Source organism: Myxocyprinus asiaticus, chromosome 30, assembly GCF_019703515.2.
Source record: "Myxocyprinus asiaticus isolate MX2 ecotype Aquarium Trade chromosome 30, UBuf_Myxa_2, whole genome shotgun sequence".
Lineage (NCBI taxonomy): Eukaryota > Metazoa > Chordata > Actinopteri > Cypriniformes > Catostomidae > Myxocyprinus > Myxocyprinus asiaticus.
Genome location: NC_059373.1, coordinates 11,046,037 through 11,190,215, shown reverse-complemented (window position 1 = coordinate 11,190,215; position 144,179 = coordinate 11,046,037). Strand labels below are relative to the sequence as shown.

General features: G+C 37.3%; 5 protein-coding genes, 1 long non-coding RNA gene and 1 pseudogene across 9 annotated transcripts in view; 4 read left to right on the top strand and 3 right to left on the bottom strand.

Annotated features, from left to right (window-relative positions):
• LOC127421409 (growth factor receptor-bound protein 10-like) overlaps positions 1 to 60,297 on the bottom strand; it is an 82,213-nt gene extending 21,916 nt beyond the window's left edge. The window contains exons 1-5 of the mRNA XM_051664440.1: positions 60,138 to 60,297; positions 45,176 to 45,288; positions 39,016 to 39,109; positions 24,252 to 24,498; positions 20,754 to 20,889 (exon numbers count right to left, since the gene is read on the bottom strand). Of these exons, the coding sequence (XP_051520400.1) occupies positions 20,754 to 20,889; positions 24,252 to 24,498; positions 39,016 to 39,109; positions 45,176 to 45,226 (528 nt within the window). The 5' untranslated portion in view covers positions 45,227 to 45,288; positions 60,138 to 60,297. The remainder of the gene's footprint in view (positions 1 to 20,753; positions 20,890 to 24,251; positions 24,499 to 39,015; positions 39,110 to 45,175; positions 45,289 to 60,137) is intronic.
• On the top strand, positions 3,732 to 5,158 carry LOC127421423 (uncharacterized). Of its 2 annotated transcripts, none has more exons than XR_007893989.1 (4): positions 3,732 to 4,015; positions 4,432 to 4,521; positions 4,661 to 4,749; positions 5,079 to 5,158. It is a non-coding gene; the product is annotated as an uncharacterized LOC127421423 (long non-coding RNA). The 2 variants fall into 2 exon arrangements; XR_007893988.1 differs by having other exon boundaries at positions 4,132 to 4,521.
• A 14,979-nt stretch (positions 60,298 to 75,276) lies between the features above and the next one.
• On the top strand, positions 75,277 to 84,956 carry LOC127421496 (interferon-inducible GTPase 5-like; annotated as a pseudogene).
• A 95-nt stretch (positions 84,957 to 85,051) lies between these two features.
• LOC127421497 (uncharacterized) lies at positions 85,052 to 91,956 on the bottom strand. 2 transcript variants are annotated; one of them, XM_051664578.1, is made up of 8 exons: positions 91,845 to 91,956; positions 90,514 to 90,555; positions 90,141 to 90,184; positions 89,767 to 89,813; positions 86,853 to 87,238; positions 86,473 to 86,604; positions 86,005 to 86,085; positions 85,052 to 85,874 (listed from the first exon to the last, which is right to left on the bottom strand). In XM_051664578.1, exons 3-8 carry the CDS (start codon positions 90,149 to 90,151, stop codon positions 85,704 to 85,706), a joined length of 828 nt encoding a protein of 275 aa, XP_051520538.1. In that variant the 5' UTR covers positions 90,152 to 90,184; positions 90,514 to 90,555; positions 91,845 to 91,956; the 3' UTR covers positions 85,052 to 85,703. The 2 variants fall into 2 exon arrangements, with proteins under 2 accessions (XP_051520538.1, XP_051520539.1); XM_051664579.1 differs by having other exon boundaries at positions 90,141 to 90,187; positions 91,845 to 91,928.
• Positions 91,957 to 94,761: 2,805 nt separating this feature from the next.
• Positions 94,762 to 116,666, bottom strand: LOC127421028 (uncharacterized). 2 transcript variants are annotated; one of them, XM_051663742.1, is made up of 11 exons: positions 116,543 to 116,666; positions 115,367 to 115,569; positions 114,009 to 114,184; positions 113,749 to 113,838; positions 112,730 to 112,907; positions 112,362 to 112,634; positions 110,577 to 110,913; positions 110,169 to 110,320; positions 105,933 to 110,075; positions 101,548 to 101,727; positions 94,762 to 94,887 (listed from the first exon to the last, which is right to left on the bottom strand). In XM_051663742.1, the coding sequence occupies exons 1-9, from the start codon at positions 116,568 to 116,570 to the stop codon at positions 109,914 to 109,916; spliced, it is 1,599 nt and encodes a 532-aa protein (XP_051519702.1). In that variant the 5' UTR covers positions 116,571 to 116,666; the 3' UTR covers positions 94,762 to 94,887; positions 101,548 to 101,727; positions 105,933 to 109,913. The 2 variants fall into 2 exon arrangements, with proteins under 2 accessions (XP_051519702.1, XP_051519703.1); XM_051663743.1 differs by having other exon boundaries at positions 110,169 to 110,317.
• LOC127421030 (translocon-associated protein subunit beta) lies at positions 99,272 to 104,929 on the top strand. Its single transcript, XM_051663745.1, has 6 exons — positions 99,272 to 99,359; positions 100,072 to 100,229; positions 101,578 to 101,676; positions 103,666 to 103,774; positions 104,221 to 104,298; positions 104,401 to 104,929. The coding sequence occupies exons 2-6, from the start codon at positions 100,072 to 100,074 to the stop codon at positions 104,509 to 104,511; spliced, it is 555 nt and encodes a 184-aa protein (XP_051519705.1). The 5' UTR covers positions 99,272 to 99,359; the 3' UTR covers positions 104,512 to 104,929.
• Positions 116,667 to 118,341: 1,675 nt separating the features above from the next.
• LOC127421029 (death-associated protein kinase 2-like) lies at positions 118,342 to 141,018 on the top strand. Its single transcript, XM_051663744.1, has 12 exons — positions 118,342 to 118,487; positions 126,759 to 126,942; positions 128,070 to 128,291; positions 129,037 to 129,175; positions 129,639 to 129,768; positions 133,316 to 133,364; positions 134,820 to 134,846; positions 135,395 to 135,547; positions 135,950 to 135,995; positions 136,085 to 136,174; positions 136,715 to 136,801; positions 138,812 to 141,018. Exons 2-12 carry the CDS (start codon positions 126,881 to 126,883, stop codon positions 138,890 to 138,892), a joined length of 1,086 nt encoding a protein of 361 aa, XP_051519704.1. The 5' UTR covers positions 118,342 to 118,487; positions 126,759 to 126,880; the 3' UTR covers positions 138,893 to 141,018.
• Positions 141,019 to 144,179: the final 3,161 nt, after the last annotated feature.

Below are 144,179 nucleotides of genomic sequence, written 5' to 3'. Positions count from 1 at the left end.
CTATTTTGCATTATATTTTTCTTTTTTTTTTTAATACTTACCATAATGATAAGTGGAATTGAAAAAGGAACAAGAATTTTAGAATTCTATAGTATATAGTTTGTCCCCTTTTGTTTTAATGCAATGGAAGCCAAATCCCACAACAGAATAAAAAAAATAGAAGAGGTAATTCTGACAGCAAACAACTGCATGAGGGATTCACATCGATCTCAAACCCTCACCGCTCAAGAACAACCATAACAACAACAACAAACAATTGTGGTAAGTCATGGCATCCACTCATGTTATTGCTTCTTGCATTGCATGCACCTTTACTATAGCTTCTTCCGTCAGCAGTGAGGGATTATAGTTGAAGTCAGAAGTTTACATACACCTTAACCAAATACATTTCAACTCAGTTTTTCACAATTCCTGACATTTAATCGTAGAAAACATTCCCTGTTTTAGGTCAGTTAGGATCACTACTTTATTTTAAGAATGTGAAATGTCAGAATAATAGTAGAGAGAATTATTTATTTCAACTTATTTCTTTTCATCACATTCCAAGTGGGTCAGAAGTTTACATACACTTTGTTAGTATTTGGTAGCATTGCCTTTAAATTGTTTAACTTGGGTCAAACGTTTTGGGTAGCCTGCCACAAGCTTCTCAAAATAAGTTGCTGGAATTTTGGCCCATTGCTCCAGACAGAACTGGTGTAACTGAGTCAGGTTTGTAGGGCTCCTTGCTCGCACATGCTTTCAGTTCTGCCCACAAATTTTCTATCAAACTGAGGTCAGGGCTTTGTGATGGCCACTCCAATACTTTGACTTTGTGGTCCTTAAGCCATTTTGCCACAACTTTGGAGGTATGCTTGGGGTCATTGTTTATTTGGAAGACCCATTTGCAACCGAGCTTTAACTTCCTGGCTGATGTCTTGAGATATTGCTTCAATATATCCACATAATTTTCCTTCCTCATGATGTCATCTATTTTGTGAAGTGCACCAGTCCCTCCTGCAGCAAAACACCCCCACAATATGATGCTGCCACCCCCATACTTCACGGTTGGGATGGTGTTCTTCGGCTTGCAAGCCTCAACCATTTTCCTCCAAACCTAACGATGGTCATTATGGCCAAACAGTTCAATTTTTGTTTCATTAGACCATTTAAGTCATTTACTCCAAAAAGTAAGATCTTCGTTCCCATGTGCACTTGCAAACTGTAGTCTGGATTTTTTATGGTGCTTTCGGAGCAGTGGCTTCTTCCTTGCTGAGCAGCCTTTCAGGCCATGTCGATATAGGACTTGTTTTTACTGTGGATATAGATACTTGACTACCTGTTTCCTCCATCAGATCCAGCTCCGTTCCTGCTTTGTGTCAGACTCCACTGCTACGTGTCTCTGAGTGATGATGTCTAAATGCAGCCAGTGCCAGCCAGACATCACTTCAGTCTATTACGATGGACTTTAGGGGTTGAACTGATGCCAACTCCAACCATAAGACATGGGATACTTCATATGCCACTGCCTAAACCTTGAACTTAGGATAGACCTCACCGAAACGACCTGCCAGTTGAACTGCGATGCACGTCACTGATCTCTGCCTGCATCACCTTGATCTAATGATGGACTACACACTTAAAATGGAATACATAAACCATCAATTAATTGCCAACAAAAGCCTTCAACAGCCAACTAACAAAGGACAATGCATCTTTGTGAACTTCTGCAGTTAATCCAGGATGGATTTCAAAGACTTTAGTCATTAAATTTACAGTTCATACAAAATCTGTTTAAACACTGGCCCCTAACAATTAGTTTACTCATTTTAAACCATGACGTGCACTGTACACAAATAACTAATATTGGCATTACATTCATGCTGTTTAGCCAGAGGGGAACTGGCCCCCACAGTGAGCCTGGTTTCTACCAAGGTATTTTTCTCCATTAACCAACATCTAATGGAGTTTTGTGTTCTTTGCCACAGTCGCCTTCGGCTTGCTCACTGGGGTTCTAAATAAAATTATTTTTATACAGAATTTACAATCATATTTAATCAAACTACACAATGATGAGTCTAAGACTTTATAGACATTAAAGCTTCAGTTTCTGTTAATGCATGATTTTCTGTAAAGCTGCTTTGAAACAATGTGTGTTGTGAAAGGCGCTATACAAATAAAGTTGACTTGACTTTTGGTCCCCACTGGATATTTTTACATTATAACGTTTATAAATTTATCTATGAGGCTGAAGTCTGGCACAAGAACTGAAATGAATCACTGTCTCACCGCACAGATAATGTTGAGTTCCAGCAATATTCGTGGGTCGAAGCGGTTTCTCCTAAAATGTAATTTTCTAATCTACGGCCTATGTTAAAGACCAGACACACAGATATAGTATGACCACTTGGACTTTCTAATGAGCAGAACACAATGAGAGGGAAAGGGTGGTTTAAGGAGAGCATTATTTTCTCATGCTGATGTTTTTAGTAACATAGGGTCGTGTTATCTCTAGGGGCTTTGTGTTGCAGTCAGTTGACTGGGCAGTGTGTGAGAGGGTGTGTGTATTATGTGGTGTATCCTCAGGCTCTGTTACACAGACTGAAGCAAATAGGCACTGGTTGTACACACTGGGGTGGGGACGGGATCCACATGCTCAGACTTATCCGACTCTACTGCAATGGTGTCTCCTTTCACAGAACAAACCTTTAATGGGTCACCTGGGAATAGATTTTTGGCAAAGGCTCTGCTAAATGGGGGCATTTCAGTTTGGGTGCTTGTGAACTAAGAATACAAATGTTCTCACACAGTGATTCTCACGAGCCACATAAAAATAAGCCTCTTTCTATGGAGCCAGAATGATCTCAAAAATAATATATCATTTTATATATATATATATATATACACACACACACACACACAAAATATAATTCATAAATGCACAGCTCAATTCACATTCTCAAAATCCAATTCATAAACTCAAAATACAATTCATAAATACATAAGTGAGAGCACAGATATTTCCCTGATTGCCCACACTAATATATCTCACTTTAAAAATATTTTCACAAATATGTATCTATCAAGTTCTTGAATTAATTAGAATAAAGAATTTGTGAATGTTACATTTATTCATGGATTGTTGAATCTGCATTTGCAAATCGTCACATGTATGTGGATCACTTTGGATTTATGTGTGGCTATTTTTGAGACCTTCCTGCCAGGTTGATTCACATATAGCATTTTTTTGGGGGGGAAAGTCCTCTTAGCCAATCACATTCAGCTTTTAATCCACCAATCATAACACCCCATGCTGATCTGACTCGAGAAGCATAACGTTATGTTGTTTTGCACAATGTGCCTGCATTAGTGCACAGAGAGGGACATTTTCAGCATTTCAGCATTGCAGCGGACCACACTCCATGAGTAAGTAAAGCAGACTTTCTATGTCTCATGGCATTTTATAACTTTTGTTTTTAATGTGTGGCATTTGCAGAGCTGCAAAGCTAATGCTAATGACCAGTAGCCACACTTTTTGAAGAGAAGCCAGCTATCTTTGAAACATATTTAAACTCGTGTTTGTAGGAAGGTTGTAGTAAATTACAGGTACCACAAGAGTGGGGAAAACTGTGATTAATTCCTCTTTGCCATGGTTTAATAAATGTAACTATTTCATTGGTTTCATTAAAACAACCTGTTTTAATTATGAAAAAATAGTTTTGCTATCACATTATATGGATTGAATTTACATTATTTTAGCCAGAAAATCATAGGTACCACATTTAGATATCCAAGATTTGTCAAAAAACACTCTTACCCACCTTATTGAACTTGGGCTGCCTCTGAAATGTGTTGCCAAACTACTGGGAGTCTCTTGAACAACATTGTTTAGGAGGTTGGCTGTTAACAATATGTCAGTAAGAGCATTGTATAGCACCTGTACTGATGATGAGCTGACGACAGAGGTGAAGAACTATACCAGATGCTGGAAAACAGATGGTCCGAGGAGCTCTCTTGACACCAACCACAAACTAATCAGGTATGTCTGCATGTCATTCTTTACATCACAATTGTAATGTGTATTCACACTGGGGGAATGATTGCAAAGTACTTTCAGAGTGTAGTTGGTAAAAATAACAAATCTCTCATTTTCAGGTACAACAAATACACACTACTGCTATTTACACTGACTTTCTGACTCACCCTGAGATGCGATGAACTCAACAGTGTGTTCTCAGGAAAAATGTGTCATGTTTGTGAGCAATTTATTTCTTGGCACTTTCAATGTTTCAAGGGATGTCATTTTTGATTAGGTACAACATTATAATCTTTGGGGGAATAGATAGTTATTCGTGAAAGGTACGATTTTTATTGTTTGTGCTATTTGCCCTATCTGTCTTTAAAGTTTTCTCTTTCATGAATTTACATCCACACCTGTTAATATTTATTCTACAGATAATGTACCTAAAGGTAGCAAACAACAGTCGCTCTGACACCCATTTGGAGTGAGGTTCTGAGTGAACATGGGTTTTCACTGACGTAACAGTATGTATTAAAATAGAAACTTGTATATTTGCCAACATTTACGGTTGTCACACAATACTGCTTTTATCTCTGCTTAACCTGCTAGTCCATAATCAATTGTGTGTAACTGTAATGCATCGTAATGTTTGATTCTTTGTAGACTGAGAGGTGATCATGGAGGTGAAAATGTAGAAGTAGCAACGCTAATGTTTTCAGTTTGTAGAACTGACAACAGCAGCTTCATTGCTAGTAAGTGTTCATAATCAGAGGTGATTTAATTTGTTGGTGTGCTGAAAACTTGAGTTGTGTTTTTGTTTGTCCTTTCATTGTCATAAGGGCAGCTGGTCTAAGATGTGTGTAAAATGTCAGAGCTTTCCTATGGAAATAACGATATCTTATTCATATCCTTATTTCTGTAGTAAAGGTCTGACATTCTACGAACTGAAAACTAGAGTTTGGGTACTCGAGTCCGTGTCACAAGTCCAATTTTAATGGACTTGGACTTGTCACGGACTCTGATGCATTTTTGCACTGACTTGACTCTGACTTGAGCCTTTTTTTTTTTTTTCTCTCTCCAGAGTCCAGCCGAGTCCATGGAATTTGATTTGTGATGCAATGAACAAATTAAATAAATAAAAATAACGAAACAGAAATAAATGGACACTCTGTCTGCAAGCAGTTGTAGCACCTCCTGATGTCATAGACGTAGCAAGAGTTTGTTTCACCGTGTTGAGCAAACACACCTGCAGAGCGGGACACTCAGTCAACCAATATGCTTGAATGTTACCACGGAGACTGTTGTATAACATCGATTACCAAGGCAGGTATGTAGTTTCTAGTACATTGGCTACAAGGCAGTTTCGCACAGCACGGGACCTGACAACTGGTAAAAATCGCACGCAGCGTTTTTGCAGCCAAGACAGTGCTTGCATCGCGGTTTCATCGTGGTTAACAACTTAATTAAGTCAAGTCACCCACATCATGTCCTCTCACAGTTTACTAAAACAACATATAAAAATACAAATTCCGAAGGATATTATTAATATTGGGCTATTAATAAAATCTTTTTAGGCGTAATGTATCACATGTAGGCATCTGAAGTCTCTTGTGGTCCACGCAGTGTTGTCAACTTAAACTGGTCCTTGATGAATTAACTAACTTTTTAAATAGTGGGGGAATTTTTTTTTATTGCTAAAGCAGACTGCAACTCTGAAAAACAGATAAACAGCATCTATTTATTGTTTTTCTATTTTAAAAGCATTGACGAGCTGCTTAAAATATGTCCTTTTACAGTTTTTTTCCACAATAATAATAATAACGTTATTTTGGGCAGCCAAATGTTTTGTTTATAATTTAAATATAGATTGGGTGAGCAGACGTCCCAGTTTATTACACAGGACAGTCCCGGTTTTTGGTAGGGTCACTGATTTTTTTTTCTTAAATCTCTTCATTGTCCTTCTCGTTATTGTTTCTGGTATTGTTTGCAGAGAAGAAAATCAATTTTGTTGCGCACGTTGATTTGACGATACATTAATTCCAGTCTTCACCAAATTAGCTGAAATGTATCTGGTTACTATGATGTCATGCGCTTAGCACTCGCACTCTATGTCGTCCTGTCAGTCAGTGCAAATGCCCAAAATAATGCAAAAATGTGTTTTCAACAATAAGCTGAAAGAAGCCGATCCATGTATTCGTGCAACACGTGAAAATGTAAGCGGGGTGTTTTCTGAATGTTCATTTTCCCCACGAGCATGGATTAAAGCTCACTGATTGAGCTTAACTTGTATTGAACCCGGAACATTCCTTTAAATGTTGAGATGTGGGGACTATTTTTAATTTTAGGTTCCAATATTGTGAATTGTGTGTTAAAATGTGTACCTGGCATAAGTCCACTCATAACTACACATGCAATATGAAATTATATGAACAGAATAGGCTACATGGAATTTGTAAATAATAATAAAAAAAGAAAACTAACTAAAATGTGGTTAAATAGTGAAAAAAATATATATAAAATAAAATATAAATTCTCAAACTATGTATTGCAGAAGTTTGCATACCCCTTTTGTTTTAGGCCTATACATTTTCACACCCCTTTCAGAATGTATGCAAATGTTAGAGATAAAAGATTATATATTTTATGTAGTACTTCCCTTCAAAAGCTACATTACACAAAATGTACTGTAATTTACACAAATCATCCTGTTCAAAAGTTTGCATCCCCTTGGTTCTTGTGTAGCCTTGATCATCAATGAACGTTTGCACCTTTTGTAATAGTTGTGTATGCGTCCATCAATTGTCCTAAGTGTCAAAAGCTGGATGTCTATATCATTTAGCCACTGTTGGGAAGAACTCAAATGTGCAAAAGATGCTGGGAAACCAAAGAATGTACAGTATTTTTTTTATCTTAAGTGGGCAGCTTCACAGCTCAGGACAAAGCAGGGACTCATGAACAATAATTACACAAACAGTCATTAATCATCAAGAAAGCAACACACCATATTAAAGGATTTGCTCTCGTGCCAGTAGCTCTAAAGCTCGTGTGCAGTCTGTCTCGAACGCGCACAGGAGATCAACGGTCGGTGACGAGTTTCACTTAATACATCACATTTCGGTTATAACAACACAGGGGTGAGTAAACAATGACAGAATTTAAATTTTTGGGTGAAATAATCCTTTTAGAACCAAGGGAATGTAAACTTTTGAACCGGATGATTTGTTTAAAATTCAGTTACCATTTTGTCTTGTGGAATATAATGTGAATATCTGTTGTCAAATAGCTTCAAGGTAGTACTAAATAAATTTGATACCTCTTATTTTTTAAAACAATAACAGACACACATCAGGGTTTTAGGCGCACATAGAACTGCCCCACATTTTCCGTGAATTAACAATCATGTGCGTGTTAAATGGCCCTAATATTAGCAGTGGGCTTTACCAGTGTTTTCGGATGTAGCACTTGCAGTCAAGTTGTGAGATGTAACTTCTCAGCGAATGCTAATTACTACTGTGTTGACACATTATTTCCCCAAACCAGTCAGCAGATAGAGACAAAAAAGAAATCTCAGTATATATTATTTCTTTAGATAGGGATTTTAGATCAAACTAAACTAAATTGAAATTACAAATTGAAAATGAAGTAGAAATAAAAAACAAATGCTCACAAACATGACACATTTTTCCTGAGAACACACTGTTGAGTTCATCGCATCTCAGGGTGAGTCAGAAAGTCAGTGTAAATAGCAGTAGTGTGTATTTGTTGTACCTGAAAATGAGAGATTTGTTATTTTTACCAACTACACTCTGAAAGTACTTTGCAATCATTCCCCCAGTGTGAATATACATTACAATTGTGATGTAAAGAATGACATGCAGACATACCTGATTAGTTTGTGGTTGGTGTCAAGAGAGCTCCTCGGACCATCTGTTTTCCAGCATCTGGTATAGTTCTTCACCTCTGTCGTCAGCTCATCATCAGTACAGGTGCTATACAATGCTCTTACTGACATATTGTTAACAGCCAACCTCCTAAACAATGTTGTTCAAGAGACTCCCAGTAGTTTGGCAACACATTTCAGAGGCAGCCCAAGTTCAATAAGGTGGGTAAGAGTGTTATTGTGACATATCTTGGATATCTAAATGTGGTACCTATGGTTTTCTGGCTAAAATAATGTAAATTCAATCCATATAATGTGATAGCAAAACTATTTTTTCATAATTAAAACAGGTTGTTTTAATGAAACCAATGAAAGTGTTACATTTATTAAACCATGGCAAAGAGGAATTATTCACAGTTTTCCCCACTCTTGTGGTACCTGTGATTACTACGACCTTCCTACAAACACGAGTTTAAATATGTTTCAAAGATAGCTGGCTTCTCTTCAAAAAGTGTGGCTACTGGTCATTAGCATTAGCTTTGCAGCTCTGCAAATGCCACACATTAAAAACAAACCTCATAATATATTATGAGTTATAAAATGCCATGAGACATAGAAAGTCTGCTTTACTTACTCATGGAGTGTGGTCCGCTGCAATGCTGAAATGCTGAAAATGTCCCTCTCTGTGCACTAATGCAGGCACATTGTGCAAAACAACATAACGTTATGCTTCTCGAGTCAGGTCAGCATGGGGTGTTATGATTGGTGGATTAAAAGCTGAATGTTATTGGCTAAGAGGACTCCGAAAAAAAATGCTATATGTGAATCAACCTGGCAGGAAGGTCTCAAAAATAGCCACACACAAATCCAAAGTGATCCACATACATGTGACGATTTGCAAATGCAGATTCAACAATCCATGAATAAATGTAACATTCACAAATTCTTTATGCTAATTAATTCAAGAACTTGATAGATACATATTTGTGAAAATACCGTATGTTATGAATTTATTAAAGTGAGATGTATTTGTGTGGGCAATGTTTTGAGAATGTGAAATGTGCTGTGCATTTATGAACTGTATTTTGTATATACAGTATATTATTTTTGAGATCATTCTGGCTCCATATCTTTCGCCTCACAAATCAAACCCATTAATATGACTAAGATGTGATATGCTAGGTTAGCAAAGAAAGAATTACAGTACTAACACATACCCAAAGAATAGTTTTATATTGTTTTTTTTTAGATGAACAGCAAAATTGTGGCAAGACAGGCAAGTTTGGATCTCCAGGTTATGACTTTTGCATGATTATTTTAATATAAACAGCCTTTCTTACACAACATTTGGCATAAAATTGGTCTGTCTGACTGAATGTTTACGCATAAGTTTGTTTTTCAGGGTTTAAAAATAATAAGCTGTTAACTGCAATCAAGGATACAATTGCATAAACATATTCACAGGGCTTTAAAAAAATAGTTCACCCAAAAATGAAATTTTTTATAATTTACTCACACTCATATCGTTCCAAACATGTAGGACTTCCTTTCTTATGTGGAACACAAAAGGAGATGTCTGAAGGAATTTCACGGGGCATCTTTTTAATACAATGACAGTTGATAGTGCCTTACTTTAAAAATAAAAAAGGACCCAAAGTGATCATAAAAGCAATTCAAATAGACTCTGCATCATATTCCAAGTTTTCTGGAGACATTTGGGTTTTGGTGAGAAATAACCACCAAAAAAAGTCATTTTCAGTGCAACTATGCAATTTCGTGTTGACCATGCATGCCACTTCTCTCTTAGCACTCATGAACACACAAAAGGCGTTTCAATTTTTTTCTCACCAAAACCTATGACATACAAGCCACATGAACTATTGTTATGATACTTCTAGGTGTTTGAAGCTTTAAAGTGAGGCACTATCCACTACCATCGCATTAAAAAAGACGATATTCATAAAATAAAAAATAAAAAAAAATCTCATTTTGTGTTCCATATAGGAAAGAACAGTCAGAAGGGCTTGGAAAGGCATATGGGTAAGTACATTTTTAGTGAACCATTCCTATAAACACATCTGTCTAATGAAATAAGATGCATTACATTTTCAACTGCAGATGGCCTGTTCTGCTTTGTGAAAATCACTATTATTAAAAGCACTCATATATATATATATATATATATATATATATATATATATATATATATATATATATATATGAGTTGAATTGAAATGTGAACGTTTGGTCATTTGCTACTTAAAGTCTTACCTTAAATACATAAGTCTAATAAAAATGTCAAGCGTGACCGACCATGACTCAGTCATACAAGAAATGCAGTTGACTGAACATAAAACTGTGTATGCTGGGTAAACAAGGAATAAAATGTAATAATTAGAAGCAAATTGAACAAATGTTTTTTGTGTTGTGCATATAGAAACTATAACACACCCATGAATTTATACATATACATAACTGCGAAGTCACATGGTAATATCTGTGTAACAAACTTTTTGGAAATCCTTCTCATCTAGGGTGTTTAGGACATATGCAAAATGTGCACAGCGCAAACAAGCAGGACTAAAATAACACACAGACAATCATGTATTGTATATGTAAAGTGCATGTTAGTTAAAATTGAAGTTTTGGTGCAACTAGTGTCACCAAACAGAATTGCAAAAATAATGATGATTTCAAACAGTTTTCCCAAACACTGCCCCAAAGCATTGACCAGATCTTTAAATCTGCAAAAATGACAAAGTCAGCACAAAAGTAATCCATAAGACTCCAGTGGTTAAATCAATGTCTTTCTGAAGCAATATGATAGATGTGAGTGAGAAACAGATCAATATTTAAGTCCTTTTTTGCTATAAATGTCCACTTTCACTTTCAATTCCATCAAGTTCGGAATTGCATACTACCATACTACTATACTCCACTGAGATATGGCAGGAGTAGTAAGAGTAGTATGGGTAGTATGCAATTCCAAACTCAGTCTTCTACATTCCTCTTCTTTTGTTTTTTGGTCATTAGCATTCTTCATGCATACTGCCACCTACTGGTCAGGGCTGGTCAAAGGTGGAGATTGCTGGTAAAAATGGACTTAAATATTGATCTGTTTCTCATCCATATTTTTCAAATAATTTCTAAATTATGGATTTACCCACTGGAGTCGTATTAATGATTTTTATGCTGATTTTGTGATTTTTGGAGATTCAAAGTTCTGATCACCATTCACTTGCATTGTATGGACCAACAGAGCTGATATATTCTTCTTAAAATCTTCAGTTGTGTTCTGCAGAAGAAAGTCAGTCATACACATGCAGGATGGTATGAGGGCGAGTAAAAGATGAGAAATTTCATTTTGGGGTGAACTATCCCTTTAAGTGCAATTACATATACAATTAAAATACATTTACACGCTTGGCAGAAACTTTTATCCAAATCAACTCGTAGTGCATTCATTTTTATCAGTTTGTGGGTAAAATCTTGGCATTGCTAGCACCATTTCTTAAGTATCGCCCTCAGCCCTTGTGAGGTTTGAACCTACAATCTTTTGGTTTCCAGCCTAGATTTTAACCACTGCGCCTCACTAACTTTTAAACGCGAGTACTCTACATAGTATTGCCAGCTGTTTTCAACAGGTTGCGATCCAAAAAAATTGGTCACAGGTCTCTTCTGATAGGGTCACGGGCAGCAGGGAAAACCAATGCTAAATGCAATAAATATATTTAACTAACCATATAATCTTAGATAGTAAGGGTAGCACAATATACAATACAAAAGTACTTATAAACTTTAAAAATTGTGGCGAAAGTGTGTCCCATATCTTCTATTGTTGACGTCACTACTTTTGCATATTGTTGGGCCTTTGCATTTCATTGCAATATTGATATATTTAAATGATTGATTTTAAGGACATTTTTGTTTAGTTTTCTATGATAAACCTAATGTAATATGGACCATGTCCTGGACCATGAAGCAAAACCAGCTGATTTTTGTACTCATGAAAAAATCTTTTGGAATTTTCCTCTAGTCAGCATTTGGCATTCATCCTTTCCATTCATGATACAGTACAGGCAGTTCCTATACAACACTGTATAAATTTCATCCTGTGAAAAATGCATACAGCTTCATTCAATGGCAGTGTAATAACAACAACAATAAAACCAGCTAAACTATCAACATTAGCATCATAAAAATCTACCAAAGTCTGCCAAGAGAAAATTCTACTTTGTCCTTGTTTAAAGCCCATACAGAGAACAGCGGGTGTCTTAATGATTATTAACAGGTGCTGGAAAACCAGAGATAGGATAGTGTAACAGTACAAACCTGTCATATGATATCATCATTCTCAAAGAAGAACCCAAGCCAACAGTCTGAACATTCTGTTCTCTCAGCATATGTATACATTTGTGTAAACCTAAGACCTGATAGACACCATGAAGTGCTGCAGTATTGTTTTGAACTGTTGCTATGTGTGTGTATAGGAAAAAAAAAAAAATCCTATCCAGACTGACTGACAACAAAGAGGACCAGTTTAACAAACAGGTTAGGTGTCACCGTCGCTCTCGAACAAACACACACAGATGTGTCTGTGTTGGTTTTGTGCATGTTGCTCACACTCAATCACATGTCATTTTATTGTCTGACTTTTATGAGTCTCTTCAGGGCCTGGTGTCATTTCGCAGTGTACACACACTCACGCAGACACGCACCCCCTGGGGCTCAGTGCGTTTTGGCTCAACACCATTAATCTCTCGCACCGAATCCAGCAGAGGTCATGGCAGGTTCAACACTTGAAACTTGAGTTACTACCTAAGAGATGGATCACTCTTGCACAAAATACATTATTAGTATTTGTTTGTGCATAAGGGAAAGCCGTAACACACAGTGGGATCCAAAACTCATGAAAATCATTTAATTTTTTATTTTACATTTTAAAAATTTTAAAACAAAGAACAGTGATGACAAATTGAATACGATTTTTTTTAAGATTCTGCACTTTTTCAGAAGTCACTAATCAAACAAATCTGAGACTGACCAAGTTAACTTTTTTTGTTCAGGTTTCTGTGCATCCATTGAAGCACACACGATGTTTTTTGGATCAATCTCAAATCATGTTGGATAACATGGATCATCAGGTTTTGCACAAACTTGTGGAGTCTATGCCAGCTCAAGTGAATTGGTGTATTAAAAAAAAAAAAAAAAGCAAAACATTGGTCACTGACAATAAGGTTGTCCGGGGTGATAAAAATGAGAGATCATTAAAAAATATAGTTTAAAACACGTGTCAGATTCGTGGTAATGTAATCTTTGTTCATGATGGTTTCACATTTAAAAAAAAAAAAAATGTACAGCATTTTCTACCATCAAGCAAAATGAGTATGTATTCAAGGTGCAATGAATTTTAATACCTTTTGCTTGATGGTAGAAAATGCATATATATATATATATATATATATATATATATATATATATATATATATATATATAAAATGTTTTTTTTTTTACATAACAAAAAGGCTACCTACATGACTTTGATTTTGTTGACAAAAGTTTTTCTAATAGTAATGTTTTGTTTTAAAATAAAATTGTTCCACTGCTTATTTGAAGAAATAATCATATAACTGTACTCCGCCCTACTCATGCCAACTTTTCTTTTTTCAACAATTCCAGCTTTTTAATGAGACTATGGATGGTTACGCCACAAAATTGTTTTACTTTAAGCCCAAGGAAAAAATAAATAAATATCAAACTCTAAACTCAGTAATTGAAAACATGCTCATCATAGTACAGGTGTATTGAAGTAATTGTTTTCTATAAATTGCATTTATTAACTTTTGAATAATTTAATAGATCTGAAAAAAAAAAGATTTTTATATATATATATATATATATATATATATATAATCTCGTCATGTCATTGACCCACATACTAAATACTAAGAAATTTAACTAAAATTTTCAGTTGAAACTTTCACTCAAATTATGCTGGTTATATAATTTAAAATGGAAAACAATTGTATTAAATTAGGAGATAATGCAAAATAGAAGCATTGTCACTAGTGCTCTCAGTCCATTGGACACTACAGTATTGTACATGTAACAAAAAGGAAAATGTAATGTAAAAATGTCACAGAAATGCATGCAAAGGGCAGGGCAAAATCAGGTTGAATCCTAATAAGTCTCCCTGCGTCTAACTTGTGCACTCTTGCCATTTAAGCAAACACACACACACACACACCTCTAAATTGTTACACAAATAAGCGAGCCTCAAGTAAAAATAAACATGCAATCAAAACTGACCAAATTCATTTTAATGCATGTTCCTGGTCTTACTGTGAACAATTCACCAATGCACATCAATACAAATAAGTTTTTGTAATCTTGTGTTACAAGTAACTTACTGTGTGATATGCTGTAGCTCCAAGGAGTATTTGGACACTTCACATTTATGAAAGTCATTGTATTAGATAAAATAAAATCTGCTTTGTAATTGCATAACCAAGATGCTCTAGCAGAGTAACCAGGTGTAATTCATCATATTAACCATTGACATGTTCCACTAATGTCTGACAAATTGAAAGTGTCCAAATATGTCTTGTCAAATTAAACAGTATTATCTTTTGTTTTACCATAAAACATCTTCCATTTTGTTTTGCTTGTTGTAAAGTGTGCTTGTGCTATCCTCCTTTAAAATACAGTAAATGCCACTTGGTTTAATATGTTGTTATCTATTGCAAAGAGATTCATAAATTGTTAAGAGTGGCTTAAGTGTCCAAATACTTTAAGCCACTGTTTATGGTTTACATACAATGAGAATGCAAATGCTTACAACATACAAATGCTGTCTGTCACCCGTCAAGAATCTCACAGATTTGGTCTCTTGTGGATTTGTGTATGCCAGTGTGTAATCTTTTCTAGTCTACGTGAGAGCTGTGCCAGTATAAACAAAGACACAGACAAACGCACACATACATGCACACAAAGAACTCTGTGTAATGCAAAGCATGCATTATAAATTAAATAAGATTCCATCTTTGTCACGCAAACTGACTGAGCTCTCAAGCACCTGATAATAATAACACAAACACAATGTCAGTACGACACACAGAGCATAATTTATTCCATTCCCACGCTCTGTAAGAGACCATTAACTATATTGAGCAATGTGTGGTGTGCCCACGCCATGCCAGCTATTGCCTGGGCAGTGCTGTTTGATGCCCGCCAGTCACTTAGGGTCAGACAATCCTTGTGAGAACATTAAGAAACCATATGTGTAAATAACCCATCCGCAGCATTCTTCTGTTATAATATCATGTCCAAAATCATGCCCAAAGACTAATAGACCTATAAATTCACAATTTCACAAATGGCCTGTGTAGCCTATAAAAGTGGTTAAAACTGGTTTTGCTTCTGGTCCCAGATTTTACATTGGAGTAGTGACCCAACATAGTATCAAACTTGTTTATCTTTCAAGCCTAAACAAAAAAATTCCTTAAAATCAAACACTGCATTAATATTACGATGAACCGCAAAGGCCCAACAACATGCAAAATTATCAACGTCAGCAACAAATGTTACGGGAATTGTTTTCTCACTAATGGATTTCCATGACCATTCTAAATTCATGATTACTGGATGATATTTATTAATATAATTTATGAGATTGCACTTTCTAGGCAGTGAAAATGTTTAGAGCCGAGCATAAAAAGAAAAACTGCATATTTACTATAGAAATTTCCATAACTTCTCTATGACTTATGAGTTTTCCAGGCCCAGAAAACACAATGTAAATAATCTTTAATATTTCCAGGTTTTCCACTTCATTGTGGGATCAAAAACCATCTTACACAGTCAAGATGTCCCGTAAATCTTGATGACGTAACTCACACCTCAGCAGACCGCCTTGGATTCAACCTCACAGCTAATGTCATGTCCTGTTTTCGAAATGTTTCATTTGTTCTAAATTCACTCAAGGGCAAGAGCACTCAAGGGGAGGAAGACCATGTTTCCAAACAATTCTCAGACGTTCCAAGTAACCTTCTGACTCCCTGTCTAGAAGTACAATCTTTTCCAGCAGCATGTTCAGAACCACCAAACTTTGCCAGGCCTTTGCGTTCACTATGAAATGACTCAACGATCTTCCCATCCTGTGTTGATTCAAAGGTCTCCTCTAATGTTCATAATGTCGGATTTATTTTTTTTTCACAGGTTATGGGTCAATCTGGGGGACTGTAGATGTCCTTATGGTGTATTAGACTACATAACAGGGGTGGGGAACCTTTTTCCTATTAAGCACCATTTAAGTATTGACAAAATTATTCAAGGACCATGCAATTGCGGGCGATTTCAGATTGTGGGTTGAAATTATCATACACATTCCGTTACGTGCTCACGCACCAAAAAAAAAAAAAAAAAAAAAGTCTATTATACAATATGAGTTATTTAAATAAATTGTCATTATTTACATTTTTGGAGTTAATAGAATCAAGGCCATTTTTTGCTTTTCAAATTATTCCCTAAATGGCCTCACGGGCCTAATACTGCCCTGAGGCTGAACGTTTCCCAACCTTGCTACACAGTTTAACATATCTGTATATTAACTGTGTAGAAAAATAATGTATATACTTAGACCTAGAATCAAAATAGTTGCCAACTGTCCCATATTAGTAAAGATATCCTGTTTTTTGGCCAAAATTGTTCATTCAGGACATTTAGAGTGCAACAGAGAACACCCACTTTTTCAGCACCCTTAGTTCCGGTATTTATATTTCACATTCATTTTCTCCATATGGATTAAAAAAAAACAAAAAAACTTAGAGTTCTAAGTTCAAGTGATGAACCTAACCAACCAGCTGCAAGATTACAATATTACAAATTTCGCATCAGAAGCAATAGTTTAAATCTAAAACTTAAAACATCATTTTTTTTTATACTTAAAATCACATAAGTTTATCAAAATACATTCAGACATATACACAAATATTAATGTCGTTTGAGAGTGTAGGACGATGGTAGGAAAAATAAGCTTAATTCAAGATTGAAAGCATTTTTTGAATTTTTTCTAAACCCATTGGCTTAATAAAAGACATTCTCTGAAAACAAGTCTTAACATCTTACGCAGTTTTGCGTCTTTTCATTTTGTTTTAACAATGTTTCGATAATTTTATTGAAAAAGACTTTTCTCAAAGACGAAATTTTTTGCAATGAAATTTAATGTTGTGCTTAATGTACTGCAGCTGATAGTGCCATAGGGTACAACTCAAAAGTGGACAAATGAGTGATGGATAGACTTGCCCCAAGGTAATGACAGGAACAAAATAACCATATTCACATGAAGAAAAAAAAAGAACAGATACACACAAACACACACACACAGGACATCACAAGATATAACCCCACCCGAGGTGAGGTCACTACAGTCGAAAAATAAAAACACAGTCATTCCACAACGACCCTTAACTTTCAAAGCTGTAATATCGCTTCAGGGGTGCCGTAAAGGGATGGTCCATCCAAAATTGAAAATTTGTGTTCCACAGAGGAAAGAAATTCATACAGGTTTGAAACAACAAAAGGGTGAGAATCTGATAACTTTTGGGTCCAAGTTGTGATACAACTCAAGGAATTCCTTCTAATGGGCTTGTACATGCCAAGTGTTGTTATTTTTTTTTAAACAGACAGGGAATTGTGGGAAAGGACAGAGAGGAAGAAGGAAGGAAGGGCTGAGACTGCTGGCAAAGATTTGGACAAATATACACATCCACACACAAAAAATGAAAACGCAAGTGGCGTGTGAAAGGAAAGCCACTCTCCTCTCCGAGAAAATAGTCTCCGCTCGGAGGATGCTGAGGAATGATACGATGAGTTGGAGGGCCAAAAATGAGACTCACACTTTTCCGTTCAGGATCTTGGAGTCCTGACAATTGTTAAATAAAAAGCACTTATATAGATATATCGTAGGGCAAAAACACTTCGTCATGTAAGAATAGTAAACACTTTAAAAGTACAAGCTTTATAAACAATCCATCTGGCTGACCCCATCCACAGTGCAAGAAGAGAATGTACTAGGTGTATAAAAGCTTAAAGGGATAGTTCACCTAGAAATGAAAATGGTCATCATTTACTCACCCTCATGCCATCCCAGATGTGTATAACTTTGTCTTCTGCAGAACATAAATGAAGATTTTTAAAATCTCTCATCTCCTTAGGTCTATACAATGCAAGTGAATGGTGACCAGAACTCAGGTCCAAAAAGGACATAAAAGCAGCATAAAAGTAATCTATACAATTCCAGTGGTTAAATCTATATCTTCATAAGCGATATGATAGGTGTCTGTGAGAAACACAGTACTTTTTTTTTTTTTTTTAAACTCTAAATCACCACCTTTGATCAGCCTCAACAAGTAGGTTGCTGAATGTGTAAATGAAACTGTAGATTTATAGTAGAAAATGACTTAAATATTGATCTGTTTCTAGCCCACACCTTTCATATCTCTTCTGATATGGATTAAACCACTGGAGCCTTATATTACTTTTATGCTGCCTTTGTCCTTTTTGGACCTTCTGAGTTCTGGTCACCATTCACTTGCATTGTATGGACCTACGGAGATGAGATATTCTTCTAAAAACAATCATTTGTGTTCTCATACGTTCTCAAGGTCATACATATCTGGAATGAGGGTGAGTAAATGATGAGAGAATTTTTATTTTTTGGGTGAACTATCTCTTTAATGAAGAAATGTTCAGTCCAACGGCAATGCAATACATTTTCTAAGAATCAATAGTTCTGTTTGACAACTTGCAAGCTTAGCATAGTCAACACAAATACTGTGAAAAAACTAAAAACTAAAATTTTCCGAAGTTTGAGTACACTTGTGAAAATGTTTCTAGTTTGCATTTTTCTATTTTAATCATTTATTTTTCATTACAAATTATATTATCAGCATAACAGTTTGAGTGAAAAATGTGCAGAACCCAATGATTAAGATATAATCATGATCCTGCATGTGAATTTTTCACAGAGCATGATGTGAAAGTGCTTTAATGAAAGAAAACCTGTCCTTTTGTACAAAATGAATTAACACAGTTAATGTCACAAATGTGTTTATTTGATTACTTATCATGAAATTGTGTGGAATCTTAAATATTTCTTATATTATGTCATACATTTTTCAAAATCACGCAAAGGGGTAATAATTAACACTTAAGCAACAGCGAGAGAGGAGCAGACCAGTTTACGTATATGAAGATCCTCGCACCTGCATTCCAATCTTGAAGTATTCCTTCCTCATGTGATCAGCTGAATGGGAGGCAAAACACTATTAAAAGTGTGACAAGACTTGTGCTGCACGTGCAATCCATTCGCGCATCACCAGCCGATCAAATTTAGCCTTTTTCGGTTATCGCACCTACAAAATCCTAAAACTTTATATTTAATATTTTCAGTCAGTTTTCAGAGTCAGTTTTTGAACCCCATGATGTGGGTTTGTTTTCTCTTTTAATGTAATTTTGAGTGTGACTATGGTTTAAGGAGGGTGTACCTGTATGCTGGATTGGAAATCTCAAGGATTAATAGTGGTGTTTCCTTATTACATCACGTGTTGTTCTGAAAGCAAAAAGAAACAACTGAAACACGAAATGTAAGCATTCATCCGTGCATTTACTTGCGCGATGAACCGAAAGTGAAGCGCTGCCGGCTCGTGATGCGCGAATGGCTTGCACATACTGCATGAGTCTTTTGGGTATACTGCAGTCTCGTCACATTTTAACTTTTTGTTTAGCCTCCCATTCAGCTCATGAAAACATGCTGCGTGATCATGAGGAAGGATTGCATCAAGACATAGATTGGAATGCAGTTGCGGAATTTATATACATAAATAAAATCGTATATTCCTCTCTCGCCGTTGCTGGCGTGCCAGTGATTACCCCGCCGCATACCATAGGTCGTCGACCCCTGATTTAAATGGATGAAACTATTTTCTATCAATACTTGTCAATCAATAAAATTATATTTATAAACAATATTTCCACTGACTTTGCTTGTTATCTTGGATGATTTTACTGAGCTTGTTGCAACTGGATTGCTTACCCTCGAAGAACAGTGGCGTAGCAACCATTATAACTGGGAGGACATGTCCCCTCACTTCTAGAAAGTTTCACAAGTTTGTCTAAATATTTTGGAAAATTATAAATTAAGAATTAAAATATAGTTCACCATGCAAAGTAATTGTAGCCGATCCCCAAAATATTTGATAAAATTACAGTGAATTGCACGAACACACGTGGTACCACGGTAAGCGCCAACTGTGCCAATTTGAACACATTGCAGAGCAATGAACAAAACTAAATGAGGTTGCTTCAGGAACCTCCAGAGCAACTGCAACAATAAACATGTCAAAGCAGAAATAGAAGATACAGTAAGGCTCATTAAGACAATATTTACACATTAATATTGTCGCCATAAGACAATATTAACACATTAAGACAGTTAAGAAATAAGACATCAAGAAGTATTAAATGACAGTAGATATAATACTAGATAGGAAGCTGATAATGTCTCAAATGCCATCAGGAAAAATATTCTGCCACACCATCGAATAACAGTTTTGTTAATGAATTGATCTCCAATCATGTGAGTTTCTTCACTCACAAAGATAATCATACTCTTAACCTAACTGTATGTACTCAGACTCAGGTTTTTCTTACAGACACACAAGAGAACATAGATTAGAGGACACCTGACATACCGAAACTGGGAAGTGAGGTTCAACTTGCAATACATGCAATAAATCAGTCATGAATCATCTCATGTATAAGTGGCAGATTATAGCTAGAGGGCTCAGAGCCCCAGTGTCTGTTGTCAGCTCTTACATGTGACTCTGATGGCTGTGGCAATGATCCAGGGCTGAGCACAGGAGATCCCGAGGGGCTGCACAGCTCAGGGAAAGGGTTCGGAATCGCTGGCAAAGAAGCTGGACGAACCTGCAGCTCTTCTTCTTGTAGACGCCTACAAGCGGTGAGACACAGAGAACAAAAAAAATTTTTACTAAGAGAACTTATCCCTCTGTACTGAACCTTCAAAAATATTTCAAAACATACAATTTCTTCTCAATTCTCAGTAGGACTGGGTGATGCAGCTTAAAAAAAAAAAATGTTTTAACTCAATTTTCATCCTAAGACATAATAGATATTTAATTAAAAAAAATACAAATAAAAAATACAAATCTATTTTATGTATTGCCTTGTTTTTATGTATTGTCAAACTGCTTATTTCTCACATTTGTAAGTTACATGTAAATCCCTCTGAAATGACTTAAAAGGGAAAAATTTGTTATTACACTGAAGCATATTTTAGACAAAATAGCAATTGTTGTAGCTTCAAAATGTTTAAACACTGCTAAAATCTAATTAAAGTAATACGTTTTTCACTGTATGAACAAGAGAATGACATTTAAACATTTTCAGTTATATGCACCAAGAAAACTATTTGTAGTAATAAAGTATATTTTAACTAAAATATTTAAATACAATGCAATGCGGAAACTTCCACAAATATTTTTGAGTGATGCAAATTAATCATTAAATCAGAGTTTTAAATCGATTAATTGAAACTGAACTGATTCACGCAACTGATTCAATTAGAACTTCTCTTCTTATACCATTTTTACCAATGAAGATTAAATCAAGGATGCTACTAAAGGGATAGTTACCATAAAAATGTAAATTTTCTCATGATTTACTCACCCTCCTGGCATCCCAGATATGTGACTTTTTCTTCTGCAGAACATAAATTAAGATTTCTAAAAGAATATTTCAGCAAATGGAAGTGAATGGGTGCCAAAATTTCAAAGCTCCAAAATCCACATAAAGGGAGTATAAAAGTAATCCATAAGACTCCAGTTGTTAAATCCATGTGTTCAGACACGATATGATAGGTGTGGGCGCAAAACAAATCAATATTTATAAAACAATTCTCCTCTCTGCCCAGTAGGGGGCAATATGCATTAAGACTGTGAATCACTAAAAACAAAAGAAGAATGAGAAAGTGAAACTGAAGTGGAGATTGACTGAGCAGAGAGGATAATTTATAGTTATAAAAAAAAAAAGAAAAAAGGACTTAAATATTGATCTGTTTCTCACCCACACCTATCATATCGCTTCAGAAGACATGGATTTAACCACTGGAGTCGTCTGGAGTACTTTTATGTTGCCCTTATGTGGATTTTGGAGCTTCAAATTTTTGGATCGAATAAACCTACAGAGCTGAAAATTCTAAAAATCTTCATTTGTGTTCAGCAGATAAAAGAAAGTCATACACATCTTGGATAGCATAAGGTTGAGCAAATGATGAGAGAATTTTCGGGTGAACTATTCCTTTAAAACATCTGTCTTAAGGAGTGAACAGATCATTTTTAGGAAACTTAACAGCCCAATAAAAAAAGCACATTAAAATCCTTAGAATACTTACAATGTTGCTCAATTTTATTTCACCAGTAAACTCATCACAAACATGGCCCTAGAAAGTCAAACCTTACCACCTTGTTAGATTCATCTCCTCATTAAGTTCACTAGTTCATTAACCATGCAGTACTCCTGATAACATGGAGCACATCTGTACTATAATCAATAATAAAAATGTGTAGGGAATTCAACTCCAACTCTCCCTTAAAATATTACAAGACTTCAGTGCCATAAAATGATAAGTTCATGAAAAATAAATCAGAAGCATCCGCACGAAATTCTCACCACCACATTACAGATTCGACTACAGAATACATTAATGAAACTGAGCAATTTGAAACCCAGTTAGGCAGCTGAGAATCGGTTCATGAACTCTTGCAGTGTTCAGCAGACAGACACATAGCCTATAGATGCTAAACTCGTCTGTGTGTCTTTGATCCACATCAATGAGACTGCGAATAATGCATGACTGCTTCAGCCCGGTTGGAGCGACCATAATAACTGAGGGAATAACTGAGGGAATTTTTTAAATCTGAACCGTAGCAGGGGTGGGCCGTTCAGGGTTCATGGCCAAGTCAGAACGAAAGAAGACTGTGTGTGTGGAGACGGGAACCTCTGAATGAACCCATCTCAGTGTGTATGCGTGTGAAACTACACCCTGCTGTCATGGAGATCAGAGAAGATGAAAGATAGGGAGCCCTGCAGAAAGGTGAGGTGTAGACAAGCTGATTAGAACAAGCAGTTTGAGAGGATGTCTTAAAAGTTAATGGTTGTGAACTTTGGTTCTACCTGGATTTCTGCGTAAATGGTAATTTGCATAAAATTTGATCTAAACTTCAACTGTCACAACAGCCTGCTTGAAAACATAATACACAAAAAATAAATTTTTTAAAGAACACACCTTGTAAACATTCTAGTCCATCTATGCAGGCTGTTTGTCTATTGTTGTGACTTAGTGGAAGCTCAGATCAAATGTATGCAGAAATCCAGTTAATTTACAGGTTGCATGCTTTTTTTCTGAAACTGTAAATAATCATAATATAATTATTTTTAATCTGTGGGAAAGTATTAATATTATTTACATCCCATGCTTTGGCATTCTGAAACAAAGCACTAATTAACCCACATCATTGATTGGAAGGGGATTTTCTCAATAAATTTGTTAATTTCTGCATGTGATGCAACCCGGGTTCCCACTCCTTTTGACAGAAGAATTAACATGATTTTCTAGTTGTGATTATTGGATAAAGATTTAAAAAAGTCATTTATAGATAAGTCTAGTGTTATCCAATAGAACGTTTTAAAGCTGAGCACAACTAGAAAAACAATTATATTCGCTTCCATTACTTTTCCATGAATTTGTAAGATTTTATTCATTTCTGTGACTTTCCTAGCCTGGAAAATCACAATTATAAAATTCTGGTATTTCCAGGTCTCTAAATAGCCTTTCTGTGTGTGCATATACTGTCCAGCACTGTGCAAACGTTTTAGGTGTATTAGTGTGCCAATAGGAAATACCAATTTTACATTTCCAAACGTTCCTTTTTTTGCAAATAGAACAGAAGTAGAACAAGGAGTACTGCAACAGATGGTATGGCCCCCAAAGATCCCGGATCTCAACATCGAGTCAGTTTGGCATTACACGAAGAGACAGAAGCAATTGAGACTAAATACTTGGACCTGTGGCAAGTTCTCCAAGATGCTAGGAAAAACCTATCTGCCAACAACCTTGAAAAATTGCAGGCAAGTGTACTGTTTTAAAGGCATAGAGTGGCATAGAGGTTTTTTTATGTTTACTGCACTTTGTATGAAGTTAACTGGCAAATAAAAATTATCCCTGGCATTATTTTTGAAAACATCCTCACTATACAACATTTTTCACAACTGCCTAAAACTTTTACATATTACCTGACAGCCTGTATGTGCATGGGCTGAGATCGCCGGAGATTCTGGGCAGGAGAGTGGGGGGCCGTCAATTTATTACTAGGGGCCCGTGGCAGTGGAGCCACTCTGTTGCCATGGAGTCCATTGCCATCACTGCTGTGCAAGAGGGGGGCGGAGTCTGAGTGCTGGGCTCCGCAGTTTGCATGGAGGCTCTCATAGGATGAAAGAGAGGCCATGTCATTCACCAGGGCCTCAAGATCAACATCATCATCTATAGCACAAGACAGAGAAACAAAGAGAAGAAAGTAAAAAAAAAAAAATGTATAACCAACAGCAGCAATGTTAATCAAGTATTCATTATAGCAGTAGCCTAACCAATAACACTCAACTCACAAACAACTGGCATTAAAGTCAGTTTTTAGGGCAGAATAAGTGCAATTACACCTGTAAGGAATAATTACGGACATTGGATTCCATACATTGAGAAATATAAATAATCACACATAAAAATATTAAATATGATCAGTGCAATTCTATTAAGTCAGTTGTGGCTAGTCAGATTCTGAAACAGCAAGACTGCCTCACTGTCACCAGCATGTTTGACTGTTGGCATGATGTTCTTAGTGTGGAATGCTTATTTCACTTCATGCCAGACATAATGGAACCCATGTCATCCAAAATGTTCCATTTTTGACTCTCAGAACATTCCTCCAAAAGTCTTGGGGATCAGCCAGGTGCTTCTTGGCAAATGACAGAGGAGCGTTTATGTTGCTGGTTAGCGGTGGTTTCCACATTGCGACTCTCCCAGCCCACATTTCTATGGAAGAGTCTTTTTAAGATCCACTGTGGCTACCTGGATGATTTTAAGCTAAGCCATTGGACACATTTGGGCAGATCAGCCACAGAAGGTTCACTGTGTCCACTTGTTCTTCATTCGCAGATTATGACTCTAAACCATGGTTCAGTCACAGTGGTATGCCAGAATTCTCTCAAAAAAGCCTCTCTCTCAAAAGCAATAAACACTTTTCCCCTTATGTCTCAAGTAATTTCCTTTGATTGTAGCATATGGTTGTGGTAATCAAAAGGTTGTATGTTTGAACCCAGCAAAGGAGGAAATACATGAATTATATATGAACTATTGCACCCTTAAAGGAATATTCAGGGTTCAATACAAGTTGAGCTCAAATCGATAGCATTTGTGGCATAATGTTGATACCAGTAAAAAAAATTCAGAGGCACTTAAAATGGAAGTGAATGGGGCAAATTTTTAGAGAGTTTAAAGTCAGAAATGTGAAGCTTATAATTTTATAAAAGCACTTATTGTTCTGTTAAAACTTGTGCATTATTTAAGCTGTAAAGTTGTTTAAATTGTTTTTACAGTTATTTTAAGGTTCTAGTGGGGGTTATTTTTGCATCGTCATGGCAACGAAGTTCTAAAATTGGATACAACTTCACACAAAAAAGGTTAGTAAGCACTTTTATCACTAAAACCAAGTTAAAGGTGCTGTAAAAGATTTTAGCGTTTTTAAGTTATCAAGTGACTGAGCTGCTGAATTAGCCACGCCCCCTCATTCCATAACCCCACACTCCAAAGATCATTTTGAGACCAAAACTAAGCAAAAGAGCAGCATTGTTTGTTTCTGTAGTGGTCAAATTCAACAGTTGCACAATAGAGCCCTCAACTGACACATTATGAATCATAGCCTCAATGATCTGCTTCAAATGAGAACGAGCAAAATGTTTGACAGGTGAAAAGCGTGTCTGCAGTCCGCGGACACATTTTTGTTTGCGGTTTACAAAGTCTATAGCTGTCACAGAGACCAGTGAGATATCTCAGGACACTTATTTCATTAATATCTTTAAGGGAGTAGGCAGGGGCGGATTATGACTAGCAAGGGCCCCGGGGCCAATTTTCTTTTAGGGCGCCCGGTACAATTAACTTTTAAAGTTGAGGTCTACGCAATCGATTTTCATTGATTTAAGTCTCTTTTAATACCTGTTCTGTTATTTACAGTCAGATTAATTCAAACACAGAGCACGGATTTGGTAAAGAAACTGCTCAACCGAAACACGTTCACTGGACAGCCACTGTTCTTAGAGACAGTACCATTTTAACATTTGTTATACATAATGTAAACAATGTAAATACTACAAATTATGCATACAAAATGCATATATTTAAAGGTGCCATAATAAATTGTGAAATATTTTAACTTCAAACACTTTAAATTTTGAAGAATTTAACAAATAGGCTACTACAGCTTCTACGCATGGATTTGGTGAAAATTGGCAAAAAGTTCAGACAGTTCTGGCTCCGCTGCTATATCTTTTCTAACTCATCTGAATGATGGGGTGCATTCCATTCAGAAGTGATCATCCCTATTTCTTTCAAAGACTTTACCCTCCATTGTGAGAGCCTTGAAGAGTAGAAAAGTGTGGGGCTCAAAAATAGTGGTCATTTGGTCATTTTTGGGGAAATTCTGTTTGGAACGACCCTACAACTTGGCTACCATTATAATTCTTCCATCAAAAAGCCCTGCTAAGGCATCATTTAAGCCTTTTCAAAGTGTCCAAAAATTCCCTAGACTACATTGACAGAATATTAAAATGATGCTCTCTTTCTGGAGAGGACTCAAGATGGCGCAGAGTATGGCTGCTGCGTTGCGAGCTCCGACACGACATGGTAGAGTTTTGTTTGTTTTGTTTACAGCTCTTATGTTTTTTGTCTTGGATGTTGTCTGCCTTATTGTCTAAGACAGACAAACACTTCTGGACATTGGTTCAGCGATTACACACCGTAAACCGGACTTCAAATTCCTCAATGCCGACCCGCTGTTTACAAACACGCAAGCGGAGCCCTTTGTCTGTGCTGCACGGCCGCGGAAACGCAGGAGGAAAAGGGGAAACAGAGTCGGCATCCTCATCAGAGTAAGACGCCGCGCAAATCGACCCTCGCTACCCAGTATTCTACTGGCAAATGTTCAGTCTCTGGATAACAAGCTCTGCGAGCTGAAAGCGTGGATCTCTTTCCAACGAGAGACGAGGGACTGCTGCATTATCTGCCTTACGGAAACTTGGATGTCTGCGGAGATTCCAGACTCAGCCATTGAACCCGCGGGGTTCTCCGTGCACCGAGCGGACAGAGCGAAAGACCTCTCAGGTAAAAGCAGAGGTGGTGGTGTATGTTTTATGATCAACAAATCCTGGTGTGATCAGAGGAATGTAAATTCTGTCAAGTCTTTCTGCTCTCCTGATCTGGAATTTCTCATGCTTCTGTGTCGACCATTCTGGCTACCGAGAGAATTTACAGCGGTCATTATCACTGCTGTGTACATCCCGCCACAAGCCGACACAGACCAGGCACTCAAGGAAACGTTTGGGATTATAAGCAAGCAGGAAACCACGCACCCTGAGGCCGCGTTCATTGTGACCGAGGACTTTAATAAACCCAGTTTCAAATCAGTCGCACCAAAATACTACCAGCACATTAGTTTCAACACATGAGGGGACCAGGTTTTGGACCATTGCTACTCTCCCTTCCAGGATGGCTACAAATCCCTCCCCCGCCCACCATTTGGCAAATCGGACCACTCTTCCATTCTGCTTCTGCCCGCTTACAGGTAGAAACTGAAACAGGAAGCACCCACCCTCAGAACGATCCAGTACAGGAACAAGATTGAAGGACAGTTTAACACCATCAACTCTAGAAGCATGTAGCAGGGAATTAACATCATCACGGACTTTAAAGGGAATAAAAACCATGAACACCGCTGCCTCTCTCCCGGATGAGCTAAATACTTTTTATGCTCGTTTTGAGGGAAATAACACCGCCCTCGCGGAGAGAGCTTTCGTGGCTGAAGCTACAGAGGTTAGTTCACTCTCTGTCTCTGTAGCGGATGTAACCCGATCCTACCGACGGGTGAATATCCGCAAAGCCGCGGGCCCAGACGGCATTCCAGGCCGCAACAGAGCGTGTGCAAACCAGCTGGCTGGTGTTTTTAATGGACATTTTCAACCTTTTCCTCTCTTTGTCTGTAGTCCCCACATGCTTTAAAACATCCACCATTGCGTCCGTTCCAAAACAATCAAAAATCACTTGCATAAATGACTGGCGTCCTGTTGCTCTGACCCCCATCATCAGCAAATGCTTTGAGAGACTAATCAGAGATTACATTTGCTCTGTGCTGCCTCTATCACTGGACCTTACCGCAACAACGGCTCCACTGATGATGCCATTGCATCTACAATACACACTGCTCTCTCCCACCTGGAAAAAAAGAACACTTATGTGAGAATGCTGTTTGTAGACTACAGCTCAGCATTCAACACCATAGTGCCCTCCAAGCTTGATGAGAAACTCCGGGCTCTGGGCTTAAACAGCTCGCTGTGCAGCTGGATCCTGGACTTCCTGTCAAGCAGGTGCCAGGTGGTTAGAATAGGCAGCAGCATCTCCTCAACACTGGAGCCCCACAGGGCTGTGTTCTCAGCCCACTCTTGTATTCCTTGTACACACATGACTGTGTGGCAACACATAGCTCCAATGCCATCATTAAGTTGGCTGATGACACGACGGTGGTAGGTCTGATCACTGACAATGATGAAACAGCCTACAGAGAGGAGGTGCACACTCTGACACACTGGTGTCAGGAGCACAACCTCTGCCTCAACGTCAGTAAGACAAAGGAGCTTGTGGTGGACTTCAGAAGAAAAGACAGAGAACACAGGCCCATCACCATCAATGGAGCACCAGTGGAGAGAGTCAGCAGCTTCAAGTTCCTGGGTGTCCACATCACTGAGCAACTCACATGGTCCATCCACACTGAAGTCGTTGTGAGGAAGGCTCATCAGCGCCTCTTCTTCCTGAGACGGCTGAGGAAGTTTGGAATGAACCGCCACATCCTCACACAGTTCTACACCTGCACTGTAGAGAGCACCCTGACTGGCTGCATCTCTGCCTGGTACAGCAATAGCACCACCCACAACCGCAAAGCACTGCAAAGGGTGGTGCGAACTGCCAGACACATCATTGGAGGTGAGCTTCCCTCCCTCCAGGACATATATACCAGGCGGTGTGTGAAAAAGCTTGGAGGATCAGAGATTCCAGCCACCCGAGCCATGGGCTGTTCTCACTGCTACCATCAGGCAGGCGGTATCGCAGCATCAGGACCCGCACCAGCCGTACCCGCACCAGCCTTCTTCCCCAAGCAATCAGACTTATGAACTCTTGATCTCCCACGATCAAAATACATCAGCACTGCACTTATTACTCTTATATCTCACACCGGACTGTCATAAATTATATTATTATTATATTATATTCTCTCTTAACAACTTACTATCAACCGACAGCCTGAATGTTAATACAGTACAATACAACCTACTGTACATTCTATATATACACACTTTTTTTTATTGAATAATGTGTATCTATATTGTGTGTACTGTATACTGTACAGTGTATGTTATTATTTGTATATTGTGCAGTGTGTAATTATGTGTATATTAGACTTTAAATTGTGTTGTGTTAATTTGATGTTATTGTAAATTGGTACATGTCTCATCACTGTCACGACTGCTATGTTGATCAGAACTGCACCCAAGAATTTCACACACCATTGCACTTGTGTATATGGCTGTGTGACAATAAAAGTGATTTGATTTTGATTCTTTCTTTCGGTCTTTCTCTCTTTTTTCTTTATTTCTTTCTGTCTTTCTTACTGTTAAACCTGTAAAAATTTCTAACTTCAAGCATTTAAAACTATTTTAAACTTTCAGACAAGGTTTTGTCAGACCAACATTATAGTTTGTCTCAACAAACTTTACGTATCTAGTTTAATCAGTACTTTTGAACCACACAAAGTAAACAATCACTATTTTATTTTTCCCAACACCTAAGCCAAGTTATTATTTGTAATGTAGGGAAAACATGCAGTTAAGCAATGAATAGTATAATAAACTTTTTTGTTCGACAGGACTTTTACACAAAGAATAAAGCTTAACCATATAAAGCCTAACATATGAAATAATAGTCAGAAAATAATTTTTAAACCTGTTTAAATATATTTTTCCATAAAATAATTAAATTAAGCACATGTTGCTTGAATTCAATAAATACTCATTTTGAAGTATTAGTTACCATATAAATGTCATTGTTAATTTTACCTTACCAAAATCAGCAAAGATTTAGCATAAAAATATGTGCATCAAAATTATTTTTACAAGGTCTTGTACTTCCAGAAAAGCATGGAAACTTTCACCAGGCGTTGTTATAAGATTAAAGAGTGGCTCAAAAAACGTAATTAGAAACAGGAAGGCAAAAGGGTCCTATAAGAGGGCTGGGGGTCCTCATAGTCACAGGGCCCTAATGAGGGGGCCTTGTATAAGCTGTGGGACCCACATATTCAAGCATATACAAACATTTGTTTTCAAAGTTGATGAGCCACGAGACCTTGCAGCCCAGGGCCCCCCCGGGCCCCTGGTAGTCAAGGGACCTTGGGCACTGGCCCGGTCTGTAATTCACCCATGGGAGTAGGAACATTTTTGCATGCTTTTCCATAAAAAATTAAAAAAAAAAAACAAAAAAAAACGCTTACAGCACCTTTAACAAGCATATTGTTTACATCTTGTGGCAACACTTTTGAAACAGTGAGCATTTGAATGTTTACAGATTGGCCCCATTTACATTCATTTGTAAGTGCCTCACTGTAACCCAGATTTAGTTTTTTTTTTTTTTTTTATTAACTTCTCTCCCCTGGAACGCAAAGAGATATGATTGGCAGAATATTAGGGATTGACAGGTTTGGTCAACATTCACTTTCTTTGTATGGAAAGATGTGTAGGCGCCTTAAGTCACTTTGGATAAATGCATTACCTAAATGACAATTTACCTGACCACTATAGTAAGTTTAAATATTGAACGAGTCTCGAATATCAATTCATTTCTAAATTCAAACCTCAAGTTGTTCCCAGTTCTTGGGCTGATTAATGGACAGTTGATTTTTGAGTGCAATACAATGTTGACTTGGCTCATTAAAAAAGTAAAATGTAAGTGAAAAACATGTTCATATTTTGAAAACGTTCCGTGTCAAACATTTTCCATTTAGATACAATTATGAGTGGGGTAAAAATGTATTCATGGCCTAGTATGTATATTATATGAGCATGGTCTTGTTTAAATCTTTTGAGATTAACCCAGGTCATCAGAATTGTGCATAGGCATAAACCTCCATCCTGAAAATGTTTGTATAAACATGCCACTAATAGCAAAATGCCACAAGGTGGCGATATCAAGTTATGAGAGTACACTAAAGTGGTCAGTCCTTGGGTCACATTTTCCAGCACTCCCCTTGACCTGATCAAACCCCTTAAAACTGACTCAAATCAATTAATCTTGAGTCAATGACCATACAGCAAATTAAACACACTGACATTTCCAAAACCAAATGTTCCACCAGTCTTCCTTACATATAAGACATATGAATCATGATTCACTCTGTGCTTTGAGAGGAACAGCAGGTGTTTTTTGGAATTGCACTATAATGAATGCACACATGCGTGTCTACATACTGCATGCTTTTTCATTTGGTTCATGACTGGATTGATTTTAATGCCTTAATCACTGCTTATTTTATTATGCAAAACAAAAAAATTGGCTCAATCAAGATTAAAAAAAGCTCGTACAGGCCGTGAGAAAACTAAAAGCATGATTTACTCATGAAATGCCTGGAAATATGACTATAAATGCATCAAATACTGTGAGTCTCACAAATCTGTACACAGCAAAGAAAGTATTTTCAAAGAACATAAATGTAAATGTAATCCTAAGGCACAGTGTGTCATTTAGTCTCTATAGTTTGTCTTATGCGGTGCCAAAATGCTCAGCGCTAATACAAGGCCAGGTTTAGACAGGTAACATTCTGTCATTTACTTACCCTCATGTTGTTTCAAACCCATATTTCTTTCTTGCATGTCAAAGAGCAGCTTGAACATTCTGCCTAACATCTCCTTTTGTGTTCCGTGCAAGAAAGAAAGCCATTCGATTTGGAACGACATTAGAGTAAATGACAAAATTTTCATTTTTGGGTGGCCTATCACTTTAATAGCGAGAGGCTGACACAAGAACAGGTCTTAATCAAAGCTCTGCTTCAGACTTCCTTACAAATGCCAGCAGAGGCCAAACATGACATTCTGTACATACCCCAGACCCACACACTTCTCTGTGTGTGTGTGTGTGTGTGTGTGTGTGTGTGTGTAAGGGGAGAGTACGGGCAAGTGTCCTGCATTCTGTACATGGCGAAAGCATTCCCTTCAAATGCAAACATGCAGAAGAGGAAACGTCATTTGGATTTAGTATACACAATGAATCTCAGTCTACAACAATGGGACCTTCAAGAGGTACAACGATTTCAAGTGAGTGTTAAAGAGCATCTTCTCGTTTGTTGCTCACAGTGAAAAGGAGACTTTGGTTCGAATGTACCATGGCTTTTTTGACATGGTCCATTTGTAAAAATATTTTTGACATGTTACCATGGTAATACCATGGATATTTTTTGGACATGGTTCCATGGTAATTCCATGCCTTTTGGAGATATATATATATATATATATATATATATATATATATATATATATATATATATATATATATATATATATATATATATATTTTTTTTTTTTTTTTTCCCACACATACACACACACACTACCATTCAAAATCATTCTTTATTTTTTGTATTTTTTTCACATTTTAGAATAATAGTAAAGTCATCACAACTATGGAATAACAAATGGAACTATGGGAATTATGTTGTAACTAAAAATCCAAAATAAATCAAAACTGTGTTATATTCTAGCATCTTCAAAGTAGTCACCCTTTGCCTAGAATTTGCAGACATGTACTCTTGACATTTTCTCAACCAACTTCTTGAGGTATCACCCTTGGATGCTTTTAAACAGTATTGAAGGAGTTCCCATTTATGTTGGGCACTTAGTGGCTGCTTTTCTTAATTATTCAGTCCAAGTCATCCATTTCAAAACATTTTATTTATTTTTTATAAAATGTTAGTTTTGTAATTAAATTAATATGTTGGCACAATTATATTTTTGTCTACAAAACTAATTTCAATATTTAAGCATATGCCTTCAGATCAAAAGATTTTTAAGATCATGAGAAACATTTCAGGCAAGTGACCCCAAACTTTTGAATGGTTGTGTGTGTGTGTGTGTGTGTGTGTGTGTGTGTGTGTGTGTGTGTGTGTATGTATGTATGTATGTATGTATGTATGTATATGTATGTATGTATGTATATATATATATATATATATATACACACACACACACACACACACACACACACACACTAAAACCAAAAATAAATAAATAAATATATATATATTATATATATACACACAAACATACATACACACACACACGTACAAATACAAATCTGTTATATACAGATGCAAGGGAATGTATGGCAGAAGAGGTAGGATAAATGGATAAATATAAATACACCAAGATGTGGATTGCACATATTTATTGCTCAATAGAGCAGTTTTAACTGTTCATGAGATGGATAGCCTGAGGGAAAAAATTTTTCCTGTGCCTGACGATTCTGGTGCTCAGAGCTCTGAAGCGTTCAAAACAGTTCAAAAATGTAATGGGAAGGATGAGTGTGGTCCATAGTTATTTTTCCAGCCCTTTTCCTCACTCTGGAAGTGTACAGTCCTTGAAGGGAGGGTAGGGGGCAACCAATAATCATCTTGGCAGTCCGAACTGTCTTCTGATGTCCAATTTCAAAGTTGAACCAAACCAGAGAGTTATTGAAGTGCAGAGGACAGACTCAGTGACTGCTGAGTAGAACTGTATCAGCAGCGCCTGTGGCAGGTTGAACTTCCTCAGCCGGCGAAGGAAGTACAACCTCTGCTGGGCCTTTTTAATGTGGGTCTCCCACTTCAGGTCCTGTGAGATGGTAATGCCCAGGAACCTGAATGACTATGTTCTACTATGGTAATAAAAAATTTTTTTGGACATGGTACCACAGTAATACCATGGCTTTTTGGACATATACCAAGGTAATGCCAGGTGGTTTGGACATTCACCATAGTAATACCATGTTTTTTGGTATTACCAAAAAACACATATGGTACCATGGTAATGTCGTACTTTTTTGTACATGGTACCATGTAATAACATGTTTTTTGTTTCTTTGTTTGGACATGGTACCATTAGGGGTGTAACGGTGTATCGTGGCACGATACATTGCGGTTCAAAAATGTGACTATATGCATTGTGGAGATTGGTTGTTTTTTTATTATTACTATTTTACAAGCGACTATCCAATACGTGCAACATCCTACACGTACATAATTAGGGCACACACATGGAAATCTCTTCAATGCACACAAGGAGCTCTAAAATGCGATTACTAGTTGAATCTGAGTGAACTGAATGTGAAACCATGTAAGCGAATGTAGTACAGTGTGTGGGAGAGAGAAGCGCCTTTTTAGCCGGGAGGGATCTGATGTCTGGCTGATGCGCGAGAGAACATTATTCTACGTTCACACAGTCAGTGTTTGGGATTGACAACAGTATTTACTTACAAGTTTGGGTCTTGAAATGTCCTGTTCATACAACAGTTTACAGTAGCAGTTTGACTACTGTCTGTATGAACAAACAACTGAAGTCCTGCCCGTATTCTAACAGCTGTAACCATAGTGACAGTGACTAAAGTTAATATCAAATATGGCGACGTCCATAACACCACCATGTCTAATCACAGTTGACCCAGCGTTATTAAATAAACGACTCCAATCGAGGCGCGAGTTCATCCATAAGATCATAATTAACCATCAGCGGCTTTGAATGCTTTTTAACAGCATGTAGAGTGCAGCTTTTATGTTGCGCGGCTCGTACCCGTGAGCAGCTTGTGGAAAACGGCGGCAGAATCTTCGAATGACAAGTAGCTAATATCTCCGTCTCTGTGAGTTACACGAAACCCCACATGAAACACACGAGACACACGCATGAACAGTGCAGCGTGGCTCTCTCACATTGAATGACGTGACTGTATGGTTCCGTTCACACAGCACAGGTTTGCAGAAAATAAAGATGTCTTTTTTTTTTTTTTTTTCGGGTGTCAGTTCAGTTATATCAGTGGTTCTCAAACTTTTGATGAATGCCCCCCTACTTCATTCACTTACATATAAATATAGCCGCAAGCGACTATTGTCAGGGGACAAGCACATATGGCGAGAGGACCAAAACAAACAAATTTGACAAAAGATCCTGTGGATGCTGTGGACAGCTATTTTGGTGTGACATTTCACCTGCTTTGAACACAGTTGCAAAAATAGGATTGTCTTAAGTTATAGCGCCCCTTAACATAAAAAAATGAATAAAACTTATGTTCCCTCAGCGTGTTCTCTTGTCCATGTGTACAAATTTAAGTTTGAAAACTGCACTCACAAGATACAGACTAATTAGTCATTATAGGCGACACCCAAAACATTTGATTATATCTTTTGAATGATTCGAAGCATCAAAATAATTTTAATATCTTTGTCAGGAGGGTCTGTAGATGATTTATATTAAATTGCATGCCGATCGGACTAACGGTCTAGGAGGAGTTCGAAAAAGTAGGTTTTTCAAAAAATTCAAAATGGCTAAAAACAATTATTGACTGAAATGAAATTGGAGATATACATTATACAATGGAAAAAATTATTTCAATTCTAGCCCTTATGGTTGCAGAGATATGAGCCAAAACATAAAAGTGTTTATTATAGCGCCATCTAGGGTCAGATGGGTATGCGTTTGTGCGTCTGAGTAGTGAGGGGGATTTAGGATCATCCTGCCAAGTTTGGTGTCTCCACAACTTACGGTCTCTGACGCCCAGCCACTTTTACGGCAGAAAAAAATATAAGAAAATCAGTACAATTACAATAGGGTTCCAGCAGCTTCACTGCTTGGCCCCTAATAGTAGTATTAGTAGTAATAATAATAAAACTTTCAATCACAATATTTACTGATTCAAGCTTAGTTTAAAGAATCGTAAACTGAACCGAACCGTGAGTTCAGTATCGTGAACCGAACCAAATCATGAGATGAGTGAACTGTAACACCCCTAGGTATCATGGTAATACCATTTTAAATTCCAATTTTAATTTTAAATTTTTTGGACATGGTACCACAGGTAATGCCATGTTTTTATGTGTGTGTGTGTGTGTGGATATGGTACCATGGTAAAGTCATACTTTTTTTGGACATGGTACCTTGTAATACCATGTTTTTATTTTTTTTTATTTTTTTGGACATGGTACCACAGTAATATCATGGCTTTTTGGACATATGACATGGTAATGCCATAAATGTTTTTGTTTTTGTTTTATTTGGACATGGTACCATATAATACCCTTTTATTTTTTTCATATATAATTGTACGATGGTAATCCCATACTTTTTTGGACATGTGCAACATCATGTTTTTGGACATGGCACAACCATGGTAAAGCCATGCCTTTTGGACACGGTACCATGGTAATAGCATGATTTTTATTTTATTTTTTTTGTTGACATGGTACCACAGTAATGCCATGTGTTTTTTTTAAATGGATCCATGGTAATACCATGGCTCTTTGTACATTTACCACAGTAATTCCATTTGATTTGGACAAGGTATTATAATAATGTCGTTTTTTGTTTTTTTGGACATGATACCACAGTAATGCCAAGCATTTTTGGACATGGTACAATGGTTATCAATTTTTATTTTTTGACATTGTACCATGGTAATACTGTGTTTTTATTTATTTATTTTTTTGGATATGGTACCACAGTAATGCAATGTGTTTTTTTAAAAGGTTCCATGGTAATACAGTGTCTTTTTGTACATATACCACAGTAATTCCATTTGATTTGGACATGGTACTATAGTAATGTCATGTTTTTTGTTTTGGACATGATACCACCGTTATGCCATGCATTTTTGGACATGGTACAATGGTTATCACAATTTTATTTCATTTATTTTTCTGACATGGTACCATGGTAAAACCATGCTTTTATTTATTCTTTTTTTTTTTTTTTTGGATATGGTACCACAGTAATACCATGGCTTTTTGGACACAGTACCATGTTAAAGCCATGTCTTTTAGACATACAGTATACAATGGTATATGATATTTCCATGACATTTTTGACATACTCGAGGACCATCTAATTACCATAGTACATGCAAATGGTATTCATTCAGTACCACATTACACATAAGTACAAAAAAAGTGCCACATCTTTTGGACATGGTAACGTGCGTGCGCACACACATCCTGATGCATGGCCACATGGATGTATTTTAAGGCCAATCTTCAAACTTAGTGCCTCTTTGCTTGACATGATCATGGGAAAATCAAAAGAAATCAGCCAAGACCTCAGAAAAAAAAAAAAATTGTGGACCTCCACAAGTCTGGTTCATCCATGGGAGCAATTTCCAAACACCTGAAGGTACCACGTTCATTTGTACAAACAATAGTATGCAAGTATAAACACCATGGGACCACAGCCATCATACCTCTCATGAAGGAGCGGTATGATCCCTCCATTGTTCCAAATGGACAATGACCCCAAGCATACCTCCAAAGTTGTGGCAAAATGGCTTAAAGACAACAAAGTCAAGGTATTGGAGTGGCTATCACAAAGCCCTGATCTCAATCCGATAGAAAATTTGTGAGCAGAACTGATAAAGCGTGTGCGAGAAAGGAGCCCTACAATCCTGACTCAGTTACACCAGTTCTGTGTGGAGGAATGGGCCAAAATTTCAGCAACTTATTGTGAGAAACTTGTGGAAGGCTACCCAAAATGTTTGACCCAAGTTAAACAATTTAAAGGCAATGCTACCAAATACTAACAAAGTATACGTAAACTTCTGACCCACTGGGAATGTGATGAAAGAAATAAAAGCTGAAATAAATAATTCTCTCTACTATTATTCTGACATTTCACATTCTTAAAATAGTGATCCAAACTGTCCTACGACAGGGAATGTTTTCTACGATATGTCAGGACTTGTGAAAAAAATGAGTTTAAATGGCCAACGTGTATGTAAACTTATGACTTAAACTGTAGTCAGTTAAAAGTGAAACAATCTGTATGTAAACAATTGTTGGAAAAATTACTTGTGTCATGCACAAAGATGTCATCCTAAATGACTTGTCAAAACTATAGTTTGCTAATATGAAATTTGTGGAGTGGTTAAAAATGAGTTTTAATGACTTGAACCTAAGTGTACATAAACTTCTGACTTCAATCTGTATATTGAAAAAGGAAAGGGACAATATTGATCCGTTTCTCACCCACACGTATCATATCATATCACTTCAGAAGAAATGGATTTAACCACTGAAGTCTTATGGATTACTTTTATACTGCCTTTTGGGCCTTTAAAGTTCTGGTCACCATTCACTTGCATAGTGAGGACCAACAGAGCTGAAATATTCATTTAAAAATCTTTGTTTATGTTTTGCCTAAGATAGAAAATCATGCACATATGGAATGGCATGAGGGTGAGTAAATGGGAGAATTTTCAATTTTGGGTAAACTATCCCTTTAAGCTAAGTATATTTCTCAAAATACTTTTTCATTTTATTACTTTTTCTTTTCCTTTTTGCCATATCTGGGGTGGGCTGGTTGGGGGAGAAGGGATTTTCTGTTGTATATTTTTAACTAGTACATTGTTAAATCGATGTGAATTTATATTTATGTGAATTACGCAATGAGCCTTTTAACAACCCACCTGGGTGATTAGGAGGGCTCCGATTGGACGACTGCTGGAAGCTTGAACCAATGAGATTGGACTGTCTGTGAGAGGGGGGGCGGTCATCATTGTCCTGAAGAGAAAAAGAGGTGGTCAGATAGTTCAAACAGGAACATAACAGATATAAGAGCAGATGTATGTTAGACATCAATACACATACTGCATGCATGGCTACTGAATGCAAAAACAGAATGGATGCAAGCACAACCAGATTGCATGCTATTCCTACTGCAAAAGACAAGTGCATTTGTGTATGTGAAAATCAGAAGAGTGAGTCCAATCCTTCTTTCCCAATGCATCAACATTGAGCCAAGAACAAAAAAGGCAAACTATGCATTAAGCATAATGTTCAAAGCAGAATGCACAAAGCTGGAAGTAGTCATACATGAGAGAGAAAAAATAAAAAATAAAGCCACATTTTCAATTTCTAGTTTTCTAAGAAACTTAAGAACATGGAAGCTGAGTTTCAGGGAACTAGCCTCAGCCAGAGGTCCCCATGCTCGCTTCTCTGCCTTTCTTCTTTCCGTTTCTCTCTTCAGCTCTCTCTTCACACTGCACCAAGCCCGTCGGCTCTCCAAAAGAGAGAAAAACATCTATAAAAATGAGTGGGGGAAATTTACAGCTCTGAGAAAGAGCTTCTCTAATGCTTCAGCCAGTGTACTGTTATCTTGCACAGTGTAAAAGACTCAAAAAGTCAACAAATGCTGCACACCAACAGAAAGAGATCAGCGAATGTTCCCCCATGCAACGGGTTGGAATAGTGTTCGCCTTACTTTAGATTAATTTTCTTGAAATTTAAATGAGTCAAAAGCATGTTAAAAGGTTATAAAATGAAGCACAAAGTGTAGCAGAGGATGACAGAGGAATGTGAGAGGGTGTGTGTGTGTTGCACTTGGATGGGTTCCAGGCCTTGTGGCCGTTATGTAAACCTAAACCCCCCAGCTGACTGCGCGGGGCAACAAAAGGAGGCATCTTTTCCTAGAAAGGCGCGTCACGTGACCCGTGAGGAGCCTAGGCTATTGACAAAGGGAGAGTGGTTAGAAAGCCAAAGCGTTTAGGTGTTGACCTCTGACCTTTAAAGCAATATCTTGCAATTATATAAACTTACAGCATCAACTGACACTTACGACTGCACACATGCAAACAAGTGCTTCATAACAACAACATACACATCATTGATGGCCACTCACACTTTTATAAACAGATCGGTTCTATCACAAACACACACATACTTTAACTCTGACCAAATGGACTACATGCCCCTTGCTGTAAACCTGAAACACTATTCCAAGTCACCATTTGGCCTATGACCCTAATCTTTATCCTCTAACTACACAATGCAAGCAACTTTAGACTTACAACCCTTCCATGCATCCCAAACATAACTCAGTTAGTCAGTAGAGGAGCGATGCAAACCAAAACCTAACAACAAAATTAGGGCCAGAACAACGCGTTGCCGTAATCGATGACGTAGAATACGTAAAAACGTTGATTTGCGTGGAATGCGTCAATGCGTCGCACTGTTTACGTTAATCCCAAATGATGGTGGCTCTGGCTCCCAGGCATGCTGAAAATTAGACTTTATCCCAAAAAGCTTGAACACAATCGTCAAAAGTGTGGGAATTCTTTAAACAGAGACCTAATAAAATGGTGCTCTGCATGCTTTGTAAAAGTGAAATGGCCTACCACAGCAGCACAAATGCCATGCACGAGCATCTCAAAAGAAAATATCCTGGGGCTCTCCGACCTCAAAACTACGAGACAGCAGTGCAAGTATTTGGTCTATTACAGTGAGTTTTGTCGGATTGTTGGTTAGTAGCCAGTGCCTGGGAGTCGTCGTTGCCTCCTTATCTGTCATGTTTCACACAACTCAACGAAGACTTCCTTGAGCAGATGCTAATGGCTAATATGGCAATGCCGCTTTCCAGCGCATTTGCAAGTTGTAAGCTGTTTATGCGCATATAGACCTATGAAACTAAACGATGCAGATTTACATTAACGTTACGCTCCAAGTCGGTGTAAGCAACATTTTGCAAATAAATAATACAGGTGCATTTCCAATTACAACTGGCACTAGCCATTGAAGTAAATCATACTCAACACTATTCACGGTAACTTATGGCAGATTATAGTAAACAACACCTTTCCTAATTAGCCCTACAGTGCATAAATCTTAACTTTTGTGATGAATATTATCATTAAGTAAAAGTTCATTCACAGATTTTATGTTAAAATATGTCACTGATTTTATTTTGTGTGTCTTTTTGTGTCTCAGGAAGAGGCTTAAGTATGCCACGGTATGCTGGACTTATGGACAGTCTTTAATGAATTTATGTTGGACTAAAGGACATTTGTATTACTTATAGATGCCTTTTAATTCTTGGCACTTTATTTTTTTTATGTTGGGAATTTTTCAAAAAAGTATTTATATAAGAATTTTTTTTAATAAAACATTGAAAGATTAATGGCAGAAGTTACAGCTATTTATTGGTAAATTAACCAAAGGATTAATTGACCAATCATAAAATAATCAATAGATTTACTACAAAAAAATAATCATTAGATTAAATCTATTGAAAAAAATAATCGTTAGTTGCAGCCTTAAACAAAATGAAACTTGCAGTTAAGACATTCAGAAAGATATAAATTCAGCAAAAAAAAAAAAAAATGTCCCTTTTTCAGGACACTGTATTTTAAAGAATTTTGTAAAAATCCAAATAACTTTACAGATCTTTATTGTAAAGGGTTTAAACAATGTTTAATGTGCAAGTTTAAACAATGTTTTTCATGCTTGTTCAATGAACCATAAACAATTAATGAACATGCACCTGTGGAACGGTCGTTAAGACACTAACAGCTTACAGACCATAGGCAATTAAGGTCACAGTTATAAAAACTTAGGACACTAAAGAGACCTTTCTACTGACTCTGAAAAACACCAAAAGAAAGATGCCCAGTGTCCCTGCTCATCTGCACGAACGTGCCTTAGGCATGCTGCATGGAGGCATGAGGACTGCAGATGTGGCCAGGACAATAAATTGCAATGTCCGTACTGAGACGCCTAAGACAGTGCTACAGGGAGATATGAAGGACAGCTGATAGTCCTCGCAGTGGCAGACCACGTGTAACAACACCTGCACAAGATCGGTACATCCAAATATCACACCTGCAGGACAGGTACAGGATGGCAACAACAACTGACTGAGTTACACCAGGAACACACAATCCCTCCATCAGTGCGCAGACTGTCCGCAATAGGCTGAGAGAGGGCTTGTAGACCTGTTGTAAGGCAGGTCCTTACCAGACATCGTCGGCAACAACGTCGCCTATGGGCACAAACCCAAATTCACTGGACCAAACAGGACAGAAAAAAAGTGCTCTTCACTGACGAGTCACTGTTTTGTCTCACCAGGGGTGATGGTCGGACTCACATTTATCAAAGGAATGAGCATTACACCGAGGCCTGTAATCTGAAGCGGGATCGATTTGGAGGTGGAGGGTCCGTCATGGTCTGGGGCGGTGTGTCACAGCATCATCGGACTGAGCTTGTTGTCATTGCAGGCAATCTCAACACTGTGCATTACAAGGAAGACATGTGGTACCCTTCCTGCAGGCTCATCCTGACATGACCCTCCAGCATGACAATGCCACCAGCCATATTGCTCGTTCTGTGCGTGATTTCCTGCAAGACAGGAATATCAGTGTTCTGCCATGGCCAGCGAAGAGCCCGGATCTCAATCCCATTGAGCACGTCTGGGACCTGTTGGATCAGAGGGTGAGGGCTAGGGCCATTCCCCCAGAAATGTCCGGGAACTTGCAAATGCCTTGGTGGAAGAGTGGGGTAACATCTCACAGCAAGAACTGACAAATCTGGTGCAATCCATGAGGAGGAGATGCACTGCAGTACTTAATGCAGATGGTGGCCACACCAGATACTGACTGTTACTTTTGATTTCTTTTTTTGCTGAGTTTATTTCTAAGAAAAGGCAGGATGAGAATAAATGTGGAGAGTTTGTGCAGGAAGAAAGGAAAGAATGGAATGAAATGAAGGGAAAATAAATTGAGAATGTAAAGAAAAGTAATATGTACAAGGGGGTATAAAAAAAAAAAATACTTTGCTCTTTCGAAATAAGAGTTTGATCCTTCTGCAGTCAATCCAGACCACTTCATGAACTAAGCTGCAAAAACGTGTCATTTCAAAAATGTTATGCGGTTATGCTGTCACAACCACGTGCACATTAACATATGACCCCCCACGTTAATTTCAAACATCTATTCAAAATGCAGTAAATTGGCCTGTTTTGATGAACAACAGTGTGAACTAGACTGGTACATGGACGTCAATCATAACAGAATGTATTTATATACCAGACGTTTTAAAGGTACAGTAGTAAAAATGGCCCGTTTTTATTCGGTGTTAAAGAGAGGGTGGAAAATTGGCATTCAAAACTAAAATCACCTTAAAGAACCCATGAAATCACTGTCCTGTGTTGACGTATTTCCTATTGAAACAAGAAGTTTGGGCAGGACATATCGATGGGATTGTCTCTTTTGTTTTCATCTAAAACTTGTTACTTGCTCGTGGGTTGCAGGTGGGTTTAGTGGGAGGGGCATTCTCATTCTAAAGAGTATATGACTGGACAAACATCATAGTGTCGTGCAAAATGAGTCATCTACATTCGTAAATTTTCCCAGAAAAGAGAGATAAAAGAAAAAAGATGCGCTAAAAGCTACTTTTTCAACTTTCAAAAACCGCCATCAATTTTACGTTTGCATGGTGAAATTTTGCAGGCAAAGACGGTGTGGGCTGATGTTAAGTGTGAAACCCACAAAAAAAAAATGTATATGCTGCACTTTATACTTTATTTCTAGCCAAGTTTTTAAGAAAGTCACCATGTAGGGTTGTCATATTTATTTGACTGTCGATTATTGTCAAACAAATAATTGCGATTATTAGGATTAATTGTCTGTTTCAGGGCTATGACAGTTAATTGCCTCTTAAGTCTATCATGATTAATCCTAATAATCAGTTATTTGTTTGACAATAATCGACAGTCAAATAAATATGACAACCCTACGCAAAATTCTCGAAATTATTTGCCACTAGAAGTCCATCAGCCGAAATTCCATATCATGCAGGTTCCCATTGAGATGACTGTATTTTGTAGGTAAAAGTAACTGCGCCTTTAGAAGTACACCAGCATATAGATTCAAAATGAACTGACATGGACCAAAAGCCAAAAAAAAAATAAAAAATAAATAAAAAATAAAATTTCCTAATTAGATTAAGTAATATCATAAGTTGGCTGCAGGGGAAAGAGTAAAATGCAAAAATAAAATGCTTAAAATAGAAAAAGACCAGAACCAGGGCAAGTCAGGGTAACTGCTCTGGGTATTTGGGCTGTGCCCCCCTTCCCTGCTTGGGAAGATTCAGGCCAGGTGCCTGTAGCTGTTAGAAACCCCCTGCAGAGCATGACACGCCCACAGACAGAGGGCAGCCCGCACCCCTACCTGCACTGTGTACACTACAGTCCTGCCACGTTCACAAGCACCATACAACTTGTATAGGCAACCCAGTTGGGGGATTTGGGAACAGAGTTAGAGAAAAGGGGGGAGGGGGGAACTTCAGTATACTGAGAACGCAAAAGCTTGTGGAAGGGATGGGTATCTCATAAGGTTAAACGAAAGGGATATTAGAGAGGAGAAGACAGAGAGATGGCTGACTGTGCAGCCCGAGTATAAATAGCAGCAGTCGCCACTTTGCATGTCAGCTGTGCACCACCATGGCAATGCCATGGTGACGAAAGGCATGCGGACATGCCACAGAACCCTTGGGAAGTGCTGCTGCTACAGCGCTAGATTGACGAGTCCCCCCTACGCTGGTTAAGGAGGATATGTGAAAATATGTGTGTCGTGCGAGTGTTTGTCAAATGTGTGTGTGTGTGTATATATATATATATATATATATATATACACACACACACACACACACACACATATATTCCACGTAAAGAGCAATTATAGCATGGTTAGGACACACTGACACAGTGCCCTGTTGAACCTGAAAGGCTGTGTCATGACTCTGTGTAGATTCCATTGCTTTGGACAGAGCAGTATGTCAATATTTGCTGTAGTTTACCTGGTAGTTTGGATGGTGGAGAAAATAGTCTGGGCATCCCGCTAAGGCCATACTCAGAGTCACTGGAGATGATCGGAGTGGTCACATTCACCTTCAATGCTCTGTGCACCAGTCTAAAAGAGAGAGAGAGAGAGAGAGAGAGAAAAAAATCTGAATTGGGATGATTCAATGGGTAAATAATTACAATTCATTATGAAATGCATGGTATAACATTTATGTAAAATTCCTATTTTGGTAAAAAAATAAATGTGTATATCTTCTTGAATAACAATTATAACTACAGTGGCCCCCTTATGACATTAGATAACATTATAACATTATCAGATTCCATTGTATTAGTGTGAATGTGATTTATTTCTTAAATTTATATCACTTTTTGTAATCTAGTTTTGTAATCTAATGCAATGACATTCATGCATTGTGTAGTTTTAACTGTCCGAATAATTTTTGGGGCCACTGTTTGTGTGTGTGTGTAATATATATATATAAATAAATAAATAATATACACACTAACATAACTACACAACATATGCAATGAATAAAACAGAAAGCAGTTTAGGTTCTTAGAGATAATCAGCTTTCAATGAATGAAGCCTACATGAAGGCCCACACTCCCATAACTTCTAGAGATATACACCTGTAAATACTAGGTCAGAGTATCAATACAGATTTCCTGATTCAATTTGATTCGATACAAGCTCTTAATTCTATTCCTATCATATTTGATTTGATGATGATTCATTTGGGTATATTTCAGTTACTTTTGCTTGCTGTCAATTTTGCTTGCATAGGAAAGGAAGTCTCTCAGCAAATGCAGTAAATTATACATAAAATATCCAAATATTAATTGTAAAAATTAAATACTAAACTATTCAGTTCAATTGCTATTTAGATATAATATATAATAATCAAAATAACCAAAAGTAAAGAAAACTTTAAAAGTAAAAGTTTGGTCTAGGGATTTTTTTTAAGAATCGATATCGGGATAGCAACTAACCATAAAAAAAGAAATCTATATTTTTTACCCAGCCCTAATAGATATACCACAATAAATATTTTTAACAAGGTATGTGGTAAATCTTAATCAGGTGGTAACAATGACATGCATTAACACACATGGACAGTTGGTGACTGTACAAATACTTTGTCTGCTGTAGCTATTTGACAGCCTGCTTGTTTCGCACCGCATGCTACACGATATAATTCACTACTGAAAATAGCACTGCACATCTCTCCTAGAGCGAAAAAGTTGAGAGGGGCTGTGTTGGGGGTCGATTTAAAGTCTGCAAAAGTATGAGAAAGAACAAGACTAATGAAATAATGACGTGGAAAAAGAAAACCGAGTAAAACTGGAGAGGCTGAGGGAGTGAGCCGAGACAGAATAGTGACATTTTGATCTGACATGCTTGGAATCAACGATCAAGCCCTGCACCCAAGTGCTTTTTGACAGGGTACTTTAACACCACATGGAAGTCCAAACTGAGAAGCAATAAGCCCAAACGTGTGGTGCTGAAAGCTGGGTTCATGGCTCATCCCTTGGGCAGTTAAACAGCATGAGCGCTGCAACAAATTCTCAAATTAACATCCAGGATTGAAAGATGGTTCAGGCCGGCTATGCATCAATGGACAAGCTCATTATCCTAACAGAGAAGAAAAGCAACACACATTCTTGCGAACACACACACACACACACACACAAAAATATACTTGCATATGATTGAGGCACTAGGCCAACAATGAAAGTTCAACCAGGTGCATGTAGTTGAAGAGTGGCCAGAGTTCAAGAAGAAGCCCTGCATACATTTATGTCTAAGGAGCTGTTCTCACCGAACAGGTTTTTGCTTCCATCTGCACTATTATTCTATTGTTTTTCTATGTAAACATGCACTAGACTAACGTCTTTGACCAGTGCACCATGTCTTGAGCAGGAGCAGAGCATTTTTAGACACCATGTTAAGTTAAAAATAACTTTTAAAAAAAGTGTCGAGACACCTTTTTTCAGTTCGACTCATTGCATTTTTTGTGCAAGAACACGTTCGATCTGAACAGCCCCTATGGGCTTACACACTAGAATTTACACTGTGAATCCACTGATTTTAAAGAGGATTGTGCGTCACATGGAACCCTCTGTTGTGTGTCCAAAAGTTGAGAACATTTCAACTTTTACTACAATGCACTCTCACTCAAGCATACTGTATGTTGACCAATGGGAATTTCAGATAGTAGGGTATGGCTTTGCTTTAAGAAATCCAGTTCGCTGCTTTCTCTTTCCACACTCTAAAAACGAACCTTCTACATTCATATCTGTCAAACGCTCTGAGCGGCTGAAAGAAGCCTATGTCACAAATTGAAAACCACATGCACTTGGTTGATGACAACAATGAATTAATTTTTTTAAACAGCAAATAGTGCTGCAACTTGTAAAATCAGCATGGTTGAGATTTTAATGCCTGCATGAAGCCCAGATGCATGACAAATCGACTTTCCACAACCGCCTCAGTTATTTTAAGTTCACCAGGGTTCATTCACTGCATCATGTGGTGGCTCGAAGAATGAAACAGAGGCCTAAACGTGGTGTTGAAATCCATAACAGAAAAAAAAAGGAAAACGCTTCCAAGTTCAAGTGGCTCCAGTTCATTTCATGTTTTGAGTGCTGATTGACAGAGGCTTTATTGTTTCGGTTACGTAATCCAACCTGTTATTGTTAAGATATCAGACACTACATAAAGCTTCCACATACCGATATGGTCCACCAGTGTTTTGGGTAGCACAAGAACCAACAAGAAACTCTTTGTAGACTCCATGATGAGAAATATGCAGAAAGCACCAAAAACATTGTTAACGCTTGTTGGTGATCTCTTTGTTTAGAGATGACTTAAATGCTAGACGATGCACTACAGTCTTATCGGGGATGCAAATTAATAGGGCACCACTGCTTCTCATGGCTGCTGAGGAATTTCAAGGTTTAAATGCTTGTTCCAAGAGCGTCCCCTCCTTGTCCTCCCTTTAGTACATACATATACAGGTCAAGTGCCCCTCTTTCCTTTATAATAGGGAGTTACCATTCTTTGTGGAATGCTCAATTAGGAGAACAAGACAATCACTCTCAGTCTGAAACCTCCTTTCTCTTCTCACATCAAGATTTGGCTACAACACTCATTGGTTGAAAAATCCCTTAAAGAAAACACAGGCATTATGGATATTGAACTTCATTTGGTCAACAGATGCATCAAAAATGACAAGATAAAAAAGGTACTTGGAGCACACTTTGTTTTAACAAGACAGTAGAATTAAACTGGTCAAACAAGCTGCGACTGCACCTGTGCTCCTCTTTACATCTCAGTCATACAGGGTTTGGAATGCCCATATCCCAATGTGCTTTTAAGTCCTCATGGTCGCGTAGTGATTTGCCTCAATCCGGGTGGCAGAGAACAATTCTCAGTTGCCTCCGTGTCTGAGAACTTTAACCCACGCATCTCATCAAGAAGTTCAAGTATTCATCAATGGACAAGGCTTGTTAAGCGCGTTGCCATGGAGACATAGCGAGTGTGGAGTCTTCACGCCATCCACAGCAGCATCCACGCTCAACTCACCACGCGCCCCACCGAGAACAAACCACATTATAGCGATCACAAAGAGGTTACCCCATGTGACTCTACACTCCCTAGCAACCGGGCCAATTTGGTTGCTTAGGAGACCTGGCTGGAGTCACTCAGCACGCCCTGGGATTCGAACTAGCGAACTCCAGGGGTGGTAGCCAGCGTCTTTTACCACTGAGCTACCCAGGCCCCCAGTCATACAGGGTTACAGCTGGGCTGTTCAATATGAGGAGTATGCAAGTGTTATACATGTGTAGAATTTGGTGACTTCAATATCCATGTGGATGACAACTCCTTAGAAAGAAGTCCTTTTGGCTCTATTTACAGCAGTGCTATTTGCCACTATGTAAAGCCCGACGAGCAAACATTCAAGCAGACATTATATGAGCAATGCATTGAATACTTCCTGGAATATTTTGTGATCACCTCAAGTTCAATAACATGGGAAGGGACTTAAGTGGCATTAGCTTTGTACATCATAAGAATACCATTGCGGTCATGTCTATATCTACTAAAGACCAAGCAGAGATTAAAAAATAAAACCGTCCCGGGTGCTACGGATACATTAAATAACCATTTCTGACCAAGACCATTCTCCGAAGTCCAAGCGAGTAAATTCATCAACCACATACCCAAGAATGTCAAGATCCCTTTACAACTGTTCATGGTTCAACCTGACAGGCAAAAACTTCCAAGACTTCCAAAGGGTCTCACTTCCCACAAACCAGGTCCTTGAGGGAACATTGCCTTAAAAAAGGCCCATTCTTACATTTTACAGGGATAATTCACCCCAAAATGAAACCCTCAAGTTGTCCCAAACCCAATTTGACTTTCTTTTTCCCATGGAACACAAAAGAAGTTAGGCTTGTATCTTTTTTCTACACAATGAAAGGGAGCAGTGACTGATGCTAATATTCTGCCTAATACAGGTTTCTCAGACAGAGAAACAACCTGAGGGCGAGTAAACGACAACCAAGTTTTCATTTTTGAGTGAACTGTCCCTTTAAATACAAGTTTATCTCTGACTACTACTACAGAAAATTATTTTGACTTGTACTTCAGTTTGTAAAAAAAAAAAAAGAAAAAAGAAAAAAAACCCCGTGTACAGAAGCGCACTCACAATTTAAGTCAATCTTGCCCCATAAACTTTCAATGTAAGTGCATAACTGTTTTTTTTTTTTTTTTAAGGCATCAAGGGTTATCATGAGTCAACTCAAAGGAGATGCAAAGACTTGAGCTAATCTTGTGTCGTTAAGAGCTATGCTTATCTTAATACTAAGCAGCTGAGGAATACAGTGGACAAAGGAGATGAGTGATGTATTGTGCTGTATTGGGTTGCATGGAAGGTCTTTGGACTTTTGGAAGCCATGATGGTGTGGTGAGGAGATCAAAAGAATTACTGCCCTGTGACGAACTGACGGTCTGTCATAGGCAGCTGGGTATGTGTGTGTTCCAAGACTCCAAAATCAGGTCAGAATGTATCTAACATGGACCACCCGTGTGGCCACACACAAACAAAAGAGAGAATTCAATCAGACTGGAGACAGAGAGTGAAACGCAACACAAACCGACATGAGTTCCCACTGACTGTCTATGCGATCCATTGAAGTTTGATGGCTTATGACAGTTACTGTGTATTCCTGCTTTAAATAAACAAGCTTTGGATGGACCCAAACCACTTTTGTATGGACTTCAGCAACTCTGACCAAAACAAACACAATGGGTCTGGATCAGTCACCAATGGTTAAATGGAGCACATGTAACACAACTCTCCCAGTCAAAACCTTTGCACATTTGCTTATTCTCTCTTCCCCAAGACTCTATGTGGCCAAAGCTAATAATAGCGCATAAACTCCTCTTCCACTTCATTTCTCTAACTCTAGCTCTCTCTCGCCCTTATTTTAGCATGCTAATTGCCATTATGCAGGACTATAGAGTGCATGCTGCTTTGTTTATTTCTTGGGATTAACACTTACATTAGGTGCTTTTAAGATAGTGGGAGCATAGCCAGTTGTAGTAGGACAGCGAGAGAGAAACATTTACAGAATTACAAATCTTAACATAAGAGAGTTAGAGAAGGGGATAAAGAGAAAGAGAGAAATGTGTCTGTCGGTCATAAATGGGTAAGAGAGGTAGAACAGTGCCAAGATGTTTTCAGCTCTCTAAAGAGCTGGTGCTGTTGAGCCAAGTTGCAGGTATACTTTCAAGTTTCTATTTCAGACTGATCAGTTGCTAAAAATTAAATTCTTAATTCATCACTCTCTCTTGCCAAGGCACGTTATTAAACAAATATTTCATGTTCAGTACAAGTTAAGCTCATTCAACAGCATGATAACGTGGCGTAATGTTGATTACCCAAAAACAATTAAAGACTTATTCCTCCTTTTCTTTAAAAAAACAAAAAAGCAAAAATCGAGGTTACAGTGAGGCACTTACTATGTAATTGAGTGGGGCCAATTTTTGGAGAATTTAAAGGCAGAAATGCGAAGCTTATATTTTATAAAATCACTTCATCTGTTAAAACTCAAGTACTATTGAGTTGTTTAAATCATAGTTTTTATTGTTGTTTTAGGGTTTACTTTATTACGTCGTCATGGCAACAAGGTTGTAAAATTGTATTTTACTTTACACAGGAAAGTTTTGTAAACGATTTTATCACACTAAAATCATTTAAACATGCATGTCTTGCGGCTATACTTTTGAACAAATTAGTATTTTAACGTTTACGGATCGTCCCCATTCTCTTCAATTGTAAGTGCAACACTAACACCCAGATTTTTGCTTTTTTTTTTTAAGAAAAAGAGGGACAAGTTGAAATTATCTTTTGTGGTAATCAAGCCACAAATGCTGTCGATCAAGCGTAACATGTTTTGAACCTAGAATATTCCTTTAAAAGGGCGCTCGTTCACACACTACCTGCCCACTAAGTTCCAGAAGTATTTTTCCCATAGGGATTTCATAAAGTAGCGTATTTCATAAGAGTTCTTAGCCATAAACCAAAACCAACCAGCTTTGAGATGAATCACAACATTACAAACTTTGATTTAAGGCAAAAAAGTATTAGAAAATTGGACAAAAAGTCAAAAGGTACAAGACCATGTACTTAATGTTGAGTCATGGAAGGAGGGATGAGTCAAATAAATGCTGCTGATTAAGCTTAACTTGTATTGAATAGTTAAAGGAATAGTTCACCTAAAAATGAAAATTCTCACATCATTTACTCACCCTCATGCCATCCCAGATGTGATTGACTTTCTTTCATCTGCTGAACTCAAATGAAGATGTTTAGAAGAATTTCTCAGCTCTTTTGGTCTATACAATGCAAGTGAATGGATGCCAAACTTTTGACGCTCCAAAAATCACATAAATCAGCATAAATCTAATCCATAAGACTCCAGTGTTTTAATCCATATCTTCAGAAGTGATATGATGGGTGTGGGTGAGAAAAAGATCAATATTAAAGTCCTTTTTTGCTAGAAATTCTTCTCCCTGCCCAGTAGGGGGCGATATGCATGAAAAATCTGAATCACCAAAATCACAAAAGAAGAATGTGAAAGTGATCGGTTTCTCACCCACACCTATCATATAGCTTCTGAAGATATAGATTTAACCACTGGAATCTTATGGATTACTTTTATGCTGATTTATGTGATTTTTGGAGCGTCAAAATTTTGGCACCCATTCACTTGCATTGTATGGACCAAAAGAGCCAAGACATTCTTCTAAAAATCTTCATTTGAGTTCAGCAGATGAAAGAAAGTCAAATCACATCTGGGATGGCACATGGGTGAGTAAATGATGTGAGAATTTTCATTTTTGGGTGAACTATTCCTTTAACTATTCAATACAAGTCAAATCAAATCACTTTATTGTCACACAGCCATATACACAAGTGCAATGATGTGTGAAATTCTTGGGTGCAGTTCCGATCAACATAGCAGTCGTGACAGTGATGAGACAGTATCAATTTACAATAACATCAAATTAACACAACACAATTTAAACATCTGATATACACATAATTACACTCAACAATATACAAATAATAACATACACTGTACAGTATACAATACACACTATATAGATACACATTATTCAATAAAAATAAAAATATATAAAAATAGTATATATAGAATGTATTGTACTGTATTGACATTCAGGCTGTCGGTTGATAGTCAGTTGTTAAGAGAGAATATAATATAATAATAATATAATTTATGACAGTCCGGTGTGAGATATAAGAGTAAGGGTAATAAAGTGCAGTGCTGATGTATTTGATCGTGGGAGATCAAGAATTCAGAAGTCTGATTGCTTGGGGAAAGAAGCTATCATGGAGTCGGCTGGTGCGGGTCCTGATGCTGCGATACCGCCTACCTGATGGTAGCAGTGAGAACAGCCCATGGCTCGGGTGGCTGGAGTCTCTGATGATCTTCCGAGCTTTTTTCACACACCGCCTTGTATATATTTCCTGGAGGGAGGGAAGCTCACCTCCGATAATGTGTCTGGCGTTCGCACCACCCTTTGCAGTGCTTTGCGGTTGTGGGTGGTGCTATTGCTGTACCAGGCAGAGATGCAGCCAGTCAGGATGCTCTCTACAGTGCAGGTGTAGAACCGTGTGAGGATGTGGCGGTTCATTCCAAACTTCCTCAGCCATCTGAGGAAGAAGAGGCGCTGATGAGCCTTCCTCACAACGACTTCAGTGTGGATGGACCATGTGAGTTCCTCAGTGATGTGGACACCCAGGAACTTGAAGCTGCTGACTCTCTCCGCTGGTGCTCCATTGATGGTGATGGGACTGTGTTCTCTGTCTTTTCTTCTGAAGTCCACCACAAGCTCCTTTGTCTTACTGACGTTGAGGCAGAGGTTGTGCTCCTGACACCAGTGTGTCAGAGTGTGCACCTCCTCTCTGTAGGCTGTTTCATCATTGTCAGTGATCAGACCTACCACCGTCGTGTCATCAGCAAACTTAATGATGGCATTGGAGCTATGTGTTGCCACACAGTCATCTGTGTACAGGGAATACAGGAGTGGGCTGAGAACACAGCCCTGCGGGGCTCCAGAGTTGAGGGTCAGTGATGAGATGTTGCTGCCTATTCTAACCACCTGGCGTCTGCTTGACAGGAAGTCTAGGATCCAGCTGCACAGCAAGCTGTTTAAGCCCAGAGCCCGGAGTTTCTCATCTAGCTTGGAGGGCACTATGGTGTTGAATGCTGAGCTGTAGTCTACAAACAGCATTCTCACATAAGTGTTCTTTTTTTCCAGGTGGGAGAGAGCAGTGTGTATTGTAGATGCAATGGCATCATCAGTGGAGCGGTTGTTGCGTTAAGCAAACTGCAGCGGGTCAAGAGAGAGGCAGCACAGAGCAGATGTGATCTCTGATTAGTCTCTCAAAGCATTTGCTGATGATGGGGGTCAGAGCAACAGGACACCAGTCATTTAAGCAAGTTATTTTTGATTGTTTTGGAACAGGCACAATGGTGGATGTTTTAAAGCATGTGGGGACTACAGACAAAGAGAGGGAAAGGTTGAAAATGTCCGTAAAAACACCAGCCAGCTGGTTCGCGCATGCTCTGATGACGCGGCCCGGAATGCCATCTGGGCCCGTGGCTTTGCGGATATTCACCCGTCGCAAGGATCGGGTTACATCCGCTACAGAGATGGAGAGTGAACTAACCTCTGTAGCTTCAGCCACGAGAGCTCTCTCCGCGAGGGCGGTGTTATTTCCCTCGAAACGAGCATAAAAAGTATTTAGCTCATCCGGGAGAGAGGCAGCGGTGTTCATGGCGGAGTTTTTATTCCCTTTAAAGTCTGTGATGTTAATTCCCTGCCACATGCTTCTAGAGTTGGTGGTGTTAAACTGTCCTTCAATCTTGCTCCTGTACTGGCGTTTTGTGGTTTTTCGGAGGGCATAACTGGCTTGTTTATGCTCCTCCACGTTCCCGGAATTAAAAGCGGCGGTCTGCACATTAAGTGCCACGCGAACATCGTTATTTATCCATGGTTTCTGATTCGGATAGATCCGTATTGTTCTGGTCGGAACCACGTCCTCTACGCACGTTCTGATGAAACACATTACGCTATCAGCGTAAAGCTCAATGTCGTCATCAGAGGCAGACCGGAACATCTCCCAGTCCGTGTGATCAAAACAGTCTTGTAGCGTAGAATCTGATTGGTCCAACCAGCACTGGATCATTCTGAGGGTGGGTGCTTCCTGTTTCAATTTCTGCCTGTAAGTGGGCAGAAGCAGAATGGAAGAGTGGTCCGATTTGCCAAATGGTGGGCGGGGGAGGGATTTGTAGCCATCCCGGAACGGAGAGTAGCAATGGTCCAAAACCCGGTCCCCTCGTGTGTTGAAACTAATGTGCTGGTAGTATTTTGGTGTGACTGATTTTAAACTGGCTTTATTAAAGTCCCCGGTCACAATGAACGCGGCCTCAGGGTGCACGGTTTCCTGCTTGCTTATACTCCCATAGAGTTCCTTGAGTGCCCAGTCTGTGTCGGCTTGTGGGGGAATGTACACAGCTGTGATAATGACCGCTGTGAACTCCCTCGGTAGCCAGAATGGTCGACACAGAAGCATAAGAAATTCCAGATCAGGAGAGCAGAAAGACTTGATAGAATGTACGTTCCTCTGATCACACCAGGATTTGTTGATCATAAAACATACACCACCTCCTCTGCTTTTACCTGAGAGGTCTTTCGCTCTGTCCACTCAGTGCACGGAGAACCCCGCGGGTTCAATGGCTGAGTCTGGAATCTCCGCAGACATCCAAGTTTCCTTAAGGCAGATAATGCAGCAGTCCCTTGTATCTCGAGATCCGCGCTTTCAGCTCACAGAGCTTGTTATCCAGAGACTGAACATTTGCCAGTAGAACACTGGGTAGCGGGGGTCGATTTGAGCGGCGTCTTACTCTGATGAGAACGGCGGCTCTGTTTCCCCTTTTCCTTTTGCGTTTCCGCGGCCGTGCTGCCCAGACAAAGGGCTCCGCTTGCGTGTTTGTAAACAGCGGGTCGGCATTGAGGAATGTGAAGTCCGGTTTATGGTGTGAAATTGCTGAACCAATGTCCAAAAGTGTTTGTCTGTCGTAGACAATAAGGCAGACAACATCCAAAACAAAAAACATAAGAATTGTGAACAAAACAAACAAAACACTACTATGTTGTGTTGGAGCTCGCAACGCAGCAGCCACACTCGGCGCCATCTTGAGTCCAATCAAGTTAAGCTTAATCAACAGCATTTATTTGACTCGTCCCTCCTTTTCTTTAAAAAAAAAAATATTTTTTTTATTTTATATATATATATATATATATACACACACTATATTGCCAAAAGTATTCGCTCATCTGCCTTTAGACGCATATGAACTTAAGTGACATCCCATTCTTAATCCATAGGGTTTAATATGACATCGGCCTACCCTTTGCAGCTATAACAGCTTCAACTCTTCTGGGAAGGCTTTCCACAAGGTTTAGGAGTGTGTTTATGGGAATTTTTGACCATTCTTCCAGAAGCGCATTTGTGAGGTCAGACACTGATGTTGGACGAGAAGGCCTGGCTCGCAGTCTTCGCTCTAATTCATCCCAAAGGTGCTCTATCGGGTTGAGGTCAGGACTCTGTGCAGGCCAGTCAAGTTCTTCCACACCAAACTCGCTCATCCATGTCTTTATGGACCTTGCTTTGTGCACTGGTGCGCAGTCATGTTGGAACAGGAAGGGGCCATCCCCAAACTGTTCCCACAAAGTTGGGAGCATGGAATTGTCCAAAATCTCTTGGTATGCTGAAGCATTCAGAGTTCCTTTCACTGGAACTAAGGGGCCAAGCCCAGCTCCTGAAAAACAACCCCACACCATAATCCCCCCTCCACCAAACTTCACAGTTGGCACAATGCAGTCAGACAAGTACCGTTCTCCTGGCAACCGCCAAACCCAGACTCGTCCATCAGATTGCCAGATGGAGAAGCGTGATTCGTCACTCCAGAGAACGTGTCTCCATTGCTCTAGAGTCCAGTGGCGGCGTGCTTTACACCACTGCATCCGACGCTTTGCATTGCACTTGGTGATGTATGGCTTGGATGCAGCTGCTCGGCCATGGAAACCCATTCTATGAAGCTCTCTATGCACTGTTCTTGAGCTAATCTGAAGGCCACCTGAACTTTGGAGGTCTGTAGCGATTGACTCTGCAGAAAGTTGGCGACCTCTGCGCACTATGCGCCTCAGCATCCGCTGACCCCGCTCTGTCATTTTACGTGGCCTACCACTTCGTGGCTGAGTTGCTGTCATTCCCAATCGCTTCCACTTTGTTATAATACCACTGACAGTTGACTGTGGAATATTTAGTAGCGAGGAAATTTCACGACTGGACTTGTTGCACAGGTGGCATCCTATCACAGTACCACGCTGGAATTCACTGAGCTCCTGAGAGCGGCCCATTCTTTCACAAATGTTTGTAGAAGCAGTCTGCATGCCTAGGTGCTTCATTTTATACACCTGTGGCCATGGAAGTGATTGGAACACCAGAATTCAATTATTTGGATGGGTGAGCGAATACTTTTGGCAATATAGTGTATATTTATATCAAGGTTACAGTGAGGCACTTACAATGAAAGTGAATGGGGCTAATACGTAAATGCTAAAATAGTCACTATTTCAAAAGAATAGCCAATAGACTTACTGTGTGTTACCATGATGTGTGATAAAATCACTTACCTTTTCTGTGTAAAGTTATATCCAATTTTACAATTTCATTGCCATGTTGATATAATGTCAAAACTAAAATTACTGTAAAAAATTACAATTAAAACAACTTTACAGCCCAAATAACACACTAGTTTTAACAGAAGAATTGATGTAAGTGTTTTTATAAAATTATAAGCCTCAGATTTCTGCCTCAAACCCTCCAAAAATTGGCCACATTCACTTTTGTTGTAACTGTAACCATGATGTGTGTGGTTTTTTTTTAAGAAAAGGAGGGACTAGTTGAAATTATTTTTTGTGGTAATCAACATTATGCCACAAATGCTGGTGATTGAGCTCAACTTGTATTGAATCCGGAATATCCCTTTAAAAGGAATAGTTCACCCAAAAATTTAAATTTACTCACCCTGGTCATCCAAGATGAATATGACTGTCTTTCTTCATCAGAACAGGATTTAAGATTTTTAGGGAAGTATGCCAGGTTTTTAGCTTCATCCAATGCAAGTGAATGGACAACAAATTTTGATGGTACAAAAAGCACACTTAATCAGCATCAACGTAATCCACACGACTCCCGCTGATCAAGTAATGTCTTCTGAAGTGAATCGATACGTTTGTGTGAAAAACTAATCGCTAATTAAAACTTTATTAACTTTAAAAAACAAAATTGCTTCCTGTACACACTGAATGCCTCATATTGCTGTCGTGTGACATCACGTTGGCGCATTCACACGAGAATTCAGAAATTCCGCTCTGTTTACCACAAAAGAACATACTTCACGCGAGAGTTAGTTCAATTCAAACAGCTACAGAGAGCTGGCGGAAGCGCCGATTTAAAGTTAAAAACATTTTAATTAGCAATTTGTTTTTCATACAAACGTATCGATTAACTTCAGAAGACATTACTTAATTGCCTGGTGTCATGTGGATTACTTTGATGCTGCCTAAATATGCTTTTTGGACCATCAAAAATTGGTGTCCATTCACTTGCATTGGCTGAAGCTAAAAACCTGGGATACTTTCCTAAAAATCTTAAATTTTGTTCTGATGAAGAAAGGTCATATACATCTTGGATGGAGTAAATTATCAGCAAATTTTCATTTTTGGGTGAACTATTCCTTTAAGCTCACGGTAAGGTCTATCTTTGAAAGTTTATAAGTTACAGTTAAAAACATATTCCCCTATGGAAAAATATTATGGAAAGCGAACTGGTACAATCTGTGGAAACATTTGAACCAGAATATGTTCATGTGCTTAAAGACATTACCAAGCTACTCTTCATTTTCATGTCTCTTATTGAGTTCAAGGTGTATAAAAATTGTGAACTGAATGACTTCAAATTGAACTCTATAGCCCTGGAGGAGGAAAATTGGAATTGGTCGTTTTGCTTCAGTGCTCCTTGCAGAATCTCTTCCAAATAAAACCCACACAATGCTAGCTGTGATAAATGTGTGTGTTTGAGAGAGAGACTGAACTCATATAGGCCTATGTGTGCCTGAACATGCCTTTTAAAATCCAACTCCAGCACTTGGCCAGTCTATTGTTGGAGAACCACTTAACAACTTTCCTTCCTTCATTGACAAAAGAAAAAAAGATACACCTCCTTTGTGCTAGTGTGAGGAAAAATAAACTTCTCGCACAAGGATATTAGCCTACATAATTTTCTGGACAATTCATCAGGGCGATTGTTTGACAAGAAAAATCCCAGCTCATTTGTATTTGTGACAAACGTAAATCAAACACTTGCAAACTGTCAACGTGTAAGATTATGATGCAGTTTAACGAGTATCACACCAAACTACATTACAAGATCAAGCATAACACGCATAATTCTCGCCACTAAGCTGTTTAAATAGCAAACTATTAGTCTACAGATTTTAGTTTAAGTCTTAAGGGCCGTTCACACCTAATACGTTATTTTCAATCCGTCTAAAGCTGTTTTCCAATATAAACATGCGCTAAATGACGTATTTCGCGTTTGCGCCGCGTTGCGTGCAGGAGTGCCGCGTTTTTTAGACGTCGTGTCAAAAGAACTTCTAGCATCTCGAGACACCTGCGTTCTGTCCCATTCGTTGCGCTCCGTCCGTGTTCGGTGTGAACGGCCCCTTAGTCAGTGTAACCACAAACGAACACAAAGTTTCAAGTGACGTTTATTTACATTCTTGCTGATTCGCAATACATGAAAACCTGCGCCTCGTATTTCAGACCAATACCACAGACATTTAAACATTGCCATGTCATCAAGTAGAAAAAGGCTTGGCAAAATGTGAATTTTCTGCATCAAATTATGACTTTACACACAGCACGATACAGCTACACACCAAAAAAATACTGGCTGAACTTACATAAACGCTTCGGGTTGTCTGTAAACACGCGTGCGTTTACTGACCGCAGACCTGACGCAATGATCGACACCCCTTTCTATCATAAAGAACTTATAGATGTCCACGTATATCAGACATAAAGAGGAGTACGTTTAATTGATACTGTATTGTGAAATATATTAGCCTTTTCTCTGGTGACAAGCATGTTAATTTAACAGTGAATCTCTAAAAACACTACTTTAACATGCCTGCTCCTAAAATACAACTAAACATCTATACATCGTAGCACGAGCACGTAACCATATGTTTCCAGTGCAAACAGTCCATCGCTTCGGGAACACTCACCTTCAGAGCGGTATTCCTCACGAGTAAAGAACGGCGAAGTTGAACAAAAAGAGCAAACTGGATTACGATCTTTACAAGTTGGAATGACAAACTGCGTACAGGGTTAAACATTCACCCTTGTGTTCCCGCATGCTCGACGAGGTCAGAGCAGCGTCCGCACAAATTGGGCTCAGCTGACTGCTTCAAACACACGAGGGTGAGGAACTCTTCCAGTCCCGCCCCTTTTACGCACAAGACACACCTCCTCTGATAGGACCGCCCACTTCACCCCAGTCGTTAACGGTAAGTATTATTCTAACCTGACTGTTCTGAAAATCTGATAAGGATCAGGACAGGTAGTTAAATTGCATTAGTATGAGCTATCTTTAAAGGGATGTTTCAACCAAAATGAACTTTCTCTCATCATTTACACGCCCTCATGCCATTCCTTTATTCTGCTGAACACAAATGAAGATTTTTTGAAAAATATTTCAGCTCTGTAGGTCCTCACAATGCAAGTGAATGGTGGCCAGAATTTTGAAGCTCCAAAAAGCACATAAAGGCAGCATAAAAGTAATCCATATGATTCCAGTGGTTTAATCCATGTCTTCAGAAGCAAAATGACAGGTATGGGTGAGAAACAGATCAATACACCATACTACTCTTGCTATTCCTGCATAATGCAGGTCTAGCTAATGTGCACATGCAAAAACGTTGTATGCATGAAATAACTGGATGACCTACAACATTTGAAAAATGTGCAGTATACAACAGAGCACACCCATGCTGTATCAGAACTGGCGTTGACATGGCAAAACAGAAATAACTACAATGATAATCACATTTTAATTTAACAACAATCATGTATGCAATTGGTGTGGTGTTTGTTAGGCTAACATTCACTATCTGGCATGTTAGTGACATTAGGTTATTAGGTCAGGGTAGGCATAAGGACTAAACTTAGTACATATATATTTAGTTTTTAAAAGACACAAATTAATTTATAATAACATCACCATCGCAGAGTGCAGTGGTGCCAAAGTGGGCAAGCCAAAAACAGCAAATTAAGGCAGATACAAACATTACAACACCTCACATATAAAGATACTAAAGATTTCCTGAACTTACCTATTTAAATTAGAGGGAAACTAAAGCTAATATCTCATATTGGAGCAACAGAAATTCTCTTTGGAGAAGAGGCAATGGTTCTAATACAAAGACTCACCTTTGGTACAAATCTTGACACTGATTTTCTGACAGAAGTTTTCTAATTTTGCATGTTTGTGTGAGAGAAAAAACAAGTCCTTGTGATTAATCAATTATACATTTAAAATGTCAGAAGATCTTGAAAAAAGAATGGAATTTTCTCTTGGAAAACTCTTTAGAAAGAATGACCTTGTTAACATTAAGTGCTCTTGAAAAGTATGATCACTGGTTACACTTATGACAAATAATATTAGTGTTCACCTGAAAATGTAATTTAACATCAAGAAGGGTGCTTAAGGATTATGATGCTGCATAACTTCTACTAGCGTACTTGAATAAAAGGTGACAAAACACTCTTGAAAGGTTCAGCATAGAATAATTTTCTTTTAAAGAAAATGTTTTGGATATATAATGTTCTTCGAGTGCTATACAATTCTTTGGAGATCAAAAAGTTCTTAATGTTTCATTAAAGATTCTTCAGAGTAGTGTATTGGTTCTTGAAATCACCAGTAAACAGAAGGTTTACTAAGTAAAGAGAATATAAAAATATTTGTAGAACTTTAAAAGGTTCTACTATGTGGTGCCATACTGTAAAACCATTTCAGGTTCTAATTGGAAATTGTTTTAAAGAAATAATAGCGAAATCTCAAATTTAACAATCTGAAGATTTTGCTTGGTTTTAGACATTTTAACTTGAGGAAAAGTGTGGTCATAACACCTTCCTCATCTACCTAGACAATATACACTGGCGGCCAAAAGTTTGGAATAATGTACAGATTTAGCTGTTTTGGAAGGAAATTGGTACTTTAATTCACCAAAGTGGCATTCAACTGATCACAAAGTATAGTCAGGACATTACTGATGTAAAAAACAGCACCATCACTATTTGAAAAAAGTCATTTTTTATCAAATCTAGACAGGCCCCATTTCCAGCAGCCATCGCTCCAACACCTAATCCTTGAGTAATCATGCTAAATTGCTAATTTGGTACTAGAAAATCACTTGCCGTTATATCAAACACAGTTGAAAGTGATTTGGTTTCTTAAATGAAACTTAACATTGTCTTTGTGTTTGTTTTTGAGTTGTCACAGTATGCAATAGACTGGCATGTCTTCAGGTCAATATTAGGTCAAAGAAACAGCTTTCCCTAGAAACTTGTCAGTCAGTCATTGTTTGGGGAATGAAGGCTATACAATGCTTGAAATTGCCAAAAAACTGAAGATTTCATACAAAGGTGTACACTACAGTCTTCAAAGACAAAGGACAACTGGCTCTAACAAGGACAGAAAGAGATGTGGAATGACAGATGTACAACTAAACAAGAGGATAAGTACATCAGAGTCTCTAGTTTGAGAAATAGATGCCTCACATGTCCTCAGCTGACAGCTTCATTGAATTCTACCTGCTCAACACCAGTTTCATATACAACAGTAAAGAGAAGACTCAGGGGTGCAGGCCTTATGGGAAGAAATAAGCCACTTTTGAAACAGAAAAACAAAAAGAAAAGGTTAGAGTGGGCAAAGAAACACAGACATTGGACAACAGATAATTGGAAAAGAGTGTTATGGATCTTAAACCCATTGAGCTTTTGTGGGATCAGCTAGACTGTAAGGTGCGTGAGAAGTGCCCGAGAAGACAGCCACATCTATGGCAAGTGCTACAGGAAGTGTGGGGTGAAATGTCACCTGAGTATCTGGACAAATTGACAGCTAGAATGCCAAGGATCTGCAAAGCTGTCATTGCTGCACATGGAGGATTTTTTTGATGAGAACTCTTTGAAGTAGTTTAAGAAGTTCTGAATTTTTTTTTTCAAATTGTAATATTAAGTTCACGTTATTAATGTCCTGACTATTCATTGTGATCAGTTGAATGCCACTTTGGTGAATAAAAGTACCAATTTATTTCAATAAGAGCAAAATCTGTACATTATTCCAAACTTTTGGCCACCAGTGTAGATGTAGAAACACTATTCATGAAATATTCACATTACATATCCAGTATTTACTGCAAGTGATATGCACTTATGTTCCCTTTTTTTGTTTTTTTTTTAACCTCAAATTCCACCATGATCAATATTTTGATGACATTACAATGAATTTGATACAGCATACGAAATCAATTTAAGTGCATGTCTCCAGATTGTTGGATAGCCACGAGTACAGCATTTCTCAAAGCTGAGGGTCCTCGGTTTTGACAGGGTCAGCGTGGTAGCGTTGATCGGGATTACACAGCCATCTCAAGAAATGTAGCCCTCTGCCAAACCTGGTGGGACATGCCTCTGGAATTCCAGGAGTAGTGGTAATGCTCCTTTGAGACAGATGAACTGGTACTCAACATTGTTCTTTGTTGAGGGATTGCTCAACTCAGATGGAGATAGCATCTCATCTGGTATAGAAATGATGCCTCATGTATGCAAGATTTTTAAAGAGGTCTTCATGGAGAAAGTATGGCCAATGTTAGCCTGGGAAAAATCACAAATGAGCTTTTTAATATCTGAATTGTTTCTCCTACTGTAGACCCCAATGAGTTAAAATAGAGAACAAATGGAGACTTCTGCTGAAATTCCTCTATGCATGGTCTCAAGCCAGTTTCTTCTAAGAGTTCAATTTGACATAAAGGCCATTGAAGGTTCTCTGATTTGACTCTGAATTTCCCACTGAAAGACTCAAACAAAAATGGGTTAACCACATGTAAACACACTTATTTCCTAACACTGGGTAGCCATGTTATGTAAAAATTCCATTGGTTACTTTTGACAAATGTTTGGAGGATACAGATGTTTGGTGAACCCTGTTTCTTTTTTCCCCTTTGAGAATCAGAGAAAACCTTAAGTGAGTGACTTTTAGTATTACCACAGAGGACAGCCACAGTCTTAACCTCCCCTGTAAACACAAATTACACATTAGTCATGTTTGAGGGGCTGACAAGAAAACATTTGCACTACTCTAACTTTCTCAAACATGTAGACCGGTAAGCCACAAAGGGCAGTGTATTAGCAGAACTATTCAAGTTATTTGGGGTGGTCGGTGGCCCACAGGGATGTGTGTCAGCATCTACGAAACGTTGAGGTATGCAAGCACATATGGATTTTATGGAATGGTATGAAACATACCAAGTGCATGTGCATCGCTCTGTGTTAGTGACAACAGCTGTTATAAAGTCTGTTATGTTTGTTATTCAGGCCTTTAACAACATATTACAGAGTTGATGAAGTGTGGTTTTTTTGTAAGAACTTCCAACAATAATTTCACTATAGTATGTTAAAGGAATAGACATTTCCAAACATGTAAGCTGTTATTTCTTTCTCTGAAAAACGAAGTAGAAATTTTTTAGGAATTGTTATGTAGCTCTTGCCGTACAAAAATGTTTCATAGTGACCAGAGGCTGTCAAGCTGCAAAAAGGAGTGAAAAATTACTTCTAATTTCTATATCTGTATTTTCCTTACACAAAACTATGGCTTCAGAAGACTTGAACTATAGTATACAACAAGTCATTTGGACTACTTTAATGGTTGTCATGCTCACTGTAATACAGAGACCTTTAGAGGATAGGGAGGAAATTTATTTTCTGGACGGCAAAAAATGAGAATAGAATAAATTAGAATCTTTATTTAGACTGTATATATATACTATATACTATACTGTATATTTTTGCCATCCAGAAGATAAATATATATATATAGATATATTTAGATATTATATATAAATATATATATATAGATTCAATCCTGCTCACAATCAAAAGGTAATGCAAGCATGCATCAATGCCATTAATCAAGAGTCTAATCTTTAAGGGACTAATATACTCCCTTTTTTCATGTTTTAATTAGACATTAGTAGTCAGCATGACTTGGGCACAACCAAGTAAGTAACGATAACTTTGCTGCATCTTATAATCCCATATCAGTGTGTGTCGAGACACAAAGAGGTTTCTATCTGCTTTTTGGCCACCCAGATCCAGACTGATTGCTCTCCAAAATTCTTCCTCCTCCACTAAAGTTTACAGGCAGAAAAATGTGTGGCATACAGAATTTCATCCAAGATACAAGGCTACCTTGAGTCTGTTAGAAGATCAAAGTATTTTTAGCCCTTTTGCTAATCCACAGAACATGATCTTTCTCTCTCTAATAACTTTGAATTCTTTTCATTCCTGTTGGTGTCTGGCAGAGGGGACCTCAGGAGGCTTCAAACCCACATTGTTCTTGTGCTCGGGGTGCAAGGCCCACATAAATGGAGAGCTATGGTCAAGGCCTGCTGTTTGACTTGGCTTATGAAAGGGAGACTCTGCACCATCCTGCCTGCCATCTGGCTCAACCGGCCCTTTAAGAATAGAGTACTGAGAAACACAAGAACAGCATCACCATTTTTCTGACAGGACTGTAAAACAACACAATGCACTTTCTCTTGCACCTGCAAGTCATTTTACAACAAGAGAGATGCCATTAAAAAAAGACTTGCTCAATAATCAGCTCAAGAATTTAATTTTCATCCGAAAGGAAATTCCTTCATGTATTATGGTCTCCAAGACTAATTTTGGCCTGTGACATATTTCCATCTTTGAAGTTTCACAATGTGGATATATGGACAAAGCTCTGTTGGTATTCTGGCTGTATTTAAGATATTTTATCTGAGCCAAGTATTCACATTTATCACAGGACAGATAACTGTGCACAATTGCAACTGTATATAACATATTTTATTCTTGGATCTTCAAAATACTTGACTCCTCCACAGTGCAGTTATTTAATAACTTATTGAATTATTAAATTATACTTAAGACTTACTGGCCAATAACATAACATTAAAAAGATGTTTACCTGTTACATTAATATATGAGACACTGTTTCTGTTTTCTTTCTCCAGGAGAGCAGTGTACAGGCTTGACATGACCTGAGCAAAAATTCAAAAAATTATTTCTAAATATCTCACAGCCCTGGATTTTTAGAGGTGTTAAAGGAATAGTTCACACAAAAGTGGAAATTCTCTCATCATTTACCCACCCTCGTGCCATCCCAGATGTGTATAACTTTCTTCTGCTGAACAGAGATTTTTAGAAGAATATCTCAGCTCTGACAATACAGTTCACATTCACAATGCAGGTAAATGGCTACCAAACTTTTAAGCTCCAAAGGCACATAAATGCAGCATAAAAGTAATCCATAAGACTTCAGTGGTTAAATCCATGTCTTCAGAAGCAATACGACAGGTGTGGGTGAGAAACAGATCAATATGTAATTATTATCAATCTCGTCTTTCACTTTCACATTCTTCTTGTGTTTTTGGCGATTCACATTCTTCATGCATTTTGCCACCTACTATAGTAAAAAAGGACTTAAATATTGATCTATTTCTCACCCACATCTATCATGTCACTTCTGAAGATATGGATTTAACCACTGCAGTCTTATGGGTTACTTTTAAGCTGCCTTTATGAGCTTACTTTTTTTTTACCCATTAACTTGCATTGTGAGGACCTACAGAGCTGAGATATTCTTCTAAAAATCTTCTTTTGTGTTCAGCAGAAGAAAGTCATACACATCTAGGATGGCATGAGGGTGAGTAAATAATAAGAGAATTAATAGTTGGGTGAACTATTCCTTTAAGATCAAGATCAAATTATGTCTGGCCAAAATATGGTCAGGTTTGTTTATTTGTAGATTTTGTTACCTAGATCTCTGCCTTGCACATTTCTGTGACAAACAGACGTCATATCCTTTTCCAGAGACCCTTCAGCTGGTCAGTTCACACAGATTGTTTCCCGTCCTTTCCCAACAGAGAGGTTATCGCCAAGTGAATGAGTGTGACTTTGTATGAACTCTCTCACGTCAGTATAACATACCTCACATAAGCACAGGATAGACGGTTATCGCCTGATATTTCCATGTTCTCCACCAGTTCTTGTTGTGAGTGATCCTTTGGCCTGTTGTGCTAACCCACTCCAAAACATCCTGTAAGCCACAGCAACACATCTTTCAATCAGCACACATTATCATGTGTGAAAATATATTTGAAATTATTTTTTATTATATTGTTAGAAATAATAATAGATTAAGATTAATAGAATATATTAATATTACTACTTAATAAATTAATTACATTCATCTATAAATATAATGTTATTATATTTTAAATTGTTGTATTGAATTAATTATTTAAAAATATTTTGTAAAAAAAAATAAAATAAAAAAATAAAATAAAAATTAACAAGCTCATCCTTTATGCCACATACTTACTGTATGCCACAGCAACACATCTTTCAGTCAGCACACATTAACAACACTACGTAAGATCAGGCCCGGATTAAGAACAGTTAGGGCCATGGGGCTATAACAACCCCAAGGGCCCCCTCATGGCCTATCTTGGAAGCCTATCTCACACTATGTTTGTTACAGTGTTGTTGTTTTACACAAAACTGCATTTCACACAAGCAGTGCTTGTCAAGCACACAACGGAGCAGCATTTAGTACGCATATTAACTATTCTAGAAACTTACATTAAGTACAACATAATTACAATAACCCCAGAAATTAAATCATTACAAACAGGGTTCTTAAAACAACTCTTGCACATATGCTGCTTTAAGAAGTTCAGAGGGGATCTTACAGTTAGATAGTCTTTTTCCTGGCTTTAGAAGAGGAGAAATTGATCATATCATTAAAACCTATGGTTCTACAATGTCACATTCCAGGGACATCCATGTCAGGTGGTTCAGTCTCTCCTGTACCATTGATGACCACAATCGGTTTTTTATTACAGATCATTTTGAGAGGGAGCGCTCTCCTGAAGAGGCATGCTCCCCGATGAGATTTTTTGTTTTTTTGCAAATACAACACAAACCGTTCAATTCTGGTGACTTTGAGAGAAGCATTGTTTTTTCTCGGGTATGTGTAGCATTCATTGAACTATTGGCTAAAGCCATTCTTAAAGACAGTAACTGGTCAGAAGAGTTCTCGCGCTAAAAAAGCAAGATGCAGCTCAATGAATAGAGCACAATGCAGGTGTGTCGACTCGACATGCATTTTTAACAGTTTAAAGCTGCACTAAGTAACTTTGTGCTCTCTAATGACATATGTGGTTGAAACTTAAAATTGCAAGCAATTTGCAAAAGAATACATTACGTCAGTCGTGTTCTGACACTGCTCCTCTGGCGGATGAATCTTCCAATTTGAGTTTACCTTGACATCACCTGTGTGTGATCATGACTGGAGCCATAGTCATAACGTGCTATTTTCATGTTGATATTATGTTATACAATTAAACATTTGAAATGGAAATATTACTTGCTTTGATGAAGATAAACAACACTCTTATTTACATATTTGATTGAATTTTACACTTAAATCGCTTTTCTGACACTACACTCAAAGCACTTTTAAATAGAGAACCTCTCCTCAGCCACCACCAGTAGATCTTAATATGATTATTTAAGAGTTTTATCTACTATTAATGTTTGAATTGTACTCCAATTTTCAATTTAAGAGGTTATGAGATATGGCTGGTTTAAGAGATATGGCTGATACGAGTTCAATAGAAGACTTTATTATTTTTATACTATATTGTCCAGCCTCAGTTACTTCAATAGCATGTCTATGCAAACCACACAATAACACGTCAACTAAAAACATAAATTCAATAATTATGGGGATAAAATATACTTTATTAAATGTAAAAAATAATATGCTTAATTAAGCAATATGTCAATTTCAGAAGTCATACATGTTAAACATGTCACAGTAACTTAACCAGACAACATATGATACACCGTGATCGGTTAACACATGAGTAATGTTCGATTCATAAAAGCATGAAGAGCAATATAAGCTTCAACAACCCTACCAGAAAACATATCCAAGCATTATAGCAGGTTGTAACAATTCGGGAAAGGAGGAAGCTGGGACTGGCTTGACAAAACACGTAGACATTTATTGTTGCACTTTTCAGCGCCAGACAAAAAGGCTTTTCAGCCGAAACATTCACCGCACGTGCTTCAAGACAACGTCACACACAAAGATATTGCTCATGCGTCTCTCTCACCCTGTCTGCTGCTGTCTCCTCTCCTCAAATACTCCCACCATCCCTCACTGGAACGCGAGACCGATGTGGCACACAGGTGGAACTCATTCGCCACTTATCTTCCCGTCCTTGCTCTTCCCAGACGCCGCTCAACCCCACCATGCTCGCCACACAGGTAAACAACTTCGCCAAAGAGATAACAGATAAACACCCATCTAGACTGCAACAATGCTGTCCTGAACTGTGTGAGTGTTACTGAACTGAGTTGAACAGTGTAGTTAGTTTCTCCAGTCAGAACATGAGACAGCCGGCACTTCTTTCCTGTGTGTGCGGACATGATGTAATGACGCAAGGATGAATGTCATAAACCAGCGAATTCGTGCCAAATCGAACCCGACACCTCAAAATACAAATCATTTTTATAGGCTTACAGTAGTGAATCGGGGTAAGGTAAGCACATTGTTTTGAACACTTGTGTTGTCTTGATTGTTGATGTACTCAATCAATGATGGCAATTTGTTCATTTTTAACCCAAAAAATCTTACACAGTGCAGCTTTAAGTTCTTTTTTAACCTGACATGGTGTCTAAAAATGCACTCCTGTGAGAAATGCTAAAACAGTGAAATGTGACGCAATTGTAAAAAGACATCCATCAAGCGAATGTTTACATAGTAAACGATTGAAAAACATTGTGCACGTGACACAGCACTTGCTGAAGTTTCTCAGAGTTACCTCTCAAAAATGCAGCCTTTTGTTTCAGTAGGTAAATATCCACTGAATCCAGCGATGTTTGTTCGTAAATATACCGATACTGTTATAAAGTGAGTGAGAAACCGCTCCAAAAGATTCCTTGATAGAGCGGTCCGAACGAACTGGACTGAATCATGAATCAATTCAGGCAGTTTTGCAAGCTCGTTTGGCCAGTTCACTGAAAAGACCCAACTCAAATGAATGATTTATTCGTGAATCGGGCATCGCTAGGTCTTTTAAGCAGCCAACAGAAAGTCAGGACACATGTCATTGTTGCCGAACTATTCTGAGAATAAATGTTTCTCAGGTCAGTCGGAGAGCTCATGGTATGCACAGACGTTTGTACCGCTCTCACTTTTTTTGAACATTTTTGAACTCTGCTATTTCTACACGTTCTAGCCATATTTCCAATGTACCAATGGGTAAAAGAAAGAGGCGATCCCTGACGTAATTATGCAAACTGTAAAGTGATTTTCATTGGATAATGAATGAAAACAGCAAGGCAAATGTTCCACTCATCTCTTTTTATTTTTAACATTAAACACAGACAAACCACTTATGACTGTCAATCAGGAACGCAACCAAAAGTAATGAAGCCAATCACAGGAGTTCGGATTTTTGGGCCCCCTGACAGCATTGCACTCTGTCTGTCTGGCCTTTGAGATGTTTGATATTCTCCATAGTGATTTAAAGTAGAAAATTATTGGTTGAATGTAGGTTTTGTGGTCTGCGCCACGCTGTTTAGCGCTCTGCACAATCTGGTCAAGCCTGATTTATGACGTGTCCAGCGTGAGGATGTGTGCGAGTCGCGCCGTGCCGCGCTGTACAAATGCGAAGCACATTTAGCATTTAAAAAGCGCTTTTGGGATAAACCACTGAACATCTTAAGGGGGATCCCACACACTAGATCATCTTTTGTTGAAGTAAGAGCAGTCTTTATTTTAACTAATCAGTGCGATGTGGCCATTTATTACTAAATCATGCAGGAAAAGACTCGGGGGTTCTGCTGGGCCCCCTGTCTGTCCAGGGCCCTTAGAACAAGCTATTAGTATCCACCTGCAAATACATTGTGTGGGTGCACTGCAGCAAACATTACTGATCTCTCTCTGAGGTGTGAATAACAGGCTATGCTGTTACGTGCATTACACATCAAAGCGAGCAGAGAGTTGGGAAACAGTGCTGATGCAGGACAGAACATTCTAAAATGATGGACACGTCTTTCTTGGAACACAGTGTACACAACTGTGTGGGTGTAGTAAGCGAGAGTGATAGGCTTTCAAAGTTGTTTTAGTGTGATATGATATCTATCCCCAAAAGCCACTCTAATTCTCAAACACTCCCTTAACAAAAATCAGAGTCAGATATAGGTTTTAAAATATAAAAAATAAAATAAAAATAATAATTAAAAAAATATTTTCAATAAATATTCAAAAGCTTATAACACTGACAGTGGAACATGTGCACACACATCTCAAATGTGAAGTTGATTGATGTCAGGACAGAGGTTCAGTAAACAGAAAGGTCAAATAAGGCCAGAGCTGACAAAGCTACACTGATTATGATTTCCCCCTCTTTTCTCCATATTTTTGCCATAGAAAGCATAACTTCATCAACAGAAGGACAGAGGACTGGAATTAAGTAGCCTAAAGAATACAAATATCCTCCTTGAGAGATAAGGAGACCTAAATACAGGTGCCTTTGTCTGTTAATTAATCAGAGGGTCCTAACAAGGTAAGGTATATTCACATGCAAATGAGCAAATGATTGCCAGAAGTTTGCAGCTCTTCACCAGTAGTGGTGAACCTACAGCAAACCTTTGGCAATTTTCCAGCAACTTTGCCAGAACTCTCGATTTTTGCAAGAGAAAACAAATAATTCTAGATCTTGTAAAAGAACTCACTTTACTTCTCTAAACCATTTTTCAACTTACTTTTAACCATCTGGTTTCAATGTGATTTTTGTGTGTGTGTGTGTGTGTGTGTGTGTGTGTGTGTGTGTGTGTGTGTATGTATAAAGACAGTTCCCTATCTGTCACTCACTCGACGTTGTGTCGATGTAGTGACACTAGGGGTCACTCTTGGGAGCCCGAGACACCTCTGGTCTTTGATAAAAGGCCAATGAAGAGCCCAATGAATTACATGAAGAGACAGAAGCAATTGAGACTGCCTAAATAGAAGAACTGTGACAAGTTCTCCACGAAGCTTGGAACATCCTATCCGCCAACAACCAAGAAAAACTGTGTCCAGGTGTACCTAGGAAAATTGGTGCTGTTTTGAAGGCAAATGTTATCACACCAAATATTGATTTAGCGTTTTTTATGTTTACTGGACTTTATATGACATTAATTGATAAATGAAAACTATTTATGACATTATTCTTGAAGACATCCTCACTATGCAACATTTTTCGCAAGTGCCTAAAACTTTTGCACAGTAATATGTACATATACAGTATATATACACAGTATATATATATTTCAAGAAAGAGAAATATAAATTAATATAAAGAGTTTACGCCTAAGAAATGAAAATGAAATAATATATTATATTCAGAGGTGGGAAGAGTAGCTAAAAACTGTACTCAAGTAAAATTACAATTACTTTTAAAAAAGTAGAAGTAAAAGTAATAACATAAATCATTACTTAAGAGTAATAAATTATCCAATTAAAAGTGTACTCAAGTAGTGAGTAACTCATTACTTTCACAAATTATATAATGGACGTTAACTCCCTACATTCCATTACATAATACATTATTATTATTATTATTATTATTATTATTATTAATGGAAATTCTGTCATCATTAACCATCATGTTGTTCCAAACCCGTATGACTTTCTTTCTTCCATGCAACACAATAAGGAAATATTAGACAGAATGTTAGCCTTGGTCACCATTTACTTTCTGTGAATGTGTTGGGTGCCAAAATGTTGATGCTCCAAAAAGCACATAAAGGAATCATAAAAGTAATCCACATGACTCCAGTAGTTAAATCCATATCTTCAGAAATGATATGATAGGTGTGGGTGAGAAACAGGTCAACATTTAAGTTCTTTTTTGCTAGAAGTTCTTCTCCCAGCCCAGCAGGTGGCGATACACAGAGAAGAATGCGAATCACCAAAAACAAAAGAAGAATGTGAAAGTGATCTGTTTCTCATCCACACCTATCACATCACTTCTGAAGATATTGATTTAACCACTATAGTCTTATGGATCATTTTATGATGACTTAAGTGAGTTTGAGCGTTACAATGTTGGCACCCATTCACTTTAGATGGACCAATAGAGCTGAGAAATTCTTCTAAAAATCTTCATTTGTGTTCAGCAGATGAAAGAAAGTCATACACATCTGGCATAAGGGTGAGTTAATAGACCTTTTTCACACTCCAGGTTTTGGAACGTGGAAGTAAACTTTTGCAGGGTAAACTTCGACAGTGGTGAATGGGTGTGAATGGGAGATCACAAGAAATATTATTTTCACTTACCCATTTGCTCCAAGACCAAAAGAAAAAATCCACTATTACGTTTGAATGACGTTCCTGAAGAGGAAAAAAATAGAACGGTGTATTAAGACAGTAAAAAGGGAGAAGATGCCAAATTTACTGTCACTCTCTCAGCAGCTGTAATAGAAACCCCCTAACAGCTGTGGTAATTCATTTTTTTAAACTAATTCCAGGGTAATTGTAAAGAACCTTCACAGCAGGAGGACACAGGAGAGTGGTTTCTTCATAAGTAAGGCTTTAATTCTAAACTCTAAAATGGCAGCCCCCATGAAGGAGTCCCCTGCCCCATGTAGAATAAAACAGCTTTCATAAGGTTACTGATATGACTAGAGTCCTCATCGCATGTGAGCGTTCACGATTTTATACATATGTTTCAAAATTACAATTCATTTCTTTAGGAGTAAAACGTATTTAATGTGGGAAAAAATACTGAGTGCACCTTTAATATAGTAACTATAATATTGTATTAAAATATTTTGGCAAGTATAGTATAGTATTTAACAAACTAATAGTAATAGTCATTATGATTTTGTGTAAGATCAAGAAAAGATTGAGAAAACCAGGCATCCCTTAACCAACCACAATTCCTATTCCCATTCAGAACTTCTAACAATAAGCAAAAATATATGGAGCAGCTAGTGCGACTGGGCTGTTCCAGCACTGACTGCCGCAGAGTTGATCGGGAAGCAAAAACTTTGACCAGAACACCCTGTCTCTTTTTAAAGGTTCTGGTGGACCTGTGTAAAATGCCAGCTTCAAATGGAAGGAACACCCATTCTTCATCATTCTGAGGCCATAATCCCAAGCATAAATCTGTGAGATCTATGGATCAGGAAGCCATTTGTAGCTGTCAAGGACTAGGTTGTAGTACTTTCAGTGCTGACCCTTCACCCTGGCCAAGCACCTTTGTAATATATGACCATTACAAACAACATTAACTTTTAAGTAAGATATGTTGCTTTTACGCTGTAGGACTTTTATGTGATACATCAGCTCCCAAGGGCAGCAAATGGGACCACAAACAGCTTCTTAAAAAAGATGTCATGTTTAAAATGAATGTTACAAAATATATGCTTTATATGGTTAACACGTTATTTCAGTGTACAAAATCTTGTCTTTCATGAAGTAGAAATTAATCACCAAGGAAAATTAAGGATCACAACATCATGGGCTAAACTCACAGCTAACTTTAACTGTTGTCAAAGTCACCATTGTGCATTGTTAAATTCATCGCTGAGTATTGTATAAAGGGCACCCTATCCTTATGTGTCAGACTACAAAGTGATTTCATCAAAATAAATAAGAAATGATTGACTGGCTGGTTTTGAAGGGCCCGTATTGCACATTTCATTTTTCAATGTGGGGCAATCCTGTATTATAAAGGACAGGGTGCAACCCTAAATGTTCCTGTGGCTCAACTGCTTGTGCATAGTGCTACTACTAGCAGGGCCAAGGTGATGGGTTTGATTCCCAGGATATACTGTATGGTACACATAATGATAAAATGTTTACCTTGACTACCCTGCAAGCCGCTTCAGATGGAAGTATCTGTAAATATAACAGCCATGTTGCAGATCCATTTCTCAGTACGCTCTTCATCTTGTCATTAAACAGTCACATCTGTTCCACTCGATTGCCTTTACAAGAGGCAGTCACAGGATATGAACCAATTTCTCCCTGCTCACAGTCATTTATTAACAAACTCTCAGTTTAACAGAAGCTTTTAGTAAAGATCATTGGGTCATCTTTGCTGTAAATGCATAGAACACCACCTGAGCCCAGTAACCCAACCCTACACACACAGCCATATCAGGAAAAACAAAAAGCCAATTTAGAGGTCTAAAACACAATTTTAAAAATGGAATCAACAAGGGAAACAAACCATAAAGATTTCAAAGATTCAGCAGATTAAGACCACCTTAACAGAAATGTGACAGTGACCTCTAGAGGAAAGTTTAGGCATATTCATGACATTTATAAAGTAATGTGGTGCTTGCAATATTTAATGGCCATTTAGAATGTCTACAAAATATATATTTCATGTAATGCAGTGAACCACAGAATATTAAGTTGAATTTAGTGCACTTCTTGGAGAATTCACTACAGTTCTTCTATCTATTTACGCTGTCGCTGTTGCTTCTGTCTCTTCATGTAATCCCAGACTGACTCGATGTTCAGTGGGAGTCTCTGTGGGTGTCATACCATCTGTTGCAGGGCTCCCTGTTCTTCTATTGTATTCTATTTGCAAAAGAAATGTTGGGAGTCTAAAATTTATATTTCCTAATGACACACTATAAGCTATATATATATATATATATATATATATATATATATATATATAAAATGTATGTATGTATGTATGTATGTACAAATACAAATCTGTTATATACAGATGCAAGGGAATGTATGGCAGAAGAGGTAGGGTATGTTGGATAAATATAAATAGACTAAGCTGTGTATTGAACATAATTATTGCTCAATGGGGCAGTTTTTTTTTTTTCAGTTTCTTTTCTCCCCAATTTGGTATGCCCAATTCCCACTACTTACTAGGTCCTCGTGGTGGCACGGTTACTCACCTCAATCCGGGTGGTGGGGGACAAGTCTCAGTTGCCTCCACTTCTGAGATAGTCAATCCACGCATCTTATCACGTGGCTCATTGTGCATGACAGCGCAAAGACTCACAGCATGTGGAGGCACAAGCTATTCTCCGCGATCCACGCACAACTTACCACGCGCCCCATTGAGAGCAAGAACCACTAATCATGACCACGAGGAGGTTACCCCATGTGACTCTACTTTCCCTAGCAACCGGGCCAATTTGGTTGCTTAGGAGATCTGGCTGGACTCACTCAGCATACCCTGGATTCGAACTTGCGACTCCAGGGGTGGTAGTCAGTGTCAGTACTCACTGAGCTACCCAGGCCCCCAGAGGTGCAGTTTTAACTGTTCATGAGATGGATAGCCTGAGGGAAAAAACTGTTCTTGTGCCTGACGGTTCTGGTGCTCAGTGCTCTGTAGCGCGGGCCAGAAGGCAACTGTTCAAAAAGGTAGTGGGCAGGGTGAGAGGGGTCCAGATTGATTTTTCCAGCCCTTTTCCTCACTCTGGAAGGTTACAGTCCTTGAAGGGAGGGCAAGGGCAACCAATAATTCTCTCGGCAGTCCGAACTGTCCTTTGTAGTCCGATTTCATAGCTGAACCAAACCAGACAGTTATTGAAGTGCAGAGGACAGACTCAATGACTGCTGAGTAGAACTGTATCAGCAGCGCCTGTGGCAGGTTGAACTTCCTCAGCTGGCGAAAATGTAAAAAAAAAAAAAAAAACATTATTGTTTTTACTGTAAATGTATCTTTACAAAAACATTTTCCACTCTCAAGCATGCCAAAAAAATTTCCATTTGAGATTAACAGCAAATTTGGGCTTGTGTTATCACACCAGTGTCCTTTGGGATGGTGCCTTTTGCAGCTCTGCATATAAGCAGGAATAGCAGTGGTTTGCAGAACAAGTCTGAAACCTGAACAATACCTTTAGAACAAGATGTCAAAACTATATTATTAAGAGATGTAACAAAGGATTTCCCTTTTAGCAATGTAAAGAAGGTCATACGCAAATATAAGGCTCTGAATCAAATGCAGCCCTTAATTAATGTACAAAACATTGACATATTATAAAATAGGGCAAGAATAATTCATATTATAATAGTTGAACATTTTCTGGACTTAGTTTAAACAAGTCCAGACGTTTCTAACGAGGTAGCTGCTTTGTCTTCTAATGACACAGCAGTGAAAGTGAAAGTATGAGGCTTGGGTCAATAAGAGTAAAACAGGACCCACCCACCCAGGAACCATCCACCAAAACTGTTTTGCTGTTATTTAGATTTAGACTTTGTAACCAGCTTTTGTGTCATCTTGCTGTGTCGCTTGCTGAGAAGAATTAGGTAAGAAAGATATATACCTGTCTCCAGTTATGATTTATTTGTACATTTTCACTGATCGTCCAGATGCTTGTGACTTAAAGCTCTTGATAGTGATATCGTGCTTATTGTAAACAGTAACAGTCTGAACATTCCAGCATGTCATTGACCCCAATCAAATTATAATTTACAATGGGGCTAAAGGCATACCTTAAGGACAATGTGCCTTTTTCTGGTTTAATATGTATGGAGCATCATAATTTGTATGAAAATAAATTACAACTGAAAGTTGTTTAGCATAAAACAAAACTTGTTTGTAGCCACAAACGCTGAATTGAAAACATAATGACACGTCTACGAACACACAGAGAGCGGCCGTGTGCGTCTGTCTCTTTCTCTGGCGACCCCAACTCTTCCCATATCTCCCTCCCGCTGATTAGGCAACTCAGTGCATCCTCACGGCCCGCCCACGCCCTCCCCCTCGTCATAAACTTATTTAAAATCTATTTCAATACTGTGATGTTAAATTTATTTGTCAGAAGCATTTGTCACTTTTCTTCATTTGTCAAAAGCCTTGCTTTTTAGTAAACAAATGTAACATTGAAAATGCATGACAAACCAAGTATGATTAACAATATATAGTAATTTATGTATTCAGTGGTTGGCTATATGCTTGAGGTAGGCTTACTATAGTCAGTGAACACTGACTGAATGTACTTAACTTCTCTTTGTAAATGTCACATTTTTTAAGGAAACAACACTTCTGTTCTTTGTCTTACCATTCTTCCTGCATCAAATTCTTTGAAGTATAAAGCAAAAAGGTAAGATTGTTAGATTTTTTTTTTCAATCTTATCATGATTGACAATGATGCTAATAACAGGGGCACAACTTACAGTATAATGTGGTTGGCACTGGTTTTTTTTTTATTATTTATTTATTTTATTTTTTAGATGGGTACATTTGAAGATTACTGTGGAATAACTCAGGATAACCTTGAAGACCTTAAAGAGTCCATATCTACTCAGGATCTCCCATCAGCGATAAACACGATCAAAGATTACCTTAAACAGCAGGATCTCGTAGAACTTAATATTGGTGTGATGGGGGAGTCAGGCTCTGGAAAGTCCACCTTTGTCAATACTTTTAGGGGCTTAGTGGATGAAGAGGAGGGCTCTGCCAAAACTGGTATAGTGGAGACCACCATGGAACCCGAGGTTTAACCTCACCCAAAGTACAAAAATGTGAAAGTGTGGGATCTCCCTGGCATTGGAACACCAAACTTTAAAGCCCATGAATACCTTAAACTGGTTCAGTTTGAGCGCTATGATTTTTTCATCATCATTACGTCAGATCGATTCAAAGAATGCCACACTCTGCTGGCCAAGGAGATCATGAGAATGGGCAAGAATTTCTATTTTGTTCGTTCTAGGATCGACTTTAGCATTACTGCTGAAAAGAGAAAGAAATACTTTGATCAGAAAAAGACACTGGATACCATCCGAGAGGACTGTGAAAATGGTTGGTTTATGCAGTTATGGCATAACAATGTATATGTTTGCATATTGTTTATGAATATCACAATACATTTTAGGCAAATATTATTGCTAATTTATTAAGATACATTTATTATTAAATAGTACATAATAAAACTGTGTTATATATTTTGTTTACTGTATTATTTTCTTTTTTGTTTCTGTATATAGGGCTGAAACAGGTCGGTATAGATGCTCCTGTTGTGTTCTTGATCTCTAGCTGGGAGCTCGGCACGTATGATTTAAATCTGCTGGAGGAAAGAATGGAGAAAGAGCTCAATCAGCATAAAAGACATGTGCTGATGTTGGCTTTGCCGAACATCACGCTGGAGATTAATGAGAAAAAGAAGAAAGCTTTAGAGGAGAACATTGGAAGAGTCACCTTCCTATGTGCTTGTGTGGCTGCAGTTCCTCTCCCTGGTCTTTCGATTGATGCAGATGTAACCATCATAGCAAAAGAGCTAAGAAAATACTTCTGTACCTTTGGTCTGGATGATCCATCTCTGCGGAAGCTCTGTGAAAGATCTGGGAAGACTATAGAAGAACTGAAGAGTCAGATGAAGTCACCATTGCATCAAGGGATAAACACAGGTTCAGTCTTAACGTTGCTGGGAGCGGAATCTCCTATACCAGATGTTGAGTTCTTTGTCAGTCTTATACCATTGTTGGCACTTTGGGGGCAGGAGGACTGTCTTATTTGACCGTCTCAAGAATGCTGAAGAGAGCTTTGGATGATATAGCTGAAGATGCCAGGAAAGTGCTAATGGATTTCCTGGAGACTGAAGTGTAATAGAAGATGTGTAATTGAAAAGGTTTAAAGTACAAAACAGCATCAGATATATTCAACTGAAATTATAATTAGTTGTTATAAAGGTTTACACCATTTAGGGTTTTACAAGTGTTCTTCTTTTCAGAAAAAAAGCACTAGCCAGACACTTAATAATACTTACATAACATTTATTTACTGTGAATGGCTAATAGTTTCAGCAGTAATTGGTTACTTAAAAAAGTTATGTTTGCTTCCTAGTGTCCTCAGTCAGGAGGTTTATTATTACATTATTGAATATCTAATTCAATACATTGTTTTGTGAACATTTCTTTTCACTTTCATTTGTTTCTTTGTTTTCAACTGACATAAATTCTGAATATACTGTATAATAGAATTAGAGGTCAAATGTGCAGTTAATAAAAGATACAGTATAAGATATGAACATGGTATATATATCCAATTAAATGTACTTCGAAACCCCTTATCTAAATCATGTCTTTGTTTGACACATGTCCTGGTAACCGTGAGACCAGAATTGAGCAATATTGTTCAGTGATTTTATTCTGCAGCACACCAAAACAGAAGTTTATGTCCAGCAGTAGGCCTACAATCACCTTTTTATACACAATTATTTGCATAGATTAAATGGCAGCAGCAATGTTCTTCTGTTTGATCTGTTCATCTGTTAGGTACATGATTGCCTTTAGGCTTGGGGAAGGTTATTGTGAGGTTTAAACATATCAGCTATAGTGCTGCAAACAAAAAAAAAGTCATCAAGCTTGTTCTTTAGTGTATTGTGTTTTAGCATGTTTGTGAGACTGTCAAAATACATGTTAGATTCTGTTGGAAGTCAGTACACACTGTAAAAAGTTGCACTCAACAGGTTTGGCTATTCCAGTAGTTTCTGTGAGAACAAAGCTTAATGCTACCACATGTAATGGCATTCTTGCAAATTGTGTACTTCAAACTTTACAGTTGGGGCGTGGGTCTGTTTCTGTTCCAGCATGCCCCTGTGCACATAGTGAGGTCCATAAAGAAATAATGCATTGAGTCTAGTGTAGAAGATCTTGACTGGCCTGTACAAAGTCCAGACCTGATCCACTCTGGAAATCTTTGGGATGAATTGGACCGCTGACTGTGAGCCATGTCCCAATGCCCAACATCAGTGTCTGACATCACTCATGCTCTTGTGTCTGAACGGGAGCAAATCCACACAGCCATGTTCTAACATCTAATGTAAAGTTTTCCCGGAAGAGTGGAAGCTGTTATAACAGCAAACTGAGGGATTAATGACTTTTATTTTGAAATTAAATGTTCAACCAGCACTGCTTTTTGAGCATATATTGGTGTGGTGTTCAGGTGTCCACATACTTTTTGCCATAAAGTGGAGGCTATTTCTGCCTGATCTAACCATTAAAAATTGGTTGTTGAATGTTGACATAACCTAATGTATTCATTCAGATTTGGTGATGTTAAATAATGTTTTATACCTAAATAAACATTTATATAGAAAATCTACATTTTTAGGTTAACATATTTTCTGTGCAGCTCTTATTCAAGCCACAAGAAGGAGCCTCAAATGGTTCACATGAGTCATTTGAGAATTTCTTGTGGCTTGTACATTTAGCAATAAACCAGCTCCACTCACATTCTTAATGAAAACTGTAACAAGCCATATTAACTTTATTGTATAATTCTTTATTTTAGGGGAAGTCTTTAATTTTGAAAGATAAAAATTACACATATAAGAAAAAAAAAAATGTTATCTTTCAAGAAGGTAACTTCGATGCTGTTTCAGAAGCTGACACGGAGTACCCCGCAGAGGGTGGTGACCTTAAAACCCTATACCATAATGGCAATTTGATTGACCGGTGAAGCTTGGCGCTGATGTCATAGTGAGCATATAATCCGGAGCCCAGCTACACATGTCTTTCAGGGCTGTGTAGACATCTCTATTAACTCTGGAACCCTAAATCAATGTTTGGCTGTTCGTCTTGCACCCGGTCAGTTCTACACTTCTCCCTTTGTGTGGCAGCATAGAAGCAGCTCTTCAAACTCTTCTGGGTTTGTTGTGTTGTCATTGCACACTTAAAAGAGTATATTGAAGAAAATTAAAAGAGCAACTTGCTAAAAAGTACATATTTTTAAAGAAATGTTTAACAACTGTTTTCCACCTGTGAGCAATACATCCCTCTGACTGACAGACTTGAGCGCTGTTCCCTTAACAGTGCTCACTGAGGCTGATTGCATTCAATATGAGCATATGAAACTCATGAAGCTTGGCTCTAGCAGCTCACTTTCATTCTGAAAGCTGAAGCCCCTCGCCTCTCTTCCCGCTTACTCCTCTGTGGCTCCAGAGGGACTGTATGAGTGGGATGCGAGAGGAGCGTAAATACAATAGAGCGCAGAGATTTTAGGAGGATTTCTTGTAGGCTCAAATGTTACGTGCCTCCTTTTTCACCATATTAAAGGGTTGGTTCACCCAAAAATGAAAATCATGTACTCACTCTCATGCCATCCCAGGTGTGTATGACTTTCTTTCTTCAGCAGAACACATTTGAAGAAAAACAGAAAAATATCTCAGATCAGTAGGTCCTTAAAATGCAAGTGGATGGTGATCAGACTTTTGAAGCTCCAAAAATCACAGACAGCCAGCATAAACATCGTCCATACGACTCCAGTGGTTAAATAAATGTCTTCTAAAGCAACACGATCACTTTTGGTGCGAAAAAGATCAATATGTAAGTACTTTTTTAACTATAAAGCATTACTTCTGGTCAACAGAGGTGTGCGCATGAGACATAATCGTGTTGGCATGTTCACATGAGAACTGATGCACATGCGACACAGCCGGAAGTGCAGCGCTGTCTGCAACTGAGTAGGAGGAACACTGTACAGAAGCTTTGTTGGTTTTGGTTTAGATCTGTATTTGTATCTGATTCTTGACTCACAATGGTGTGTTTGTGTGCTTATCTTGGATGTCTCAACTGAGAGAAGAAACTGAGATTACGTCCGTAACATGCCAACGTGAATACGTCACACGAGAGACTACGTGAACTCAGCACTCTCGTGAATGCGTATACTGCTGCTGACCGGAAGCAATGGTTTATAGTTAAAAGAACCTAAATATGGATCTTTTTCACATCAAAAGCGATTGTATCACTTTAGAAGACAGATTTAAGATTTAACAGCTGTAGTTGTATGGATGACATTTATGCTGACTGTCTTTGATTTTTGGAGCTTCAAAAGTCTGAGCACCATCCACTTGCATTTATGGATCTACTGAGCTAAGATATTTTTATCTCAAAATACGAATGTGTCAGTACGTTACTGCTAGTATCCAATAATAGGCACCATCTTACAACCACAATTCCAAAAAAGTTGGGGCAGTATGAAAAATGCTAATAAAAACAAAAAGGAGTGATTTGTAAATTATATTCATATAATTTACTTTGTATAGTGAAATTACAACTACACATTACATGATGTTTTTACCTTGTGAATTTCATAGTTTTTTTGAAAATGTACAGTAATTTCAAATCAGATGCAATGTGCTCCAAAAAAGTTGAGACAGGGGCAATTTAAGACTAATAACAATTTGACGAGTTGAAATAAAAAGGCGATGTGAATCAGAAGATGTTAAACAGGTGAGACAATTGTGTCATAGTATATAAGGAGCCTCCAAAAACAGCTTCGTCCTTCAACGATCATCCGAGAGTCAATTAGCCAAGAGATGCTTCAGCAAATAATCCAGCACTTTGAGAACAATGTTCCCCAAAGAAACATTGGAAGGATTTGGGGCATTTCACTCTCTACAGTGCATAATATAATTAAAAGATTCAAGGAATCTGGTCAAATCTCGGTGCGTAAAGGGCAAGACGAAAACTTCTGAATGCTCGTGATTTCTGATCCCTCAGAGGTCACTGTATTAAAAAACGGCATTCAAGTTTCATTAGTCACATACATAACCATACACAGTACAACATGTAGTGAAATTCTTGGTACGACTTTTCTCCCCCCAGTTTACGATAAAAAAAAAATAAAAAAAAATATATATATATAGATAGGGAGTATGTAATGGATACTGTATCATGAACATGGGCTTGGGATTACTTTACTCGCCACTGCATCCACAAATGCAAGTTAAGACAAAGATGCGTGTTTTTAGGTCCGACAAATCCTCATTTCCAATAGTTTTTGAAAAACACAGACGTGGTGTTCTGTGGGCCAATGAGGAAAAGGACCATCCAAGCTGTCATTTGTGTAAGGTCCAAAAGCCAGTGTCTGTATGGGCCAGGGGTGTGTCAGTGCCCATGTCATGGGTAACTCGCACATCTGTGAGGGCACCATTAATGCAGACAGATATGTACAAATTTTCAAACAACATATATTGTCATCCAGCACCGTCTTTTCCAGGGACGTCCCTGCATTTTCCAGCAAGACAACTTCAATCCACATACTGCCCGGATTACAAGTGCATGGCTGTGTTAGTAGAGAGTGTGGGTGCTAGACTGACCTTCCTGCAGTCCTGAACTATCTGTAATTGAGAATGTGTGGCGCATTATGAAACACCATACGGCAACGAAGACCCCGTACAATTGTGCAGCCAAAGAGCTGCATATAACGGATGCTTTCTAAACTTAATCATGTGTCCTCAGTGCCCAAATGCTTAATAAGTGTTATTAGAAGAAATGGTGATGTTTTACAGTGGTAAACGCTCGACTGTCCCAACTTTTTTAGAGCATGTTGCAATCATCTGATTTGAAATTACTGTATATTTTCAAACAAAACAATGAAATTCACAAGGTAAAACATCTATAATGTGTAGTTGTAGTGCTTTCAATATAGCAAAAGGTGAATATAATTTACAAATCACTTTTTCGGAATTGGGGTTGTAGTACATCAGATGACCTCAAATCACAAGCACAGTGTTCTTTAGCATCAGCATCACAACACTAAACAAAAGTGAATTACTACCATAAATACTCCAATTATAAACCTCTAACACAACTAAAGCTTCATTTTATAGCTTTAGTGCTATGTATATTATTAACATTGCTTTGATATACAGTATATAGGTGATTCTTCGACCTTCAGAGTGTTTTTAAATACTATATGTAAAACTGTAAATATGTGCAAGATTTTAAACATCTACAACAATTAGAAAAAAGATAGTTCACTGTTGTTGTTAAGCTTCACGTAATTATTTTTAAGATATTATATAAACCTTGTAGAACAAGCACAAGTCATTTTAAATAATGTTCTTTTAATAATTGTCATTAATGATCATAAAATGCTCTTTCTTCACCTATAACATTGTTTTTAATTCCCATGATTACCAAATGCCCTTAAAACAAATTGTTAACCATATCCAATAATCATGACAATAAGCCTATCATAGACTAAAAATACAGTACATTCTACTATGGTTGTAATACAACATGTGTATACAAGCTTAATAAATACCACTGGTCTCGTCCTAGATAACCAAAGGTGTGTCCTTTGCTGTTCACATTTGATTGCGATGCAAACTGAAAGAAGCATTAGTCATGATAATTAAGGCTAAAATGTACCATCATGAAACTAAACCAGTCAAAGCCAGTTTCTGCTCAAGTGCTCATAATTTCAAAGCATATACAGTATGTTTATGAGGTAAAATCTGTCTAGTGCACTCATTTAATCTATAAAAAGGAAACTATGACTGGAACTTATACAAGAATGGAAAGCATTAGAAGCGACAACATGACATTGTCACTGCAACATTTGAAAAAAGAAAATTAGTTTCAAGTTTTCTTTTCCTTTTTTTTTTTTTATATTTACATAAATTTACATTGAGTAACAACTAGTTCTTATTCACTTTCATGTATAGAAAAGATCAGCTTGTGATCATACTGGATTAATTTAATGTGACATGATGATTTGACTTGCTTGGCAGTTGTACCCATGAGAAGGTTTTACATACTTCATATTGCATTTGCACTGTAATTCACTGTCTTGAATTTTCTGGTCTGTGCTTGAAGTGAGATCCACTGAAGTCTGAAGCCATTGTTTTTTTTGCATATTAAGGTAGACCTGTTGGACCAAGGTGGACACTGAATTAACAGTCAGGAAAGCAGCATATTTCTTCAGTAAAGATGTTTTTTATATATATCATTCTTACATCAGTAAAGTTATGCAAAAACAATAAGCATGGTAATCTCACATTATTGCTCAGTGTTTCTTTGTTCTTCTTGATGGATTTGAAGCCATCACATTCCATCACTGTATTGTATTCTTCTTCAGCCTGTGTTACAAAGATATGAAAATGCATAAATATTGAAAATGATTGACAGGATGTATGAATATACATTATTTGAATCCTTAGATATTCACTCAAATCCCTCTGATTGTTTTTATTAACATTTAGTCATTTCGAAAGTTGTATTACCAACGATAACTATGGTTGGGGAGACAATGAGTTTGGGGGTAAAGCAGAGTGTCAACCATTCAATGGCAAAATTTAAACCAACATCCATTTCCATCTTGTTTTTGGAATAATGGGTATGTTAACACTGTGTAGTTTTATTGTACATCTATTGAAATAACATGAATTCAGCATATTTATTCAGTAAATTTGCCTTTTATCATCCTTAATTAAAATTATGCAAAATCAACAGGCAGGTAATCTTACATTGCGACTCTGTTTGATGTTGTTCATGGTGTTCAGCAATTCACACTCCATAGATTCTCTGAACTTCTGATGTGATTCCTTCATAGCTTTGATGTCATCACATTCCATCATTTCATTGTATTCTTCTTCAGTCTGTGTAACAAACATTAATCTACATGAACTCTTATGATCAACAGGATGTATAAATGCATAAATTTAGCAAATCCTTAGAGATTCACTATTTTATAAAAATGAATAAAACTGGAAAACATCATGAGATGTCTGATAATCAGAATTCAAATTCATCGTTAACTGCCTAAGCAATTGTCTAACACATTATGCACTTTTTGTAGGTAGTTTGTATCTGCCAAAAATATAAATGTGAATGTTAATGTCCTCACCGGCTCTTCAAAATATTCCCCAAGCTTGAAGGTCTCTTTTCCAGGGAAAACCATTCCACATTGGAACAGGTCCTTCAAGCTCATGGCTACGAGGTGTAAAACCTCATCCTCATAAGCATAGACCTTTCCATCCTTACACAACAAGAGCACTAACTGCAGGCCAAATGCATCACAGGGGAAGTTGTCAATAGCACCAATCACTTCCATTTCCATCCTTTCTGGTAGATAAAAATCTTTCCAGGCTTCAAGTTGTTCTTCATCCCCAGCGTAGACTGTTCCATGTTGCCCACAAATTCTCAGAGTACAATTCTTTGGTTTCACAAGAGGAACTGTTGAGTTGTATTTGCGTTCTACAAAATCTGCTATTCCACAAAGGTCCACAGCATCTATGTCACAAACATTACATCTTTTGTTAATTATTTTATAGAAACATAATATGTGGGGAAAAGGAATTTATATTTATGTGGATATAAAGACAGCATGTAAAAAAGACTGCTTCATCATTTGGGTAAATATAGTAAACACTGTCTATCAAGCATACACATATGTAATGCATTGTAAAACAATTCAGAATGCCTTATAATACACATTGTAATCCTTCATATCTTTTAATATATGATTGTTACAGCAGTTATTATACATTAAACATTACATATGTTTTAACGTGTGCCGGTATTTAAATTTGAAGTGTCTGGAATGTTTGCGGATACAGTCCTTTCACTACAATATTTAATGAGTGCGCTGTATTTCCACCTTGTTTCCAAGATGTATCACAGCTTCAGCCTCATACTGAATAAAAAGGCAAAAGACATTTGGATGGTAAGTTGATTGTTGCTGCAGTTACACTTATTTAGCTTGAACATACTAATTCTTGAATTGGTGTATTACAGTATATGCCATAAAATTGTTGTATTGCATGAAGAATATACAGTATATACTGAACAGTTAAAACTGCCCCATTGAGCAATATTCATGTGCAATTCACAGTTTAGTCTTTTTATATTTATCCAACACATCCAACCTCTTCTGCCATTACATTCCCTTGCACTGTATATAACAGATTTGTATTTATATTTGCACTACGTACGTGTATGTGTGTATGTATGTATGTGTGTGTATATGTGTATATATGTGTGTGTGTGTGTGTGTGTGTGTGTGTGTGTGTGTGTGTGTGTGTGTATATACTGCGTATATATATATATATATATATATATATATATATTGTCTTATTGTGTATTCTATAAATACTTTATTTTCTATTTAATTTTTATTTTTTATTTTTTGATTCAATTTTGTAATTATTTTTTATTATTATATATGTCTTGTTGCTGTTTTTGTATTGCTGTGCACTGGAAGCTCCTGTCACCAATACAAATTCCTTGTATGTGTAAGCATACTTGGCAATAAAGGTACTATATATATATATATATATATAGTAGCACATGTCATTGAAAAACAGCTTTTCTTTTCTATCATTATCTGAAAAGTGATTTAATAAACTGAACAAAATTTGAACAAGTCTGTAGTTTTATAAGGTTTAATTTTTTCACTTGTGCACACATGGGAAAGGAAAGTAGACACTGTAGAAATGTACTACCATTTGATGTTCTTCACTGAAGTGTGCAAGATAAAAGCATTTTCAGAAGAAACTGTTTATTTCTTCCTCACCGGCCTTCTTTTCTTCCTCCATAATTATGTCTTTTTCACTGGTCTTCCATTCTTCATCTGTTATTATTGTTGTTGTTTTTTTCTGATGAGTTTTTACAGTTTCTAGAAATGAGAGTTGCAGATGGAATCCTATAACCCATAGTCCAAGATATAAAAACAGACATTCAACATTCCAGTTGGTAAGCAAAGAGCAAGGAAGGGGTTGTGGTGTGGGGTTGGTAGCATGAGGTTGAAAACTTTCTCTCTTACTAGTTGCCAGAGATGTGATGCATGAATTTGGAACAAAAGAAGAGCAATCATACCACTGCGTTAATGCAGAGCCATTCTGTCTCATCCATGCTGCATGGAATAAATGTATTGTATCAGCGAATATGTTACTCCAGGAAGGGGTTTTCTGGGCGTTCTCCACCACTTGATGTAGAGGCCTACATGCAAGAGCTGAGCAGCTGCCATATCAGACTGTGATGTCAGTAATTTCCACAAAGTATGTCTCTTCTAGTTGAATATTTTCGTCAGCTCTCTCCAGGCCATTTGTAGTTGAGCTTTTATGATCAGAGAAGGAGTATTGTGGGACAAAGTCAGTCACTAAAGTGGACAGCAGGAAACTTTCTGGTGATTAATAATTTCAAATTCTGACAAACCCAAAAATCTGCTGGTGAGGAAGTCCAGAATGATGATAAGTGTGCAATGCCTTCTTGCCTTCAGATTTGTGTGTTTTCAGCAATTTTCTCTTCTTGTCCATGGTCAGAGACAGATTCTGCTCTTAATAAGCATGTCTGATTCATCATTAAATTGTTGTTGTTGTTGTTGTTGTTGTTGTTTGTTTTTTAAATCGGTTGATCCAATTCACAAATCAGGCTGAAATGTTACTGTATTTTTTGTAGCTACTAAAAGACTGTGTAGATGTTCTTTGCTAATGTTGCAGACCTTGTTGCTTGTCAAGAAGTGCTCTATACAGTCTCATCAACACAAAATGTGAAATTCCAAAACATCTGCGATCAGCGGACGATTCAGATTCTTTCGCACAGAATGTAAGTCAGTGAACAGCAGACAGTCCGTTATAGCTTCAAACATCCATGGTAATCACAACTTGCATTACACTGGGATTTCTTTCTTCAGGCTGTGCTTGTGCTTGGTGTCTCATTTGAAAAGAATTCACCTCATGAGCAGATTCTCAGATGCTTGTAACACAGGGGCCACCTACTTTTAGTTTAACCAAATAGATTCTTAATTTATGCTTTATTACCTTTATCAGCTAATGAAAGAAATTCCTCCTTGCATTGTTCTGGGGATCTAAAGAGGAAATAAAGTAGGTTAACATTTTATAACAACTTTCATTAAACAATGACATGAAATGTCATTTATTTAGGCCTAACGAAGATGATCAAGTTGGTTGCCAACTTGTAGATTCCTAAAAGGGAATTACTTTTTAGGAATCTTTTAGATCCCTAAAAGGAATTACGAAAATGCTCTTTTGAATTAATTATCTACTTTTTCCATGAATAGTAAGCACATTTGGATTGCATTAACACATTGATCAATTGTATTTTAGGAGAGAATAGCTACAGTGATAACACAACTCTACAAATTTTGTGTGATGTTATATAAAAATACACTTACCCTGTTTTCATGGTCTGCTGAAATCGTGTTTTCAAGGGTGAAGTCTTCTTACAGTTGTGAAAAATAAAAGCAATAACATCTCGTTAATAATCTATAGCTAATGATACTGCCCTTTAGACAGTTGAAACTTGTTAAAACGTCAAGTTAATGTTGTTGAATGATAGCAGAGACCTTTGCATTTTTTTTTTTTTTTTTTTTTTTTGCTGAATTATTAAAGGGAAATATTTTATTATATTATATTATTTAGTGTGATAAACTTGAAATTACACTCTACATACTTTCCATAGTACTTACAACATTTGTCATGTGCCTTACACACACCCTAAACTGTAAATTAAATATACATTTAATAAAATAATACACAAATACATACCTGCAGGTTCAGGGGGGTGGACAGAGCCTGCTGGATGGTGTCCTACATTAACATAAAGATTAATGTACGGAATTTATGTTGCAAATTAAAAATTAAACAAACAAAATAAAAAAATTAAATAAATGGATTAACAACTATACACTCTGATCTTTTCAAATAATAATCTTATGGTGGAAATAATTGCACTGTTGTTACACTTTATTTTATATCAGTGTTCGTCAAATTAATTAAATCTTATCTATGCATAATTTGAAAATAAATTATGAAAAACAAAAATTGAAAAGTTATTTTTTTTCTTTTTACACAGATGGAAACTTATTTCAAACTACAGCATCATTGTTCCTTCTACATATGTAGCTGTCATGTGACAACAATTTAAAGTTGAAGTAAAGGTACTCAAGAGTTTTATATTAAATATTAAATATAAGCTTAAAATCCTTTTAAAATGCAAATTAATAGCATTTTCTTTAGCAACTGTGTGACATGATTCACACAGTTCAGTCCATCTGCTGTTTGTAACTTTCCAGTCAAAAGTGTACAAGCATATCAATACATGATTTAAATAATACAATTATTTTACCTCTTTTTATTACATTTACGTTTTATTACATTTATTTTTTATTTTACACATAAATGTAGATGGAAAACTGAAATGAAAAGCACAAATGGACCACAACTATTGTTCCTTATTATTAACATGAGGATAATCTGACAATCATGTTAAAGTTACCTGGACAACTTTATATGTAGCATTTAAATGACTTTTCAGGTTGACTTAATTTGTCTATTTCTATCAGTACATTTACTTCAAAAAAAAAAAAAAAAAAAAATATCATAAAGCTACATGAGTGTTTTTTCCGGTACTCTTTCTATCTCTGCTGTTTCCCAGCAAAGATCTTTCATCATAACCAGTTCTGCCTGATAGACTGGTCACTTGTTTTTAATGCTGGGAACATTGTAAACACTGTTGCCTTTTGTTTTATGTAACCTTATTAAAATGAGTAATTTTCCTATTAAAGTTAGTCATTTAACATTTTAATTCACTTTCCAGAGACTATATTTTGAAACATTAAATGTTTTTGATAAACTGAGGGATTTTTTATATATGATTTAAGAGAATATTTATGAAACAAGGCAAAGATCATAGATATCTGTAATCTACTAGATTTAAATTTTCAGATTATAGGACTTTTCTTCTTGAAATTAGAAATGTATAGGCTATCTAATAAGATCATATAGTTTTCATCAAAACAAAAAATAACTTGTGAATAATTTAACTGGCAGTGACAAATTAGAATAATATTCTAGGAAATGTAAAAACATTTACTTACCCTAAACTTTAACTGAAAAATCCCTTTGTGCCAAGCGTTCCTACTCTGTAAAGTCTATGGGTAGTTTCAAGGAACAAAGTACTTCAGAGGTGTGGTTGTTTTCCAACCAGTTTAATTTAGGTGGAGCACCTGACAGGTGGCAGAAACAATGTGCGCATGCGTTGGTATTTTTCCATCCAGAAACACATGCAAAATTACATTGATGTCACCTGTTGCTTAAGGGATGGTTTAGTATATCTGAACAGCAGAGGTGGAATTTCAGACACCTACTGTAAAATAATGTTTGGTGTTGGAAATGCTATTCAAAGATGAACATGTCTAAAGACAATAACTGTTCCATTTGAATGACTATGACAATCATAATTTTGATAAGAACCAATAGAATTTTAGTTATGCTTGTTGTAACAGGGCTAATTAGCCTTGCCATTTATTACAACTAGGTAAAGTTTAGTGAGTTGTGGCGCAGTGGATGGTGCATGCTTACTAAATATTAGAGCTGTTGGCTCACCAACAAAAACAGGTTTGAATCTGGCCTGTGTCACCTCATGTCCCGATCCCATTTCCCCTCTCTCCTTTTGCTTTCCTGTTTATTCTCTACTCCACTATAAAATAAAATACTCTTTTTAGTTCATAATTATTTCATATTTTATTAATTTGATATGTTTTTCATTTCAACAATTACAGAACCCCTTAAAACATAATTGATCGTATCTAATTATCATTGCGTGAGTGAAAAGACAATGTATTTATTCAGCCATGTATTAGACCCAAACTGAAAAGAAAGACTTTCAGGTTAAACCAGAAAATCATAGATGTGGCTTGTGCTGTAAACATATAAAGGATCAGTCATGGTAACCATCCCTGTTGTCAAGCTTGCAATGCACGTCGTGCACCAAGGTCCATGTACGAGTCCAGGGTTATTACTCAAGAAGGAGGAAATGATTAAGCTTGTACAAGAATGAAACACAGAATGATAAAAAGATGACATCCAATAATATGCAGCAATGTTTCTGTGATTTACAATGGGAACATTTACATCCTTATGACATTCTCAAATGCTGAAAACTTCGTCAAAAAAGGGTTCGTCAATGTTTTTGGCAGCCCCTCAGGTCTAGCAAAGAACCCTCTTATTATCAAAACCCTTTTCACTATAAAGGGTTTTGAATTATTTTGGTTATTTGGTGAGTTTGATGCTACATTATAGGTTCTTCAGATCAGTGCATTGGTTTCTTTGATATTGAAAGCATCAGTACATAGATGGGTTTCAAAAGAGCTAGGTAATAAAAAGTTCTCTGTGAAACTTAATAAGATTTTGCAAAGGCATCAGGTGGTAAAACACTTTTGGTTCTAAATGTAACCTTTATGTTCAAGAGTGTGGGTTAAAAACGGGAAGACAATCACTATTCAACATGTTGCTTAGACAAGGTATCGAAGCAAGCCTCTCTCTCAAATTGTTCTTGGTGAGCTCTTGTAAATTCTTCATATTGTCGGGTGTGTAATGAATCACTGTATTCTCTCGCATGAACTGGTCTTTAAACAGGAGTTTGCTCAAGCACTCTGTCTCTGCACAATTGCCATAAGGATAATGTTCTTGTTCTGTCCCTTCCCCAGGCAGATTGAAAAGGCGTTGACAGTTTTTGCACGGCTGTATTGCCTTATAAGTGTTGGCTTCCCAATCCCTGAGGTATGCCTGGCATTGCATTGACCCAGGAAATGTTAAACCATCACACTCTGATGTTTGATGGTAGAAAGACATTACAGCATGTGACACATATTCATGCCATGTATTAATACATGAGGAATATATCATGATACTTTTGGCTTTTTCTGTCCTGCAACCCAGAGAGGCACCAAAATATTTGTTTGCTGGGCAATGGTTATTAAAGCACACACAAATGACAGTGGATTCCAGTGTGTAGAAGTTTTGTTTTTTGTTTCCTGGCCTTTTCAGAGGACAAGGAAATTTCAGCTTTTCCAAGAGACTGCAAAGTTCCTCCATGACTTTCTCTGTGGTGTCGTATTTAAGATCCATCTAAAAGTAGAAAACAATGATCATAATATAAATTCGTGGAGTGTTTAAAAAGTAGGCTACAGTAAAATTACAAAAGTAATTCATACTTAACAAAACAAACAAAAAAAATGTAAAGGCTAATAAGATTCTTACTATGTCTAATAGTACTGAGAAAGGTGTGCGCTTGGGCAGGTGACTAGAGTATTTCTCAAATGGTTCTGGAAATTCTTGTCTCACATTCCCAGCGGTCTTCTGCAAAAAGTCTTCAGGAATGAGTCGATACTCATGAATGATCCCTAAAAAAAATATGCTGTGGAGAATCTTGAGAGAAAAAAAAAAAGTATTTTTTTTTCTTTTTAATAATAATAATAATAAGTTTGTGTTGCTTGATTAATTAAAAGGGGGTGTCACTCAAGACAACTTTCATTTAAAAGTGTTCATTTTAGCTTTTCCTCATATGAAAAATGTCGATTTCTGCTTGTCAAATTATAAATCATCTGCCCATTCATTTTTAATGCAAGACTCATTATAATTCATTGTCGTTTCACATACCTCATTAACATGGGTTCTTAGTCTGTTTTGCTCTCTTTTATATTCTTCCATTATGTGACGAATTAACAGAAGCCCACAGGTTTTCAAGTTCTCCCTGTTTAATTCACGAATCTTCACAAATCCGGGTGGCATTTTTCTGGTTAAGAAAAAAGTTTTAAATATGTAATGGACACATGCATTGACTTCTATTGGCTATAACTGAAATTTCGTTAGCCAACAACACTGCAACTATATTTTTATACTGTTATTATAATGCAGGTTTCGTTATCAGGGGCTGAAACAAAACAGATGGGGGAAAAAAAATATAATAACAAATAAAAACAGAATAAAAAAACATTAAAATCACCTTCTTACCTTAGTTTCCCAGTCGCAGCCATCTCATCGTTTAGAAATGACTGACACAAGGAAGAACATTGTTTCAAAGATGAATTAATGAAGTCATCACACAGTGTGCCATCTCCACCCTCTTTTCTTCGTGCACTGATAAATAATGTAAACATACATTGCACAGGTTTAAAAAGTAGGCTAATTTATATAAAAAGAAAAAGAAAAAGTTTTTTCGGAGTTTTGCGCTTCTGGAGTCTTGTAGATGCCCACACAGTGTACTTTCGTGTCTAGTTTTTAACCATTGTTACTCTCTAGGCTATATAATCATAAAATATGAGAACTGCCTTTTAGTTGTTTCTCTCTCTCTCTTTTTTTTTTTTTTTTTTTTTTTTTTTTGTTGTTGTTGTTATTGTCACTGCAATTGTCACTGCAACAAAAAAAAAAAAAAAAAAAAAAATTCTCACTTAAAAATATTAATGTGCATTTATTTTTGGTGTCGATTTTCTAGAGCCTTTGTGGTAATTCTCAGTATCGATGGGTTGCTGAACCGCGATGAGTCTTTTTTCCACGCCCGCTCGTAACTACCACACATAGCGTGATTCAACAGGTGTGGTGTGACAAACACGTTTGAAGAGCTCAACAGAGACACTCTGTATGCTTGCCGCGAACAGTAATAGCAGGAAAAAGAAAAAGACTTATCCTGCTTAAACGAAGTGGAGACATCTTCTCCCAAATGCTTAATTACTAGTGATTTGTGTAACTAACCTGAAAAATAACTCTTAAAAGAGGGTAATAAGAGATAGGAATGATTCCTCATTGAAGCATGGACAGAGGTGGGTAGAGTAGCCAAAAACTTTACTCACGTAAAAGTACAATTACCTTAAAAAAATAAAAAAATAAATAACACTATGTAACACAATTTTTGTTCCTGGGTAGTAAGTGTTATTTCCTAATTGCTTATGCCTCAAAAGTATAGAAAATGGCTATTATTCCCCACAAACTTTGCTTTTGTGACCAGGACAGTGATATTTTGAAATGTACCTATTTCCTATGAGAAAACGGGTGAATTTGTCTTTTCGTACACATAAAGTCAGAAAAAAACAACATATGAATCCAAATTAACATGTATTTATACTAAAGTAATTCAAAAATGACTACAAAAGATTTAGAAGTGAGTAGTTTTTCGAGATTTATCAAGATGAGCATCAAGGATATGGACTTTGAGGGACATCCTACAGCCCATTGTGCCGTAGTTCTTCACCAGAGTCTCAACCAGCTCCACAAAGTTTTCGGCCTAATGATTGCCCAGGAAGACCCGAACCACTGCGACAAAGCTGTTCCAAGCCTCTTTCTCCTTACTAGTGAGCTTCTTGGGGAATTCATCACATTCCAGGATTTTCTTTATCTGTGGTCCGACGAAGACACCGGCTTTGACCTTTGCCTCACACAGCTTAGGGAAGAAGTCTTGAAGGTACTTGAAGGCTGCCGACTCCTTATCTAGAGCTCTGACAGATTGTTTCATAAGGCCCAATTTGATGTGCAGTGGTGGCATCAGCACCTTCCGGGGGTCCACCAGTGGCTCCCATTTGATGTTGTTCCTCCCCACAAAGAACTCGGTCCGCTGTGGCCAGTCCTGCCTGTGGTAGTGCGCCTTGGTGTCCCTGCTGTCCCAAAGGCAAAGATAGCAGGGAAACTTGGTAAAACCGCCTTGGAGACCCATCAAGAATTCCACCATTTTGAAGTCTCCTATGACCTCCCAGCCGTACTCATCATACTTCAAGGTGTCCAGCAAGGTCTTGATGCTGTTGTTATCCTCTTTGAGGTGCACCGAGTGAGCCAGGGGAAGAGACGGGTACTTGTTACCATTATGGAGCAGCACGGCTTTGAGGCTCCTGGATGAGCTGTCAATGAAGAGGCGCCACTCATTCTGGTTACAGGCAATTCCGATTGCCTCGAACAGACTGGTCACATTGTGGCAGAAGCAGAGCCCATCTTGACGGGTGAAGAAGCTGGAAAAAGGTTGGGGATGCTTCCTCTGATCTGCGACTTGCACACTTTCATCCAACAAGTTCCACTGCTTGAGCCTAGATGTCAAAAACTCGGCATTGGACTTGGTGAGACCAAAATCTCTAAACAAGTCTTTGAGGTCTTTTTTGTTGGGGATTTATGGGTTTCTCTCCTCAGCTCCACCTCTGAAATCCCTTACTTTGAGTATATTTACAAATTGAAAACTGCATAGCCCATAGATTTTGTTTCATTATTCATTCTTGTATATTTTCCTGAGAGTTAAAATGCTTAGGCCTTTATAAGCCATGGTTTAGTTTAAGTAATGTAATCATGGTATATTAGCTGCAATGACAACCGAGAAGGAACCATATTACAATGTTTTTGCGGGCATCTGCAACATTCCTCATCATCAGATAGGCTACTTAGCGGTAGTCAAGTCAAATTTATTTGTATAGCGCTTTTCACAACAGGTGTTGTTTCAAAGCAGCTGTACATGCAGTTATGCTATAACAGAAAATGAATTAATAAAATACCAATATTAGTTATGTTAAGAACTATTAGTGGTTAAAATAAATAAACCAAGTAAGTGTTGTGGGTCAATGGTTAAACAACTTCTAGTTCATACAAAATAATTTTTTTCATGTTAAAGTCCTTGAAGTCATCCCGAATTAACTGAGGAAATACACGTAGACGCATTGTCCTTTTGATTTTGGCTGATGAAGGCTTTTGTTAGTGGTTAATTAATTTTCTATGTAGTTTACTCTGACCAAGTTGATATAGGTATCATTCAGTGAGGAGCATCGCAGTCTGGCTGGAAGCTTCTGGCAGGTAATTTTGGTGAACTCCATCCTGAGCCCATGCTTCAGACAGTGGCTCATGAGGAGTCCCATGTCTTTGAGTTTGCATCAGTTCATACTCTGTGAAGCCCATCTTAGTAGACTGAAGTGAATTCTGGCTGGCACATGCTGCAGTTGGTCATCATCACTCAGCGACACAGTGGGAATCGGACATCAGGCAGGACTGGAGATGGATCTGGCATGCTCTGGTAACTTCAGGTTATAATCCCGAGGTTTAGACAGGGAAAGAAATAGAATAAAATTAGCATAGATGCCATTCACTTTAAAGGAGGGTTAAAGAATAAGTGTTTTCGGTTCCGGCAGACCTAACTAAAGCAGTATAATTATGAATTGAGGGATAAATTAGGTGTATGCCTGGCTGAATAGATGAGTCTTTAGTTTAGACTTAAATTGAAAGAGTGTGTCTGAGTTCCAAACATTGCTAGGAAGACTATTCCATAGTTTAGGAGCCAAATATGAAAATGATCTCCCTCCTTTTGTGGATTCTGATAATCTGTATTGTTAACAGGCTTGAGTTTTGTGATCGTAGTGAGCATGATGGATTATAGCATGATAGAAGGTCGCTGAAGTACTTTTAAGCTAGACCGTTCAAATCTATGTAAATAACAGAATTTTAAAATGAATATGAAACTTAACAGGTAGCCAATGTAATGATGATAAAATGGGGCTGATATGATCATATTTCTTGGTTCTAGTTAGCATTCTAGCAGCTGCATTTTGTACCAACTGAAGTTTATTTATTAAACCTGCAGGACATCCACCTTGTAATGCATTACAGTAATTTAGTCTTGAGGTCATGAATGCATGAATTAGTTTTCCGGCATCAGAAACAGATAGCATGTGTTGTAACATAGCAATATTTCTGAGGTGGAAGAATGCAGTTCTACAGATATTTGAAGTTTGTTTTTCAAAGGTTAGATTGCTATCAAATAGAACACCTAATTTTTTTGTGAAATTCTCAGGTTTCAAAGAAATATAAAGTTGGGTATCGTCGACATAACAGTGAAAACGAATTCTATGGTTCCTGATAATGTCTCCCAGGGGAGTATACTGTATATAGGGAGAAAAGCAGAGGCCCTAAAACTGATCCCTGTGGACCTCCATACTTTAATGTGATTCGACAGTTCCTCATTTACTCAAAGTGGTAGTGGTCAGAGAGATAGGACCTAAACCAAGCTAATGCCAGTCCACAAATGCCAACATAATTCTCAAGCCTATCCAAGAGATTGTCATGATCTATGGTGTCGAAGGTAGCACAAAGATCAATGAGCACTAGAAGAGAAATGCAGCCACGATCAGATGATAAGAGCAAGTCATTTGTAACTCTGATAAGTGCAGTCTCTGTACTATGATGGGGCCTAAATCCTGACTGAAATTCTTCACATATACCATTTCTCTGTAAAAATGAACATAGTTGGGAGGACACTACCTTTTCTAGCATTCGACATAAATGGGAGATTTGAAATCAGTCTAGAATTAACCAGTTCTCCTAGATCAAGCTGTGGTTTCTTGATAAGCTGTTTGATAACTGCCCATTTAAAGTTTCTTGGTACATGCCCTAATTGTAATGAGGAGTTAGTAATATTAAGAGGTTCTGAGATTATAGGGAACAAGGTCCCACGCCAAAGCAGTAGATGGCGCTGTCTAATATGAGTGTATACGTCACACACAGAGGACGCGTCATGCTAGCGGAAACTAAAATCATCTGCGCGTGCGTGGTAATGTCTTCATAATTTTCGGCACGGGAACATCAGGACGAAGGTAAAGTAGCTGCGAAACACTTCATTTTTAAATCAAAAAAATACTTTGAATAATACATTAAATATGTGTTTATGTAGTTTCTTATTGTTTACAATCACACAGTTGACGTTGTCTCTTTAGTACACAATAGTTGCACACGTAAAAAGTACATGTATTTTTTTTTAAATATTATTATTATTATTAAATGTAGGCTTTTACTTAATTGTATAAAATCCTGGTCTATTAAATACAAATGGCTGCATTGTGTTCGGTTCTGTTAGAATTGAAGTGGTTGTGTATGTAGAGCAGTGTACACGTAAGCATACATAAATGAACGTGTCTTGATCTTTAATGCATTAAATATCTATTCTAAAATGTATGATATTTAAGAACAGACCTTTGCATTAAAGAACTGAATTATTTTTCTTTTTTTTTTTTAATAGCATGCGCATTTTCTTTTGGAAAACTTGGGCGTATTCATTCATTGATGTGTTGCTAGACTGTTTATACCCCTGAAGCATATATATATATACATTAGATTTACCTTTTGGGGGATTTTGAATAGACTTTAATGTCCAATTTGCTCTGTTTGTGTAAATCAACCTTGTCATATGCATGTAGTGTATTCCAGCGCTTGTGATCTTTTTTGTTGAACAAATTAAAATGATCATTATCCTCATACTTTTAGCATTTTCTATGTTTTGTATATTAAATGTGCCCTCTGCCCCCTCAGATGAGGGTACTCTGTATATTTGCTCTGGTTGCTGTGGTTGGTCTGGTGGCAGGAGAAGAAGGGGCTCGTCTGTTGGCCTCCAAGTCCCTCCTGAACCGTTATGCTGTCGAAGGACGAGATCTTACCTTGCAGTACAACATCTACAATGTGGGCACAAGGTACTGTCCTGTCTTTTGCTCCTCATTTGCTTGTAGGTGTACAACTTATTTTATTATTAGTTTTTCTCAGCCACCAAAGGCTCTTAGGGGTAAGTTTGACTCACGCACACAGTAAGCAGCTAAAGCCAGAGCCACACTAGCAGACTCCAAACAAAACGATTTTGGTCCAGGGTGTCACGCGTGCAGACTGATTTGCGGAGATCTCACTCTCTTCAGTCCGAGGTATGACACACTTGCCAACACAAAATGGTGGAGTGGTGACAAACATACCAGCTCACCTCAACTATCTCTCACTCTTTTTCTGATTCCCTGTCACGTGGAGCTCACAGAAGTAATAGGATTACCGCGTGAGCAAAAACAATTACAATAGAGTGATTTAGAGCGTTATCAGACCTGCAGCTTTTTAGATTTGTTCCGAAACCAAGGCTAAAAGAGTTACAATGTAATGTGTAATATGTGGATGCAATGCGCAGCACTTCAACATGGCAACTAATGGATCTTCAACAAATAAAAAGGCTAAATAACTATAACATCTTAATGCACAGAACTATCAATGTAAGAAATAAGAGAAGCGCCAATACAGAGTGGCACAAAGCTGACCTACAGATTTAATCTCCGTCCCGGAGGTCTCGGACCGATTGTTTTGGTGCGGATCCCAGTGCGATTGCCGTCTTCATATATGACGTATATGATGTCATATATGATGGCTTGCCGTAAAGTGAAGAAATTTGTTAAATAAAAACAAACTGTTTTGTATCCTCTTTATGATGTCATTTTAGTGTAGGAAAAACACTTGGTGATAGACTCACTATGGATTACAATAAACCTTTGTGATGATATGTAGCTAAGTGCCCATGAAAACGTACAGGGCTGCGTTTCCCAAAAGCATCCTTAGCCAAATAGGTCATAGAAACCATTGGCGCCAATGGTCTCTACGATCAACTTAAGCTTGCAATGCTTTTGGGAAATGCAGCCCAGATCAGTTTGATGTCTTGTCAGTTCTTCAGAAGAAGCTCACTGGTCATTTGATGAGAACACAAGAGCCCGTCCCGGTGACGTATGGATTTTTTTTTTCTATCCGTTTTGATGGGGGGTTTTTTTCTTTCAGTTTTTACGTTTTTTAAGCCAGTTACTCCGTAGGGAGTCCTGACGGTCAAGTGATTAACGGCCTGCCATTGATAGACACTAATGTGCACTTTGTCTCCCTCCGCCTGGCTGGTTTATGTTGATGAAGCTCATACCTGGAAATCACTGGAAAAATCAGCTAGTGTGACACCACTTAATGGGAGCATGTCAATTCTAGTTCATTGTTATTTACCTTTTAATCTTCTCTCTCCATGCTCTTTAGTGCTGCCCTGGAGGTTGAGCTGTCTGATGATTCCTTCCCCCCTGAAGATTTCGGCATTGTTTCAGGAATGCTCAATGTGAAATGGGACCGTATTGCACCGTATCCTTCTGCTCTCTCCATAACAGTCAGCCTCAATAAGCAACAGCTGTCCTGTGAAAGGGATAGTTCACCCAAAAATGAAAATTCATTAGAAATATTTACAATGTATACTAGTCTATACCGTTTCAAAGTTAACAAAGACAAACCAAGCGAGAGGGAAAAAGGGACGTGGACGGTGCCAAAGAACCAAGCAAAACAAAACACAATCTGTCTCCAGATAATACCTCTAAACTGACGAGAATATAAAGGAAGAAAAGGGTCTAAACTAGATACTACTCAAACTTTCTTTCAAAGAAATAAAAAATTACAGAGGGTGGCACTCGCTTCTAAACCTAGTTAATCTATACAAAAAACAAAGAACCTAAGTTTTGCGCAGTGTATGTCACGTGACGGTTCTTACCTGTCCTCTTTTTCCTGTCTATGATAACAGGGATTTACAAATAATGAACTCAAAGACGGTGAAGCATACAACAAGAGACTGGTGACGAACAGTAAGTGATCATACAATACCAAAGCAGCACTACTTTAACAAAGTAACAGAAGTTAGCAAATTAATAATGCAAAGAACAGAATTGTGACTAACTATGAGCAAATGCACAAAATAAGCTGTCATGTTAGCTTTGGCACACTGTTTTATAGTGATGTGGTCTGCTCTGATTGGCGAGACTTGGGGTATGACACTCGGTTAATGATGATTGACAAGAACCCAGACCAATGGTGAGTGTCTGTGAAGGCGACCATAAAAAGAGAGAAAAACACAAGACACATTCACCAGTTTCATGCGGGGACGTAACACCAGGTGTGTATGACTTTCTTTCTTCACCAGGACACATTTGAAGAAAATATCTCTGCTCAGTAGGTCCTTAAAATGCAAATGGATGGTGATCAGACTTTTGAAGCTCCAAAAAGAACAGATAGTCGGCATAAGTGTCATTCATACCGACTCCAGCAGTTAAATTAATGTCTCCTAAAGCGATACGATCGCTTTTGGTGCAAAAATATCAATATTTAAGTACTTTTGAATTATAATCCATAATTTCCGGTAAGCTTCATGAGAGGGTGGAGTCCAAGCTGTCTCTCGTGTGCCGTATTCGTGTTGCCATGTTATGGATATAATCTCACATTCTCCTCTTGGTTGAGACATCCAGGCTAAGCATACAAATTCACCATTGTGAGTAAAGAAACAGATAAATACAGATCTAAACCAAAATCAATGAAACTTCTGTACATCATTCCTCCTACTCAGCTGTAAACAGCGCTGCTCTTCCATGTGTGTCGCACATGCCTCTGTTCTCACATGTCTCGCATGCCAACGCGATTACGTCACACACGCATACCGCTGCTGACCGGTAGGATGATGTAGAGTTTAAAAAAGTACTTAAATATTGATCTTTTTCGCACCAAAAGTGATCGAATCGTTTTAGAAGACATTAATTTAACAGCTGGTGTCGTATGGATGACTCTTATGCTGACTATCTGTTCTTTGTGGAGCTTTAAAAGTCGAATCACCATCCATTTGCATTTAAAGGACCTACTAAGTAAGACATTTTTCTAGTTTTCTTCAAATGTGTTCTGCTGAAGAAAGACAGTCCTACACATCTGGGATATCATGAGGGTGAGTAAATGATGAGAATTTTAATTTTTTGGTGATCTGTCCCTTTAAACTCACCTCTTTGATCTTTCCATATAGAGATGAACTTAGACGTTTATATTAACTTGATTATTTTTTGTAGCATTATAGATTATAACCTTCAAGGTTCCTTTAAAAACACCCATTTCACTAATTTGCATCCTTGAATTGTTTAGGTAGTTTTAGAGCCAGAGTCATGCTCGTAATCTCATTTAATCAGTCATTACCTTGTGATCACTTTTTTTTTTCTTTCTGATAACACTTAATGTCATCAGTACTTTATCATTTAGTCGGGAGTCAGGGCCCTTTATCTACTCTTGTTCATCAGTAGTTTATGTTCCCTAACTCTTACTTCACAGTGCTAGTAATGTTTCTCACACAGTGGTTCTGCGGCCACTGAAAGCTGGCTATTTCAACTTTACCTCTGCTTCTGTTAGCTACCTGGCCCAAGAGGGTGGACATGTTGTGGTGAGTGGAGTCCTACAATATCTTTCATGTACATGGAGAAAATAAAACTTCAGTAGAGTTGGGCATTTTTTTTTTCTGTGCCTGAATTTAGCCCTAAAAGGAAAATATCTTGGGTTGCGGGAAGTACGCATTATCTTGACGATAATATAGGTTTCTGATTCAATCCAATTTTTTTTTTTTTTTTTTTGCATTATTGGATATTTTTTGTGCTAAAATAATGTTCTGCAGTTTCCTTACCATTGGTTTTATTCTGATTATGACAAAGTTTCAAAGCTAAAGAAAATAAATACTACTTCAAATTAGGAAAAAAAAAAAGCATCTTAATTTATGCTGTCTACATGTTTAGTTCTTACTCAAAATATAGTTAAATGTTAGATTGCAGTGATTTATGTAAATGTATACGTATTGGCGTTTAGCGAAGTCTGTCTCGTTCTTGCATCTCTCAGGTTGGTTACACAAGTGCACCAGGTCAGGGAGGCATTCTTGCCCAAAGAGAGTTTGACAGACGCTTTTCTCCACATTACGTAAGTAACTGTCAGCAATGCTTTAATAGGGAAAATTTGTAAATTGGTCTTCAAATTAGAGTAGCCTTTATGATGTTGATGTATCATTTCTGTCTCTCATAGCTGGACTGGGCTGCTTTTGGTGTTATGACCCTACCCTCCATTGGCATTCCTCTGCTCCTGTGGTTCTCTAGCAAGAGAAAGTATGACTCACCGAAAACAAAGAAGAACTGAAATATCGATTAACAAATACAGATCAGGCATCATAAGTGTAAATTGGTGGGGGTTGTATTTGAGTTGTGGCTGGAGGTATGGGTTGAGAATGTTGTTTTTGGATAAATTAATTACCCATATTGGAAGTAAAACGATCAATGATTTAATCTGTTTTTTAAGACCCGTCTTTATCAGCTTAATTTTTGATGAGGGATCTGGGGTCTGAAGCATTATAAATAGGACACTCAAGAATGGCATCGACTGCTTATGAACTTACAGTGGCCATTCCAGGGTGGCTTCAGGTGCACCACCTTATTTTTATTTATTTTGTAATGATTGTCTGAAGCCTAAATGCCTGTTGGACCTAAAAAGAACTGTATAGCCTTTCATGATTAGTGTGGGGCTAGTTTGTGGAAATAAACGGAGGGTTTTACAAAGATTCTGTATTTTGTGCCTCAGAAATATACTTGTGTGTCTGTTGTCATCTTGTACTGACAAGTAAACGGTTACTTTACTGTAAAAACTGTAAAGTGTTACCCCCACAGCCATGCAGTGATTAGTGCTTTCTTATTTTTTAAAATAATGGATAAGAGTCATTTTATGGGAATATCATTGGCCAAAGAATTCAAAGGCCACACTACTGACAAAGTTTATTAGATTATGGTCTATCAAACCTCACTTTAACATATTATCTATAATTGGGTTGTTTAAAATATGTGCAGGGCAGTGCAATCCAATTTACTCCATTTAAAGGTGTAGTTCACCAAAAAATGAAAATGATCTCATTTACTCTCTCTTTTGCCATCCCAGATGTGTATGACTTTCTTCTGCTGAACACAAAGAAAGATTTTTAGAAGAATATCTTAGCAAGTGAATGGTGATCAGACCTTTGTAGTTCCAAAAATCACAAAGGAAACATAGAATTAATACATAAGACTCCAGCGGTTAAATCCATATGTTCAGAAGCAATATAATAGGTGTGGGTGAGAAACAGATCAAAATTTAAGTACTTTATTTTTACTCTAAATCTCCACTTTCACATCTGAGGACCTACAGAGCTGAAATATTTTTCAAAAAATCTTTGTGTTCTGTGAAGTCATACACATCTAGGATGGCATGAGGGTGAGTAAACGATAAGAGAATTTTCATTTTTGGATGAACTATCCCTTTAAAGGAATACTCGTGTTCAGTGCAAGTTAAAGGGATAGTTCACCCAAAAATTCAAATTCTCTCATTCACTCACCCTCATGCCATCCCAGATGTGTATGACTTTCTCTCCTCTGTAATATGAAAATAATGACAATATTACTTATTTATGTGCAGTGCAAGTCATGGTTTAAAATGATTAAACTTAGTGTTAAGGGCCAGTGTTTAAACAAAGATTTTGTAAGAACTGTAAGATTAATGACTAATACACTATATTGCCAAAAGTATTCGCTCACCCATCCAAATAATTGTATTCAGGTGTTCCAATCACTTCCATGGCCACAGGTGTATAAAATGAAGCTCCTAGGCATGCAGACTGCTTCTACAAACATTTGTGAAAGAATGGGCCGCTCTCAGGAGCTCAGTGAATTCCAGCATGGTACTATGATAGGATGTCACCTGTGCAACAAGTCCAGTCGTGAAATTACCTCGCTACTAAATATTCCACAGTCAACTGTCAGTGGTATTATAACAAAGTGGAAGCGATTGGGAATGACAGCAACTCAGCCACGAAGTGGTAGGCCACGTAAAATGACAGAGCGGGGTCAGCGGATGCTGAGGCGCACAGTGCGCAGGGGTCGCCAACTTTCTGCAGAGTCAATCGCTACAGACCTCCAAAGTTCATGTGGCCTTCAGATTAGCTCAAGAACAGTGCGTAGAGAGCTTCATGGAATGGGTTTCCATGGCCGAGCAGCTGCATCCAAGCCATACATCACCAAGTGCAATGCAAAGCGTCGGATGCAGTGGTGTAAAGCACGCCGCCACTGGACTCTAGAGCAGTGGAGACGCGTTCTCTGGAGTGACGAATCACGCTTCTCCATTTGGCAATCTGATGGACGAGTCTGGGTTTGGCGGTTGCCAGGAGAACGGTACTTGTCTGACTGCATTGTGCCAACTGTGAAGTTTGGTGGAGGGGGGATTATGGTGTGGGGTTGTTTTTCAGGAGCTGGGCTTGGCCCCTTAGTTCCAGTGAAAGGAAATCTGAATGCTTCAGCATACCAAGAGATTTTGGACAATTCCATGCTCACAACTTTGTGGGAACAGTTTGGGGATGGCCCCTTCCTGTTCCAACATGACTGCGCACCAGTGCACAAAGCAAGGGCCATAAAGACATGGATGAGCGAGTTTGGTGTGGAAAAACTTGACTGGCCTGCACAGAGTCCTGACCTCAACCCGATAGAGCACCTTTGGGATGAATTGGAGCGAAGACTGCGAGCTAGGCCTTCTCATCCAACATCAGTGTCTGACCTCACAAATGCGCTTCTGGAAGAATGGTCAAAAATTCCCATAAACGCACTCCTAAACCTTGTGGAAAGCCTTCCCAGAAGAGTTGAAGCTGTAATAGCTGCAAAGGGTGGGCCGACGTCATATTAAACCCTATGGATTAAGAATGGGATGTCACTTAAGTTCATATGCGTCTAAAGGCAGATGAGCGAATACTTTTGGCAATATAGTGTATCTTTGAAGTTCATCCTGGATTAACTGCAGAAGTTCACATAGATGCATTGTTCTTTGTTAGTTGGCTGATGAAGGCTTTTGTTGGACGTTATTGATAGTCTATGTATTCCATTTTAAGAGTGAAGTCCATCATTAGACCAAGATGATGCAGGCCGAGATCAGTGAGGTGCTTTGCAGTTCAACCGGCCGGTAATTTTGGTGAGGTCTATCCTAAGTCCAAGGTTCAGGCAATAGCATATGAAGTATCCCATGTCTTATGGTTGGAGTTGGCATCAGTTCATTCTCTGAGGTCCATCGTAATAGACTGAAGTGATGTCTGGCTGGGACCGGCTGCATTTTGTCGTCTTCACTCAGAGACACGTAGCAGTGGAGTCCGACACAAAGCAGGAATGGAGCTGGATCCGGACGGTACTGGTGACCTCGGGATAGGAGTCCCGAGGTTGAGACATGGAAACAAATAGAATAATATTAGCGTAGATGCCATTCAAATTTTTGCAGAGTTATAGATCATGATCAATGTTTCAGGTTCCGGCGGACCTAACTAAAGCAGCCTAATTGTGAGGTGAAGAATAAATTAGGTGTATGCCTGGCTAAATAGATGAGTCTTAAGTCTAGACTTAAACTCAGTGAGTGTGTCTGCATCCCGAACAGTGTTAGGGAGACTATTCCATAGTTTAGAAGCCAAATAGGAAAAGGATCTACCTCCTTTTGTGGATTTTGATATTCTAGGAACTATTAACAGGCCAGAGTTTCGCGATCGTAATGAACGTGATGGAATATAGCATGGTAGAAGGTCAATTAAGTACTGCGGAGCTAGACCATTTAAAGCTTTGTATGTAGTTAACAGAATTTTAAAATTAATACGAAATTTAACGTAATGACGATAAAATAGGGCTAATATGATCATATTTATTGGTTCTAGTCAACACTCTTTCTGCTGCATTTTGAACCAAGTTTTGAAGTTTATTTATTGAAATTGCTGGACATCCTCCCAGTAATGCATTACAATAATCTAACTAACTATTAATGTATTAAAACTAATACATTCATTAGTTTTTCGGCATTAGCAACAGAGAGCATGTGTCGTAACTTAGCAATATTTCTTAGGTGGAAAAATGCTTTTCTACAAACTTTGGAAATTAGATTTTTATATTACATATTGGTATCAAATACAAAACCTAAGGTCTTCGCTGTTGAAGACGATGTAACGGTACATCCATCGAGAGTCAAATTGTATTTTAGCGGCTTATTTTTAGAGGTGTTTGGTCCAATAACTAGTACATCTGTTTTGTCGGAATTGAATAGAAGGAAATTTCTGGCCATCCAATCTTTGATTTCATTGATACACTCTGCTAATTTGGAGAATTGTGAAACTTTGTTGGGTTTCAAAGAAATATAAAGTTGGGGGTATCGTCTGCATAACAGTGGAATCTTATTCCATGATTCCTGATAATATCTCCCAGGGGAAGCATAAATAAGAAGAAGCAGAGGCCCTAAAACTGATCCCTGTGGCACCCCATACTTTTGTTTGATTGGACAATTCCTCGTTTATACAGACAAAGTGGTAGTGGTCTGCTACATTTGACCTAAACCATGCTAATTGTGAATAGTGAATGGCATCTGTAACTGAAAACTATTGATTTTGAATGATGCTGCATTCACACCATTAGGTATCACTGTAAGTCCAAGGTGATACAAGCAAAAACTTACTGAGTGCACCTTTAAATATTGATCTTTCTCACCCACACCTATCATATTGCTTCAGAAGACATTAACCTCTGAAGTTGTATGGATTACTTCGAGCTGAGATATTCTTCTAAAAATCTTTGTTTATGTCTAGCACAAGAAATAAAGTCATACACATCTGGGATGGCAGGGTGAGTAAATGATGAGATAATTTTTATTTTTGGTTGAGCTATCCCTTTAAGCTCAATTGACAAATTTTGTAGCATAATGTCTATAACCACAGAAGAGAAATTTTACTTTATGCAAACATTGCAGTTAAGGCACCAGTTCATAAATATTAAAATACTCACTGTTTACTCACTGTTTAAAAAGTTTAGCCACAAGAAGTAAACATTTATACAGGTTAACATGATTTTAGTGTGGTGAAATCTCTGTTATGTGATTTCAGTGTGATAAAATCGCTTACAGGGTTTACTGGTGTTTGTGTCACCATGGCAAGGAAGTTGCAACATTGGATGAAACTTTACCTGATAAGGTTAGTAAGTGATTGTATCACACTAAAATCATGTTAACACGTAATGTTCATGTCTTGTAGCTATACTTTTGAAACTTTGTGTATTTTAATGTTTATGGATTGGCCCCATTCACTTCACTTTTTGCTTTTTTTATATATATAAATAATTTTATAAAATATATTTTTTGTGATAATCAACATTATGCTACAAATGTTATTGACTGTCCTTAACAAGTATTGAACACAGAATACACTTTTAATGATAAAGCAAAAAATAAAAAGCATTGGTTGGCGAAATTAAGAATAGTGAGAACATTGCAATATCAAACCTTTATTTGCAGTGTAATATGTCTCTTGGGTGAAGAATTTATATAGAAAAGCATATGTATTCAGATTTAATTTAAATAGATGACCACTTGTAGCCGATGTCTATAGCTATTCCATGATGGGGAATCAATATTTACAAGCCTGCAATCATACACATTCATGGTGCTGAATGCTTATGAACCTAAATTCTCCTTTAGTTTGGTGATTTGAGAGTTCTAGACGATCCTGAACATCAGCGTTTAGGGTTGGGTGGGGGCAGATTTGGTCTAGAGCTGGTTGGTCTTGCTGGAATCTGCTCATAAATGGAGCAGGAGGAAGCCTGCAGAGGCAAGCGCTCTGAATGCTGGAGACCAGAGTGTTGTGGCTGAACCGTCAATGGGGACACACCAAAACTCTGGGAAAAAATGTTTCTCAGGTATCATCTGTTATCATTTGAACACTACATGACAAAATTTAGATTACATGAAATAATCGTATGGATATTTACCTGCCTAGCACTCTCTGGTCTTAAAGGACCAAGTGCAGATCTCGGAGGTGGTCTAAGAGGAAGACTAGAACCGGGTCTTGATGATACAGAATGGCCATCTTGGGCACCCTTTATGTTCACCTCTGTATACAAATGATGCTTTGGTAGATCTGCTAAGGAAATGTCACATGGGTACAAACATTGCAATTGAAATACAATACAAATTATATACAATATATTATTTCTGCAGTGTACTGTACTGAGTACACAACTCTTTTTCTTACACTTTAAACCAATCCATGCTAAGCCTATGGCTTCAAACCAAAGACTTTTTATTTATTTTCATTGTCCAAACTGATAATGCTCAGACAAAACCAGCCTTACAAATTACAACCAGTTCCTATCTTATTTTTGTTAATTATCTCTTACCTCCATCTTTTTCCGCCTGCCTTCTCCAACCAGCAGCGTAACAGTCAATCTCCTCGGTATGACTGCGCATATGTGGAGTCTCCTCATAGGTGTGCATGGGCTCCATTTTCCAATATTTCTGCTCTGCTGCCGTCATTTCAAAGCTTGGAAAAGTTGGAGGGATAGTAGATTCTGCTGTCGCCCCTTGAAGATCAGAGTGATCACTGACGTTGGGCATATTTTCTGACACAGCTCTGGGAGGTTTGTTGACTCGGGCATATGGAACATCTGTGGGTGGAGCTTGATCCACTGTTACATTCAGGTTGATGGGTCGTTCAGCAAGCTCAGAATTGCCATTCTAGTAGGAAACAAGAGAGTATTATATGTCCTGTTAGTGTAGCTAAAATTTTATACCTTTTGCATTTAAAGGTTGAAATAAAAGAGTCAAGTGCACAACCCAATGTTAAAATCCTTTTCTCTCTTTTCCCTCAATAGATCCTATAAACTTGACGCAAGTCAATATAAAATCTATATCAAATTTGCATCAGAAATTGTTAACCAGATTTTAAAATTTTCTGAAGAAACTGCAAGCGGGGCTCGCCTGTGCAAAATTTGCCACCATAATGTTAGGGTGTTCTGTGTGTTTTCTAAGGTGTCGCTAGGTGGTTGCTTACTGGCCCAAGAAAGAGATCCCCCCAAGTCTCTATGATATTCTGGTCCTTAGATATGGCTCAGGGCCATCCCTCAAATTAAATCAAATCAAAATCAAACCACTTTTATTGTCACACAACCATATACACAAGTGCAATAGTAATCAATGTAAGTGAATGGGATTTTTTAGCCCCTTTCGCTGGTATTTGCCTTAAAGGTATAGTTCACCAAAAATGTTAATATATGGCGCAATGATGTCATGACGTTTAGTCACAAGACACAAAAGCAGTGCCGTTTCCGACCATTATGGCGCCCTAGCCGAGATTGCAATTGCGTTGAGAGGGGTTGTAGAGGCATGAACGAGGGGCAGAGTTTTGGGGAGAATGGTGAAGTATTAGCGGGGGGATATTTCCGATTTCATCCATATGTAGCCACCATAGTTGATTCAGTGTTGTGTACTTAATAAATTATTTGATTTGAATTGTGAGTGAATAACAAGTTACATTTCATTCTGTTTACCACACAAAGTAACTGTATGCCTTCAGAACACTTGGTATGGACTGCTTTTATTACACCTTGTGGTGTTTTGGGAGTTTTGGGGAGCACGGTGAAGTATTTGCGAGGGGCATTATATTTTTCCGATTTAGCCCCCCCCCCAACTGATGGTACCCTAGATGTCTGTCTAGTTCGACTATGCCTAGAAACGGCCCTGCACACAAGAACCAATGAGGATTTATGTTACTGGCATAGACACCCTAGTGGATTCAATGTTGTTTACTTAATCAATGATTTGAATTTAATTGAGAGTGAATAACAAGTTCAATTTCATTCTGTTTACCACACAAAATAATCGTATGCCTTCAGAACACTTGGTATGGACTACTTTTATTACATTTTTGGTGGTTTATTAAACAGTACAGTGAGTCCCTTTGTTTCCCATGCCATTGTATTGAATTTAGCCAATGGTACTTGATTAAATTATCAATAAATTATCTTCTGTTGTGTTCTGCAGAAGACAGAAAGTCATATGGCTTTGGAATGGCATGAAGGTGAGTAAATGATGACAGAATTTTGGGGTGAACTATCCCTTTAAGCACCACTAATATTTAATAATAAAAATTTTTAGAATGTCTTTCCATGTCTGTAATGACTTACTTCTAGGCTAAGAGGCGCTGTGTCAGGACCACATTTGCACTCTGGTAGTGAGTAAGTCTTTTTTAGTGGCTTCCTGACCGCTGCATACTGCACAGACTCTTCTCTGGCAGAGGTAAACTGATTGGACGGGTTTGAGGGTAATGGATCTAGAACAGCCAGACCGGTGGCCATGGGCAGGCTTGTTTGCAACTCTTGATTCATCTCTTTTCCATTTCCTTCTGCTTCCCTGTCCTTCACTCCCAACCTATCAGTTTCTTCACAGCCCTCATTAGTCTAAACAGCCAGAAAAAAATGACATGATGTGAAATGAGAAGGTATGAACCACGTTAATACCAAAAGTAGAGAAGAATATGTTTGTGTATGTGCACCTGCATGCAAGGCATGGTCAACATCTCATTAAAGGGTCCCACTGGATTATGAGTATAGTAGTTGAATAGGTCTTCCAGGCTTCGATGACGGCTGTTTTCTCCAGCAATGAGATACATACTACCAGATGCTCCTCTCTCCTCCTCTTCAATGATGAAGTGACGACATCTATCCTCTCCTCTGGGGTTTGAAAGTATTTGTTATTCAGTGTAAGCACAATGTTGCACATGCATGTGCAGATATGTGCGGTGCCCCAAAAACATAATCTACCCTTAAACACTTAAAGCACCCTTAAAATTTTTATGAATCAAGTGCCCTAATAACATTTGTCAACAAAGCATTTCCCGAAAAAGAGGTTTGTTATGTTTTAAATGATAAAACAATAGATATACTGTTAACAAATAAGACAAAAAGTACAGTATTTGGACACTTTCTGGTCTCACAGCCACTAAAAATCATTTTTGGCCCATTTGGTTAGAAGTAGGCCTAAATATAAAAGTGACGTGTGTTCAGAGAAAATGTCTGGCATTATTTGGTTGAAGATGGCACTTGGTGAATGGTTACACTGTAAAAACAAAAAAACTACAACAACAAAATTTGTCACATACCTTTAAAATTTACATAAGATATTATGTCTTGTTTTTCAGAGAAATAAAAAAAAAAAAAAAAAACTATTTGCCAATGGGATTCCCTTTGAATAATTTTTTTCTTTCCCATTTGGCAAATAGTTTTTTATTGTTATAAGCATGAATGTTACTAGTGTGTAATTTTTTTTCTCAAGGAAATGTACCATGTTTTGAGTTATTATTTTTATTTATTATTTATTTATTTATTTATTTTGTATTGAACTGTGGCTGCCATTCTGACGAACAACTTGTTTTGTTTCCCACAGAAGAAAGAAAATCATACTGTTTTGTAACGACATGGGGGTGAGTAAATGATGACAGAATTTTCATTTTGTAGTTTGCTATCCCTTTTAAAGTCCAAACATATGTTGGGGTGATTGTATGTGTAAAAGTACCTGTAAGAGAGCACAAAGCCAATCTTCGTCTCGCTTAGCCTCAACAGGAAACAGCCTTGTGGCTTATCCTGCAGCAGCTGCTCAGCTTCCCTGAAAGTGAGAAAGAAAGACAAGCTGTGTAAATAAAATGTAAACAGAATATTATGCATGCTATGTTTGGATGACACTATTTCACATCTTTATACTGTATGTGTGCAACATTGCTAGTGCACCTGTTTTTGTGTCATGCTTTTGAAAGAACATTTAGATGTGGGTGTAACCTGCGTGTAGTGAAACCATGGAACCAGCAGGGAAGAGGGTGTCCGGGTGTTTGCAGTCGAGGCAGCTGCGTTCTTTCAAACCACAGCAGAGTGTGAGCACGCAGAGATGGAGTCAGGGACTCCAGGTGCCCCACGGGGCCCAAAACAAGAGCAGGAGCTATTCGCTTGACTGTTATCTTAAAAAGAGAGAATTCAAATATGATGTTATTTGCTGTAAACTCAAAAGTCCAAGTATTTCACATGTGTCTTTGATATAAAATCCTTAACTGTATACAATTTATGTAATTAATGCATTACAAACATTAAAGATGTCAAGAGCTTTCATGTCAATGCCAGTCCTATTTAAATATACCGTTATAATGCACACACAGCCATGTAAACTTAAAACTCACAGCATTTTTTTATATATATTTTATTTAAGAGGAATAGAACTTGGGGCAAGTCCTGGGTATTATTATGGACACTTAAAGAGGAAAATTTCAAATCTAAATGTGGAGGCATTTTGAAACTGGCTTCAAAAGCCCTTACAACATGGGTGCATTGCACTAAAGTGCAAATATTATTTTGGGTGGCTCACTTTGATGTTAAAGAGGCGATCATGTCCACAACAATACCCAAACACACAACACACATTAAATATCACATAAAGTCTAACCAGCTACACTCAGCAACTATTATTTGACGCTATTTAAGTGCATGTGCATGCCTGATCACAGGCACAATTTAGAAAATATACTCATTGCATATTCTTTATTCAAATAATGGTTGAAAGTATTGTCAGTGTAGACCTTGATGCTTCAGTACTGAACTTTTTGCTTTGCTTCAAAAGGCTGTTAAGAGATCATGCAGAATAGCGGAACTGCTGATTGAGCTGTTTTTGCTTTCAGGAAATTAAAGTGTATACATGTAAGTTGTACTTTGGCCTTTTTTCCAAATATAATGTGTGCATACTTTTTAAAATGAGATAAGCATGTTTACCTTAGTAGAAAAAATAAAAATTTAATGAAACCATAAGAAAATCTGTACAGATGAGTCATATATTGTTTTATATTACTACTATATTATATTACTATATAATAATGGTGCGGGTTGCAAATGTGTAGTTGTTCTTTAAGAAGCTATTTCTACATGACCTGATTCTTAAAAATTGATTAATGTAGGCAGGTTGATTCAGTCATTGTAAATAAGATTTACTTAAAACTAGTTCAAAAGTGCATTTTTAGGTTAGCTGACAAAGCATTTTATAACTTATCATTTAATAAAAAATTGTGTGTTACTTAAAATGTATTTCTTCTTAGGGCCTTTGCAAAACTTTTAGAAACACTTATACCATGATATCTATTTCTTGACAATATTACCTCATTTTCCTTCTGCTGGCACTGGTTATTTAATTGCTCAGTCTCTTGATGTGCAGTGGGGCGACACTTTATGCTGCGCCGGGGCTTTACTGGAGGTTTCTTTGTTGTTGGTTTCTCTGGAGCAAGAGATGCACGGGGCATTGGTCTTGGGTGATGGACAGGAAGAGACCTCAATCGCTCTTCTCTCTGTCGATATTCAGCATCTTTACAGAAACATACATAAAAGCGAATGCAATTTGATTGTTAAACCAGACAATATCTAGAAGGTGAACACTAATAAATTAAAGATGGAAATCATTTTCTATATAAAGCCTTCAGCCTTAAAAAAAAAAAAAAAAAAAAAATGGAGATTGACAGTTACAGTAAGTGTCTTTCAGATGTATTTACCATAAAATACATTTGAACCATTAGTATTATGATTTTGTAGATATCAAAATCTATATATATGTCACTATGCTATGACTGAGAAGTTCAGATGTACCTAAAAGCAGTGACAGGCTTCAAATAACCCCCTGAAAAAGGAAATGTCACTTTATCCACAAGCACACCAGCATGCATGAACATTCTTAACAAAATCAACACAATAATCGTACCGCGCAATATGTAGCACTAATACAGTGTTTCATCATCTTTTAGAAAGGGTATGTGAGACAATGAATTTGAAATGAAATTCAGTGAAAATCAGTTCATGTTTCAGATAATAAATCTGAGATAGTGAAGAGTAGGTTTTCATATACATTTCTGTTGTCATGTTCAACAACAAGCAATCTGCAATTTAATTTAAAGACCCACCTGCAAACAAACTCTAGTAATATGAACTGTAATAATTCTACTTTGTGAGTAATTATTCTAACTGGACTTTATAACATAATACAACACAGTCAAAACACTGTATGGGCTTTTCCATTAATAATCATCACAGTATGTTCCAACATGCAATTAAACATGATTTTATGGTTAAACTGAATAAATGTTTTCATAAAACAGACATTTAAGGCTTACATAATACATTTTGAGTGTACTGTAAAGAGAAAGCAAGTAAGCACAGCATCTTAAAAACATCAGGGTTGCTTTTTTTAATTAGATGTATAATGAAACCTTGTTGTCTTCTACTTAAAAAGGACGATAATGGAAATTCAAAAACTGTTCAGTGATGTACAAGAATAGAAAGCTGACCTTTCATCTTTCGGTAGTCAAAGTCCATGCTGAAATGCAGGATGTAAAAATGCTACTTCTTCCTATCAGCTCTTGACTGTATCTGCCTTTTCCTGTTTAAATGCATGTGTTGTGACATAGAGAACTAGAGAAAAAGAGAGAAAGCGGAAAAGGTCACAGGCACAGAATTCATTATGAATCTTGAATTTTTGTGATTGTGTGAAGATTTCATTTGTCGCTGCTTATGAAATGACTGAAAATCAGTTGCAACATCAGTACTGAGCCCAAATACTCAAATAAACAACCTGACAAATTGCATTAGTTTCCAAAGGCTGCCATGCACTGCAACACCATTTTTATCATGGAAATTACTAATACATACATTTACATGCTGTGGTTGTGTAATTCAGTTTGTGAAAGAAATACAATAATATCACTTGCAAGATTAATTTCATTTCCATTCTGATATTCAAAAGTGGAGCAAGCCTTAAAACAATAGAATTTAAATCATATGCACTACAGTAGTATTTCAAGATTTTAGGTTGTTAATATCAGAGACTCTATAAGAAACCCCTACTTATTTTGTTTTAGGCTGTCTATTTTGTTAGGTATCCACTCCTGAACACAAATTGGTATGTGTTTAGGCTAGTTGTATCTTTGTAGACTTTGTAGCTATGTTCAAACTCTGAATGTTGTTGATTAAAAAAAAAAAAAAAGAGGCTGTTGGGCCACGTGACCTGCTCACCACACAGGATGAGAGAGAACGACCACAATGAAGAAGAAAATAAAAAAAGAAAATAAAAAAAGTAATGACAAATGAAGTGTAGAAATAGTAAGAGCAGATACTGTATTGCCCAGCTACACCTACACATATTGTAGGTGTTGCTGTGTAGGTGTTGCTAGGCAATACAGAATCTGCTCTTAATTTCTTTATTTCTGAGGATTAATGCAACAACTGCTTCTAATATATAGAGAGAAGGTCTCCCTATTTCACTCTTGATCTCCTTTTGTTTCTCTCATTTTTCTCTTTCATTTAATCCTATATGATAATGTCCTCTAAGCAAGGATGTAACCACATTTTCAGGATTGGGGGGAACCAATGTCCCACTCAATATCTATGGTGGTTACGGCCCTTCCTCTAAGTAAAAACAAATATATGTAGTTATATCAAATTAATTATATTTTTAATAACAAATGTTCACATTGGATCTTGAATTTCATGTCTATGAGTAGCCTATTTATTTCATTTTTATGTCTGTTTTAAACTTTCTTTTATTATTATTATTATTATTACTATTTATATAAAATCCTAAAGTTGAAACTTTAAACCTAAATCTTTGATATCATAATATTTTCATGTATGGTTTTGGCATTAAATGGCATTAAAATGACTAACAGGACAGTTACACAATACATCCACTAGGTGGCATCAACACAATAGAATTGATGTTAAAATTCGCTGGCACGCTATAGACTGAATTTATTCGTCATTTCCATGCGTTTTGTTCTCTGTATGCGTGAGAAACGTTCTGTCAATGCGTTCCTTTCCATCTGATTCATAAAAGCCTGTTTTCAAAAATGCGTTGGTTAAGATAGGCTTATAAACTTCCGTCCACCTGTTTGACTTGTCTACTCTCACACTTTGTCTGCAATGTAATTGTCATCTTCACAAATGCTCCTAAAGCTACGTTTCTCCTTTATCTTTTGCTGCAGGAATGAATCATTCCAGAGTGAATCTCACAAAGCTGCAGAGTGTTAGCTACCTGTGATACATCCAGCCCCCCCTCTTCTTGTTCACAGGAGGCGTGCACTGCACTGGCATGGTCAAAACCAGCGTTTCCTGATTTCAGCAAGTGCGCGTCCGCGGCGAGCGGAGGTCCACAGGAAACACCACACGTACAGCAGACAAAACGCAGGCTTCATGGCGGCTTCGAGCGGTAATAAACCGGCTGTTCCTCCCTGCCAGGTACGTTACATAAACAAGTCATGAGGTTCCAATACATTTCACATGGAATACACTATATGACATTAAAAAGCATATTTGCCCATATCGCAGTGCATTTGAGAAGTTGTACTATAAGGAAATGGACCTTCCTTTCAACATTGCATCGTTGTGTCGAGGTGATCGTTAGGGGGTTTTGGAGTTTTTAATGTAGGTGCGTAAAGTGCGCTTGTGGTGGGACAGTAAATAGACGCGACGCGCAAGAATGAGGCACGAACAAGTTTCCACACGCAGGTTTCAGTCGCTTTCAGTGTAGGATGACCAGAGATATTTGACATGCTAATATTTAAGTTATAGTGCTTTCGATTTATTCGGTGTGGGATTTATTATTGAGCATGCAAAGAAAAAATGTTCTGCAAAAAATAAGCGTTTTCTTGATATATATATTATTATTTTATTTATTTTTTTTCCAGTAAAATATCTAAACATCCTCACAAGATATATTTACTTAACAGCTAAAATGACATTAGATATTTTGTTTTCACATAAACCTACCTAAATTAAATTTACGCTTAAAAAAAAAAAAAAAAAACCGAAAAGTTCAGACCCTGAATTCTGATTGGTTGATCAGCATTCAAATCCAGCATTGTAAAATGACTATAAACGCACACCTGTCATGGCACATAATGTATTAATGCGCCAAATTCCTGTATGTTACATTGCAACACAAACAGTCTACAGTTTGAAAAATGCACTGTATTCCTTGGCGGAAGAATGGTTTATTCAGATTATTATTATTAATAATACATTGAACTGCTTATTAAAAATTGGTGTCTTTATCATATTGCTTTTTATGCCGTTTTATAAAAGCACTAATTCGCTCAAATCCTTTTTCCAGTGATTTTACAACACTTTAAAAATACTTAACCCTGTTTTTAAGATTTAAGCATTTCAATTTCATGACAAGATTCCATGAAATTGAATTCAGTAATCTTTAGCAAAATTAATATTGATGAAACTTGAATAAATGTCAGTTTTATTAAAGGGATAGTTCACCCAAAAATGTCATCATTTACTCCAAGGGCGTAGGTTTGCTTTGGAAGTTGGGAGGGACATATTATCAGGCTAATATTCGAAATGTTGGTATTAAGAAAATGCGGTCAGTCAGTCTGGTAATATAGGCAAAATAACATTATTTCTTGATATAACATGTCTCATTTCCTATTTCTTTGCCTCACCGTATTAAATATTATCCAGACTTTTTTGGTTTAGAACCGACAGTGGCTGCATGATACGGAGGGGCAATGCCATATGCAGTAAACATGATTGATAATGTAGCAGCGATATGCAATGCGACAAACATAAGATGAATGTATCAAAATCAAGTTTGTTTTCAACAAGATTTACAGTGCATCGAGAAAATTGTATCATGAAGTGACATTCTGTAAGCTGTTATTCAGCATTAAACAAATGAAAATCTAAACAAACGGTGGGCTAAAATAAAAAGTTATATGTGCAAAGTGTCAAAGATAAAAAATGATGGGGAGAATGGAGCATTCGAGTCTCTCACACGTCAAGTCATTTTTATTTGTATAGCGCTTTTCACAACACACATCGTTTCAAAGCAGCTTTACAGAAAATCATGCTTTAACAGACAATGAAACTGTAATGTCTATAAAGTCTTAGACTCATCATTGTGTAGTTTGATTAAATATGACTGTAAATTGTGTATTAAAAATAATTAAATAATAATAACTGTATTTAGAAACCCAGTGAACAAGCCGAAGGCGACTGTGGCAAGGAACTCCAAACTCCATTAGATGTTGTTTAATGGAGAAAAAAACCTTGGGAGAAACCAGGCTCACTGTGGGGGCCAGTTCCCCTCTGGCTAAAGAGCATGAATATAATGTCAATATTAGTTATTTATGTGCAGTGCAGGTCATGGTTTAAAATAAGTAAACTAAGTAAATGTTAAGGGTTTAAACAAACATGCCAATATTGTCACAGAAACACACACATACCAGAAGCATATGTTCTGCTCCTTACATCTTTATAAACCTGGGTTAATGCATGAAAAATGTTTCACCGCAAGTTAATCTGCGATATCCTGCAGCACAACTGACTCTACCATTCTTAATTTGGGATGGCAATAATTTCTTCGTCCAGTTATACTTGCGTTTTAAATCCTGCACGTTTATTCCACCTCATTATCTGACAGTGAGTCGCTCAAATTCAAATGTGTCTTCCTCAAGCAGGCATACAAGCAGAATCCTCCTTTGGGCCATATGCAGAACTCTTTTTTTTGTTTTTTGTTTTTTACTTTTTACTTAGACAGAAATCAAAACTATGCTTGTTTAAATATATTAATTTCAAGGGTGGGACCTAAGATACAAAAAGTTATATATACATCCTGAACAGCGCTGAGAAAATTAACAGGTGCTATGTGATGCTGTTTATGTGCTGCTTCAACTGATGTCTGATGTGGTTTTTGCTTGGGGACTTGCTATTGACTGTTGTGTTTCCATAAGTAATGAGGTCAGTCTGTGCAGGTTTTGGGGACTATTTGGGGTTGTTATTCATTAACATTTCAAAGTAATATTTAAAAATAATTAAAATCATAGTTATATTTCAAATTCTGTTTAATGTTAATCATGTCATTTTATGTTATGACAAGGGTTGCTCTTTTTAGTTACCTTGGGTGAGAATGGTATCCCTTGTTCAAGGTTATTCAAGACTTTCTCACTGTTTGTTTTACAGATATTTATTGTGCACAATACAGTGATATTTCATTGTGATTTCGCCCTCGCCTGGTTGTTCCGTTCTGGTTTGTGTTTGCATAGAAGTATTCTGTATGTGGCGTTAATGTCTAAATAGTGGTCGTGACATTTCCGATTTTCTGAAAGTTGGTCGGGACATGTCCCTGCCATCCCTACCTAAATCTACGCCTACGATTTACTCACCCTCATGCCATCCCAGATGTGTGTGACTTTCTTTCTTCAGCAGAATACAAACATTTTATTTTATTACAAACATAATATTTTTAGAAGAATATCTAAGCTCTGTTGGTCCATACAATTCAAGTAAATAGTGACCAGAATTGTGAAGGTCCAAAAATTAAATAAAGAAAACATAGAAGTAATCCATAAGACTCCAGCGGTTAAATCCATATGTTCAGAAGCGATACAATAGGTGTGGGTGAGAAACAGATAAAAATTTAAGTCAATTTTTTTTAACTCTATATCTCCACTTTCTCCACTGAATGTCACATGTGGTGCCTGTTTAGTTTCACTTCTGAAAGGTAAAGTTAAAGTGGAGATTTAGAGCAAAAAAGGACTTAAACATTGTTCTGTTTCTCACACTTGATTTAAACGCTGGAGTCTTATGGATTACTTTTATGTTTCCTTTATGTGATTTTTGAGGCTATAAAAGTCTGATCACCATTCACTTGCATTGTATGGACCTACAGAGCTGAGATATTCTTCTAAAAATCTTTGTTTGTGTTCTACTGAAGAAAAAAATTCATACACATCTGGGATGGCATGAGGGTCAGTAAATGATGAGAATTTTCATTTTTGGGTGAATTATCCCTTTAATTAATTTTGTTAAAGATGCTCAATTCAATTGTTATGAAATTGAAATGCGTAAATTAAAAAAATAGGCTAATATAAATATATATATATATATATATATATATATATATATATATATATATATATATATATATATATGTATATATATATATATATATATATAATTTTTTTAAATTATTTTAGTTTTTGAGTAAATGGCCCCACATTCTTTATTGCTTTCTTTGCCAGTGCGATGAGAAAAATAAACTTGTTTTCTTTTGAAATAAGTTTATTTTTCTTACCCCATTTTCAAATAGTTTTTACTTGTTTTAAATATAAACCTCACTAAATGTACTGAGTTCTGTGAAAACAAGACTTAATATTATGTCACTTTTCTTGTCAATTAAATACATATCTTGTTAAAATTAATAAAACAAAAAAAAAAAATTTTTTTTGCAGTGTGATACAAAAACTGTGACTTTAAACATTCACTTTCACTCATTCACTTTCAAGATCGTTGAGGTTGCTTGTCAGTGTATTTAGCTGTAAGTTTCAAGACTTTTAGCAGTGTCTGTCCCTAATTTTACAAACTTTGCAATGAAAGGGCCAAATGGCCAAATTGGTGGTTGTGATTTTTTAGTAGTTATCACTGGATGATTTAACTCCCAGGGTCTGGTTAGATAATGACCCGGGCCTTTTGGGTGGGCAGCTAGATCTAATCTTCCTTCCAAATTTAGGGTTTTCATACAACAAGAAATGCAAATTTTGTTTGTCCATGTTTGGTTTACAGCACTCTAATTTGAGTAACTGAAAGCTACAAGGTGTTACTGATTAGATGTATAGTTTAGCAAAAGGTGAGACATTTTACACTGCGCTAATCAACACGTTTTCCTAAATTAATTTTCAGGAAATAGGGTGTGATTGCTATAGTGTGATAGTAGACCATGAACCATTGACTTTGGTTAGGCAGATTACTCGTTAGCCTTAATGTTTAGTTATCCTGCAACAATGTCTTAATAGCAATTAGAACAATTTAAATATAAATGAAAAAAAAAAAAGTGGTACATTATCCATTGTTTGTATTATTTAAAAACTTTTGCATAATGTAAAGTTGAGTTCGAACATCATCATGTGGGTCACTCTTGTTTGCTTGGTGGGTTTTCCTGAGAGCTCATTTGGTAGATAAAAGAACAGCATTGTTTCAAATTTGTTTTGCTTTACTCCATCCTCACTCCATTCATTTCTCCTTGTCCATTTTGTTCTCGGTTGTTCAGCACCACCTGGCCAATCTCCTTTGTTGTTTTTCTAATTTGTATGATGTTGCAGAGGAAAGCCTGAAGCTCTGGGGACAATGATCCTAATTAAGATTATTTAATTAACATTAATTTGGGTTTAGGAACGTTGGGAATATGTTCCTATGTCCAGGCAGGCAATACTGAGGTTTAAGAATTGTTCTTGATGTTTAATCTTTCATCCTGGATAGAATGGAATGAAGGCAGACACTTCTGAAATTTCACACACCCAAACCCTGAGGCTGTCAGGCACATTTGACTCCGTTAAATTTACACAAGAAAATAGCTGATGTGAGATAAGAAGATTAGTTGTATCCAGCAGTATATCAGCATGCACAGCATTTACAGAACAAATTCCTCCATCCATCATGTATTTATATTCTGCTGTATGGCATTGAAAGAGATATGAATATTCATTTGTACAGTATATAAAGCCACTTTTCAGGTTTAAGCTTAACCGTTATATTGGTTGTACTACATTTAAACAATTGATATGAAATACAATCAAAATGCATGCAGAAACGGATTGTTCCGCCTAGTTTCACTAGATCTGAATATGTAATTTGACACAGCTGAGTGGGTGTTGCTCCACTGAAGCAAAGGGGGAGTTTTTGTTTTAGAGTGAACACTATTGTTCTGCTCTGTGGCTTCTTTTCTGGTATGTTACTGTAGGAAGCTTAAGTGAGATGGGTGGGGTGTTATTTTGGAAAATAATTGTTGATCAATGCAGGCTTTCCATGTTTATTCCATTCCCTCTAAACCCAATTGACATGCACTCTAAACACATTTTGACAGTCCAACCTACTTTCTAACCCTTATGTTGGTACTACTACAGAGTATGATAGAGCAATGCAAATAGATTCAAAAGAGGCATATGAGCTTGTGAGGTGTGATTGTATGTGTCTAGTGTGTGTGTGTGTGTGTGTGTGTGTGTGTGTGTGTGTGTGCTCTAGATACAAATGTTTGATTGCATTTGTGATGATGTTGTGTAAAATAACTTTTTCAAAAGACAAACCCTTTCTTGTTCTTTCTCTATTTTCAGCCAGGGACTAAAAACGAAATGTTTTTCATTTCAGTTCTTTCTGAGCAAAAAACATATTTTTTCATTCCAGTTCAGAAGTTCTGCAGCCTGCTTTCCAAATGGCAACCGATTAGAACAAAATAAAATAACGGTTAATAATGTTCTTTTTAAAGTGACAGTTCTCTGCGCTAAGGGGTGGGTAAAATACCAGTTGCAGTGTTGCCAGATCAGCATAGAAATCATAACAAGCATACAATTAATTAACAGTTAAGTATAATTTTAATTAAAGATCTGCTTCTCAGTCAAAACCTGACAGCATCAAATCTGTATTAATGTATCATGTCTTACAATAATTCAGTGAGGTCTTGGAAACAACTGAGAAATGTACTTTTTACCTCATATAATGTTTTCTTTGTATGTGGATTAGCCGTGCATGTACAGTATATGTAGTAATTATACATAGTTGTTAAAAAGGTTTTCATTCACAGAATTCGACATCCACAATGGACAATTAGGCAAAGAAATATGTGATGATAAGTTTCCTTCAGGGTCAAAGCACATGTTTAATTTTTTCGGGCAACATGAAGTGGTGTAGTTCCAAAAAATTTAATGATAAACCCTTTGGCCTTTTGTTTCATGAAAAGTATTATCAGAACGAAATTAACCGGTTGTAGCTGGTTACCAGCATTTAAAAATAAAAGTTTAGGGGTCTGGGTAGCTCAGCAAGTAAAGACACAGACTACCACCCCTGGAGTCACGAGTTCAAATCCAGGGCATGCTGAGTGACTCCAGCCAGGTCTCCTAAGTAACCAAATTGGCCCAGTTGCTAGGGAGGGTAGAGTCACGTGGGGTAACCTCCTCATGGTCGCTATAATGTGGTTCGCTCTCGGTGGGGCATGTGGTGAGTTGTGTGTGGATGCGGCGGAGAATAGCGTGTTATGTCTCCACAGCAATGCACTCAACAAGCCACATGATAAAATGCGCAGATTGACAGTCTCAGATGTGGAGGCAACTGAGATTTGTCATCTGTCACCCGGATTGAGGCAAGTCACTATGCCACCACGAGGACTTAGAGCACATTGGGAATTGGGGAGAAAAAAGGGGAGAAAAAAATAAATAAAAAAATAAAGTTTTCACTCCGGAACAATTGAAAATCACTTTGTTCCGGTTTTCGGTTACGTTCTGCTAAAAATTTTCGTTTTCATTTCTTGAACCATTTTAGTCCCTGTTTTCAACACAAAGTGCTGAACTCAATGATTGGCTTCTCCAGACACTGTCCAAAACCTGTTGATACTCCAGATCAGACATTTTCTATGCAATATTACCACAAGAGTTATGTAAAAAGATAAAAAAAGAAAAAGTGCAAATTATATACAGTTTTATAATTGACCTACATGTGCATGTAATTTTTTGGATTATTAAACATTCACCTGCAGACAGAAATGATTTGTCCAGTTTGTATGCAAATCTGATAAACTGCCATTTTCATTTGCTTTCAATTTCAAGTCCTTCATGCTCACAACGTTAACATTGTGTCGCTTAATCACTTTAACAAAAAAATCCTGCATTGATACAATGTGAAAAATGAGCTTGCAGTATAAAACCCTTCCATTGGATGAATTTGTTTACAGATGTTTTGTTTGTTTATGGTCCAAAAATAATGTGATTATTAAGGCGGAATGTTGTTATATGCCTAGATGCCTTTAACCAGAAAACCCAAATGTCATATGCCTTTTACCTGTAAATTTCAAATGGAACTGGAACGTTCACACTCCATAAATAACCTCTCTTTGGTGTTTCCCAGTATATCCACCCAACTCCTTTTCATTTATTTTCTTCCTCCCCTCACTTTTCCTAGTAACAAGTTGTTTTAATCATTCAAAATAAATGACAGAACTACAACTGAATGTGGGAAATGGGCTCATTATTCAAGAATGTATAAATGTAACTATGAGAGGATGACTGAGTTCTATTTGGCAGTTTGTCACAGTATTTCATCATGCGATGAAGTTTGTCCAAACTTGGCTGGAGTTCAAAGGATTGGCTTGTTTACTTGCTAGATCTTATAATGCGACATTCCTTCACATGGTTGTAGTTTCGGGGACATCAGGGGAATTTAGATTCCAGATGTTGTTTCTTAGGCAACTCAAATGGTTTCCAGATCCCTCCTTTTCTGTTCCCTGCTAATTTAGTCAATTGTTTTGGACTAAACTAGCTTTGTTTGTGGGAAAAAAATGTGCTGCCACAGCAGTCTTTAGAAAGTCATAAAATAGTTATAATTCCAAATGGTGATGCGAGGAAAGTTCAGTGCTGAAATGAATGTTTTATTCAAATTTGGATGTTTTTTAGGGAACATAGTGTACAAAGGCCAATTGGAGATGCCCACTAACTTCTACCATCTTCTGTGTTGCAGGTGTGGACCTAATTCTAAACCTAGAATGAGCACTATACAATAGCTTGCTTTTAAACATTTGTGGACAGAGGACAGCGGTGAGAGAGAGAGAGAGAGAGAGAGAAAGAGAGAAAGAGGACACCATGGCTGTCTTCAAGCTGGAAAATGTTGAAGACCTTTATGAGATTGGAGATGTTTTGGGAAGGTAAAGAGATTTTAAAAATGTATACATTTTTAGATTTATTTTTATAAATAATTATTATTTTCTTACAAAACTGTTCTGTGGAGGTTCTGTCGTACAATGATGGTATCAAATAGTGATACCATAGTTCTTTGATATACAGTATATTAAGCACTGAATAAATACAATCTTTATATATCATTTACATGATATTTACATGGTACTCCAAGGCACTGAAAAGAATACTGTAGTAGTATGAAAAAAAAAAGCATACTTTTTATTTGTAAGTGTTCAAAACACAATGGAAATGAATTTTGGTTTGGTGATTCTAATGACTTAATTTTTAGATGCAAATTAACCATAATAAAAGAAAATGTTTAGTAAAATAAAATGTTGACTACAATACATTATTATTAGGTTAAGAAGTAAAAAATCTACATGCCCCATATGTACTTTGCATTGTGCAGCTGTATTCTATGTACAGTTTATACTTTATGTATACTATATTTATATATATCTAATCAATCAATTGTGTGGCAGCAGTGTAATGTATAAAATCATGCAGATATGGGTCAGGAGCTTTAGTTAATGATCACATTTCACATTCAACAGTCTCTAGAGTGTATAGAGAATGGTGTGAAAACAAAAAACATTCTCTTTACACTCTAGAGATTGTTGTGCGTGAAAATATCTGGAGATCAGCAGTTACAGAAATACTCAAACCAGCCCATCTGGCACCAACAATCATGCCATGGTCTAAATCACTGAGATCACATTTTTTCCCCATTCTGATGGTTGATGTGAACATTAACTGAAGCTCCTGATCCATATCTGCATGATTTTATACATTACACTGCTGCCACACGATTGGCTGATTAGATAATCGCATGAATAAGTAAATGTACAGGTATATCTAATAAAGTGGCCAGTGAGTGAGTATATACAGTATATATATATAAATACTAAAATGCAACTAAGCGTTTTTTTTTACTTAATAAAATTGGGCAATAAAATTAACATGGTTTGTACAGGTTTTTTCCATTTCATAGACCCTTTGTAGTTTAATGACTTGTACTACTCAGTTTGTTGGTTTAAAGTTCTTACCTTAACTTTACACTAATCTCCATTCATGCTATCTATCGCCGCCCCAGTGGTCACTTTGGGCAGGTGCGTGAGGTGCGGGAGCGAGCCACTGGTGTTCTCTGGGCGGGGAAGTTCCTGAAACTGAAGCGCGGTGCAGGAAGCAGGCTGGGCCTGGAGAGGAAGAGTGTGGAGAAGGAAGTGGAGATCCTCCAGGGCCTCCAACATCAGAGCATCATGGCCCTCAAAGATGTTTTCGAGAGCAGGGCGGAGGTGGTCCTCATTGTTGAGCTGTGAGTGTGTGTGTCAGAGACACATAAGGAGAAATTAAAAAAGGGTAGAGGAACCACACATAAGTGAAGGTTTTGAGAGATATTGTACGAGGAGGAGAATGGTCTATGAGAGATCTCATTTAAAGCGGGCTAGTTTTGTGTGTATATATATATATATATATATATATATATATATATATATATATATATATATATATTTTTTTTTTTACCATTGTCTGAAGACTTGAATAATCAGTATAATATTACTGAAACTTTATTGGAAGTCTTTAACATTTCTCATAACTCTGACTGGTGATTTGCTGTTCACAATGATCTTTCTCATAACAATTACATTTATGCATTTGACAGATGCTTTTATCCAAGGTGACTTACAGTGCATTCAGGGTGTACATTTTATCAGTTTGTGTGTTTCCTGGGAATCAACCCCATGATCTTAGCATTGCTAGCGCAATGCTCTATCAGTTGAGCTACAGGAGCTGCTTCTGTCATCACAGTTACCTAAATCAAACCTCTTTAGGTAACTTTTAAAGGGATAGTTCACCCTAAAATGAAAGTTGTCTCATCATTTATGAGTAAATGACTAAAGAATTTTCATTTTTGGGTGAACTATCCCTTTAAAAAAGAAACAAGTGTAAAATTTGATTTCTTTCGCTACTTTGTCTGCATTCCTCATTAAATCACTACTGCTATTTGTTCATGTATGGCTCATTCTTCTGTCTGGTCCACGTTGTATTTTTGTCTACAGCATAAAGGGTGGCGAACTCTTTGATTTCATCGCTGAGAAGGAAAACCTCACTGAGACAGATGCCATTGAGTTCTTAAAACAGATTCTAGAAGGCGTGAGCTACATGCACAAAAAAAACATTGGTCACTTTGACCTGAAGGTAGGACAAAAGTTTTGCTTGTTTCCAAGCATCCAACTAAACTAGACTAAAAGGTCTTTGCTCAGAATTCTTTTGAGGTGAAACCAACAGCTGAACAGTTTGTGTCCTTTAAAAGTAAATTTTTACTCTACATGTTGTTATCTGGCTACTTCCTATGAAGATATTTGTGAGGTACTTTTCTCACAAAATGTCAGGCTGTCACCTCTGACCAATGTTAAGAAGCCACTTCCTGAAGTATTCCCACAACTTCATTCCCAAGAATGTTTCTATATGAATTAGAATTTGGTCATGTATACATCACGGAAATGCCTTTCCATGACTTATCTGGAATATCCGGTAGTTTATTTATTCATATTATCTGTAATATTTATTTATATCTGTGCCATCAACATTTTTCTTTCAGGTAATTTGTCGATACCACAATGATATTGACCAAATAACCGTCATTTATGTTTTTCTTCAGCCGGAAAACATCATGTTGTCGGACAAGCACGCTCCCAATCCAGACATCAAAATCATTGATTTCGGCATGGCCCATCGCTTCATTCAAGGGGAAGAGTACAAGAGCTTGGGAGGAACCCCCCAGTACATTGGTGAGTGATGCAGACTTATTATAATGGCACTCTGTATAATTCAAGCAAGAACATTTTCCATCCATATGAAAGCAACAAGTATGAAACGACAAACTCATCCAAGTCATTATATTCCTTTTGATTCCTCTTTGATTTGAATTTTCAAGCAGGAACAAACTTTTCTTGACATGATAACAACAGTATATGGAACGATGTTCGAAAACTGTATTGCACGTCTCTTGATGTTACACAACTACTAAGCATTTGATGTCTTAAGTAACAGCAAGAACATAATAAAATCATACCTAATAATAGTACACGCATTCTTCTTAATTATAACAAATAAAAATGCACTAAAATAATAATTTAACAGTACTTTAACATTCGCATATTTGCATATTGTTATATGGCTCTTACACTTATGATCAAAATATCAAGTCTGATATTTAAAGCTGATGTGTACAGTGTTGCAGTGTACTTTTTTCTATGTTAAAATTCTTTGGCTTAATATGCAGAATCAAATATAAGTAAACCACATCAAATTTGATTTCACCTAAAAGTGTGACTCTGTGGCATTACCAAATCATTCGGGCACAGCAACATTGGCTTGACCAATGGCGTGTGTTTGGGGCAGGACTATCTGTTTGGACAACCAATGGGAGATGGGGGAGTTTTATGTAATCTGTTTTATAATAGGGCACAACAGTGCCCACCCACTTATTCAGCCGTCTGGGTTCCGGACGTATTTTTTTTTCTGTTCATTTTTTGCATTTTGCATAAGAGTTATAAGCCATGAACAAAACCAACCAACTCTGAGGTTAATAACAACATTACAAACTTAGTTTTGAGGCAAATAATTATTAAAAAATCGGACAAAAAGACAAATGTACAAGACTGTTTACTTACCTTCTTTCATGAGGGCATGAACTACAATCCCATGAAGCATTGCGAAGCATAGAAACAATGTATTTTACATTTATAGTAAAATATTCTGATATGTACAAATATATACGTTTTAGGGTGAAGGGGGACCAACTTGTTTGTGTCATTGACAGTGCGTTATTGGAGTTGTCGGTCGCTCCAGGGCTCATTTCACGGGCTTATTTGGCCTCGGTGCTCTGATTGGTGAAGCTTTCTCTGCTGGACCATGGGTAATGTAGTTGTTCACCAGGAATTCCGCTATTAAACATGGTTTTTAAACAATGAAGTCGAAATAATGCAGAATGATGGCTTCAACAGAAGCACATACTATTGATGAACAGCCACGGTACTTATGATAGGTCTGTCTTTAAAGGTTTATAAGTTATCGTAAAAAGTCCATTCGTCTATGGGGAAAAAATTAAAGGGATTTTTAATTCCGAAATCAGACTGTTGCGCTCTGTTCCATTTGGTAACGCTAATGCCACAGAAATTACACACTTGAGGCTTTAAAGAGCAAAAGTCTTGCAGGCAAACCAGAGGGTGTTTATGTGTGAATTTGTGTTTCTGTTAGTGCAACATTTCTGCTTCAACACTTTGTGGCCTGAGTTTCTCTGTCTCCTGTTTTATGCTTCTGCTTATTCGACACCTGCTCAGGGCTCTGCATGTGTTATTTCCTTGCCTTTAGCCATTTTTAGTGGCAGGCTGTCTCTTCCTGTGAACAGGAACAGAACAGTACTTTTGGTACAAGTCAAAAATAAATTTTTTGTGGAAAACAACATTATGCCACAAATGCTGTCATTTGAGCTTAACTTGAATTGAACCCGGAATATTCCTTTAACTAGCAAAGGCAAAAAGGTGATAAGAAATGGTGAAAAACATGTGACCAATTACAGGACCTAAGATACTGTATATTTTCCCCCTATACTTTCATGCAGATTTTAACATAAAATCTAGATGTTTATAAAAAATTAAAAAAAGTTCAGGGATACATTATGCGTCAACTATCGACACACTTTTTCTCCTTAAAATGTGTACTTGCAGTCTCCGGACAAGGCAGTCAAAAGCAGTTTGCTGATATTAAGCAGACGCTTTTCCCAAAGTGGCCTACTTCACGTATCAATAAGAACAGACCTTCTGGAACAACTAGGTGTTAAGTGCTTTTCTAAGGACATACAGTGATAGGCTGAATTGTGATCTTAATAACTTGTTCCTGAGTTACTCCAACTTGTAGCTGAACCAACTTCTCAAAGCTGCCAAAATGCCCAATACCTGTATGACTTTCATTCATAAATGGAGATATTTTTCATATTGAACATAATCAAATAAGTTTTGAGAGCTGTGGTTGTGATTTTCTGTAATAATTACTTAAATGTTGGCCTGATCATCACACAACACTCCTGAATGGCTTCAGAATATAGCACTAGAGTCGTATGGACTTCTTTTATTATGCTTTGTTGGTCCTTTTGGAGCTTGAAAGCCCCCAGTCATTGTATGCTTTGGCTATACTGAAAAGAATGGTTTGGATATTCTGGAAAACAACTCTTGCACTGAAGAGAGAAAGTCATATGGGTTTGGACATGAGGGTGAGTAAATGACAGATTTTATTTATTTATTTTTTTTAAGTGAACTATCCTTTTAAATGATTTTGGTTAGAGAGCATCTGCTAAGAACAGAAAACAATTAACAACAACAGAGAGTGCCTTCATCTCATTGCAGAGGAGGCAGTCTGTCTGCTAGTCAGCAACATTACACCAACAAAAAAATCTTGCTGAATTTGTGTCAGCTTAAACTGATGCTTTGTTCATATGAAACTGTGCTGAACAGAGCACAATGGGTCATAATAGGACATGAAAAATAGCAGCTGGTCTAAAAGAATGCCCTATGTGGTGTCATTTTGACCATTTGAAATCTCAAAAACGTTTGGGCCAAGGCTGTCCAGAACTTTGATTTTGATTAATGCATTTAAATGAGAATTTTATTGGAACCAGCAGTAGAGTTAACTTGGGAGACTTTAAATGTAATATTTGCTAGACTTAAAGGGATAGTTCATCCAAAATGGAAAATTCCAAATCCTTTTTTTACTCTAAATATCCACTTTAAATTTCACTGTCAGATGTGAAGGTGAAACTAAACAGGCACCACATGTGACTTTCATGTGTAAAAGTGAAAGTGGAGATTTAGAGCAAAAAATTGTCTTACATTTTTATCTGTTTCTCACTCACACCTATTATATCACTTCTGAAGATATGGATTTAACCACTGGAGTCTTGTGGATTGCTTCTATGTTTCTTTTATGTGATTTTTGGAGCTACAAATGTCTGATCACCATTCACTTGCATTGTATGGACCTACAGAGCTGAAATATTCTTCTAAAAATCTTTGTGTTCTACTAAAGAAAGAAAGTCACACACAATGGCATGAGGGTGAGCCAATGATGAGATAACTGGTGAACTATCCCTTTAAGAAGGATAAAACATTTTTTTCCATACAATGAAAGTGAAAAGTGACTGAGGTTAACATTCTGACAAACCTTTCCTTTTGTGTTCCAAGGATGTTTGGAATAACATGAGGGTGAGTTAATGATGACAGAATGTTCATTTTGGGTGAACTATTCCTTAAATGCTTCCTTTATTTCTTTCAATCATAGCCCCTGAGATCATCAACTACGAGCCCCTTGGTACAGCTGCAGATATGTGGTAAGTCTTACCTGTTTCAAATTAGTAACACAGATGCACACATACACACATGCAAAATAAATGTGTTAAAATGCATCCAGGAGTTTTTAGGCATGCTGAGTCCTGACTCTTCATCTACTGACTTTGCTGGGTGCTTGTATAAGTGTTTGCACATGTCCCAGTATGTGCACGTATTTGTGAAATATAGAAACCCCTTTGTACTTCATAATATGCTTGACATCATTATCAGAGTGCAAACTATTGTGTCTTACAATTACAATTACTATTTAACTATTACTACTTTTAAAAAAGCAAACGCTAATGTCTCAAGTGTGAAAACTGCTCATGTCTGGTAAGCATTATACATGTTCAGTTTACATTCATTACATAGCATTCCTGTAGCTCCTGTAACTGGAAGTGCATATGATCCTGGGTTTGATTACCAGAGAACACATAAACTGAAAAACAAATGATGAATAAAAATGCTTGCTAAATAAATGCCTTAAAATTTCTATGGCATAATATAAAACAAAACTAAAGAAGTAGATCCGCACACTTTTATATTATTCGCTTTTATTAATTAAAAACAATAGCTATGTTTAAAGCTAAATTATCTGCCTGGCGAAGATCATTTAGATTGAAACGTGGCTTTTGTTTTTAATCAACAAAAGGGAATAATATAACAGTGTGCGGATCTACTTCTTCAGTTTTGTTTTAATGCTTTTTGCCTTGATTGGGCATCTGTTGAAGAAGTGTTGGATGTGGGTGCATTTCTCTTAATTAATAATTTTAAGATTCACGCATTTCAATTTCATAACAAAATTGAGTATTCTTTAACTAAATAACATTTTAAAAACCTCAATATTTTAAGTATTATTAATAACATTTTGTAAAAGACAACACAATTCAATTTGTTGGATTTTCTTATGAAACTGAAATGCATAAATCTTAAAAATAAAAAAGTCTCAGTCAAATCTTTGATCTAACAACTTGTGCAAAAATGCTTGAAATTAGTTTTGTAGAAAAATCTTCACAAGAAAGTCTTAGAAAAGTGTTGATTTGGATGATTTGGACCTAAGAGAAATTAATTTCCGAGCCTGTAATGTAAAATGCATGTAAAAGTGTAAAGTCATAAAAAATCATGGAAATTTCTATAGGTGGCTTTTCTAGTTACGCAAATTATTTCCCCAGCTAGGAATCGCTCTTTGTGAGAGTGTGTGTGGAGTATAACAACATCAGTCAGTCTGTCCTGTAAGGATTTTATTGGATACATTTGTACACTAATGAGCACAATTGTTCAAATGTATTAATTGAAAACATTAATACCTGACATACAAAGGATAATCCAGAATTTGCCTCAGCAGTTGCCATAAACGACTGGAAATGTCATGTAAATTTATTAGTCAAAAAGTTATTTCAGAAAAGTTATGTATGAAGAGTGATAGTGATTCTTGTGATTTTTTTTGTTTTTTTCAGGAGCATTGGTGTCATAACTTACATCCTGTAAGTATTCTTTCTTTGCTCCTCTCACCATAAGATCAAACCCCTGAAAGGCAAATCCTTTAAGAGCTACTCCCTAACCGAAAGTCCTGCTTCAGATATTCAGATTTAAACTGGGCCGTAAATGACCTCAGCAACAAAACCTCCCTTTGACAAGCAATGTTCTTTCTCAAGTTTATGAGTCAGGCCCCATGGGATGAGATAAAGTATGCCATGAATGAATTCTGCAAGATATTGTGCAGATACCCAACACAATTTTATTGGCCTTACGCTTTTTTTTTCCTCTTAATAAAACGGCAGTCTCTCTCTGAAGCATTAATATTTTTTCACATTGTGTAATCACAAAAATAATTTTTTAAACAGTGGTACATTAGTAATAGTAATTCTATTTTTTTCTGTTTTATATTGTACTCAACAGCTGGAGATATTTAAACTGCCCTTGTTTATGAAAGGCTTATATATGCAGTTTAATTCCTTTCTAGTTTCTCCAGGCAACAAAATATTTGCTTCCAAGTAAAACATTTGTTATTCATTTATATTTACGCCATCAGTTTGAGCGGCCTATCCCCGTTCCAAGGGGAGACCGATGAAGAGACTCTGAGGAACATTGTGGCAATGAACTACGAGTTTGAGCCTCACTACTTCAGCCAAACCAGCAACATGGCCAAAGACTTCATCCAGAAACTACTAGTTAAAGATCAAAGGTAACAAGTATTGGATACAGTATATTTGTGTAACCTGGATTGTAAATTGAGGAAATAAAAGGAAAGTCTCGCAAGTTTCGGAAACTTTTGGAAGCAAGTTTTCTGCGTTTCATATAGTTTCCAAAAAGTTTGAAATCAAACTTATAACTTATAATGGATTTATTATGGAAAAAAGTTTGTTTTGTTTTTTGTAGAAAATATGATTGCTTACATGTGTACAGTTTTTCAAATTCCTCTGCTCTGTAGGCTCTTGTTGAATCATGCAAACTGTATTTCAGTTTCAAACAGCCTTTTGAATGTTTAACTCTGCATGATTCATCTAACTTTTGTATAATGAACTATTTTTGTGGGTTATATAACTCCATGTAACTTTATTTAATATAATGTTGTGCATTTATCTAGTGAAAGGATGACAGCAGATGAATGCCTCATTCACCCCTGGATTAAGGTGATACGCATAAACTAATTATTTGGCTATTTTTATGTTCTCATTAAGATCATCTTAGTAATTGTTTTCTGCCTTCATTTCTCTTTTAGCCTCTCAATAGAACTCAAATGGCCAAGAGGAACCGCTCCTCCATCAACATGAAGAACTTTAAGCAGTTCAATGCGAGGAGGAAATGGAAGGTTGGTGTTTGTGTGTTAATTGTTGCCACTGTGAGTTGTGTCAGCATGGTCAGGTTAACTTGCTTTTGGCTTAAGTGTATGAACACTTAATACTATAGACCTAAAGCTACACCCAACTTTCTCTGTCTCTGACAGTCTAGCTTTTTGCTCTGTCTTTCTCCTTCAATCAACTAGATCTGCCCCTCCTTTATAAGCTTATACCAGATTAAACCAGTTTTGCATCTTTCTTTATATTTGACTTTTATTTCTGCATTCAGTGCCTTTTTACATTAAGTGTCAACCACTTGTTTGCACAATGTCTTTTAAGTGTACTAACCGGTTGCTAACATTACCTCAACTGCGATTACTCACTTTCTGAACCAAACAGACTTATGAGTAAATAGAGACACCTGCTGTACATTAGCAACACTTGATTCACTTTTGTTAGCCTATTATGATGCCCCCTTGTCTTTCTCAGTTTGTCTTTAACTGTGCGAATTGTGTAAATGTTCAATCTAATAATTTTGCAAATCTTGTTTATCTTCTCGCCTCACACTTTAGATGTCCTTTAACATGGTTTCGGCATGTAATCGATTTTGTCGACTGCAGTTATTGTGTAAGGCCCGTGGTACCGAACAACAAGAACTGGTAGGAATATATTTTACCTGAATAGACACTAGCTTTTCATGATATAATTACTTTGATAAAAGTTGCTTTATTAAGAACATTTAATGTCTGCTGTTGGTTACTTAGAGAATTGTAACTCATCTCTGAATCTCTAAACAAAAATGCAAAAATTGCAAACAGCTATGAAATTACAATGGAAGTCTATGGGGCAAGAAAAAACAAGACTTTACCATTATTCGTGTGATAAAATTGCTTAATAACCTTGTACTTTACACCGATCAGCCACAACATTAAAACCACCTGCCTAATATTGTGTAGGTCCCCCTCGTGCTGCCAAAACAGCGCCAATCCGCATCTCAGAATAGCATTCTGAGATCATATTCTTCTCACCACAATTGTACAGAGCGGAGCAGAGTTACCGTAGACCTTTTCAGTTCGAACCAGTCTGGCCATTTTCTGTTGGCATCTCTCTTAAACAAGGCCTTTCCATCCACAGAACTGCCCCTCACTGTTTTTTTTTTTGTTTTTGGCACCATTCTGAGTAAACTCTAGAGACGTTTGTGTGTGAAAATCCCAGGAGATTAGCAGTTACAGAAATACTCAAACCAGCCCGTCTGGCACCAACAATCATCCATATGATTATCTAATCAGCCAATCGTGTGGCAGCAGTGCAGTGCATAAAATCATGCAGATACGGGTCAGGAGCTTCAGTTAATGTTCACATCAACCATCAGAATGAGGAAAAAATGTGATCTCAGTGATTTGGACCGTGGCATGATTGTTGGTGCCAGACGGGCTGGTTTGAGTATTTCTGTAACTGCTGATCTCCTGGGATTTTCACACAAAACAGTATCTAGAATTTACTCAGAATGGTGCCAAAAACAAAAAACATCCAGTGAGCGGCAGTTCTGTGGATGGAAATGCCTTGTTGATGAGAGAGATCAACAGAGAATGGCCAGACTGTTTTGAACTGACAAAGTCTACGGTAACTCAGATAATCGCTCTGTACAATTGTGGTGAGAAGAATATCGTCTCAGAATGCTATTCTGAGATGCGGGTTGGCGCTGTTTTGGCGGCACACAATATTAGGGCAGGTGGTTTTAATGTTGTGGCTGATAGGCATATGTTAAAATGTATATCCATTCCACAGCTGTCACAAACATGTTAAAGGTATAGTTCACCTAAAAATGAAAATTCTCTCATCATTTACTCACCCTCATGCCATCCCAGATGTGTATGACTTTCTTTCTTCTGCAGAACACAAAGGAAGATTTTTAGAACTATATCTCAGCTCTGTGGGTCCAATGCAAGTGAATGGTGGCCAGAACTTTGAAGGTCCAAAAAGCACATAAAGGCAGCATAAAAGTAATCCATACAACTCCAGTGATTTAATCCATGTCTTCAGAAGCTATATGATAGCTTTGGGTGAGAATCAGATATTTTTGTCCTTTTTTACTATAAATCTCCACTTTCATTTTCAAATTCTTCTTTTGTTTTTGGCCATTCTCATTCTACATGCATATCGCCACCCACTGGGCAAGAAGGAGAATTTATAGTATAGTAGTAAAGGACTTAAATATTGATCTCTTTCTCACCCACACCTATCATATCGCTTCAAAAGGCATGGATTAAACCACTGGAGTCGTATGGATTTTGGGCGAACTAAATCGGCAAAGTCTGTAACTTTCACATGATATGCGCAAGGATACCTGAAAGATAAAGTGCTGTTTACACTGAGAAAATCCATAACCAGACATAATAAGTTCCTGCTACAATTATGATTTAGACAACTGTACAGCTTAAATAACACATTTTTGCTTGATTTAACAAACTGGGGAAATTGTTTTCTGTGGTGACAGACAATATATGCCAGATACTGCCTTCAGAACTACAAAAAAATAAAGCTGTACTGAACCACAATATTTCTTCAGTATAGTTCAATCTAATTGAACTTAATGGTTTCATATACTACTGTAGACACTATCTGTCTGCAATATAAATTCCTTTATATTTCTGTTGTTTTCCAATCAGAGGGACTGTGAGAGCGATCAAGAGGACACAGGGACAAAACCTGCCTCCCTGTTACGCCGGCGTCTTAGTAGCAACTCATAAACATCGCCGGTAGAGTGAGACAAAAGCTACAAGCATCTCCCTTTTAAAAGGATGCAGTGCTTTGTGCCGCCTGTAGGGGGAGACAGGGCGCACTCCATCCGCAATTCAAGGGAATACTTCCCCTCAAGGCCTTGAACCTGCGATTGCCCAACCACCAGCTACATATTTAGTCACAGTGGATGACGTCATTTTAAAGAAGGACGGGGCCCTGATATCACCGTGGTATTCTCCAAACTGATATGCAAGCATGTTCATAGAGTTCTACCTCTGACAGACTTTTTGATGCTTCTACCTGAAATGCTCTTGGTAGGAGGGTCAGGTCTCTTGAAGGATGTACCTATAACCAGGGCCATAACCACCACAGACAACCCCCCCCCCCCCATATTCATAATAGTGGTCCACTTAAATGGGTTTTTCCATGGTTGATTATTAAATTATTACATTTTGTACCCCCAATCCTGAAAATGTGGTTACATCATTGCCTATAACATTTACAATTCTCCTCAAACTATTCTTTAAAAACTGTATATATATATAGTTACCTCAGAGCCAATTTGGTGTTTTATTGTTTGTTTGCTACTTTAATGTGTAACACAGTCAATATGTCACATGGTGTCATTTTATTACTGCTTTTATGTTTACGTCAAAACCCAAAGCATACCAAAATGTTGAAAGACGACTTAAATAGTCTGGACTTTTTTAGTCAGGCTTCTGGGCTGAGTGCCTTAACCCTCATATCTTCTCAAATACAATATGTAAACCAGTGCATTTTATCCATCCTGGATCAGGCTACCAGAGACCTTACCCACTAATATTGTTACAATACTCTGTAATACTGCCTCATATACGGCTACAAAATGTATTTTGTTTTAGAGACTTAGATTTTGTGAGAACGAGTTGCCTTTTTATCTGTTTGGCTGAATTGTTGTTGAAATATTGTGAAAGTGAATATTCTGTACCCATGTATTCTTTAGTATGGAGCCCCTGAGAGGACAGGTTGGGATTTTTTTTTTTTTCTGAAATAGTTTTGCTTTTAATTCGGAAACACGGTTTTACTGTAGTAATATTGCAGACTGCAGTAACCATAGTTTTTGGCAGAAATCATAGTTTAACAATAGTAATGTTGTAGTAATCATGACTTTTGTTTTTTTTTTTTTTTTTTTTTTTTGTGGCTGAAACCATGGTTTTAATACAGTATACATTCAAATAGTAACCATGGTTTTACTTCAGTTACCACAGTTAAACTATGGTATATGTAGTAAATACCATAGTAAGCACAAAATTATCATTTTTGTTACCATAATTTTGGTTTTCCTGTATTATTATTATGGTTTCTCCATGAACATCATGGTTAAAATATGGTTACTGTCGTAAAACATGGTAAATTTATTGCGAGGACATGCAAAAATGTTGCGAGGGAATACATACATTGCGAGGGCACACAGAACTTATTGCGAGGGAATGCTAAATATTGCGAGGCTAATCAGTCTTATTGCGAGGGAATGCAAGAGTTATTGCGAGTGCCTGACAAGTTTACTATTTAGTGGCCTACTTCAGTGAGGTCAACGCTGAGGATTGATGCTATCAATTTATGACACCTACAAACAGCTGTTGTAAATTGTTATGACACCTGTTTTGACAATGTATTGACACATACTGTTTATATATATATATTATATTATATATATACACTACCGGTCAAAAGTTTTGAAACACTTACTCATTCTTTATTATAATATTTTTTTTTTTTTTTTTTTTTTCACATTTTAGAATAATAGTAAAGTCATCAAAACTATGGAATAACATAAATGGAACTATGAGAATTATGTTGTGACTAAACAAAATCCAAAATAAATCAAAACTGTGTTATATTTTAGCATCTTCAAAGTAGTCACCCTTTGCCTAGAATCTGAAGACATGTACTCTTGACATTTTCTCAACCAACTTCTTGAGGTATCACCCTGGGATGCTTTTTAAACAGTATTGAAGGAGTTCCCATCTATGTTGGGCACTTATTGGCTGCTTTTCTTTATTATTTGGTCCAAGTCATCCATTTCAAAAACTTTTTTGTTTTTTTATTAAATTTTAGTTTTATAATGAAATAAATTAATATGGTGGCACAATTATATTTTTGTCTACAAAACTAATTTCAAACATTTAAGCATACACCTTCAGATCAAAAGATTTTTAAGATCATGAGAAACATTTCAGTCACGTGTTTCAACATTTTTACCGATAGTGTGTATATATATATATATATATATATATATATATATATATATATACAGGTGCATCTCAATAAATTAGAATATCGTGGAAAAGTTCATTTATTTCAGTAATTCAACTCAAATTGTGAAACTCGTGTATTAAATAAATTCAATGCACACAGACTGAAGTAGTTTAAGTCTTTGGTTCTTTTAATTGTGATGATTTTGTCTCACATTTAACAAAAACCCACCAATTCACTATCTCAAAAAATTAGAATACATCATAAGACCAATAAAAAAAACATTTTTAGTGAATTGTTGGCCTTCTGGAAAGTATGTTCATTTACTGTATATGTACTCAATACTTGGTAGCTGCTCCTTTTGCTTTAATTACTGCCTCAATTCGGCGTGGCATGGAGGTGATCAGTTTGTGGCACTGCTGAGGTGGTATGGAAGCCCAGGTTTCTTTGACAGTGGCCTTCAGCTCATCTGCATTTTTTGGTCTCTTGTTTCTCATTTTCCTCTTGACAATACCCCATAGATTCTCTATGGGGTTCAGGTCTGGTGAGTTTACTGGCCAGTCAAGCACACCAACACCATGGTCATTTAACCAACTTTTGGTGCTTTTGGCAGTGTGGGCAGGTGCCAAATCCTGCTGGAAAATGAAATCAGCATCTTTAAAAAGCTGGTCAGCAGAAGGAAGCATGAAGTGCTCCAAAATTTCTTGGTAAACGGGTGCAGTGACTTTGGTTTTCAAAAAACACAATGGACCAACACCAGCAGATGACATTGCACCCCAAATCATCACAGACTGTGGAAACTTAACACTGGACTTCAAGCAACTTGGGCTATGAGCTTCTCCACCCTTCCTCCAGACTCTAGGACCTTGGTTTCCAAATGAAATACAAAACTTGCTCTCATCTGAAAAGAGGACTTTGGAACACTGGGAAACAGTCCAGTTCTTCTTCTCCTTAGCCCAGGTAAGACGCCTTTGACGTTGTCTGTGGTTCAGGAGTGGCTTAACAAGAGGAATACGACAACTGTAGCCAAATTCCTTGACACGTCTGTGTGTGGTGGCTCTTGATGCCTTGACCCCAGCCTCAGTCCATTCCTTGTGAAGTTCACCCAAATTCTTGAATCGATTTTGCTTGACAATCATAAGGCTGCGATTCTCTCAGTTGGTTGTGCATCTTTTTCTTCCACACTTTTTCCTTCCACTCAACTTTCTGTTAACATGCTTGGATACAGCACTCTGTGAACAGCCAGCTTCTTTGGCAATGAATGTTTGTGGCTTACCCTCCTTGTGAAGGGTGTCAATGATTGTCTTCTGGATAACTGTCAGATCAGCAGTCTTCCCCATGATTGTGTAGCCTAGTGAACCAAACTGAGAGACCATTTTGAAGGCTCAGGAAACCTTTGCAGGTGTTTTGAGTTGATTAGCTGATTGGCATGTCACCATATTCTAATTTTTTGAGATAGTGAATTGGTGGGTTTTTGTTAAATGTGAGCTAAAATCATCACAATTAAAAGAACCAAAGACTTAAACTACTTCAGTCTGTGTGCATTGAATTTATTTAATACACGAGTTTCACAATTTGAGTTGAATTACTGAAATAAATGAACTTTTCCACGACATTCTAATTTATTGAGATGCACCTGTATATATACAACTTTACTCATATAGTAGTCCAATAGAGATTTAATCTGAAGAGCCACTTTGGCAATGGCACCATTGATGCAGTGTTAAGTTTTATGTAAAACTGCTTGAACTAGACACTAATTGTTTCCTTCACCGTCAGGGTTGCAGGCAAGTATATTACCTTGTATTGTTGATAGTGCTGACATTGTTTTTTTATGAGAAAAAGAAATATTTTATATAGAAATTAGTGGTTTTTAAAAGGATACATGTCTTCCTTGTAGGTCTGTAATTACTGTTCAGTTTGAGAAGTCTTCCATTATCCAGACATTACAACATTTTACCCTCTTACTCTCTTTCACTTATAGTACTTGTAATGTGAGTATCGCACAATTGTCTGTTGTACAACTCCAATTCCAAAAAAGTTGGGACAGCATGAAAAATGCTACTAAAAACAAAAAGTAGTGATTTGTAAATTATATTCACCCTTTGCTATATTGAAAGCACTACAACTACACATTATATGATGTTTTAACTTGTGAATTTCTTTTATTTTTTTATGTACAGTAATTTCAAATCAGATGATTGCAACACACTCCAAAAAAGTTGAGACGGGCAATTTAAGACTAATAACAATTTGATGAGTTAAAATAACAAGGTGATGTGAAACAGGAGATGTTAAACAGGTGAGGCAATCATGTCATAGTATATAAGGAGCCTCCAAAAACAGCCTTATCCTTCAAGAGCAAGGATCGTTCGAGACTTGTCAATTTGCCAATAGATGCTTCAGCAAATAATCCAACACTTTGAGAACAATGTTCCCCAAAGACAAATTGGAAGGATTTGGGGCATTTCACCCTCTACAGTGCAAAATATAATTAAAAGAATCAAGGAATCTGGTCAAATCTCGGTGCGTAAAGGGCATGACAATAACCACTTCTGAATGCTCGTGATTTCTGATCCCTCAGACGTCACTGTCTTAAAAAACGGCATTCATCTGTAATGGATATCATGAACAATGGCTTGGGATAACTTTAGTAAACCTTTGTTAGTCAACACCATTTACGCTGCATCCACAGATGCAAGTTAAGACTTTACTGTGCAAAGCAGAAGCCATACATCAACACTGTCCAGAAGCGCCACTGAATTCTCTGGGCTCGGTCTCATCTTAGATGGAAAGTAGAACAATAGAACCATGTTTTTTTGGTCTGATGAGTCCACATTTCAAATCGTTTTTGAAAAACACAGCCGTCATGTTCTCTGGGCCAAAGAGGAAAAGGACCATCCAAGCTGTTATCAGCATCAGGTACGAAAGTCAGTGTCTGTATGGGCCAGGGGTGTGTCAGTGCCCATGGCATGGGTAACTCGCACATCTGTGAGGGCACCATTAATGCAGACAGATATGTACAAATTTTGGAGCAGCATATACTGTCATCCAGCATCG

Coding starts and splice junctions, on each gene's coding strand:
- LOC127421497 (XM_051664578.1), bottom strand. Junction 87,239..89,766: donor TCTTTCATTAGCTGATAAAG/GTAATAAAGCAT, acceptor TTTGTGACATAG/ATGCTGTGGACCTTTGTGGA. Junction 86,605..86,852: donor GGGAATATTTTGAAGAGCCG/GTGAGGACATTA, acceptor TTTGTTACACAG/ACTGAAGAAGAATACAATGA.
- LOC127421030 (XM_051663745.1), top strand. CDS start 100,072: ATGAGGGTACTCTGTATATTTGCTCTGGTTGCTGTGGTTGGTCTGGTG. Junction 100,230..101,577: donor ATCTACAATGTGGGCACAAG/GTACTGTCCTGT, acceptor CATGCTCTTTAG/TGCTGCCCTGGAGGTTGAGC. Junction 101,677..103,665: donor AAATGGGACCGTATTGCACC/GTATCCTTCTGC, acceptor CTTACTTCACAG/TGCTAGTAATGTTTCTCACA.
- LOC127421028 (XM_051663742.1), bottom strand. CDS start 116,570: ATGGACTTTGACTACCGAAAGATGAAAG. Junction 110,914..112,361: donor CAGCGCCTCTTAGCCTAGAA/GTAAGTCATTAC, acceptor GTTTCCTACTAG/AATGGCAATTCTGAGCTTGC. Junction 110,321..110,576: donor GCAGGCGGAAAAAGATGGAG/GTAAGAGATAAT, acceptor ACATTTCCTTAG/CAGATCTACCAAAGCATCAT.
- LOC127421029 (XM_051663744.1), top strand. CDS start 126,881: ATGGCTGTCTTCAAGCTGGAAAATGTTGAAGACCTTTATGAGATTGGA. Junction 129,769..133,315: donor AGGAACCCCCCAGTACATTG/GTGAGTGATGCA, acceptor TTTCAATCATAG/CCCCTGAGATCATCAACTAC. Junction 133,365..134,819: donor GGTACAGCTGCAGATATGTG/GTAAGTCTTACC, acceptor TGTTTTTTTCAG/GAGCATTGGTGTCATAACTT.